Raw genomic sequence first — 144,179 nt, forward strand, 5'->3', positions numbered from 1 at the left:
CCCCAGCTAACCTACAAGTTTGTGAGCTAAATAAATACTTTTTTCTTAAGCCATTGAGTTTTGGAGAGGATTGATATCCAATATTTATGGTGACTAACTCCCATCAAAACCAATCTCTGTAAGTTGAATTAAATGGAAAATACGAGTCAGTTTCTCGGGGTCATTTCCATCTTCAGAAACGAAATTCCTACAGGCTGGCCTGGCTTACTTAGGTGCTGGGTATAACTCAGGTAATCTGCAATAAATGATGTGGCAGAACAAATACCTTCTTTTCTGTGTATCTCCCAACTTGATTTAAAAGTGTTTCTATTGGCATAAGGAAATCTTTTCAAGTGAGGTTAAAAATAAGCTGGATTACATTTGGAGAGAGCTGGGTAAACTAAAGCTGAGAGAGCTCAACAAATAATCATCAAAAGACTGTAAAGAGTCAGCCGGATGTCAAAACAATTATGTGGATTTTGGCACTGACCGAAAGATTTTAGTTTCCAAGAAAGAAGACTTTCTCATTCACGACAGAAAGTTAACTCTCCATTTCCAAAAATCTCGGGTGATTAATGAATGTGCCTAAGTAACTATAGAAATTTTGTGAATTTAAAAAATAGTATCTTAAAATTAAATGCTATAGTTAAACCATGCACTGGCTCACAATTTACATAATTTTAATACTTGATCTCACAGTGTTTGTAGCTAATTTTTTAATATCTTTGAGCATTTATCTTTCAAAGATAAGTATGGGTGATATGTTCAATATTAAAGTTACAACACATGTCTTTAGCAAGTACAAAACATAAGAATATTTCTCAGAATTTGCATTCATGTCCTGCACATAAAGGTTAATCTTACTTTAATAGGCAATTATGTTTCTCAAATTATTTGAAGTCTTATTAATTTTCATTCCCTTATAACTACTTAATTTCATCTCTAAATGGAAGTACCAGAATTTTATCATTTTGATTTATAAACCACGTGACAGTACAGCTAAAGTATGTCCAGTGTCATTGAAAATTCTTAAAAGAAGGAAAGTGCTTTTCTCTGGAGATCTGCTCTCAAATTAATAAAATTATATGCTGAAACCCATAATCTTATGTTGCCGCTCTTCAGGTTTATTTATTCTTTCTTAATAATATTTATCATTTCCTTTTTGTCCTCTTTTGTTGGTTAAAGATACTCCTAATATATATTTCGTGTTTTAATACTACAAACATGCAAAATGCTCCAATTTTCTTAATTTTAATAATCCTGTATTTTTCACTACATCTCCTTAAATATAATAGAACTATATGCCAAATAAAAGTGTATAACTAATATTTTAGGAAATCTACCACTTTCTTGAGCACGTATAGTGAAATAATTTCAAGTAATGAGAAAATGTATATAACAACATCTATCTAGAAGTCAAATTTTAATTTTACATCATTATTTGCCAAATGATAATAAAATCTAAGTGTACTCTCTCCCCACCCCCAGAAAAACACATTAATTATATCTAGTTTACCATATAATATACTCAAAACCATTAGAATAAATTTGTTAGGACTTTCCTCAGATAGCTGTAAATTATAAAGTTTAAACCCTTGATATGGAGCTATAAATATTCCAAAATTTAGGTTTCTTACAGATCCATGACATTAACCACCACTTACCCAGAACAACATCACATATTGGGTAGCTTACCTTTACAACTTAAAATCTAATTTAGAGCAGGTATATATAGTGGAATATGTTTCAGGGGTCTGTAATTATCCAACAAAACGTATGCATTGATATGTCTGGTTAACTTGTCCCATGATGTGACATAGTCAGGAACAATCTCTACCATCTCATATCGGCGGATATAGAACATAGAAAACTAGCGGTAATTACAAGTGAGTCTTCAACATTTCTGAGCCAGTTATGTTCATTCTAACGAGGCTTCCATAAAAGACGATTATCAGAGAATATTAATGAGATTAATGAGAAAATTAAAAGTTGAGCAAGATAAAAGATGGTCTACAAATACCTTGATAATATATTGGAGGGAATCTCAGTTTTTAGAACTGATAGGACATAATCCTTTAAGAGAAAATTTATATATATATATTCAAATACTACAGAAATTTTGTATATTATAAACTTGGTACTTCAAATTAGTGTAGGGGGTAGGGGGAGGAGGGAAGAATGAAATTATTCAGTAAGAGGTGTTGAGCCAACTACATTCTAGTGGAGTCTCATTTGGAAAAATTAAAGTTGGATCCAAACTTCCTGTACTACAATAAGAAATATCCTCAGTAAATATTTAAATTTAGTAAGTGAAGTCTAAAAAACCTAGAAGAAATCATGCCTAAATTTTTTTTTAATCCCCTAGTTTTCAAGGTCTTACTAATTATGATAAAAAGCCCAGGAAACATTTAAAAATGATTGATACGACTGCATATAATATGCATGGAGAAATCAACAAGTACAAATTAGAAGAAAAAAATGACAAACAGTAATAATATGTATGGAAATATTATGAGTGCTCTCCCAATACAAAAATTCTCACAAACCGATAGCAAATGGCCATAAAAGTATGAGCAATAAATAAATAAAATAGTCACGTAAGTTAAAACAAAAGTGGGTCTCTAGTTTACTGAAAGATACTCAACCTCATTAATAACTGGAGAAATGCAAATAAAAACTATACTGCATCAAACTGGAAAAGATGAAAAAACCTGATGAAGCACTATGTTGGAAAGTCTATAATAAACCTTGAATTCCCGTGCATTGTTAGTAACTCTGTAAACTGGTAAGAGTCACATATAACACAGTTTGGAAATACTTTTGAAATTATGAACGCACATATCCATTGGCACACCAATGCATTCAGAATTTATTACAGAAATATGCAAGCAGAGATATGAAGTAACATGTATAAGGCTATTCATTACCTTTTGCCACCTGTCATAGCAAAAGGTTGTTAACAAGCTAGATGTACAGCAACAGGAGATTCATTAAATCATCAGAGTAGAACTACACAATGGAACACTGTACTGATAAAAAGAATAAAGAAGCTTTTATGTATTTCTATGGGAGAGCACTCAGACATCCTTTTAAGTAAAAAAATGTTAAGTCGAGAGTAACATCAGTGAAAATGACAGAGCGGGGACCTCCAGCGGCCTATCATGCCTCAGAAACACCAAAAATTCTGGCAAAAAATGTGTAGAAGCAACCTTATCAGAACTCTAGAATAATATATAGTCCGAGGTTTACAGTAAGCACGTGAATGCTTAATCAGGAAAACAGTGACTGAAACCCAGTAGGAGACTTGTGTGGTGTTTTGACTTGCCTTGGTCCCTTCTCCCCTCCACAGCTTGGCAGTCCCCATTTCCTGATATTGGTTCTGGTCTGGAGAGAGCAGAGAGAACCTTGTTCTCAAAAAACGGTGTATCTCTTCTGACCTCTCTGGGAGCCCCTGAAGGACTAGTGCAAAAGGCTTGCCTTTATTTTACCTAACTCAGAACTCTCTCAGAGGAGCAAGGGGGCTATATGCAAGGAAATTCCTCGAAAACACTGAGAAAGGAAAAGAAACTAGCTACTGAGACCCGAGGCAAAGGATAGCAGTTGGGGCAAACAATGGACATGCTGAAAATTCCAGCAAGAAAAGCTGTGGAGTGAGATACTTTGGGGAATAAGGTCTTCGAAACGTTCCCACGTATCCCAGGTAATCTAGAAGACAGCATGCAACAATTAGGCTGTTTCATTAGGGATTAGTAAAATGTCAGTGTCAGAAGATCTTTTTTTTTTCTTGCTTAACCATTTCTTCAAAGAACCTTCTGGGACTTCCCTGGTGGCACAGTGGTTAAGAATCCGCCTGCCAATGCAGGGGACACGGGTTCGAGCCCTGGTCCGGGAAGATCCCACATGCCTTGGAGCAACTAAGCCCGTGTGCCACAACCACTGAGCCTGCACTCTACAGCCTGCAAGCCACAACTACTGAGACTCGTGCTGCAACTACTGAAGCCCGGGCGCCTAGAGCCTGTGCTCCGCAACAAGAGGAGCCACCGCAATGAGAAGCCCACACACCACAACGAAGAGGAGCCCCGCTCACCACAACTAAAGAAAGCCGGCGCACAGTGACGAAAACCCAACACAGCCAAAAATAAATAAATAAATAATTTTTTTTTAAAATTCCCTTTTCAAAAAAAAAAAGAACCTTCCAACTCTACCGTACTGTCTTTTATATCTGTGTTCTCTGTTAGACTGCAAGCTCTAGCCATATCTCTGCTATAGAGCCAGTGTCTAGCATAGTAATTAACTCAGAGTTCATATACACATTCACATGAAACAGACAAAATCAGAAAGATTAGAGTTAAAAGTGAATAAAATAAAGAATGTGGGGCTTTCCTGGTGGCGCAGTGGTTGAGAGTCCGCCTGCCGATGCAGGGGACACGGATTCGTGCCCCGGTCCGGGAGGATCCCACATGCCGCGGAGCGGCTGGGCCCGTGAGCCATGGCCGCTGAGCCTGTGCGTCCAGAGCCTGTGCTCCGCAACGGGAGAGGCCACGAAGGTGAGAGGCCCATGTACCGAAAAAATAAATAAATAAATAAAAAATAAAAATAAAGAATGTGGGTCTTTTTCCTAGGTAAACTATCTCATGTAGTAGACATGGGTTAGAAGATAGATGAAGGAAGAGGGATTCACTTGTTACCAGACTCCTAGCTCTTCAATAAAGACCCAAATTAAATGATATTCTGTTACCTTTAAAGCAAGTGTAGGGTGTATAAAAATCACAGATACAGAGGAATTAAACTGGACCACAAAAAAACACATAAACCTGAGCAAGAACGTGGAAGGGACTTGTGATTAAAAAAAGGAGAGAAAAACTATGTAGGTGTTTTGTTTTTGTTTTTTTTTAATTTTTTTTTTTTGCGGTACGCGGGCCTCTCACTGTTGTGGCCTCTCCCGTTGCGGGGCACAGGCTCCGGATGCGCAGGCTCAGCGGCCATGGCTCACGGGCCCAGCTGCTCCGCGGCATGTGGGATCCTCCCGGACCGGGGCACGAACCCGTGTCCCCTGCATTGGCAGGTGGACTCTCAACCACTGCGCCACCAGGGAAGCCCCTGTAGGTGGTTTTTTAATCAAATAAAACTAAAGCTGCACATCAAAATATTAAATAAAAGTTAGACCCAAAAAAGGCATATAGAAATTTAAATATTTTCCCCAAATGCTTATATATTGAAGAAGAATTTAAAGCTGAAATTATGCCTTTTAATGCAATTACAAGTAAGACATTCAAGGAAGAGGAAGAATTAAGAAGGATTTTGGGGAAGTGTATGTTGAGAATTATAATTTTTTTCATGTAATCCAATGGTCCAGAGTCTCAGAGAAACAGATTATGAGAGTAGAAGAGTAGATGAGTATTTATCAGACATGGGAAAATGGACTGGAGTATATTTCTCACCAAGCTCTAGTCACGGAACTGAGGAAGGGATCCATACATTCAGCTCAAGAAGATAGACTACAGAGCTAAGGGACCGTGGGAAAAATCTGCACAGGATTGAAAAGAGAGAACAGAAAATTAACAGGAGCCTAAGAAAAATCCCTGCAGAAACAAAGAAAGCAAGCATCATCCTGTAGGCTCAGAGAAAATGAAAAGCTGACACTCAAAATAACAACCCATGTTGTCATTAATGGATGAAATTAAGAGAGAGCCATTCACAGACATAAAAGATTTCAGAAAAAATACTGCTTGCATGTTCCTTTTGGAAAATAATCATTAAAACTGTATCCCAAATAACTGAGAAGGGAAGATATCAAATCTGCAGCAAGCTTTGAATCTAGTCAGTAAGTATAAAAAATTTATGAAAATAACTGCAAAACTGAATTCAAAGATTTTCCTTAAAATATTTATGAAAAAATATAACATAATATCAGAGTTGAAATGCCAAATTGTATAAATAAAGACTCACATAGGTGTTTATATCACTATAAACAAAAATTTGCAAATTAAAAATGGAAAATAGTAAAACTGACAGATAATGGAATAAAAAGAGCCATTCTCTATATCTGAATTAATTATACTTTGCTTGCATTACTTCAAATCAGTAGGGAGATGAATTTAGTGCTGGGAGAACTGATTAAAATTTTTGGAAAAAAGTAAGTCAGATTCTTACATCATAACTCACACAGGAATAAATTCCAGAAGACAATATTGAAATGCAATAAAAATAATGGTATTAATAATAATGTTGTTGTTGTGGGCTTCCCTGGTGGCGCAGTGGTTGAGAGTCCGCCTGCCGATGCAGGGGACACGGGTTCGTGTCCCGCTCCGGGAAGATCCTGCATGCCACCGAGCGGCTAGGCCCATGAGCCATGGCCGTTGAGCCTGCGCGTCCGGAGCCTATGCTCCGCAACGGGAGAGGCCACAACAGTGAGAGGCTCGCGTACCACAAAACAAAAAAATAAATAATAATAATAATGTTGAATATTTTACAGTATTGGAGAATGGGAAACATTTTTAAGAAAAGTTGTAAAAGTTATTCAAAGATAAATGTTTAATTTCATTAATATCAAATACATTTTCTAAATAAAAAACAGAAAAATCTATAGAAAATAATGAAGACTGAGGAGCAAATTCACACACAAGCTCTCTCTCCATCTCCTTCTGTCTCTGTCTCTCACACACGCTCACACACACACAGACGCAGCCCCAAACGTGAAACCTCACTGGTAATCAAAGAAAGAAATGCCAAATAGAAACAACCACACAACATAATTTTCACTTAAAGCGAGGCCAAAATGTATAAATGATGTTGGTAAGAATCTGAGGAAATGTGATTTTATACTGCTGGGAGGGAAAATTTGTGGATATTTTCCAAAGACCAATTGAATAAGGTCCATAAAAAGCTTTAGAATTGCATATGCTCTTTGACAAGCAATTTCATCTTTAAGACTTTATCCTTAGAAAATTGATGTGAATATATACAAAGATTTATTATCAGGAATACTCATCACAGTCTACATAACAAAGAATATAGAACTGGCATAACTAACCAATAATAAGAAATCTCTTTTTTAAAATTAAGTCATACAAAAGAATACTGTATAGATATTAAAATTATATTGTAGAAAAATAATGAATGATATGAATAATGATTATGACCTATTTTTAACTAAAAAAATTCTAAAAATAATATGTACAGTATAACCTTATTATATTTTAAATCTTAAATGTAAAAAAATACAGGAAATATATGCACTATGTTATTAAGATTAAATTAATAACATTGTTTTCTGGGTTGTGGGTTATAATTTTTTCGACTTTTCAATGTTTGCATTTTATATATTTTCTAAAATATATATTTTTTGTTAAAAGAAATATAAATGTATAATATATATCGTATGTATGTGTAAACTTATGGCTGTTTAATTAATCTCTTCTAGGCATTTATCTAGAAGAAATTACCAGAGGTACTGAGAATTATTTGGCTATAATTATTTTTGTCATGAGATTATTCACAATAGCCCAAATTTGGATATATACTTAATCTGAGAATTTGTTACATAAGTTATGTTGAATCTATTTTATAGTATACATGCAGCCATTAACGTTCATATTCTCCCATATTTTTTCACGACTTTGGAAAATGCTAAAAAAAGTAAATGAGAATAAGATAAATTATTATAGATCATATGATCCGAACCTTATATAAACAAGAGATGTGTATGTGTGTGTGTGTGCATGTGTGTGCGTGTGTGTGTGTTTAAAGAGAGAAGGGACATGTAGCTATTAGTTAGGAGTGAGCCAGGAGAAACAGTCACACAACTGGTTCCGTTCTTTGAATCGAATTGCATGTGCTTTCTAAATTTTCTAAGTGAAAAGTAGTTTTTAAATTTTCTGCAATGAATGTGAGTGTGTGTGTGAATGTGTGTGTATGTGTGTGCATGTTTGTGTTCAGAGCAAAACTTTAACGCTGAGGAAAGGTGTGGAAATAGTAAGAGAGTACACATATGCTTTAAATGAGTCCAGCGTTCCAGTCCTAATGATTTACATCATAGAATGATGAAAGATTCACCAGATTCATTCAATAAATTACCCAATTAGAAAAACTATCAGTGATGAGAGAGGTAAAATAATGCTAGAGACCGAATGATATTGATTATTGTTCATTTCCAACCTGAAGAGAGATGTCTAGCATGTCAGCCACCTGTATATAAAGCTTTGATTTGATCTACTTCTTTATCAGTAGGGTTTCCACTATTATACATTGTATTTTAAAACATCAGATGTCCCAATGCTGAGATCAAATACTAATATATAACATAATACATATAATATAATATAATAATATAATATAGATCGACAACTCTCAATACATGAGAGCAATGACATAAAAGTAATATAAAATTTGACAGATAAAAATATGAAATCCTAGAATTAAGTTCAAAATACATTAGAGCAACTACATGATGAGGAAACCTGTTTTAACAACAAGTCGTTCCAATTTAAAAAAACTCAAATACGGGGGAAGGGATAACTTAGGAGTATGAGAGTAACAAATACACACTGCTATATATAAAATAGATAAACAACAAGATTTACTGCAATATCACAGGAAACTATATCTTGTAATAACTTGTAATAACCTATAATAATAACCTGTAATATCTTGTAATAACCTATAATGGAGAAGAATATGAAAATATATATATATATAAAACTGAATCACTTTGCTGTACACCTGAAATTAACACATATTATAAATCAACTATACTTCAATTTAAAAAAAACCTCAAATATTGTCATTGAATTCAAGCCCAACATCCAATAGGACACCAAGACTTTTCCAAAATGAATACAATTGTATCCTGCATTAATGGAAACAGTGTCCACAAGAGGGGGAAATCCCATAATTCTTTACAACACCTAGAATAGCATGTCCTGCTCTGAGACCACTTTAGGATGCTGTGAACAGAGGAGAGTGACCAGGATGATAAATGTTTGGGAAAACAGTTATCAGGAAGGCTTGTAGGAACTGGGTGTGTTGAAATGGAAGAGAGAAGTTTTATGTGAAACACAATGGCCATTTTTAAATATTAGAAGGTTTGTCCAATGACCAGAATGACTAAGCAGTCAGTGCAGGCCAGGCAGCAGGAGTAGGGAAGTTAAAAGGAAGATATAAAAAAGCTGACTTCGCTTTGGTATGAAACAGAACTTTCAAACTGAGAGACTAGGACAATCCTGAATCCTCCCTCTACCTCCACAGTATTTCCTCACGCCCTCAGCTGCCAGATGCTGCATCCATTCCGTGGATGATAAGCACTGATTAAAGGGATTAGGCCTCTTGCTCTGGAAAAACAACCATTAGAAGATGATGAAGTCCATTTCAAGTTAACAAAGATGTATGCACTAAATTTCAAAAATAATAGGGCCTCACCTATGAACCAATAAATTTAAAGAAAAAAATGATTGTGTTAAGAGAAAGCTTTTGCTGAACCCAGAGTATATTCCAGGAACAATTCTAAAGGCTTTACCTAAATTGTCTTATTTACTGCTCACAAGAACTCAATGTGCTAAACAGTTATTTTTATTTTATAGATTAGAAAAATAAAACTGGGAAATGTCACGCAGGCTCAGCGGCCACGGCTCACGGGTCTAGCCACTCCGCGGCATGTGGGATCCTCCCGGACCGGGGCATGAACCCGTGTCCCCTGCATCAGCAGGTGGACTCTCAACTACTGCGCCACCAGGGAAGCCTGCTCATGTTCTCTTTACTTCAACATTATGTCCTACTGGCACATAGGAGGTGGAATTAGAAAATACATTAAGGCATAGGCAAAAACATGAGTATCATTTTTGAAGAAGATAATGAAATCTAGAACATAGATTAGTGATTTATTCTTTGCAAGAAGTTTCTAGAGTACAAGAAAGTGACCTTGAGACTTTTACTTCTATCATTTTCTCAGAAACAGCACATATAATTCTATTTATAAAGCACTTTACATTAACATACTTTTTTTACTTTTAAACATAAAGCATATTTCTCAGAGAATCTGAAAACTCTGTTAGCTGACACTCCAGCATATTTACCATAATATGCCATGAGGTCCCTGAGCTTTCTGTGTGATCTTGAATTGCCTTCTGAGTCATCCAAAGAAAGTATAAATTAGGCGTAGAACAGGATTATTATTAGGTATGGTCTACTATACCCTTATTTCTTGAATGTGTGTAGCTTGAATTTTTTTTTCTGGTAACCAGAATACTTTATTACTCAATTATGCAAAATGACACAAAATTTCTTGTAGTACTTTCCCCAGCAGGAAGCAAACACACCAAACTCTTTACTTCAAGAGATAGCAGAAGTGAAAAAAAAATTACAAAGGAAAAAAATAATTAAGTTTAAAAATCTAGAGAAGTTCACAAACAAAAGAAAGAAAATATGTTGTAGTAGGAAGCTAACCTATTTGAAATATATTCTTTAAAACTGAAGTGATTATGAGGCAGAATAGACACATTCTTGGTCAGAGAGAGAAAACTTGATTGCACAGAATATCTTGGACCTGACCACGTCTGTGTTTTTTTTTAATTGAAGTATAGTTGATTTACAATGTTGTGTTAGCTTCCGGTGTACGGCAAAGTTATTCAGATATATATTAATATGTATACACATATATGTCTATATATATACATATTCTTTTTCATATCCTTTTCCACTATGGTTTATTACAGGATATTAAATATAGTTGCCTGTGCTACACAGTAGGGCCCTGTTGTTTATCTATTTTATATACAGTAGTGTGCATCTGCTAATCCCAAACTCCTAATTTATCCCTCCCCGCCTTCCCCTTTGCTAACCATAAGTTTTGTTTCTATGTCTGTGAGTCTGTTCCTGTTTTGTAAATAAGTTAACCACCTGGTTTATTTTTATGCTCTTACTTTTACAGGTACTCTGAAACTTGATGATCCAGGCAAGTGTCACATGCTTGCTATGGACAGACTTCAAGATCATAGGAACACATCTGGGGAACTCTCACCCCATGGCTTCTAAAAACAAAAACAAAACAAACAACTAACTTTGAGAATTCTTGTAGATAAGCCATAAATACACATAGGCTCTAGTGACTACCTCCTTCCCAATATTAGATTTTCCCACTTGAACAAGAGAAGGGTTTACGAATGGAAGGTCTTTTCAATTAAGGCCCCCAGTTGTAGGAAACACAGAAAAGTCTGTTAACTATGATCAGGGAGTTTCAAAGAGTAAAAGATAGAGATCAGGACCGGAAGGCAGTGCCAAGAGGAGCAGCATTAGGACAGATCAGGGGCAGGAGGCCTAAGGTGAGGCTGCAGGAAAGAGTAGGTAACAGGAATCTATAAACTGGGTGGTGACCAGAGATAATAATAATATGAGCCCTAGTGGAGTAAATTTACCACAGGTTGTCAAGTGATTTAATCCCTGCAGTCTGTTGATGGGTGGAGTGTAGATGTGGGGAGTACCAAGGCCTTTCCAGCATCAGTCTGTGGCCTTGCTCACCAAAGGATATCCTGTTTCTGGTGGACAGAGAGACTCAAGTTTCCTTAGAAAGATTCAGCAATGACCTGGATTGACTTGACTATGAATACACTTATCTCTGTGTTTTAGAAACACCACTGATATCTCTCTCAACCAATGGTGAGGTCGGGGAACATTCTGCATTCATCTTGGTGCCTTTAGTACACTGCAGGAGCTCAAAACTATTCACTGAATACACCACTGAAGGTGAAAGACAAGAAAGACGCGAAGAATTCAGAGAACCACAACTACTCACACCACAGCTTCAGAAAATAATGACATTCAAAACTAGTAACAAGACGCAAGAGGGAAGAGATATGGGAACATATGTATATGTATAACTGATTCACTTTGTTATAAAGCAGAAACTAACACACCATTGTAAAGCAATTATACCCCAATAAAGATGTTAAAAAAAAAAAAGAACCAATAAGTGGCTTTAGGAAGGTTGCAGGATGTAAAATCAATATACAAAGATCTGTTACTTCCAAATACTACTAATGAATAGTTCACTATTGACATTTTTTTAAATTCCAGTTACAATAGCATTAAAAAGTGTTATATTCCTAGGGATAAATCTGGCAAAACATGATTAAGGTCTGCACATTTAAAACTATAAAACATTGCTGAGAGAAATGAAAGGCCTAAATAAATGGAGTGATTTACAAGTTTCATGGGTCAGATAACTCAATATACCAAATATGTCAAACTTCCCCCAAATTAATCTGTAGAAAAAAAAGCATTCCCAATGAGAATCCTTTTTGTATAAACTGACAAGCTGATTCTGAAATTCATCTGGAAATATAAAGAACCTAGGGAAATCAAAACAACTTTGAAAAATAGGAGGGAAAAAACCCAAAAAACTAGGAACAGCAGAAACTAACACAACACTGTAAAGCAACCATACTCCAATAAAGATTAAAAAAATAGGAACAACTTTGAAAGTCCCAATAAAGATTAAAAAACAAAGGTAGAAGGCATAGATCAAAAAGCTAAGGGTTATGGCATTTTAAGGCATTAGTAATTAAGGATATGACATGATTTTGAAGTGAAAGCTATTTGCTCTGGGAGACCCTTTTGGTTCTGATGGGAACTGATGTCAGAGAATAGAAAACAGATTCCAGGGCAAGCTCAGAAGTCTCACTAACAAATCGGTTCATGCTGTGGTTGTGGTAGTGTCTACAAAAAAATTAATCAACTATCAAAGAAAGAGATGGAAAATTTTATTTGAGCCAATCTGAGGATTATAACCTGGGAGCCAGTCTTTCAGAAAGCTCTGAGGACTGTTCCAAAGAGGTAAAGGGGGAGGTCAGCACACATGTTATTCTGGCAAAGGGGGTACATGCAATCAAGCACACATCTCAGTAGAAGGTTGCTGCTAGTCATGAGAAACAGACGTCTTCATTGACCATTTTAGTGCTTCTCCAGGTATGGCAAGATGTAAGAATCCAGTTTCATAAAAGATTTCTCCTAAAAATATCTAACTATTTGAAGGCCTGTTCTGTCAGTTTTCCCAGAGCACAGATTACCTCATCCTGATCTTCACCCCAAGTTCCTTTCAGAGTGTCTGGTAGGTCAGTGACTACAGTGGATGATAATTTGATTATTGTAGAACAAGATGGTGGGCAACATTCTTTATAATCCCTTCCCTTTCGCTCTTAATTTCCACCAAGGTTTGGGAGGCAGTTCATAACCAATTTGTCCCATGGCACTACGAATGCCCATTCCCAGGTCAAGCAAGAATTTCGTTGATAAGCCACTCGAAGTGCTATTACTGGACTGGCCCTGTTAACAGGAGCCAAAAGCTTTTGGACCGCCTGTCCTACTAGTTTGTTAAGGTTCAGGAAATGGTTCCCTCTGGTTGCTTCTTCCCATATCTAGAGTTACACTATTATAATCATTGATCTTATAGGACTATATATTTGGTCAATTGTTTCAAGTCACCTAATCACATTAGTTTTATCTCAGGATTAGTCACACATTTGATAATGCAAGAAACAACAATCTTGTAAAATAGGCAAAATACAAGTAACATAACTAGTAACATTACTAAGGTCATAAGTAAGTATTTAAGCTGGAAAATTCTATTAGGTGTGGCCCAGTATCTCCCCAGGTCATCTGACCAGTCTGTTCTGCACCAATTGCTATCTCTAAGGGAAATGATATATTGTCACTGTACATAAAGTTCACCAGAGTCATCTGCACACACAAGGCAAGTGGTGGGTCACCACGATCCCTACAAGATTGAGAAAGGAATGTTATCTCCTAAGGAGTTTCATGACTAGCTCCAGAAGAAGAAAAATGGATCTTTATGCTTAAGCAGCTATTTCTGCCATTGGGGGGGTCTGGCTGACGCATAATGCAGATGCACAATGCACACTAGAGGGGAGGGAGGAGGCCCAAACTGGCAGAGAAATATTTTATGTTTAAATTTTCTTGTCTTGCCTTAAAATAGAAATTTTTATCTCATTGGCAGGTAAGTGAAATGGTGATTGGAGCAAGAGTAAGAGAAATTCTTTGTTGTAGTTACTTTTTCTCCCTCTAATTTCCTTGCTCCATCTTCTCCAAGTAACAACTGTGTAGACAAACCCCCTCACCCTACAGTACACACTTCCCTAAATGTATTGTCTTAAGTTTGCTTGAGTGAAACACATCTGCCACATCTCTGCCCTGCCAATGGTAATAAATATTTCTTGCCTCTTCAATTTTTAAATCCATTATAAAATCAGCCTCCAAAATGATTTTTAGGTCAGCAGGGGAAGGGTATGTGATTCCTAACAATGACCGTAACAGTGGCACTCCTAATAAGTGAATTGGAGCAATTAACTGATACTCGATTTTCCTGTTTTCCTCAAGTGTAAAAGAAGGTTAAGAAAAATACCTCCCCTCCCCTTATGAGATCATATATGGGAATCACAGGGTAAATTATAAAGAGTTTAAAAACATTAGCTACAAGTATCTTGCTGGTTACACTTCACCACCTGCAGAAAGGCCTGTTAATCCCTGTCATCCCATCTGCTAAGGACTCCAGATACTGACTATAGACCCGGACTCTTGACCAAAGGTTTGAAGTGGAAAGTCATTCAGAAAAAAAAAAGAAAAATATATTAACCACTGGTTTTTATAGAACTGCAGGGGACAATAAAAATTTTGTTCCCAATCAATTACTTGAAGTTTGCCATCTTTGCCACTGGCAAGCATGCAAACATTTAAAAAGTATCTAATGAGAGCAAGTGATTGCACAGACCCTGCACACTGCTCGATTGTTCTCTGATGTGCCCTAAATGTGCTGACACCAGCTTTCCTTTATCTGTGAAGGAAACCTCCAGGCCAGGAACCTCAGATGGCTCCATCAATAGAAAGTGCATTGTGCTTATTCTAATTCAGTAAAGATGCACAAAAGACCAGAATCTTGGGAGTAGTGAAAAGTACTTCTCAAATGTCAAGAAGAACATGGAAGTGGAAATATAAAATAAAAACCTGATCAAAAATAAGCTTTGGATGGTTTCTTTTGTATTAAAATAATATCAACCATGAAACAAATCTGAAGGCAAAAAATGGACACATCTGAAGTGTTGCTTATTTACTTGATCTCATCCTGAAACTATCATTGACCTGCAGCATTTTTCTCTCCTCCTTAGATTCAATTCCATACACTTTGTTCATTCATTCATTCAGTTTTTTATTCATTTAAAAATTTCATTAGTATTCAATTTTAGGCATTGCATTAGTTGTAGTATCACATTCACGAAGCAATTATTGTGTCCCAGGTATCCTAGTAAGGGCTTTCTATTAATTATCTTATTTAACCCTGCTAACAACTCTGTGAGATAGGCCCTTTATTCTGTCCATTTTACAGATGAGGAAACTAAGACCCAGGCAGGTCACATTACTTGTCCAAGCTCATCCAAATAAGCTAGTAACTGGTGCACCAGTAATTCAAACCAGGTTTGTGTACCTTCAAAGTATGAGTTCTTAAGTTTTATATTAAAATGCCTAGGTGTTGGGGCTCTAAGCACTGAGAGAACAGGGTCCTACTTGTTCGTTCTAGTAGAGGAATACACAGGAGGGGCTGGGAGACTGGGGGAAGGTTGCTGAACCTCCCCTGAGGAGAACAGTGTCAGGAGAAGTGAGAGAGGTAGGGAGGGAGGGAAGGAAAAACCTTAAAAATTATGGTAAAGAGTTTAAATTTTATACTGACAATTATGTAGGAAATCTGAAAGATTAGCCATTTTTGAAGATTGCTGTGCCAGATTTACGTTGGCAGAACTGGAACAGGGCATGGTGGGAGACACGGAGCAGATAAGAAGGCTATTGTGATAATTCAGACAAAAAATAATAAGGACTTAAGGCAATGGCTATGAGAATGGAGAAAAATGGGATTTGAGAGACACAAAAGGAGCAAAACTGCTAGGTTTCAGGGACTGGGTGTATATGATGAGAAAGAGGGAATAATCTAAAATTCCCAAGTTTTTTTTTTAGGCTTTCTCTAGTTGCTGCGAGCGGGGGATACTCTTCGGTGCTGTGCACAGACTTCTCATTGCTGTGGCTTCTCTTGTTGCGGAGCACAGGCTCTAGGTGCGCGGGCTTCAGTAGTTGCAGCACGCAGGCTCATTAGTTGTGGCTCATGGGCTCTAGAGCGCAGGCTCAGTAGTTGTGGTGCATGGGCTTAGTTGCTCCACGGCATGTGGGATCTTCCCGGACCAGGGTTCGAACCCATGTGCACTGCATTGGCGGGTGGATTCTTAACCACCACGCCATCGGGAAGTCCCTAGAATTCCTAAGTTTTTGCTTGGTGAGATTAAGTGGTGCATTTACCTGTAAGAGGATCAGGGATGTTGCAAATTTGGGCGAAATGAGATGTCAGCTGAGGAGCCTCTGGCACAGCAGAGGTGCCCAGGAGAACAGCCCTGAAATCCAGCTGGGAGCCACTGCCATATACATGTGCTGATGCAGAGGATTATTCTCAGAGGCCAACTCTAACTAACTGATGCAGTGGCCACCTGGAGCACTGTGCCATTTTGGAGCCTAGAGAAGAGAGATTCGATAAAAGCATTCAAGATGGGGGACAAGATATAAAGATTTGCAGTCCTGAATGAGCACATAGCCTTCTGTTTCAAAACAAAAAAATCGATCTGTCTAGAAAAAGAAACATTTGGAAAAATATGGAGAGTGGTGTGAAATCAGTAATGCTGGTAGGTATAAATGCAGTAGGGTGGTTAAGAAAGTGGGCCCCAGGGTCAGAATCTCAGTTCCCCATTTACTGTTAATGTGACCCTGGGTTAGCGACCGAATCTCATGGTGTCTCCAAGTCTTTACCTGGAAAACAGGCATAATTATAATAATACTTCAGAGAGTGCTGTGAAGAATTAGCTATCCATGAAAAGTGCTTAACCATGTGAAAAAAACCAAGGTTTTTCATTTCATAAAAAAATATATGCACTAAAGATATATATAGTTATATAGGAGAATCTTAAGTACCAGACAGAAACTCAAAAGATATGATAGAGGCATTAAGTGCATTAACAGGAGTATTGTGAAAACACCTGTTCTTAAAAAGAACATTTTTCCTCATAAGAAATAATACAGAATGACTATGAATTAGAGATTGTTCGATCAATTTTGTTTTCTTTAGACAGTAAATTTGAAACCCAGAGATGTTCAATGACATAACCAAGGTCACACCCAATCAAGCCAGAGCCAAAATCAGCACTATTTCCTGATCCCCAGTATGATGAATTTTCACTACATGATGCTAGATAATTTTTTTAAAAAACTATTAGTTGAATAAAAATCTTTATAACATCTGTGCCTCATTTTTTTTTTAAATTATCACTTATCTATCAACTTGCTCTTAACATGTAAACTCTCTGAAGCATGGATATTTTACCTTTCCAGAATCAACTTTTCCTGACACTGAACAACGTACTCTGTATGCAGTAGAAAACTTAAAATATAATAACGAGCATTTTGTTCATCTGACTGAAAGGGAGTGAAAGAGTATTTGTCCTCTGGTGAAAATCACACACTGGTAAATTTCAACCTTTTTGTTGCCTATCTCTAGAAAGTTTGCATTTCCTATAAGGCATTTCTTTCAAATTATTTTGGAAGGATTGGAAAGATAGAATCAAAGAAGATGGGGGACTGAGGATGAAGAGGTCAAATGAAAGATCTGGGAAAACCAGTTGTCTCATTTCATTGCCACCCTTCCTTTTCCTTCCCTCACTGTGATATTTCTGTAATTTGTGATTAAATCAGGTTAGAGTACCTACTAAATATAGAATATGAATTTTACCTTGGTCAAGCTAAAAGTCCAAACACTCGTACTTCTTATGCAAAGATTTAACTATGTCTAATCAACTACCATGAACTTTGGAGAGTCTCACTTTTCCCATGACCCAAGGCAAGGTTTTTTTATGAATGTAAAGAATGGGAAATGCCACTTTGTAAAATGTCGTTTCAGGGTTCAGTATTTAAGCTGATTTTTATTCTTACTATATTTTTCAATATTTCATACGTCCCCAGCGGGGCTTGCTCTCTTTATATTTTACACATTAGATTTATGTAGTTCTTTATAGATTAAAAAAATTCAAGGATGTAGGTACACAAGTATTGATTGGACAGTTTAAAAGCATAATATTATATATCCCTCCCTGGCTCAACAAAGAATTTTAGGCATACAAATGGGGCAAGAAAAATGTAACCTAGAAACCTAGGAAAATCATTTCCAAGAAATTCTAACAGTCACTGTTAAGGAATGACCTCTTAACACTTAGTGCTTTTCAGATGCTTCAAGCAATTATTAAAAGAAAATGAGAAATCATCCAATTATGAGATAATTCAGAATAAATAGTCATGAATAAAGAGAACCCACGAAAATGGTTCTTAAATGCATGCTTAAATAATGAAGCATTTATATTTATAGGAAAGGCTAGATGACTTGACTTCGATAAAATTGTTGTTATTATATGGCATTTATCTGGCACTTTCCATCCTAGAAGTGTACTACTGTTACTGAATTAAGAAAAACAGTTTCCAACACTTTACGTGAATTACTCTCACCCAGAGATTATGCATGACTATAAAGTACATGAGAAAGTTGCAAAGAAATGCTATTGGTAAGTTTCATTTCTTGCTAAGAAAAAAGAAAGATCGTGAATTTAAGGAACGGAATGTTGATTTTAGAGAACTATGGGATGGGGGCCAGCAGAAGCAAAAACAGATCTTTCAATCGGATTACAAATAATGACACAAGAACCCATCTGCCTGTGTTTTAGGGTGCAGAATGCTCTGCTGATTTGATGGGTAGGAGGGAAGGTTTGGTGGGCTGAAAAGATGGAGGAAAGCCAGGGAAGCTGGCTGCCTCAAGTTTAACATGAAAATGTCAAATTAAATGTGTGTTCTCTTCCTGAAAAATACCCGCCCTCATTATGCATCCATGTGTCGATGACTGATGCAAATGAATTTTTCAAGTGCTGCGTAAATGAGTCGCCTACCGATGTTAGCCTAGTGAGAGCCAATCCCTAGTAATATACAGAATTATTATTTTTAGCCTTAGAAAAAAACATACAGACATTAAATGTTTACAGGTTCAGTCTTCCTTTCCTCTTTACTATATTCCAATTTAATCACTGAACTACTAGAATTGGGACAGTCGTGGCTTTGGATTGGAAATAATTTGAATTCTGGCTATCATATTTATGGGGAAAACTAGGCTACTGCTACTTCCCTAAGGCAAACACATCTGTGGTTTAAGCTAATCAGTCCCTGCATGTCACAGTTGCTTCATACAAATAGGGTAAAAATAGCATGTCTTTGAAATGAGGAGCTATAATCTTAAAGACAAATCATACATTTTGAGTAAAGCTCACCTTAATGGATGAAATATTTGCATATCAATTAGTGGCTGTCCAACTGAATAAGTGTTTTAATCAATGAGCATATGCGAATATTTTGATATACTGTCCACCAGATATAAAGCCTGATTATTAATTCTACATTTTTAGTTTATAAAATTGACTCTTCAAGGCAAAACTGAGAAATGCTTGCATTGTGTTGTTTTAGTGGCTCAAATCACAAATTAACTTTTATCAAAAAGTAACTGTTTTATTTTAGTGAGTACTAATGTAAACACTGGAATACCAGCACAATAAGACATTTAACATTTAACACAAAAAAGCATTTAAAGTAGATAATTTCACAAGTTAAGTGGCTTGTTTTGAAATTAATAAATGCTTAGAACTGGAGAAAGTAACAATGACAACAAACGCAAATGCAAAACATCAAAGAAAAAAACTTCAGAATATTTAATCCAAAAATTGTCTTGAAAAAATTTTTTAGTTCCAAGTTTACTCATAACTATCATCATATATTTATTTTAATAATTTCAGTGTTGTCCTTCTCAGCCATATGTTTATTCCAATTATTAATGAAATTACATAATAATAAAAATATTTAGTAGCAATTCTAACATCATATACTAATATAGTGATTATTTAATCTTTAAGAAAAAAACTGATGCTAATTTGATCTGGGTCCTTTTTTCATTTTCTTTATAAGCATGCAACAAAGTATAGTCCTGTAAATGTAAATACCAATAACATAGTATCTCATTGTTCTTCATGGAAATTAGTAATGTGTAATAACGCATGTCATTACTGGTAGTGAAAACCATTGGAGAAATCACTACTGCATTTTAATGAATGAGTTAAATGCCTGGGATTGTCAACTATGCTAAAGGAATAATGATCTGAGAAAAATTAATTCTGGCATTTGGTAATTACAGTAGAAAAAATGTAAACTTCACTGAAAGAACATTTTGTCTAAAATATTTTATGCTATCTCAAATGCCATAGCCACAAATTGCAATGTATACAGAAAATACCTTATTACACAATCACAGACTATTCTGGGTCAAAGGAATATTTTAAAAGACCTAAAAAGTATCCTTATCCAAGTAATGATAGCACTAATAATAACTATATTTTCTATTGGAGGTAAATATTCATAACTATGACAAGATTACTTGGACAGTTATTTTTACTGTATATAGTTTTAAAGATATATGCAATAAAATATGAATTAAATGTTTGTTGACAGGTTTTCTGAAGTTATGCGGGCTGTAAAATGGCATTTTAAAAGTTTACTCCTCACAGATTTTTTTTTTTTTTTTTTTTACCAGACTTGGTATTACCAAATACATGCAGAGAAATTTTTACCTTTTTTACTGTGTTGACATTTGTACTGATGGTGCAAATTCAGTGATGGGCAAAACTGCTATGGACTGAGCAGGAATCAAGGTAGTAGCACTTGTGGTCATTGTGGTCTCACACACGTGTAAAATAAATAAATAAATATTAAAAGGCAATTTCTCTAAAGAAGTCTTAATAAAGTAGTAAAATTTGTTAAATGTATAAATCTTGGCCCTTGAGTACACATCCTTTAATATTCTGTGTGATAAAAAGAGAAGCATAGAGCACTTCTGCTACATATTATAAAGTCCAGTAGTTGTGTTGAACAAAAGCACTTGCGAGCCTGAGAGTGGAACTAGCCACTATTACCACAGAATATAACTTTTACTTGAAAGAACAACCAACAAACAAATTATGGTTATTCAGAAGTTGGTGTTTGAAGAACCAAAGCAATTTTGAAAAAGGACAAAGTTGAAGGACTCATCCTTCTTGATTTCAAAATTCACCACAACGTTATAGTAATCAAGCCAGTGTGGTACTGTCATAAGGGCAGTCATATAGATAAATGAAATAGAACTGAGAAGCTAGAGATAATCCATTTAATTATGGTCATTTGATTTTTGACAAGGGTGCCATGGAGAAAGAAGAATCTTTTCAAGAAATTGTGCTGGGAGAATTGAGTATCCATCCATATACAAAAGAATGAACTTAGAACCCTGCCTCACGTCATACACAAAAATTAGCTTGAAATGGCTCATATGCTTAAGTGTAAAAGCTGAAACTGAAATATCCATAGAATAAAATATAGCAGTAAATCTTTGTGACCATAGGTTGGGAAAGGCTTCTTAGATATGACACCAAAAGTACAATTGACAAAAGAAAAAAAGTGATAAGTTGAGCTTTATTAAAATCAAAAACTGTTGTGCTTCAAAGGGCACCATCAAAAAACTGAAAGGACAATTCACAGAATGGAAGAAATATCTGTAAATCATATATCTAATCAGAGTCTAATATCCAGAATGTATAAAGAACTAAAAACTAAACAGTAAAAAGACAAATATCCCATTTTTTTTAATCGGCAAAGGTTCTGATTACACATATCTCAAAAGAAGATATATAAGTGAACGATATTGCATGAAAAGATGCTGAACTTCATTAGCCATTAGGAAAATGCAGTCCCAAACCAAAATGGGATGCCACTTCATATGCACCAAAAAGGCTATAATAAAAAAGACAGGCGGGCTTCCCTGGTGGCGCAGTGGTTGAGAGTCCGCCTGCCGATGCAGGGGACACGGGTTCGTGTCCCGGTCCGGGAGGATCCCACGTGCCGCGGAGCGGCTGGGCCCGTGAGCCATGGCCGCTGAGGCTGTGCGTCCGGAGCCTGTGCTCCGCAACGGGAGAGGCCACAACAGGGAGAGGCCCGCGTACCAACAACAACAACAAAAAAAGTCAAGTACTGACACATGCTGCAACATGAATGGATCTTGAAAACATTATGCTAAGTGAAAGAAGCCCGTCACAAAAGACCACATATTGTATGATTCCATTTATATGAAAAGTTCATAATAGACAAATCCATAGAGACAGACAGTAGATTAGTGATTTCTAAGATTTGAGGGTTGTGCTGAAGCTATGGTGACTGCAAATGGATGTGAGCTTTCTTTTGGGAGTGATTAAATTTTCTAAAATTTATTGTACTGGTGGTTGCTCACTTCTGTGAATATACTGCAAACCAATGAATTCTAAAAGTTAAATTGGTGTATTTTATAGTATGTGAATTATATCTTAATAAACTGCTTTTAAAAAAAGAAGTGAGTATTTGGCAGATGTTTTCTCAAAAACAAATGAAGTCAGTCTGTCACTCCAAAGAAAACAACTGACAGTATTTGTTGCCAGCGATATAATTAAAACGTTCAAGCAAAGTACAAATTTTTAAGACTTTTACGAGCCACTATGTGTCTAACAGCTTCCCAGTGTTGGATTTTCTAAGGAGACTAGCGGGCATATTAACAAATGTGTTTTTTGATATTTATGAAATATGCAGAAGATCTGCACAACTCAGTGAACCAATACTTTTCAAATGGCCAATGAATGATGATACAAAACCATGTATGCATGGGTAAAAGACACATTTAAAGTGAAAAAGAAGCCAATGGATTTAAAAGTAATAGAGCGCATCGTTCTGATAGAATATTAAAAGATAGGGCTGCAATTAATCTTTAAGAAACTACCACTTACTGAGTTTTGATATAGTTTTAAAGATAAATTATCTGAAAAGGCAATTAATGTACTCCTTTTCCCATGAACTGCATGAGGCTGGATTTCTTTTTTTTATACTTCAACCAAAACAGCATATTTTAATGGGTTGACTTCAGACCAGATATGAGAATCTAATAAGAATCTAATTGGCATCTAATAAGACAGAAATTAAAAAGATTAAAATTAAAACAACACAATTCTTCTCACTAACATCTTTATTATTGGTAAATATAGTTTTTTTCACTAAAGTATATTATTTATGTTAATATGTAGTGGGTTTAATATTATTATTTTTAAATGAATTAATAAATATTTAAAGTTTTCCTCAGTTTATTTTCCAATATGGTAACTAGTGATAGCTATAACAGACCTAAAAAAAGCTCTTTGAGATACTCAGTAATTTGTAAGTGGGGAAAGGGGCCCTAAAACTGAAGTGTTTGAGAATGCTGCTCTAATGCTTCGCTTCACTTTCTAGAGGGGAAACCACTCCAGGTATTGCTCTGGGAGGCTTAATATGGAGGTAATGTGCTGGATACACAGATCAGATAGTGGCATATATGGAGTATGGAGTTTCCAAAATGTTTTTAGGTCTAGTTTTTACATAAGAAAGCCACATGTCTTCCGTGATAATGAATAACAAGAGAAAAAAAACTTTCTCTGCTGTTGTAGATAGCTGGACATGTGGTTATAAAAAGCCCAGCCTAGGATATAATGATAGATGTATAATATATGAAGAGAGTACTTATGATAAAGCAAATGGAACAAAATATTAAAAACTTTTTGAATCTGGATAAATGGTATATGGAGTTCTTGGTACCAACACTGCATCTTTATGGTAAGCTATAAACTATTTCCAAATAAAAGATTTAAAAAATAGTATAGTCAACGTTACATGAAGGAGTTATAAATAGCCCAAAGAAGAAATTGTTCTTTAATAATTTATAGCATTTATCTTAGTACAAACCACATAGGGTTTGTACAAAGTACAAACTACCCACATAGGGTACTTAAATGTATTGAGTGCCTTTTATGTGCCAGGTACTGTGCAAAGTGCTTTATTCGCTTTATGTAAATTCAATTCATATTTAACCACATTCTTGAGAAGTAGGAATTATCATTATTTTATAGTTTATTTCATACATGAAGAAACTTAAGTAACTTGTGAGTGACTGTAAAGTTTATAAGTGCCCCAACTCATGTTCGAACCTAGAAGGAGCTGACTCTAATAGGTAAGAAAATTAATGACATAGTGAGTAAATAGCAAACTAGGATTCAAACCCAGATGATTTACATCCTATTATTTCATTAAAGCAGATCAGTCATTATCACTTACTAAGAGTAGGTCAGAAGTTAGTTCAAGTGATTTTGTAGATAAAAGCAATTCTATTCCTTAGAAGTATTTTTGAATCAAGAATTTGGTAATTTAAACATAATCAACAATATTTTAGTAGAATTTTATGTCTTTGAGAAAAATCTTTAAAATTCTCTACTGTAGAGGTTTGAAAGCATTTGATTTCAACCATTGTAGAAAAAGTCAGCCTAAATAACCCAAAGATTAGTGTCCAAAAGCAGAGAACAAAGAATTCTCTCAAATGCTGAGAAGGGCAGCTTCCCCTTAAATCTGTTCTCTTCCCTTTTACCCATGTATCTTTATAATTCTTTTCAAGCCCAGGGCCAAAAAAAATAAGTCATTCAACCCTGGTGCTGCCAACAGGAACACAGTGGATGGCAGGAGGGCAGGAAACCACATGCTTCCCGTAGAAATGGGGCTGCCTTTACCAAGGAATAGCTTTCAGGATTATCTACTGTTGGTCCTGCCCTGGGGCTAAGTTTCAAGTCTTCTTTCTTGACATTTTGCCCCAAACTCTACTTTTTAGTGATGGAGAGAGAGGTGAATATAGATCAAGAATGGTTCTCTCTGCTGTGAGAGAGAACAAGCTTCTTTCTATCACACTTGGTCTTGGAGAATAAGATATTTGCTGATTGTGTGATTCTTTCAGTGAAAGAATATGGCCTTTTGTTTGTGCATCAAAAGTAACTATGACAATCTGCCTATGAAAATTCTGAACTTACATCTGTAGCATTTATGAATTAGCTAGCATTTGCTGCATCCTTGCTACGTACCTTGGCATGGCGCTAATCAATTACACAGGTAGTAGTTCAAGTAACTGGGATTTAAATCCAATGATATTGACTTTCGCTTAATGATTAATTTATATTTCTTCTTTGTGAAAAGAGTCAGGAAGGATACAAAGTTAAATCAGACATGGGCAACAGTCTCAGGAAGATTACAGTCTAGTAGTGGACTTAATGTATATACATAAATAGTTACAATATACAGTAAAATGTACTAAATGTCATAAGAAAGGGCTATGGGATTTCATGAGCATGAGAGATGTCAACTGATAAGAATGAGATAAGATCTTATAAAGGCTGGGAAAACTGAGCTGAGCTATTTCAACATCAGATATAATTAAATGAACAAAATACTCGTTTAAAAAACCGTAAGGAGAGTGTGACTGCTGGAAAACAGAAGATAGGTTTGAGAACAGCAAATATTTCACTTCGGATAAAATACTGATTGCATAAAAAGCAAAGTTTGAAAACAGTTTATGGAATTTCTTGAATGTTTAAGATACTTTATTGGTACATTTTAAGCAGAACAAAGGTACATAACATTTTGAGTCAAGGAGGGACATGGTCAGGGCTGTGCTTGAGAACTGTAATGTTCAGTGCAGATGCCACCAGCACAGGTAGTTGCCTAAGTTTAAATTTAAATTAATCAATATTAAATAAAATGAAAAAGTCAGCTCCTCACTTGCATTTGCCATATTTCAAATTCTCAGTAATGCCCAAAAGCTAGCAGCTTCTGTATACAGGACAGGAGAGATATAGAACATTTCTATCATCACAGAATGTTCTATTGGACAGAGTTGCTTTAAAAGATTAATCCAGCAGTGCACTATTAGTGGATTGGACGGGAGAGGAAACCATAAACGGGAAGCTGATTTGAACAATCAAGGTTAGAAGTTCTGAGTAGCTGTCGTAGGGAATAGAATTTCACTTATAAAACGCAGAATATTACCTTGTACTCTTCTGAGTTTTCTACAGATACTCATGATAAGAACCATTTATGCATACTCCAGGGACACCAGTCAGAACTTAGATTTCTTATATTCCTCTGGAGAAATTTTCTTTGGCACGCACGAGAAAAGAGAGAAGATGAAATGACTCACTGGATTATGAATATCTAGAGATCCTCACTTCCATGTGGAAGTGGGGGGAATTCAAGCAGATGGGCTTCCTGAGATTCATCTCATGTGGGGTTTGTGGGTAACAACCATCTGGCTCCCAACTTGGCTTGAATTTCAAGGGAAGTCCAAAATCATCCAGTTTCTCTCTAAAGTTTGTTTATACATGGAGAAATTCCGTTACGAATTTACACTTTTCTTTTTTTTTCTATTTTTAGTCTTATCTTTGAGTTTTTCTGTAATCATTACTGTCTGGAATGGGAGACTTTCTCATTTTACGTATAAGGAAACTGAGGTCAAATTAAGTGATCTGGCCAAGATCACACACCTAGTTGTTTGCAAAGTCAAGCAATAACAGGTGTTCCGGGTTCTTTCACCTGTACTATGGCATTTTCAGAGTAACTTAGAACATTAGGAACTAGGGCAGTAGCTATGGTTCTGTAATTTAACTTATGATCCCAACACGGTCACATTTAATTATATGTTTAATAAATATTTTGTTGAGCAGTTGCTTGAAACTGGAACATCAACACCTAAATCTTGTCAACTGCCAAATGGATCCAGAGGAAAAAACAGTTTAAAGACCCGTGTTCTAGGTAAACAGGACTACTCTTCCTCTGGCGCTGATTCTCTCAGAGTCCCTACAACATGTTAATGGCCCTTATTTGTTTTCCTGCCTGTCCTTCTCTACTAGATGATGCTCTTTCAGAACAGGGTCCACGTCATACTTGTCTTTGTTCACCAGTGCTTATCCCAGCTCTCAGCACACAGTAGAAGAGCTGATGAATAATGCATGAACGATATATGGGTAAAGAGGTAATTTGGAAACTCTGCTTGTGTGTACCCTTATTAATCTCGTTTCTGACCTTTAGAGCTACACAGGCTTGCCAGGGGCACAGAGGAAAATCAGGCTTGTCTTTCTCAGCAGGCAATTCAAAACCACACAGTGCAGCAGGAGATCTACAGAACAACACTCTTTCACCCACCGAAGCAGTTTACCAAAGCTGTATTCCGGCATTCCTAGGTCCCTTTAATACAGGACTCAGTTTTTTGGAAGTCCATTTAATTGACTCTCTTTTTCTTGGGAATAAAAGCCAGCCTGCCAAAGGCTGGCAAAGGTGAGTCTGAAGGCCTCTGTGGGATCCTCGGGGGGCCTGGAATCTGCCTCCCTGCAGGGGAGGGAGGCTGGCTGTACTCTCCACAGCTGTATGGCTCCGCTCCTCTTGTATTGGCCAGGATTGAAAGAGATGAGTCAGAAAGCACCCCTTAATCCTACCATTCCTATCTGTGCCCTAAAAGAGCAGGTAGAGACTTCAAGTTGAATCAAATGGTTTGAAATTTAAAATACTCTCTGTGAACACTAAAATCTGAAACAAACCAAACAAGATAAGTATCATTGCTGTATTCATACCAAAGCATCAAGTGACAGTGCCCAAGCTAGCAGCAACACTTCGTTTCTTGCACCAACAGGGCAAAGAGTTCATTCACACTGCAGATTCCCTTATGATCCAAAGAACAGCGATCCAGATACAAAGAGACAATGTTATCCTTTGTTTTAGGCACTGCCATCTCATCACCTCCCACCCGCTCCTTCCCTCCCTCCAACATAATCAGACTTCTGGTGACATATCGTAATTAGATGCATAAGCTGTCAGATACTAGAACTCCCCAAGCTCCTTTTGAACTTTGTGTCTAGTTATTATTGTTTTTCATGTTACAATAAGGAATCTGGGGTGCGGTCTTTATGTTTTTTTTTTACAAGACAGTCCTTTTGTGGCAATCAATGTTACATAAAGCTTGTCCTAAAAATGTTCTTCCTCATCATATTCCCATCAGATGACATTAAACAGCTCGTATCACAGACAGCTTATTCTTTATGAATATTTTCCAAATACCTCATTAAAAACATACCTACCCATCCCAAAGCTATCAAATTTTGCACCACTGCCTTAAAACTACCATTTTGTTCCTGTGAGAGTATATTCTTTATTTGTATTACCGCATTCTAGGCAGCTCTAAATCCCACATGACTAACATCCACGTTAACCCACTTCATTGCAACCTGCGACACGTGCCGTCACCAAAGGGGCTGAGGACCTCTTGTTAGAAGTGGCGTGAACTGACTAGTTTAGGCTCGATGCCTTTAACACAATTTTGTCTATTGGATAAATATGTAGAAAGTCAATTTTTTTAATCTTTATAATATGTTTTCTGCAGAGAGCAGTGTTACACAATAGCAAAAGTGTTATTCTGAGAGGAAAAGAATTCCTGAACACATGTGAACATGGGCACAGAGTCAAATACCTAATAGCTTCTTATTTATTTTGAAAATGAGTCCAAAGTCACACTTTGTTTCAATTACCTTGAGATAAATTTTACACATAAAAACACTGATTCACTTTCAGTGAATTTCATGGGCAGTTTTGCCATTACATATAGATATATAGGTCCCTGAAAATCACTATGCTATGCAAAAATCTCACAACAAAAACCACAGGGCTTATGGGGAAAATGGGTTAGGGGCATAAGGCTCACAAACGTCACCAGTGACACATACATAAAAAAATAGGAGTCTGATAAAAGTGGTAACAGTTTTATGTATGGTCCAGAAATTCATAAGTAGCATAATAACTACTATGACACTTCACTTTGAAAGTGATTTAAGGTTGCTTGTGAGCATCGGAGGGGTCCCAGCTTGCAAGTTTTGTGAAGTGGTAAAAGTGTTTCCTGAAATTGGAAAGTTGCAGCATCAGATGTGGACGGGCATGTCTCAAAGCACAAAGAGAACCGAGGAAACTGCTAGATATTTGATGTGTGTGTCTGAGTGAGTTTTCTTTTTCTTATCTTAATGCATTGAATAAAACACCCAGTACAATACTAAATAAAAATAGTGAGAATAGGCATACCTTTTTTCCCCTGATCTTAAGGGGAACATTTTTAATATCTTACCATCGAATATAATGTTTGCTGTCGGTGTTTTGTAAACATTCGTTATCAGATTAAGGAAATTCCCTTCTATAAATCGTTTGCTAAGAGTTTTATTTTATCAAGAAGGGATATTGAATCAAAAGCTAACGATGCATCTATTGAGAAAATCATATATTTTTCTCCTTTCCTCTGTTAATACTGTGAATTATGTTCATTTTGAAATGTGAAATTAGCCTTTCATAGGTGGGGTAAACTCCACTTTGTTGTACTGTATTTTCCTTTTTGAATACCACTAGATTTAATTTAAATGTTTTGTTAATAATTTTTACATCTGTATGGGAGATTGTTCTCTAATTTTCCTTTTCCATAATGTCTTTGTCAGGTTTTGGATTATGCTGACATCACTTAAAAAAACTCCTTCCCCTGTTTTTATTATCTGGGAGAGGCTGCATAAACTGGGTGACTGGGTGTTAATTTCTTCTTTAAATATTTGCAGCTATTCAAGCACTTTCTTTGTGGGAAGATTTTTATTTAAGGAAAACCCTGAACGAACTTTTTGGCCAACCCAGTAGTAATGGATTTCAAATTTCTGGCAATGATAATTTGATTTCCTTTATTTTTGTTAAACATTCTGCTAGAGCTTTATTAATTTTATTAAAAGTTTTTTAAAAGCTTTTAGCTTAGTTGATTTTATCCTTCTATTCCATTTGTTTCTGATCTTATCTTTATTTTCTTCTCTTTTCCACAGGATTGATATGTTGTTTTTCTAGCTCCTTGAGATGGAATTTTAAATTATTAAATTTTAACCTTTTTTCTAATATATATGTTTACAAGCATACATCTCCCTGTAACCATTGATTTCACTATGCTTTAATTGCAACCCTCAAGTTTAAATATGTTGTAACTTCATTACGATTTAGTTCAAACTAATTCTCATTTGATTTCTTAATTATTCATATATGAGATGTTTTCTTTAATTTCCAGACAGTGGGGCTTTTCTTGTTATCTTTTTATTGACTTCTAAGTTAATTGTATTGTGATCAGAGAATATACTTTAAGCTATTCAAATCTTTTGAAATTTCTGGCAATTCTTTATGGCCCATCAGATGGTTGACTTGGTAAATATTTCATGTGAATTTAAATTCTGTCTTTGATGATTGCAAATGTTTGTGGTTCCTCAAGATTCCAATTTGCAGCTCCAGATCCACACAATAGCAAAAGGCCTTCCTACTTCTCTCTCCCCAGCAGAGGCTCTGCACAGGGGCCAACCCTGACCCTCAGTTCACACAAGAACTGGCAATTCCTCCGCAAGAAAAAAATATCTGGTGATGCAAAGATCATTTGTATACAGTTTCCCTCTATTTTTTTTTTAAAGATAAAACACAAGTCAAATTTATTATTAGATTTGTCCACAGTCAGCAATGGTGGTCTTCTTGCTGGTCTTGCCATTCCTGGACCCAAAGCGCTCCATGGCTTCAGCAATATTCATGCCCTCTTTCACCTTGCCAAAGACCACAGGCTTGCCATCCAACCACTCAGTCTTGGCAGTGCAGATGAAAAACTGGGAACCGTTTGTGTTGGGGCCAGCATTTACCATGGAAAAGATGCCAGGACCCCGTACGCTTCAGGAGGAAATTCTCATCATCAAATTTCTCTTCATAGATGGACTTGCCACCAGTGTCATTACGGCGTGTGAAGTCACCACCCTGGCACATAAATCCTGGAACTATTCTGTGAAAGCAGGGACCTTTATAACCAAAGCCTTTCTCCCCAGTGCTCAGAGCACAAAAGTTTTCTGCTGTCTTTGGAACTTTGTCTGCAAACAGCTCCAGTCTGTTAACATAACTTTATGGATTGGATGAGCAGTCACTTCGTGGTTTCCAGGTCCCTTACCTCGAAGGAGACGTGGCCCAAGTGCTCGCCATCGACGGCGCTGTCAAAGAACACGGTAGGGTTGACCATGGTCGGGCAGCACAGGAGGTTCTGGGGTGGCGGCGTCTGCCTCCCCCTCTATAATTTTATTCCACCTAGTCCTTGTTGATTCCGTAGATTTCTGAAACCTTTTAACACTACAATTTTGCAACTTATCCACCTTCACATTGCTACAGTAGGAGTATTGGCTTACTGTAACCTACTACGTCCTACTTAGAACATAAAATCAGGACTCCAAATATTTATTTAAAAAAGTAAAGTTTTTTTTTTTTAAAGAATCAATCCCAGAAATTTTTGCAACAAAGAATAGAGCTTCTGGAGCTTTAATTTAATTTGACAAACATTTATCGATTATCTGCTGGTCACAAACACCATATCATGTGCTGTGGAATTAATAATGAGTTAGACAATCCTGGTACCAGATGAACTTACAGTTTACAGAGAAGTCAAATATGGAAACAGATAAACTGCAACGCAATGTAGCACATGTTATAATAGGGAGAAAAACTATCTCCTGGAACTCAGAGGAAGAAAAGATTGCTTGCCCACAGGATTCAGGAAAGGGTTCACAAATAAATAAAGTTACACTTGATCCTGAAGCCTGAGCAGAATTTGTCAGGCATAAAAGGAGGAATGATATTCTAGGCAAAGCGACAGCATTTGCAGCCACTTAGTCTCATGAAATGATACGGAATATTTGATACGGAATATTTATTGAAGGATGAGACATAAGTGTTCCTGAATAGAGTCGCGTGAGTAGGTCTATGGAGTTGAGATGCATGTGTGAAAATAAGGTCATAGAGGTCATTTCAGGCCACATGAGGAGGGGCATTGAATGCCTAGCCAGAGGCTTTAGTATTGTTTCCTGAAAGCCATCTGGATTTAATAGAAATGTGCAAGTCATGGGAAATAAATAATTAGATAAGTTGCTTAAGAGATAGAGTTCTGACAGCAGTGACGAGAGCAGAATCAAAAGGAGAAGAAGGAATGTTTGCAGAGAACTCAATAAGAAATTTTTCTAGAATGTTATTTATAGATTAATTATGAATATACTAAACCATGAAAATAACTGATAAAGTCACCCTCTAAAATTTATTAATAGAGACTACAATTGGCCAAAACACGAAGCTTACCTCACTCTCTATATTAATGTGTGATTTGATGCCACTAAGTGAATAAGTTCCCCCTCCAAAGGGAGTTGTTTGTTTTTGCAGTGTGACTCTGATTTTCTTGGAGGTTCTGAGAGAAATCTGAAAAGCATCCTTTTAACCTCTGTCTGTTTTGTGTGCCATGTTTCTTAGTATCATTTTACCTTAATTAGCCAAACTAGTTTCTTTCACTTAACCTTTAGGTATATAGATATATAAATTAAGAGAGAGAGAGAGTGACAGAGTGAGAGAGAGAGAGAGTAAGAGTGAGAGAGAAGGAGAGAGAGAGAGAGGGTGAGAGAGATGGAGGAGGAAACAAATGAGAGGGCCATGATGTAATACAAGAAAGCCTAATTTCTGGTAACTAGCTCTGTCACTTATCCTGTCCTTTCATCTTGTGCATTAGAAATATCTTGCCAGCAAGAAGACCTAAATAGACATTTCTCCAATGAAGACATACAGATGGCCAACAGGCACATAAAAAGATGCTCAACATCGCTAATTATTAGAGAAATGCAAATCAAAACTGCAATGAGGTATCACCTCACACTGTTCAGAAAGGCCATCATCAAAAATTCTACAAATAATAAATGCTGGAGAGGGTGCCGAAAAAAGGGAACCCTCTTACACTGTCGGTGGGAATGTAGATAGTTGCAGCCACTATGGAGAACAGTATGGAGGGTCCTTAAAAAACTAACAATAGAGTTACCATGTGACCCAGCAATCCCACTCCTGGGCATATACCCAGAAAAAACTACAGTTTGAAAAGATACATGCACCCCAATGTTCATAGCAGCACTGTTTACAGTATCCAAGACATGGAAACAACCCAAATGCCCATGAATAGATAATTGGTTTAAGATGTGGGGGGTGTGTGTGTGTGTGTGTATATATATATATATATATACACATACAATGGAATATAACTCAGCCATAAAAAAGAATGAAATATTGCCACTTGCAGCAACACAGATGGCCCTAGAGAATATTATACTAAGTGAAGTAAGTCAGACAAAGACAAATATTATATATCACTTATATGTGGAATCTAAAAAATAATACAAATGAACCTATAAACAAAATAGAAACAGACTCACAGACACAGAAATCAACTTTATGGTTACCAAAGGGAAAAGGGAAGGGGAGAGATAAATTAGGACTATGGTATTAACAGATACAAACTACTATACATAAAATAGATAAGCAAAAAGGATTTACTATATAACACAGGGAACAATAGTCAATATCTTATAATAACCTATAATGGAAAATAATCTAATAGATATGTGTATATATATCTGAATCACTTTGCTATATACCTGAAACTGACACAATATTATACATCAACTATACTTCAATTAAAAAAAAAATCTTGCCAGCACATTCCTATATACTAATGATGAAAAATCTGAAATGGAAATCAAGAAAACACTCCCATTTACCATTGCAACAAAAAGAATAAAATATCTAGGAATAAACCTACCTAAGGAGACAAAAGACCTGTATGCAGAAAATTATAAGACACTGATGAAAGAAATTAAAGATGATACAAAGAGATGGAGAGATATACCATGTTCTTGGATTGGAAGAATCAACATTGTGAAAATGACTCTACTACCCAAAGCAATCTATAGATTCAATGCAATCCCTATCAAACTACCACTGGCATTTTTCACAGAACTAGAACAAAAAATTTTGCAATTTGTATGGAAACACAAAAGACCCCGAATAGCCAAAGCAATCTTGAGAACGAAAAAAGGAGCTGGAGGAATCAGGCTCCCTGACTTCAGACTATACTACAAAGCTACAGTAATCAAGACAGTATGGTACTGGCACAAAAACAGAAAGATAGATCAATGGAACAGGATAGAAAGCCCAGAGATAAACCCACGCACATATGGTCACCTTATCTTTGATAAAGGTGGCAGGAATGTACAGTGGAGAAAGGACAGCCTCTTCAATAAGTGGTGCTGGGAAAACTGGACAGGTACATGTAAAAGTATGAGATTAGATCACTCCCTAACACCATACACAAAAATAAGCTCAAAATGGATTAAAGACCTAAATGTAAGGCCAGAAACTATCAAACTCTTAGAGGAAAACATAGGCAGAACACTCTATGACATAAATCACAGCAAGATCCTTTCTGACCCACCTCCTAGAGTAATGGAAATAAAAACAAACAAATGGGACCTAATGAAACTTCAAAGCTTTTGCACAGCAAAGGAAACCATAAACAAGACCAAAAGCTGAGGACCAAACACCAAAATGTTTTCTAATTTTGATAGATTGAACGCTTCTTGTATGATTTCAATCCTCTCATAGACAGAAGGAATCTTATGCTGACTTTGTGTACATTTATACTCAGCAGGTATTGAATGTTACAACATTCAATAAATAGCATTAATATTTCACTTCTTCTAATCTGTGAATCAAACTCATATAAACACATGTCATTTCTTTTGTACTTGAGTCCTGAGGTGATTTTTATCACGAAAAGTGCAATTTTGAAAATCTAATAAACTGTCATCTGTCTGAAGGGCAGCATTTTGCTGACACAGGTAATATCTGGAATTGTGTTACCAGGTTGCGAAGGCTATATGACAGCAACCACTTGCCAATACAATAAAAACATTTCTAAGTTCTTCTTTACAGAAGCTTAAGTATTTGTTTGTCTGTTTGTTTTATGACCCTGAAGTTTACTTGCTTGCCCTCATTTCAGAATGAACCATATTCTCCTGGCCTATCTTGAGGTAGGTTTGGCTATATATTTTAAGACAATTTCTAATTACTGTTCTCTTCTCAGACAGAAACATATGTAACCTATAAATTAAATTTTTAAATGTTCCCAAGACTTCCAGTTTATTGGGATCATCTTGTTTGCAATATTTAAGAAAAATGGACTCAAATCCTGACCACATATATGGTGGAAAACCTGCAGTATACACAATATATCCAAGGAGTCATAATTATCTATATTATTAGTTATCAATTCTCGGTTTCTATATGTAACCTACGTGCAACAAGCTTTTCTGAGATTCTGGGACACTGTAGAGATTTATATTCCAAAAACATTATAGCAGGTAATTTTTTATTGAGGTATAATAGACATATAATGTTATATTAGTTTCAGGTGTACAACGTAATGATTTGATATCCACATATATTACAAGATGACCTCCACAATAAGTCTAGTTAACATACATCGCCATACAGTTACAAATTTTTTTCTTGTGATGAACTTTTATGATCTACTCTCTTAGCAACTTTCAAATATGCAATAAATATTTGAATATTAACTATAGTCACTAAGTTGCTTATTACATACCCATGACAATTTATTTTATAGCTTAAAGTTTGTACTTTTTGACCCCTTCATCCATTTCACCCACTCTCATTCCCCATCTCGGGCCACCACCAATCTGTCCTTTGTACCTATGAGCTTGGTTGTTTTTTTTTTTATTCCACATATAAATGAACCAATAATTCCACTAAATGCAAGTGAGCAAATAATTATACATGTAAGCAAATAATTTTACATTGAATTCTAGATGGTACTTATCATAAAATTATTGAACACTCTGGTCCCTGAATTTTCACTGATAATCTTTTTTATTAGAACCATAATGTTGGGCCTAGCTTCTCTATTTCTTTTGACCTCCTTTTCTTTTTTGCTCACTAATTCTCCAAATACACATTTATATCTCATAGAGGGGAGTTTAATTATCTTTTTATCTCACTTCTTTCCAAAATTGGCTGAGATCTGAAAGTTAATTCTGTAAGCAAAATAGTAGGTCAATTTCGAAGATAACCCCCAATGACCCAAACCTTTATATAATCCTCTCCCATGAGTGTAGTTGAGACTCTTGCTTCCAACTATTAGTTGGAATGAGATGTCACCCCTGTGATAATTTATATTAAATAATGTCACCCCTGTGATAATGTTATATTAAATGGCAAAGATAAAGGGATTTTGCAGATGTAATTAAGTTCCTTAACCAGTGAACTTTAAGTTATCAAAAGGGAAATTATCCTCGGTGGGCCCGACTTAATCAGGTGAGTCCTTTACAAGAGGGTCTAGAAGTCAGAGGCAGAAGTCAGAGACTCTCTCTGTTTTCTGGACTTAAAGAAGCAAGACACCTCAAATTTTAAAAACTTAATGCAATGAATTCTGCCTACAAACGTGGAAATTTAGAAGAGGACGCCAAGACTCAGATGAGATCCCTGCCCCAGCTAACACTTTGACTGCAGCCTTGAGCTCCAAGCAGAGAACTCTGTTAAACTGTGCCTATACTCCCAACCCACAGAAAATGTGAGACAATAAATGGAAGTTGTTTTAAGCTGCAAATTTGTGGCAATTTGTTACACAGCAACAGAAAACTTATAAAATGTCTTTTTCTAATTCTATGGGGATCTTGAACCATTTCCTTTCCTTACTGCCATCACCATAACTTTTTAGGACTGGTTTGTTTGGAGTCCCCGATGGTGGAGCAGAATCAATGAAAATCAATCAGCTTGAATATAAAATGAAACAGGGGTGAGCATACCTGAGGAATAAAAATAATCAGCCAGTCTGCAGAAACTTTTATGATCATTTCATTATGAGAATTTTTAAGAACTAAAGAGTGGTTAGAACATTGATCTCCATCCAAATAAGTTAACAGTTGGCATTTTTCATTGAAACACGAATATACACAAACTGAAATAGCTAGATTTTCCCTTTTCATAAGGGATATTCCCTTATGATATGAGATAATAATATGATATAATATGATAATAATATGATAATAATCCCTTATTATGAAGGGATTATTCCCTTCATATACAAAAAATGCTGCAATAATGTCATCAGGATATTTGATTTAAGAAGTTTCTCAATAATGTTTATTACATCAGACTCACCTACTGAGTCCCACTATATGACTAATCACTGTTACCTCCAAGCTGAGAAGCCAGTGTTAATTTCTAGCCTCAAAACAGACGGAAATAAACAAACCTACTTTGGGGCCAAGTAAGAGAATTTAGTCTTTTCAGAGCCATAGAAAACTGAATTAATTTATAGACCCTTGTTACCCAGGTAGGTGATTGTCTCATAGCTATGAAATCTGTCCTTAGACGTATGGGATACACATTCTCAATTTTAATTATATATTAGGGTTGCCAGATTTAAATCTGAATTTCATGAACAGCACATATTTGGTCAGTATAAGTTAGTATAAGTATATTCCACACAGTGGAACTCAAGATTATACATTTTTAGTGAGTATCCTGAGTGATTGTTTGGAACTTCAGTATCTGAGAACAAGCATACTTTATATCAGATCCTGTGCTCAGCTCTGGGGATGCAGAAATAATCTAAGATAGTCTCGCCCCTGCAGCTTCTCATTGACAAGCACTGGATGTGGGGAAATACAAAAATAATTACCTGATCTACCTTCCTCCTTTTACTGCCCTGTAAAATATCACTAGTTTTCGATTTCATTAGTTTTATGATAAGAGTTTTACAGGATGGCATTGTCAGCCTATGACCTTGCTCGAATTTTAGAAATACAATTGATGCTTTTTAAATATTCAGAGTTTCAGAGTGCCAAGCAGTTAGCAATGAAGCATCTGTTTCTTTGTTGTTTTCAAAATATCCTAGTTGCTCTGTCCTACTTTCTCTAAGTTGGTTATTGTTAAAGATGAAAATGTCCCCAAGAAAGGAACATGCTCAAAGTGTTCTTAACAAGAGATTTTGAAATATCTGACCTGTCAGAAACAAGGATTTCAAAGGGTGACAGTTAAGTTCATCCAATTCCCACACCACTGCTGTGCCTCAGAATTCAGTACTACTGCCTTTATACTAAAAGCAGTAAACACTATATGTAAGACATAAGAAAATTCTTTCTGCTGATTTGGAAGTCATTCTCTGCTTTAAGAATATGCATGTCCTTATTTGGAGTGTTAGCATCAAAGACAAGATTTATAACTACTATAATTCCCCCCATTTTCAATCCCCCTTACCCTGATATATTTTTTTCCATAGCACTTATTAGCTTGTGACATACCGTAAAATTTACTTGTCAATTATCCTTATTGCTTATTATCTATCTGTCCCCATTAGACTGTAACCATCACAAAAAGCAGAGATTTTTTTAAGCAGTTTTGTGCACTGATACCTCTTCAGTGGAGGAGAGCTAAGTATATAGAATATATTCATTAAATTTGTTAACTAAAGTTAACTAATAAAATAATACTCCACCACTCCTAGCCCTAATTTATCTCCAAGGGATGAGGCCATTCAAGCACTGCTGTGCTGGCTTTTGTCCAGTATGTCCTTTGTGTATGGAAAGGAGCTACTACTCAGCCAACTATAGGTCCCTCCCTTTGACCTCTTTGATAATTGTAGGACTGAGTTTATGCGGATTCACTCCTATCCTCTCACCGGGAGATAATCTGACCAATGACCAAACTCTGAAAAGACTGTTGACATGGGTTAAAAATCAATAATGTACAAGGATCACAACAAACTTAGTGGCCCAGGGAGTAAGGTCCTAACACTGCTCTCATTAAAATCTTTCTGCAAGAATATCATGTTTTATATCATTTCTTTTACTTCTGCAGGACTTACGAAGCTTAACATATAGTCAAAATAGAATGCATTTTCAAATATCTCTTTTATATTAGAGAACACATTAGGGGGAAAAAAAACCCCACTAGAATTTGGAACTCTTCCCACAGTAAATCTTTTTTTTAGATCACGCTTCTGTCCAATCATCCTCATCCCCCTCGTGTAGGGGCGAATGTGTTTGGGGGGCTAAAGCGTAAAGAGCTTTACTGTACTGTACAAATTGAGCCCTAGATAATTAGTAAGCAGTGTGTACCTCAGCACATTTTCTCAACTTCTTCTCCAGTCATGTGCACAGCATTAAATACCACAATGAAGTTGCCATTTTAATGGCTCTCCAGCTGTGAGAACTTGGAAAGAGCGCTAGATTTACAGCAGAATACAACTTGAAATTCAGCTCTGCCTTCTACTAGCTGTATTACATTTACAAATTACTTAAATTTTCTGAGTCTCAGTTTTCTCTTTTGTAAAACTGTTAGAGCAACATTTCCTAGACAGGGTTCCTGGGAAAGCTCCCAGCGTGGCAGGTGGAATGTACTAGATCCCTCCACCTGTACCTTGGACCCTAATCCTAGGTGTCTCTCAATAACTTTGCTCCAGCAAGTCTTTCTCCTGACAAGCATTCTTTTGTATCATTCCAGCACACCAATATGCTTCTTTCTCACTTTCTTAAAACAGACACACACACATACTTTTCATTACGGTGCTCTCCAACTAACTATCACTCTATTCTCTCATTTCTTTGAGAGTAAAACTGCTCAAAAGTTTACAGTCTCTTCCCACTCTCTCTTTTATACACGATCAAGCTCTTTCCCCTCCGCCCCACCCCTTTAGCCCCACTTCTGTGGATGTCACTCCCATCTATAAATCCAATCAATGGGCACTGTCAAGTTGCATCTCACTTGACTTGTCAGCAACATTTAACACAACAAGACTGTATGTTCCACCTGTCTTGAAATACTTTCTTAATTTCACTCCAGGACATGACACTCTCCTGGTTTTCCTCCTATCTCGTAGCCACTCAGCCTCCTTTTCTTTTCCTTTGTTTCTCATTTTTCAAATATTTTAATCACAGTTATTGAACCCCTCATCTTTTCCAACTACACTCATTCTCTGGGTGCCCTCCTCCATCCCAGGACTGTAAACACCGTCTGCACACTGATGACTCTTAATTTCACGTCTCTAATCAAGATCACCCTGCTAACCTCATGACTCATAGACCCAACTCCCTACCTGATTTCACCTCTTAGATGTTTAGCTGGCTTCTCCAACTTAACTTTTCCAAAATAAGTTTCTAATCTACACAAACCTGCTCCCTCATCAGACTTCCCTCTCAATAGCAACTCAATCGTTCTGTTTGCTCAGTTCAAAACCTTGCTATTATCCTTGATTCCTTTCCATCAAAAAAACAAATATTGGCTTTAATTCAAAGTATATCCACATACCGACCACTTCTCATTACCATCTCTGCTACTGCCCTAGTCCTAGGCACCGTCATCTCTTGCCTAACTGGTCTCCCTGCTTCCACTTTGCGCCTCTGCAGTCTGTTCTTAACATTACAGCACAGTGATCCTATTTAAGATGTAGGTCAGATTATGCCATTCCTTGGCTCAAATCCTCCAATACCTCCCATCACATTCAGAGTAAAAGTCAAAATTCTTACAATGACCTTCAAGACCTTACATGATCCAACTTTTCATGATCTCTCTGACTTCATCTGCTACTCTCATACTTGCTGACTCACTCCAGCTACAACTGTCCTCTTGCTGTTCTGGGAAGACTCCAGGCACACTCCTGCCTCAGGACCTTTGCACTTCTTGTCCCTCAGACTGGAATGCTCTCCTCCCAGATATTCATGTGGCTCACTCTCACTCTCTGGAAGTCTTTGTTCAAATGTCTCCTTCTCAGAAAGCCCTTCCCTGGCTCAACTATTTGAAACTGCAGACCCCAATGCCTGGTACCCCCTCTGCCAATTCCCTGCTAATTCCTAACACACTATTCAATTTACTTATTTATTTTTTGCTTTTCTCTGTCCACAAGAGTGGAGGCTCCATGTGGGCTGGTGGTTTTGGCTGTTTTATTTTCTGATATATCTCCAGTATCCAGAATAGGGTCTGACATATAGTAGGTGCTCAATAAATGTTAAAAGAATGTTAGACATTAAGAAAAAAATTTTATTAAATAAACAGGGCAAAGGTCATATATTCACCTACACAATTCAGTCTTGCTTATAATTTGAATAAGTAAAATGTGTAAATTCTTCGAGTTTTATTCATACATTTATTCAGTAAACATTAAAAACCAAACTCTGGAGAGTATATTGTATAAATTTTTTGAATCACTATGTTGTACACCTAATATAACTAATATAATATTGGAAATCAACTATACCTCAATAAAATAAATAAATAATAATTTTTAAAAGTACTATGCCAAAAAAATATAAACAAACAAACAAATAAATAGATAAATAAGATCACACCAACTGAAGGAGATTATAGTTTAGGAAAAGAGTAAAGATACATGCACAAATAATGATAATAAAATATTATATATTCTACATTAAAATATACTATAGAATAGATAATAATATGAGATAGATTTAATTAATTTCTGAATTAATAGAGATTATATCATTAATTAATTTCAAGGCGCTTTTGTATGATTGTATGACTGAACAAATCTTTTGATTATAAAACTCTGCTTCTTTGTAAGCTCATAAAGACTTACTTTTTAAAAAGTAAGATAGGTGTTCAAAAAATAAGACCAAAACTGATAAGCAACTGCCTCTTTTTTCATTTTAAGTAGAAAACTTTTGTGTTTAGGGCCATTATGTGTCACTATATCCTATAAAGAAAATGAGCAACAATAAAGGAAAATACTCTGAATTCTTCTCTGGCAGATTAGATCACTAAGACCTGGATATTTTTCTCTGATCTCTGTATTTTGCCTACTTCAATTTCTGCTTTGCTTTTGTTTTATAGGTTAAAATTCAATATAATATATGAAGCAACTAAGTTACCAAAGTAACTCAAAAGATATGATCACTTTCATTGTAGCGTATTTCATGTGAATGTTAATATTTTTTTAGTTGAGAAGCTTATAAAACATTTTTATATTTTTATATGCAGTTAGGTTCAGAAAGCTAAAAAAATCAGGTGTCCATTGGAAAATTTCAATATTTTTCATTTTATAAAGGAGTTTGAACTTACTTCATAAGTTAATTTGAAAGTAGTATGAAATATATATGCCCACTTAAAACATGTTCTAGAAAACTTCCATATTAATGTCATTTATAATTAGAAAATATGGGGCTTTTTAAACAGACTTTATTTTTTAGCACAGTTTTAGATTCACAGCCAAATTGAGTGAAAGGTACAGAGATTTTCTGAATACCCCCTGCCCCCATACATGCATAGCCTCCCTCATTATCAACCTCCTCCACCCGAGTGGGACATTTGTTACAACCGGTAAACCTACATCAACACATCGTTGTTGTCGCTATGTAATGCCCCTCTTTATTTCTGATAATTTTCTTGATCTGAAATCTACTAAACCTGAAATGAATATAGCTACTCCTTCCTTTTTTGGTTAGTGTTAGCATGGTGTATCTTTTCCATTCATCTACTTTTATATGTGTCTTTTTACATTTAATGTGTCTACATTTAATGTAGACAACATAAAGCTGGGTCTCATTTTTTGATTCACTCTGTCTTTTAATTGGTGAATTTAGACCCTTGATATTCAAAGTGATTATTGATATATTTGGATTAATATCTATCACATTTGTTACTGTTTTCCATTTGTTGCCCTTGTTCTTATTTTTGTCTTCTTCTCTTTTTCTGCCTTTTGTGGTTTTAATTGAGCATTTTATGTGATTCTATTTTCTATTCACTCTTAGCATGTCTGTTGTACTGTTTTTTCACTTTCAGTTTTTTTAGTGGTTTCCCTAGAGTTTGGAATACACATTTACAAGTACTCCAAGTCCACTTTCAAATAACACTATACCAATTCACGGGTAGTGTTGAGTACCTTATAATAACAAAATAATCCTAACTCCTCTCTCTTGTCCCTTGTATTATTGCTGTCATTCATTTCACTTATATATAAGTGTACATAAGCATAGATAAGCATACATATGTACATAATATATGTACATAATTAAACACATTGTTGCTATTATTATTTTGAACTATTATCTGTTAGGGAAATTAAAAATAAGAAAAATAAAAGTTTGATTTGCCTTCATTTACTTCTTCTCTGATTCTCTTCCTTTCATTATGTAGATCTGAATTTCTGACCTATATCATTTTCCTTCTTCTAAAGAACTCCTTTTAACATTTCTTTCAAGACAGAATACTGGCAACAAATTTCCTCAGTTTTGTTTGTCTGGGAAAGTCATTATTTCTCCTTCACTTTTAAAGGATAATTTCTCAGGGTACAGAATTCTAGGCTGGTGAGTTGTTTTCTCTCAAACTTTAAATATGTCACTTCTTTCTTCTTGTTCGCATGGTTTTTGAGGAAAGTCAGATATAATTCTTACCTTCTGTCCTCTCTAGGTAAGATGTTTATTTCCTCTGGCTTAAGATTTTTTTGTTTTGATTTTCTATGGTTTGTAAATGATATGCCTAGGTGTGGGTTTTTTGGCACGTATCCTCTTTGGTGTTCGCTGAGCTTCCTGGACCTGTGGTTTGGTCTCTGACGTTAATTTGGGGAAGTTCTCTCAGAGCTGTCCACAATGAACCTCCAGCAATTTGTCAATTACTGTTCAGATTTTCCTACCCTAGGACTGATTCCCATGGAGATTTCAGCTTGTGGGTTCTGATCTAGGAAGTTATTGATACAATTCTCTGTGTTCATCTGTCAATTTGTCCAGCTTTGGGGACAGCAGTTTCCCCTGTGACCTCATTTTTGTTATGAATCTAAAGGTTGTAGCTTTTTTAGTTTCTTCAGCTTTTTACTTGCTCTTGTTAGGACAGAGTAGTAACCTCCAAACTCCTTACATGCCAGACCAGTTGCAGGAGAGGGGGGTTACTTCATTAAAAATGACATCAGAAAAACAATGTACCATTGATCTCTGAAAATCTTGATTTTCTTTTAAAGCAAATCTCTGAGAAATGAAACTTACAGATATAATTTCAAATTGGCTGAATAAACCTTATGCCAAGATTAATATGAAAGATAAAATTAACTATATTATTAACTAAATATAGTTTCAAATTAAAATGATTCTGATTTTTTCAAATACATATTCTACTTGTAAAGAATTCTTTGAGTAAATTCAAAGCATCCTGAAAGTTCTACACTCCTTCTTCTCTCAAATACAAAGACTTTGTATCCCTGAGTTAGTAGGCAATTTGATAACGGAAGTATGGTTTTGATTTCTTTAGAAAATTTAGGCATTGTTCATTTATAATTTGGGAAATGCAGATTTTGTTTAGAAAAAAACCTGAACATTAACAGATGAGTTGAATAAATCTTATTTAGGCATTTCAATAGAGAGTCACTAGCTAACTTATTAGTTCTTTATCAATTCTTTCTTGTGATAAAATTGAATAAAAATGCATAGGGAATAACAATTCTGGCATATACCTATTAAGGTATTTATTTGTTGGCTGATATTACTAAGACCAGGGACCTCAAGTTTAGTCCATTAGAAATATTTATACTCTCCATATCTTACCCTGTTGAAGAAAGGTCCTGAGTCCTTCCAAGCATGCCCTGGGCTGACTGTTTGGAATTTTAATGCTCCTTAGTCGAGATGGTCCATGGACTCAAGGCGCCATTGGTTTTAAACATTGCTAACACGCCAAGAGCAGTGAGCAATTTCCCTAGAGTTTTCACTGCTGCTCTTGAACAAATTTGTTTATTTTTCTTTAACCACTATTCACACTTAAATAGCACTCTATGTCCAGCTTGTTATCCTCTTCCAAATGTGAAGGTTTGTTCCCAGAGATGACTTGGCATAATTTTGATTAAAGATTGTTTTCACACATTTAAGAAAATAGCACAGTTAACAATGGAGACGAAGAGTGTGGCCCAGAGGATTAATAAAGACCAGTGAATACTGACAAATGAAGCATATTTGTTGTTTTCCTATTATTCACTCTTATTCTTGAAGTAGAGGGGCTGCCTAGCATCAGCAGAAGATGAAGTCTAGTGGGACTTAAGCACTAAACAGACATTGCAGCAAAGAAGTAAGAAATAAACAAGAAACTAGAAATAAAATTGTTGTATAGTGCAAATGCAGCTTTCACAAAGAATTAAAAATGGACAATTTACCTATGGAGCTTTCACATACATCTGCTTAATTCAGCATGATAAAATTTCTAATACAAATGTACTGTACTTTTTTTACTAAAAAAAGTGCATATCTGTCCTTAAGCAGTATAATAATTACATTAAATCTTTTCTTGTCATCATTTATAACTACTTAAAGCCTCTTGCAATATGTGAGTCTATCAGGAATGTACTGTTCTCAACAATTCATTCTAATTTTTAAACTTTTTATTTTCCGTGAAATTAATTCATGATTTTTTTTTTAATTATTAACAAATGCTTGCAATATTATTTAGATCACTCCCTTACTACAGTCCTCTCGTTCAGAGATTTTCAAACTTGGGTATAAAGACAGGCTTTAGGAGATTTCTAAACACAGTATTTTAGGTAACTGAGCATTTTTCTCAGGACTGTCCATACCATTTTCTAGGTCCTCAAAGCTGCCAAATGCAAAAATAAAATGCGAAAACAAAGAACATTAAGAATGTATTTAAAACATTTAAATTGACTTACATTTATTTAAACACCTGGTCTGATGCTCAAGGCAGTAAACTAGAATGACCCTGCTTGTCTAAGAAAAGAAAACATTCATAATAGCAAAAATACTCAGTTCTTGTCAGTTTAAAGACATCATTGCTAATTTTAAAGTAAAACAAACCATATTCTACTCACTTATTCTTTTTTTTTTTTCGATATTTGAAAATGTCTCTGAATAACAGAGGCAGAGTGGGAGTGTGGGAAAAGTAAAAGCTGTAGGCTCGTCTAGGGCCAGCTTCAAACCTTGCAAAATGCTGTGGTCCACCCTTGGGCCAATTACTTGACCAGACAAGCTTTTATCTTCCTAACCCAAATAGTGTCTATCATAAGATAGATGTGGTATCTCACACATGCTAACTGTCCAATACATACTAGCTTCAGTCTGTTTTCTTTCAGTTGCTTTAAAAGTGTATAAACAATATCATATTCCCATTTTTATTTGTCCTCAGAAGTTTTAGTTATTAGTTTTAGTTTAGTTTTAGTTATTCGTAACAGAGTATAGTGACTGGCTCTATTTTTCTCAGCCTTTAGAACAGAGAATGTGACCGGAAAAAAGGGTCAGTGCTTCAGGAATTCACCAAACCAATTTGTATCTTGGCCAAATGAGTTTTTAAGAATACTGAAAGCAAATCAATTGGGCTTGCCTAAATTTTATTTATACTGTAGATATGACAACACTTTGAAAGAGCAGAAGTTTGATTTAGAGGTGACCCTGAAGGTATGGCTCAAGCACCTCTGGTAAAGGAACTGGAACTGTGGTGATTCTGCAATATGGGACACCTCTGCACAAGCTCAGGGACACCAGGTCACCGAGGGTCCTGAGGAAACGAGAAAGCTGGACGGCAAAGACAAACTTCCAATTTCTCACTATTATCCAGGACAATTTCACTCAGGTCTAGTCCTGTGGAAAACTACTGAGAAGGCTGATTCTCATGAAGTACTGGGAGTATTGTTCGTGCTGAAACTTCAATACTATGTGATTCTTTTACCATAATGATATTCCCGAAATTCTTATCAAGATTCAATAACATGACAGAATTCCCTGGGAATATCAAACAACAGAAATATCTTATAGTTTCTGAAAAATAGAAATGAGTATTAGTGGTGAGTTATTGAAAGGGATTAGATGACCGGCTGAGGCAATATGTAAGTTTGTGATCATTTACACTTCTCCCAATTAACCCACAGCCGTTCACAATATATGGGTGTTATTTATAGTTAGAATGCAATCCAGTGATGAATTTAAATACTTTGTTTTACATATGAATTCACCATAACATTTTAAATAATAATTACTCTGAATTTTTTCTACTTAATTTTCATTAGCTACATTTCTTGATGGGGAAGTTATATTGAAACAATGTAAATATTTCATTAAGGAGAAATTTTTGCACTTTCTTCAAAACAATGCCTTCTGTACATCAACTATTTAATGTCATTTTAAAATTACATTTGTATTTTTGTAACATGAATTGCTTTAAAAAGATGCAATTTTTGTTCCATTACTGAAGAACACAGACAGTACAATAAGTCAATTAAACATAAAGCTAAATATAGTGTCTAGCACTCCATACAGGAGTAAAAGTGAGATTATCCTTCGTCTTAAATATTTCCAGCAGAAGATCTACTACAATTATTATACTGACCTTGATCAACAAGAGTTCAATTTATGAAGATTATTAGACCAGCAGGAAATTAACTCAGAATTGGAGACTGTTTAAACAGCAAAAATCTATCACTTACTCAAGTGGGATAGGAGATTCCATAATATATGTTTAAAACTTGACTATAATACCTAAGAATCACTTTACCAATATTTTCTAATTTGGGTACAAAACAAGTAGCCTCTGAACAAGGTGTATAAGAAAAACAAAAGAGAGAGAGAGAAAGAGGAGGGGGGTGAGGGACAGAGAGGTAAGAAGGCTTTCCTTCTCTTTTTTCTGTTTTTTCAATTGAAAAAGGAAGAAGGAATGAGAAGAAGGGAAAAGCCCTAGCAGATTTCCAAAACTCAGGAAACCTTTGTAGGATGACACTGCCAATGGTAAAAAGCCCTGGGGACGGAGTGAATGAAAGAATTTTTAAGACTAGGGATGTTCAATTTAAAAATATTTGGTACTGGCTGGATAATTGCCACCATTATGCCAGCTTCTCCTCCATTCTACCAGATCTTTGGTAAAGTCTCCTGTACCCGTAAGCTTTGTGAGATTGATATTTTTATCCCCTGCACTCCCACTCCTAATTCCAGAAATCACATTTCCCATTTTGTCTGGCATGGTACAAAATAGAAACAGAAAGAGTGGGACTGAGAAGTATTTCAGTAGGAATATAGCTCAGCACTAGGGATAACCATAAAAATATAAGTTCTACAAGAATTTGCAGGGAATCTTGGGGAGTACGTTAGAATGCCCACGTGTTGTAGGATCGTATTTTTATTCAATCTTACAAGATCTTAAGTAGCAGAGTGATTTCTGCTAGCAGGCATGTTATGATGGTGAGGTAGGCAAAACATGGGTCCCCAAAGATGCCCACGTCCTAGTCACTGGAACCTATGAATATGTTACCTTACACGGCCAAAGAAAATTATGGTTGAAGATGTGATTACATTTGATTATCAGCTGACTTAGAGATGTGGAGAATATTCTGCATTACACAGCCTCTGGGTCAGTTCCCTCTGAACCAGGTATCATTCTCCGAACAATTAGCTGAGGCCAGGAAAGGGCCAAATTACATCCTCTGAGCATGACTATTGAGGTCAATTTACTATTGGCTCAGAAACGTATGTTAAGGTCTGGTCAGATACTCAGAACTGTGCTGTTATATAACAGAATTTAAGTTAATAATAGATAGCGTATTAACTCTCATTTCCTCCTTCATATGCCTGTATGCCTCAGTTATCCTTAAAATCCTTATCCACAGGAACCCCTGCCCCCAACAACTTTTCCATTCTTATTACTAGGCTGTGAATCCCACTAAAAATGGCCGCACAGTCATACAGACTGGTATCATTAGCAAATTTGTAGTCTCTGATCTCTACTTGGTTTGCTCCTCCTACCACAGCCCAAGGAGACTATACCAAGCACCTAATCACCTCCCGCACCTCAGGATGTCTTTGTCCCATCATCTCTCATCCATGATAAACACAGAGTAGAAATTAAAAGCCAAGAACTACCTTAAGGCCCTTACTTCTCTCCCTACTAAACACATATGTGTATCTACTCCTCTTAAACTCTTTATAACCTCAGAAGGAAGTGGCTTCCTTCCCTCTAGTCAAATATTATCCATCCATCTGGGCTCTCAAACTGGGCTTTTAAAAGGCTGTCCTCTCTCTACTCTGTTATCTACTCTTTCTACCCTGAACCTTGTTCTGTCAACTGACCCATGCTTCTGAATGCAATATACATAAGAAACTCCCATATTAAAAAACATATAATCTATCCTCCATTAGCTCATCTTTATCTTCCATAATTAGTGGCCCATAAATCTTTACCTTTTGCTCAGACTAGACTAACTGAATTATAATTTATTTGATGATCAATTTATGAGATAGTTTTAGGAGATTTCTCTCTCATCTTCCACTTCAAAATAAGCACTAAGTCCTATCCATACTGCTTTCCAAGTATCTTCTGAATCTGTACACTTCTATCTCCATGCAATAACTTGATCTGGACCATTATTTCTTACCTGTACTTTTGCAACTGTCCAACTACTATACCAGTATACTTGCATCTGTACCCATATACATTTCCCCTTTTGTCACAATGGATAAATTTGTCCAAGTTTCTTTGTAACACTAAATTCCATTTTACAATGGATCCCATATCCTCTAATTATTCAAGGTCTTTAATCATTTTTATCTCCTGCATTTTCAAGTTTGCCCTCTTGTCAGATCATTTCCATTAACATACAAACAAACTCTCCTATCTTCCATCTTAAAAACTAAAAACTGGCTTAGGTTTTAGGAATAAACCTACCTAAGAAGGTAAAATACCTGTGCTCAGAAAACTATAAGACACTGATGAAAGAAATCAGAGATGAAATAAACAGATGGAGAGATATACCATGCTCTTGGATTGAAAGAATCAATATCGTGAAAATGACTATACTACTCAAAGCAATCTTCAGATTCAGTGCAATCCCTATCAAATAACCAATGGCATTTTTTACAGAACTAGAACAAAAAATCTTAAAGTTTGTATGGAGACACAGAAGACCCTGAATAGCCAAAACAATCCCTTTTTTCCTTTTTTTGAGGGAAAAAAGCAGAGGTGGAGGAATCAGACTCCTTGATGTCAGACTATACTACAAAGCTACAGTAATCAAGACAATATGGTACTGTTTCAAAAACAGAAATATAGATCAGTGGAACAGGATTGAAAGCTCAGAGGTAAACTCATGCATCTACGGTCAACTAATCTATGACAAAGGAGGCAAGGATATACAATGGAGAAAAGACAGTCTCTTCAATAAGTGGTGCTGGGAAAACTGGACAGCCACATGTAAAAGCATAAAATTAGAACACTCCCTAATACCATACACAAAAATAAACTCAAAATGGATTAAAGACCTAAATGTAAGACCAGACACTATAAAACTCTTAGAGGAAAACATAGGAAGAACACTCTTTGACATAAATCACAGCAAGATCTTTCTTGACCCACCTCCTAGAGTAATGGAAATATAAACAAGAATAAACAAATGAGATCTAATGAAACTTAAAAGCTTTTGCACAGCAAAGGAAACTATAATCAAGATGAAAAGACAACCCTCAGAATGGGAGAAAATATTTGCAAACGAATCAACAAAGGATTAATCTCCGACATATATAAACAGCTCCCATGAAGCTCAATATTATAAAAACAAACAACCCAATCAAAAAATGGGCAGAAGATCTAAAGAGACATTTCTCCAAAGAAGACATAGAGACAAAGAGACACATGAAAAGCTGCTCTACATCACTGATTATTAGAGAAATGCAAATCAAAACTACAATGAGGTATTCCCTCACACTGGTTAGAATGGGCATCATCAGAAAATCTACAAACAACAAATGCTGGAGAGGGTGTGGAGAAAAGGGAATCCTCTTGCACTGTTGGTGGGAATGTAAATTGATACAGCCACTACGGTGAACACTATGGAGGGTCCTTAAAAAACTAAAAACAGAATTACCATATGACCCAGCAACCCCACTACTGGGCATATATCCAGAGAAAAACATAATTCAAAAAGACACATACACCCCAATGTTCATTGCAGCACTATTTACAATAGCCAGGTCATGGAAGCAACCTAAATGCCCATTGACAGATGAATGGATAAAGAAGATGTGGTACATATATACAATGGAATATTACTCAGCCATGAAAAGGAACGAAATTGAGTCATTTGTTGAGACGTGGATGGACCTAGAGACTGTCATACAGAGTGAAGTAAGTCAGAAAGAAAAAAACAAATATCGTATATTAACACATATATGTGGAATCTAGAAAAATGGTACAGATGAACCAGTTTGCAAGGCAGAAATAGAGAAACAGATGTAGAGAACAAATGTAGGGACACCAAGCGGGGAAAGTGGGGGGGGGGGGTGTGGGGGTGGGATGAATTGGAAGACTGGGATTGACATTTATAATATTAATGTGTATAAAATAGATAAATAATTAGAACCTGCTGTATAAAAATATTAAATTAAATTCAAAAAAAGTAAAATAAAATAAAAATACTCAACAACAACAACAAAAAAAGCATTTTACAGTACCTGTAAAGATGCAATGGAAAGAACACAGCATCATTTCTGTGACATTCCACCCAAAAATATGCTATTTGTGTCTAAGCATGAGGAAACATTGGACAAAGCTAAACTGAGGGATAACAGAGACAACACTGATCTATAACCTTAAAATTTATGTCAAGGTCATGAAAACAAGGGAAAGACTTGGGAACAATTGTTTTTTAAGAAAAGAAGCTAAAAAGACATAACCAGGTGGAACACATGATCTTAGACTGGATTCTTTTGCTATAGTTGATATGATTGAACAGTTGAAGAAAGCTAATTGGGTCCCTGGACAAAGGGAATTTGGGACTGACATGTACACACTGCTATATTTAAGACAGATAAACCACAAGGACCTATTGTATAGCACAGAGAACTCTGCTCAATATTCTGTAATAACTTAAACGGGAAAAGAATTTGAAAAAGAATAGATACATGTATATGTGTAACTGAATCACTTTTCTGTACACCTGAAATTAACATGACATTGTTAATCAACTATATTCCAATATAAAATAAAAATTTTTAAAAAGTAAGTATAAAGGCAAATCACAGACGGGGAGAAAATACTCACAACATAGGTATCTGTCAAAGGACTCATCTACATTATAAACAACTCCTACAAATAAATTAATAAAAGACTAAAACATCTTTAATGGAACAAAGATTTAAATAGATACTTTAGAAGATATTCAAATGGACAGTAAGCAATGGAAAGTTGCTCAAAGATTTACTTATTAGAGAAATGCAAATTAGAACCACAATGAGCCAAAATTTAAAAGACTGATAATACCAAAAGCCAGCAAGAATGTGGAGCAAATAAAATGCCTTTATATTGCTAGTGTGGACGTAAAATGGCAGTATTAGATACTGGCAGTATCTAATAACGTGAAACACATGTCTAATTAAAAAGAAAAAAAAAAAGAATATATTTGTGTTCTTTGTATTACCTTTACAGCATTCTTGTAAGTTTGAAACTATTGGTTTGTTTGTGTGTTCTTTAACTACATGACTCCAAGGTCAAATCTACAAAGCTTTAGTTTCTTCTTTTTCTTTGATTTCGTATTTTGATAGAAATGTGAGAAAATGCTAGCCAAGAAGCCATTTGAAACCAGAACTGAGTTTATATGCATTCTTTCAGGAATTTGCCTTTTGCAGCAAGAAAGGTATATCTGTATTTTACAAACCACATTTCTGATGTTTCTTTGAAATAGGTATCTCACATAAGAAATAGGGAACTGTGGCCCCCCCCAAAAAAGAAAATAAAATCATTAGCAAACAAGAAAACCACCCTTTAGTTATTACTCATAAGACACTGACAAAATTTAAAATGATACTGCATAAGTCCCTACAATTTAAATCAAGGTGAAAATTAAATTGAGGTATATACAGTTTGAGAATTTTTTAAAAATCAGGATGAAGATTTTTCCATCCATTGCCTGAGTGACTTGATGAGTTTCTGGAACACCTTTTGACTTGAAAAAGCTAAAATTAATATATTTCCAGATACCCAGACCCCCCAAAGTATTATTTCCAAGCAGATGAATATAATTTGAATCAGCAATGTTCCCAGCAAGTCAGCTAAGCCACTCTCTTGCATTATAGGATTTATGTCATGAGTATTAATCCACCCATTAACCTGACTTCAAGGATTTTACATTATAGGATTTCCTTCTCTTCTCTAAAAGCTTATTCTGTCACTCAAACCTTCTTAAAATGATGAGGTTTTCATATCAAAACTTGAAGAAATTATTTTTCTGTCTAGAATGTTAAGTTGATTAATACCTTATTTTAAGACGAATAATCATAAAATTGACCCATGTTCTCCGTAGGATCTACCTTTATTTATTCATAGATACTTGGTATTACTCCTTTCTGCTGTCTTCAAGTTTAACTCTTTTTCCTCATTTATTCATCATAAAAGCTCCCATTAATTTATATTTTTCTAATTGTTTCCCCAGATTTAATATAATTTATTTATGGTTTAATACAATACTCAAAAAATGAAAGACATATTCAGGAAATAATATAATAATTTAACCATTTACGTTGAACTAAATTCCCAGATTGCTGGAGGGATTTATTATACGGGCTTATGCTTCCTTAGCTAGAGACCACCAGATAAACTAATTGAGCTGATTGTATTTCATTTTTCTTTTTAATAGATTTGAAATACAGAGTTTCTAGTTTATAGATTTGTTTATATTGAACTAACTTCAATTACAGAATATTAAAACTCAGAAATGTTTAAAATTGGAAGTAATTCTTTTAAGATTTAGGCATAACTCCAAAAATACATTATTGCAACAAAATTACACAATCCGGAGGAAATGTAGACAGAAGTTGGACTCAGATCTCTTGAGCTGGGTCTCAGTTATGCAGGTGTAAGCGAAATAACCTCAGAAGGATCACAATCTCTCAGTGACGTTCCTTGTCTATAAAATAAAGATAATAAAATTTTCCTACATAGATTTTTTTTTCAGGAGCCATCATGGAAAGAGCATTTGACTGTGTCCAATCTCTGTCCTGAAGATTTTCATTTGCAAAGAAGACTATTCTAACACCTGGAATAGCAGGGTATTCCCCTAAAGTCAGGGATAAATCAGTGGACAAACATCCCACACTGGATGAATCTTAAAGAATGATATAGAATCATCTCCCTCATATTTATCCTCCACTGGGAATAATCCCTAGAGTACCTGAAAAGAGTATTAGGAGTTCACTGAACACCCACTATGTGCAGGTCTCATCCAAGACATTGTAATCATCAAAGAGAAGGTTACCATTTGGGGGTTAAATGAGCTATCCTCATGTAGAAACCAATTCTCTAGTGTTGATTGAATTGGGGTGTCATATTTTCAAGAGAAATTTCCCCTTTGAGTGAAAAAACTACTCTTTAAGCAGAACATTGGTAGGAAAGGCAACAGGATGGAGCCAGTACCAGTAGCAGAAGAGGAGACAGTAGTGGATTGGGCATGTCATCCACACAAAAGGAAATGCATGACTTTTCCATCTTTGTATCAACACCCACAAAGGAGGAAAGTCAAAATGCAGCGACAAAGATAAGACAGGAGTTGCAACTCAGGTAAAGACAGGGAGTCAACAGAAACTGCTTCAAGGTTGGCAGCCATCTTTTATCAAATGAATATTATATTATGTATAACATTAATATGTAAAATGAATGAAAATAAGAAATAAGGTCCTCAAAACATTTAGATATTCACTTTGTGTAGGAAGTGCTTTCTTGTTTGTGATACTGAGATGTCCTGGCCCAACTACGAAAATTAACAAATAAGAAGGAAAACAAGAGATTGAGCCAGAATTATTTGTTGCTTGTTCATACTTCCATCGTAAAATGCAGCACATAATTATACTAGAACTGGTCATAAAGAACTACGAGAAGCTGGTGTCAGGACACGTAGGGAACACAGAATTTCAAGGAGAAAATGATCCCCAAGTCAAATGCAATCGAGAAGTCCAATATATGACTGCAGGTCACAATGACTCTGAGAGCAGTTTCTGAGTATCTGTAAACAGGCACAAGGCCAGACTGTAGTGGGTTGAATAGGAAATGGTAAGCGAGAAAGTGAAAGAGTACGTATGAACCATTTTATCTTGATATTGAGGAGAAATTAGATTAGCGAAAACCAGGGACAAGAGAGTCGATCCATTTTTAGAAAAATAATCTCAAATTTTTCATGAAAACATTGGTTGTAGAACTTAAATGTTCTACTTAACACTTAGTCATGCACAAACTTTTAATAAATTCCTTCCAAATCAGTTCCACTTACTAATCAACTTTCACCTTCTCATTATAGAAATGATCACACAATAAACGGCATTAACTGCATTACTAAATACCCAAGTGATCAAGTGACTCCCGTATGCCTCTGCTGTCAGGGTTCCCACACGCAGCCCCATTCAGTTGAATAGTTTACTGACTTTCATGAGTTAGGTCTTATCCCCTAGAACACACACACCACACTGAATAGTAAAATGAGAAGTGATAAATTAATTTCAATCTCCAAATTCAAATTCCCATGAATGTTTTATTTTCCTATTTACTTTTAAGCCTAAAGAATTCTCCTTTTTTCAAGATCTGTTAACTGTGTTTCTGTCATAATAGCCCTTGAATAAAGAACATCTTACGTGAAATAAAGGGCCCCATTCTAATATTAACTTTACCATTCCTTATTCATCTTAATTAACGATTCATTTATGGCCTGTGCTACATTTTATGCGACCCTAAGATTCCATTAAACCTTTTAAAATTACCAGGCTTGTCAGTATTTCTTTATACCAATGAGTTCTGGGTCAAGGCAGACACCGAAGCGTTCTGGGCTCGCCTCCCTCCACGGGCACACCGAATCTGCAGCTAAGTATAAAACAACTTCCTCTGAAATAAACCTCATCTCTGAGCAAATGCTATGCATCAGGTGAATGAGAGAATTAAGTCCCACGTGGAAGAAGGTAGGGGAGCCTGGGGCACATCTCCCCATAAACCCCACCCTGGGGCAGAGCGATGCACCATCGGGAGGGAACTCAAACCCCAGAGCTTCTCCCTGAGGAGCGTAGGGTTTGACGCCCACATTGGAGACCCCAACTTTTAAGACCAGCCCCTGACTGCCAAGTTCCTAAAACATCTAGCTTTAAAAACCTCCAGGGCTCGGTCCACATTACCCAAAAGGTTAAAATAAAACGGTCTAAGAAACAGCCTTAAAGGGCTCCAGCGCTCGGACTCACCAGCTCCAGGGCTCATGGTGGACGCATAGGATGGAGAGGTCCCAGACTTCTGTAAATGAAGCTCATTTGCTTATCATAAAGCTGTTGGCAGGAGGGGCAGTCATCTAATTTAGCACACATCTGGCGTCTGCTGGCTGGCGGGCACCGTCTTCACATTCTCCCTGTGCCTTGCTCTAGCCCCAGACACTATATATATATATATATATATATATATATATATATATATATATATATATATATATATATATACATACACACACACACATATATATATATACACATATATATATATATATACACATATATATATATATATATTAACGCTAAAGTTTTTTTTTCTTTTCTTTTTTCTTCTTTTTCCTGCCGATGCTAGCTATGCACTCTCCTTCTGTCCATCTCCAGCTGGCAGGCGCCGTCTTGGCGTGCTTTTTGGCCTGCGCCATCTTTATCTCTCTCCTTCTTCCTGGCCACGCCATCTATACCCTCCGCCTCACCTCCACCCCAGCGGACGCACCGCATCTTCACACTCTCCCTCTGCAGTGCTCCTGAGCGCCAGTCTCCTGGAGGGAAGCTTTTAAGTGCATCTGGTGCCCTGGTTTTTGCAGCTGCCACCCAGGGGACACCTCTGGATCACTGACTCCGTGGCCGACGGGACTTAAGCCAGGGTCCCACAGGACTGTATATATTTGCATATTTTCAAAGCTGCTGCCTGAGGGTCTGGCTTCCAATCTGCCTGAATCTCGGTGCTGCCTGAGATCCTTCCCTTTGGGACACTGATAGTTCTAGGAAAACCCTCAACTACTGGGAGCCGCTAAAACTAAAATAGGCCACTTGGACAGTCACAAAGGTTTGAGGGACAACCAAGAGCCAGGGCAGGGTTGAACAATGATGCTCATCTCCTACCCAAGGCGTCTCCTTTAAGACTGGGGCGGGGGGTGCTTCCCTGGTGGCGCAGTGGTTGAGAGTCTGCCTGCCAAGGCAGGCGACACAGGCTCGTGCCCCGGTCCGGGAAGATGCCACATGCCGCGGAGCGGCTGGGCCCGTGAGCCATGGCCGCTGAGCCTGCGCGTTCGGAGCCTGTGCTCCGCGGAGGGAGAGGCCACAACAGTGAGAGGCCCGCGTACCGCAAAAAAAAAAAAAAACTGGGAGGGGGGCTGTTTATCTAATGCATAGACATCAACACAGAGTCAAGCAAAACGAAGAAATCGAAGACTATGTTCCAAACAAAAGAAAAGGTAGAACCTCAGGAAAAGCCCCTAATGAAATGGAGGCAAGTAATTTAACTTTATATCAATTTTCTTAAATTTACCCTCATGGTCTGTGGATCTTTGATGTCCTGAACACTTTAGAACCAAATTTCTCTAATTTTTAAAAAAAATTCTCCAGGAATACAGTCTCATCCCTTCCCATACACTTTGCCATCTCCCAAAGAAGGAATAATCAACAAATCTTCTTTTCCTACGTGGATTTCAACAGGATTTGTGGGTAAATAGTAATAATAACAGGAATAAAGATGCAGACATAGAGAATGGACTTAAGGACACAGGGAGGGGGAAGGGTAAACTGGGAAGTGAGAGAGTGGCATGGACATAAACACACTACCAAATGTAAAATAGATAGCTAGTGAAGCAACAGGGAGCATCAGCTCCCTGTTGCACAGGGAGATCAGCTCGGTGCTTTGTGAATAGCACAGGGAGATCAGCTCGGTGCTTTGTGACCACCTAGAGGGCTGGGATAGGGAGGGTGGGAGGGAGATGCAAGAGGGAGGGGATATGGGGATATATGTATACATATAGCTGATTCACTTTTTTATACAGCAGAAACTAACACAACAATGTAAAGCAATTTTACTCAAATAAAGATGTTAAAAAATCTTTTTAAATTTAAATTTAAAAAATAGTAATAATAATAAGATAATAATCCACAAAGGATTAAGGTGCTCCTACCTTCTCATCTTGGGCCTTTGCCAGAATGACCATAAACTTTATCATCCAAACTAGGAAACTCTGAAAAGTGAAAGGGGGTGTTTTTCATAACTATACCAAAAGGTAGGCTTTGACTAGGACAAAATCAGGGAAACCTGACTTTTTAGCTATCCTGTCACTCAAATTTTTAGCTATCCTGTACCAGGAAACAATAAATACTGAAGGAACTACAGCAATTTTGGGTAAGGAGTGGGGATAGTGGAGGTCTGTGTCTTGCTCTTACAGTTCCTATAAATTCCACTCTTACTTTGACGTGCACCATTGCTGCAGGATAATGCTGGCACTATCTGAAAATGGCTGACCTTAGTTATAAACCTCTATCCTGGACCAATTCCTTAGACTACATTCTAGCTGCCTTTTTCTCCAGCTTTCCGACTTCATTTCTTTCCCCCCATTCTTGAGCTTGCCTCATTCTTTGGACTTGCTGTATGTAGTACTGTTTTTTGACTGCAAACTTGGTTTCCTTTCAACTGTGACTTGGATTCTCCCCAGGCTAAACTGGGCTCAGTTCCAACATGAGACAACATAAAATGCTAAAATTACTTACCCAAATTTTCCTTTACCCTTTTATCATGGAAAGAACTATGGGAGTCATGAATTAATTCATTCTCAATTACTTTGAAGGCCATAGTTCTGGATCAAAAAATAATCTTCTCTCAGAATATGACCCAAAACAAGTGTAATGTTAAATATTAACATATTTTCGTCATTTCCAGTTGTAATTATTTCAACAGAAAACAGATGCAAACAGATCATTTTATAAGCAGTCATCAAACTCATGGAGTTAACATTGGTTGCTAGTTTAGAAAATAAGCTACTAAACCTTCTTCCATTATTATCTAAATAGCTCTATAAATAAATATGTCATTTGCAGTCTGAAAGAGTTGGTTGGCAAAGTGAGTGACATCCCAGTTTATTTTAAATCAGGGCTTCCAGTTTGGCAAGTTTGGGAGTTTTCTTGTAAATAATTGATTTATGACAATTCTTATTTTTGTACTTAGTGCCAATGGGAATGCAAGGAAGTTTAGTGTATATCTTTGTTTTAATGCATCTGGGAGACATACTACAAATTAAGATGACAGATGGGAAGAACCACCATTGACTTTAGGACAATTCAGAGAGGGTTTCCAAGAGCCCATTAATTTCTGTGTTCCAGAAGTTTAGGCACTAGCTTGAAAATAATAAATTAACTATGCTAGCATAATGAAAAACCTTTGCTTTTGTATAATGGGGAAAAGCACAAAAAACATACATCTACATAGTAACACCCAACCTAATGGCTGTTTAGCCCTTTTTTAATTCCCGAGCAGTTTATAAATTATGATACCACCACTCTGAAATGGAAATTTGTGACATTTGGGAATTCTAGAGGACACTTCTGAAGCTGGAATTATTCCAATTTCCATCATGATATAACATTTCTCCAATCTGAGAGACGTAAAATAACATATGTTTTCTGTGTGAAATGCCTGTTCTGTAGGTAGATTCAACCAACTGCTTGCAGGACCATTATTCATTTGGGGTGGATTAAATGTAGTAGGTGATCAAGGAATGGTGGATAGGGTGAGAGATCCTAGTTGATAAAATGCTGGGAAAACACTGCTTAAACTGCATTTTTTTTTTTTTTTTTTTTTTTTTTTTTGCTGTACGCGGGGCCTCTTACTGTTGCGGCCTCTCCCATTGCGGAGCACAGGCTCCGGACGCGCAGGCTCACTGGCCCAGCCGCTCCACGGCATGTGGGATCCTCCCGGACCGGGGCACGAACCCGCGTCCCCCGCATCGGCAGGCGGACTCCCAACCACTGCGCCACCAGGGAAGCCCTAAACTGCATTTTTAATATAATTTTTAAAGGTTACTTTCCATTTGTAATTACTACAAAATATTGGCTGTATTCCCCGTGTTGTACAATACATCCTTGTACCTTCTACTCCCCCACCTCTAAATTGCCCCTCCCCACCCCACTGGTAACCACTGGCCTGTTCTCTGTATCTGTGAGCCTACTTCTTTTCCGTTATTTTCACTAGTTTGTTGTATTTTTGAGATTCCACATATAAGTGCTATTATACAGTATTTGTCTCTGACTTATTTCACTTAGCATAAAGCATTTAACGTAAACAATGCCTTCAATAAATAAGCAGTAACTTCTCAAATATCATTTATTTTATTCCCCAAGAATGTATTTATTTTAAAATTCATAGTTACATGAATTTATTATTGAGGAAATTGACCTGTGGGTTTTAAGATGTTTTACTTTAAATCTGACACACACCCCACAGACAAATGAATGTTTCATATCATTTATATTGAATACATATGAGACCTTATTTCTGAAATCTGAAAAAGGCAGTTACACTTATCAAAAGGGAAATATATTTCAGTGTCACTTACTGAAATTTTACCACATAATTTCTTGCTCTAAAATGAAAAGACTCAAAATCACCAGATGAGTTTTACCTTTTTTTTTTTTCCAAAACAAAGCTTGTGAAGAAATCAAGTATACAAAGAGCTCTCCTGAACCGTGTTCAACTCTAGTCCCCCTAGTGGGATAGATGTAAAGAATGAAAGACCCCAGTTCACCTTTGAGAAGAAAATGGGAGGATAATGCTGATGAGGCAGCAATAGGACCTTTCAAAATAAAAGTGCCACTGTTCAGATCCCTGGGGACCTCAACCAACATCCAAACGTAGACAATCTCTCCATATTATTTAGGAATGTGTGTTCTCATACACAACAAAATCAAAAATAAATTGTGCCATCTCTCCCTTGTATGTGTTTGTGTGTGTGTGTACATATATATGCATACCCATTCTGAGAAAAAGAGCACTTATAAAATGTGAACTGTTAGGAGAGTTCTCTGGGATCTGCCAGGAAAGCTGGTCAAAAGGATAATGAGAGGAAAACAAAAACTAACTTCAGTTTGTGTAGTGCAAAAGCAAAGAAATAAGTGTTGGCTCTTTCCAACACTCATGGTCACCCGCTCAAAATCTAAGGGGAATGCCAAACCTGTATCATGCCTTTATACAGACCTTGACTCTAAGTCTTCTCCAATGTCTGAGTGCCTTCAGTCAAGACTGCTCATCTAATTTGGTTAAAGCAGAGCACAGCCATAATTTCAAAACCATTAAGTTCCAGTAATCAAAAACCTAGATTGCATTCTCGTCACAATTAAACCTCCCTTCCAAAAATGCAAGCTCTTTGACAAAAATGTCCACAGAAGCAACCAGAAATAAAAACTACTTCAATTTCCAAGCATTCAAACTACCATTTACTACCATTTCACTCCTACCTCTAGTCTAAGTAATCATTAACACTCATCCAGGCAAGTTATCTGCCTCAAGAAATCTTTTTACTGGGTCTTTACTCCTCCTGTTGTTTCTCTTTCCATTCTCCACAAATATTAACAAGTGCATCAAATCATATCACTTCTCTGTTTAAAATACCCTAATGTCTTCCCCCTAGAATTAGAACAAAATCCAAAGTCGTTACCATGGCTGGGAAGCTCTGCATAATCTGGCCTCTGCCTATCTCTTTGACTTCATCCCCTGTATCTTTCTCTAGTTTGCTCTTCTGTATCCACATTGGCCTTGATGCTGATCCAGTGTTCTCATGACAAAGCATTTGCCCTTGCCTGTCTCTCTGCCTGCACACTTATTCCCCAAAGGTCCACATGGCTCAGTTCGTTTAGGTATCTGTTTAATGCCACCTCCTCAGTGCCCTTCTCTGACCAAGTGGTCAGAAAACCCTTGCGTTTTCAATTCTTTACATCTGATACATTGTTCAAATCATATGACCTTTCTGGGATTCAATTTCCTCATGTATAGTTTATCTATTGCTGTATAACAAGGGCTATAGACTAAATGTTTATGTCTTCCCCAAACTCATATGTTGAAGTCATAAACCCCAAAGGTAACAGTATGAGGAAGTGGGGTCTTTGGAAGGTGATTAGGTCATGAGGGCAGAGCCATCATAAATGGGATTAGTGCTCTAATGAGAGAGACTCCAGATAGCTCTCTTGTCCCTTTCACCATGTGAGGATACAATAAGATGCCTTATGAACCAGGAAGTGAGTCTCACCAGACACCAAATCTTCTGGCACCTGGATCTTGGACTTCCCAGCCTCCAAAACTGTGAGAAATAAAGTTTTGTTGTTCATAAGCTACCCAGTTTGTGGTACTATGTGATAGCAGCCTGAATGGACTAAGACAACAAGTTACCCAAAAATGTAGCTGCTTAAAAAAATGAATATTTATTATCTATTTTTCTCTGGTCAGGAATCCAAATGCAGTTTTGCTGGTGCCTCTGGCTCACGCTTTCTCTCAAAGCTATAATCAAAGCGTAGGTCTAGTTACATCAAGGCTCTACTGGATATACTTCCAAACCACCTATATGGCCGTTGGCAGGCCTCAGGTCCTCATTGGCCATTGACTGTTGATATTAGTTCCTTAACACATGGACCTCTCCATAGGGCAGCTCACAACACAGCAGCTGCTTTCCTTCAGAGCAAGCCTATGAGAGAGAAAGAAAGGAAATGGAAAACGGCAGCTACCTTTTCTTTGTAACCTGATCTTGAAAAATATCCCATCACTTTTTCCATATTCTGTTCTTTAGAAATAAGTCACTAGGTCCAGTCCACACTCAAATAATCAGGAGAGAACTGTGGCTCATTGGAGGTCACCCTCCAATGGGTGACTGCCTGCCACACTCGAGTATAAAGTGGAAATAGTATTGCCTGCCACACAAGGTGGTTGGTTATAAAAGCACAACATAAATATATTCTCACTGACTTATTTGCATATACAGTTTGTTCTTGGTATCCATGGGTTCCACATCCTCGGATTCAACCAAACACAGACCAATAATATTTAAGAAAAAAAAAATCCAGAAAGTTCCAAAAAGCAAAAGTTGAATTTGCCACATGCTCAGCAACTATTTACATAACCTTTACATTTATTTGCAACTACTTACATAGCATTTACATTGTGTCAGGTATTATACGTAATCTGGAGATGATAAAAGTATACGGAAGGATGTGTGTGGGTTATATGGAGATACTATGCCATTTTCTATGAGGGACTTGAGCATCTGCAGATTTTGGTATCTCTAGGGGTCCTAGAACCAATCCACTGGGGATACTGAGGAATGACTGTAACTTATTTTAAGTCTTTGTTGTAAACTAATATATGTAAGTTCAACAGAAAAGCTCTCTTGCAGATGAAAAGATTTAAGGGAATTTCTCACAGCATGGAAATTACTGTTAGAGTTATGACCAGAATTCCAAATATAAAATGCCATTCTTTTACCTACTTACTTATGCTTTGATTTCTTTACCCATAGAAGTGTCAAGTAGTATTTTTTAATGCATCCTCCAACAGAATTCTAGATGCCAAGTATAATTACTCTAAATAGTTAGAATCCTCATAGGAAAATAAATGTACTTCCAGCATTAAAAATGTAATGAGCTTAGCCACAAATATTTAACTCACCAAGTTAAAATAATCATAAGGCTTTAGAGTATGTATAAGGTCTGAAATACTTGCTGGGAAATTAAACTAACTTTAGGAAATTAATCTATCATATATTTTCACATAGAAAAGTAGTTTATAGATGTTATTTTACAGGAATGACCATTTCATTCCACTGAAATAGTAAATATCAAGTAACTCAGACATTCTAGGAATAAAGGCATAGACAAGTTATTTTCTACAAGTGTCTATAAGACTCAAGGACCCAGAACTTAAAAGGTCCACAAGGGAATAACCTAAAGATCATAAATCTAGGACACTTTTCATTCACAATCCACTACACTTTTCACTCTAGCACAAAAAAAACTTTCAATAAGCGTGTGGCAGCCTACAGTGTGCAAAATATACCGTGCAGAAAAGTGATTAATAATTTAAAAAAGACAAGAATACCCCTCTAACTAGAAACTCAAAACCTAGATGAAAAGATAAGGCATGATCCATAAAACAGTAACTAAACATAATGCCCAGTGTCCACTTGGATCATCCTACCCCTCAAGATCTGTATACAATTAGCTTGAACCCCCAACTCCTCGTTCAGTGGGAAGATGATTGTCTCCCTCTGAATTTCTGAAAATTCTCTGCCATTTCTCCCAGCTCTCTGGCTCTGAGTTCTCCCTTCTTAATCCTCCATTTTCTGCTCAACTTCTGGTGGCTAGGTATTCCTCCATCCTCACTGCTCTTCTTTAATCTCAACACAGATCTCCACCCATTTAATTTGATTCCCATGAAAACCACTCATGTCAGGCTCTTGTGTGTGTAGCAGCCATCAGTGAGTATTCAGGAAGAAAAAAGGAGTTTATATCACAACCACACAGATGCCTAAAAGTTCAGTCTTAGACACCTTTTAGGCCATTTCCACTAGTGGCCAGCCTCTCCCCAAGATGTGTGGTTCTCTGTTTCTCTCTTCAGTCTCCCCTCCCCAGCACCTCCAATCTTGTTTCGAATTTGTTTTCTCTTTGTGCCTCGGTGACATTTATTCTCATAGGCTTATTTTCTCTCTCCAAGCAGACATCAAAGTATTTCCTTAACAAGAAACAGTCTTCTCTCTAGGAGAAATTCTGGTGCCAGTTCCTCAGAAAATAACTTTTTTGCCCTTTCGCACCACTTTATGTACTGAGAATACACAAGGCTCAAGCCTTTTTGTCCAATTGCTTGTGGTCATTTTCTAATTTAAGATTCACTTTCTTCAGCTCTTTGTCTAAATTAGTAATTGATTCTTAGACTTCAGCATGTGTAGGGATCACTTAGACTGCTACTTAAGAATGCAGATTCCTGATCTGCACCTTGTTATTCTGAATCAGGATCTGTGAAGTGGATCTCAGGAACTGTGACCACCAGCTGAAGGGATTCTGACATTGGCGCTCCAAAGGACACAATTTAAAAATCACTGATCTTATTCATTAATAAAAACGTTAAATAGCATTGATTTAGTCCTCACCTCCAAGGAGCACCATGAACACTGTATCCTCAGACTGAAAATAATTCATAGTGATTTCTTCAAAAAGTTATGCAATCTTTAAAATTCTAACATTGGTGAAAATTTTTGAAATTTTTACTGGAGGTTGAGGTGAAAAGGATAAACTTGGGTATAGACATACGTACGAAAATGAAAGGCCCATATAGGCAGAGATTTTTATCTGTATTTCACTGTTGAACTGTTAGCACCTGGACCACTCCCTGAAATAGGGTAGTTCTTAATCCTTATAAGAATATTAAGTACTATAGCAATCAATTATGGACACAAAAAGGAAACTTCTGAGGTTACTTCATTATAATTTTTGAGATATTCAAGAGCCAAAGCAAATAAAAGCTAAAATATGGAATGTGGGAAACCAAGTAGCAAGGTGTTTAAAATTATGCTATCCTCTTAATATGTTAGAGAAGGAAAACATTAAAGGCTAAATTCAAATTAAAGGAAAACTCCCACCGATTCCTCTATAGGGTATCATCACATTCGCATGAAAATAATCTCCTATTACCAGCAGAAACAAATTACTGAAATGTACCTGAGATAATTAAATTTCAAGCTGGAGCAGACTCTGCTGGGAAAACTGAGTTTTAAGTTAGTTTGTATTCTTAATGTATTCTTTGTCAAAATCTGATGTCCTCCTTCAAGGGCAATTTTCCAGGGGCCAAAATCATTGCATTCTGTCTTCACCTCATGACATTTTTAAAGTGTGTGTTAGGGCAGAGGCTTTATGAAAAATGTCCATCGCTTAAGACAGGAAAACCTATGGAGATAGCGATTTCATTTTATGGCAAAAATATCTGATTCCAACATCATCCTCTGTTCAGAAATTAGTTTATGAAGCAAACAATTGGCAATCTGAAATATTTCTCCACTAGTAACAACAATGTAGATATTTGGTAGAATAAATGCAACCATTTAGACAAGAACAGGGTTCTCTATTGTATGAATACTCTGGTAGAAACACATCGTGCATGTAGCTGACTTCTGCATTTGGATTGTGCTGTGTGTATTGTAAGTGAACATATTTTGCTCCAGTCCTTACTCCTTTGACCTTTTAGAGTCTTAATGAGACTCCCAAAGCAACAATCAAAGCACAGTGTTCCATTCTGGAAGCATTCAGAAAGCAATGCACTGTGGCTAAATTTACTTGTAGCAGTCAGAATTTAAAAAGACATCTGATGACCATCTTTCTAGGAGACACACAGTCACTCATTTTCTATTTAAATAAATTGTTAAAATAGTTGCTGCTTCTTAGCTCACTCATGTAAAAAAAAAAAAAGTCGGGGTGGAGGGGGCCCCGGGGAACAATAACAAAAACGACCCATGTAAGGATTTTAATGACTGCAACTCAGGCATACTCATATTGTAAGACACAGAACAATGGAAACTTTTGTGCTCATTTGAAACAATTCTGGCTCAGAAAACACAAATTACAATTAAAATTGAGGCAACAAAATTAGAAGCTGAAAACATTGAGAATTGCTCATGTTGAAGAAACAGTGTCTGCTTTATCAAGAATTATATTTGGCACAAACTTCAGAAAGTAAGTGAAAGTTAGGGGGGGAAAAGGAAACTCAAACTTCAAAGTAGTATTTCATCTCCTAAATGATAACATGCGAAATATCATATATCTTTACGCATTCAAAAGTTTATTCATTTAAGCAATAGCCCTGATTTTAAGATGTATTTTGTTTATGGTACTCGGTCTGGATTTTTTTTCTGGGTAACATAATCTAAAAGAGCACAGCAAGGCCCAGAAAGTCAGCTCTTCGCTCCACACTGTTAAATTACACGGTGGGGATAAAAACTTGCCAGATTAGAGAGCCCAGATGCATTTTGGAAGTTTAAGCAGAACTCAAGTGCAATCTAGCCTTCTCCACTGGAAATCTAGATTTAAAAAGCAGCTATTTTTTTCTTTAATTTTATTTTATTGTGGCAAGAACACTGAACATGAGGACTAGCCTCTTAACAAATTGATAAGTGTATAATACAGCATTTGTTGTCTACAGGTGCAACATTGTACAGCAGCTCTCTAGAACTTATTCATTTGCATAACTGAAACTTTATGCCCATTGATTAGTAACTCCCCATTCCCTCCTCCCACCAGCCCCTGGCAACCACCATTCCACTCTTTGGTTCTATGAATTTGGCTTACTTTATATAAGTGGATTCATGCAGTATTTGTCTTTCTGTGATTGGCTTATTTCACTTAGCATAATGTCCTCAAGATTCATCCATGTGATAGCATATTGCAGAATTTCCTTCTTTTTTAAGACCAAATAGTACTCCATTGTATGTATATACCACATTTTCTTAAATAAATAAAAAACAATTCTCTCAGAATTTACAAAATTGTAAATGAAGAGAAAAGCCAGCCTGGCTTCTGAAACGGTACAGTTGTCTGAGGGCCTCAGTGCTGGGATACATTTTCCAGCAGCACAGAATCCAGGTTGGAAGGAGGAGAGTAAAGAAAAGGGATTAGGAAAGTCATCCCCTACTTCTACCCTCCTGCCCACGTGCATCTATCCTGAACTATGGGCTGGTGCCTATGGCTGGTCAGGTCTGCTGGGGGAAGCTCAGGTAAGAGAACAGAAGGAGTGTGGGAAGGAAGGACACATGAGAGGAACATGGAGCTCACCCAGACCAGCTTCTTTTACCACTTAGATTGGTTGGGGTAAAATTAAAGCCCTTTACCAATCCCCTCTACCGCTCCCCCCAACAAACATGAAGTATTTTTTCACTCAACTGTATAAATCTTTACTTGATCATAAGTAAATCTAAAATTATGTCTGTAATCTTAGGAATCAAAAATAGTTGAACGTAATTGTGCATTATGTACAATAAGTGGAGGAGTCAAAGTCAAACCAGGGTCAGGGGTGTCTTCCAAAACCATGCTCTTTCCACAACAGAGAGCTGCTCTTAAGTAACAGGAGTGGAGGGCTTCCCTGGTGGCGCAGTGGTTAAGAATCTGCCTGCCGACGCAGGGGACATGGACTCGAGCCCTGGTCCGGGAAGATCCCACATGCCGCAGAGCAACTAAGCCCGTGTGCCACAACTACTGAGCCTGAGCTCTAGATGCTGCAAGCCACAACTACTGAACCTGCAAGCCACAACTACTGAGCCTGTGAGCCACAACTACTGAAGCCCGCACGCCTAGAGCCCATGCTCCACAACAAGAGAAGCCACTGCAATGAGAAACCCGCGCACCGCAACGAAGAGTAGCCCCCGCTCGCCACAACTAGAGAAAGCCCACGCGCAGCAACGAAGACCAAACACAGCCAAAAATAAATAAAATAAAAAATAAATTTAAAAAATATAACAGGAGTGGGAGCACTGTGTGAGGAAAGCCCACAAACAAAGTCTAAATAAAACAAGCAGAAACCTCACCAACGGCTGACAGATATTTAAGGGCTTCCTGAATGGGTGATAATAAAGCTCCACTAGGGAAAATTCTGGAAATAGATATAGCTCTTAGTGCATAACAGGTGTTGGGATCAAAATGTAGATGCAAGAATGTTCGTACATCAGGGCTGTAATGGAATTCTAAATGGTGTCTTCTGGCACAGCAGTTTTATTTCAAGAGATGTTCTAATTTCAAAGCCATCATTCCAGAAGTCAGCAAATTATGAGCATGAATACAGAGAAACTGCACCAGAGAATATTGATGAAATCTTTCTCAGTCCTCCCAACCACAAATCTTGAGTGTAGCTATTGAGAAAACGTTCGCTTGTAAAACATTTAGAGATAATAGTGAGAGTTCAACTCAAAACTTGGGTGAGGTAAGTATCATTGTTCAGCATATAAATGATTGCACAAGCAAAACTAATGTGTTCATAAGAACAGGATGTGTTCATAAGAACAGGATGTGTTTGTGGAGGCTGTCTAAGGCCATAAATTGAAAAAGTGGGGGGCAGATGTGGTCTTAGACACAGCAGATCTCAGAGATTAAGAGCAAGGGCTATATGGGCAGGCTGACCCAGAGCCATGTCTTTCACCCATAGCTTACTGGTTGTAAGACCATGTGTAGTTAATTATACTACTATTTCTGAATCTTAGTTTTACTATCTTTAAAATGAAAATAAGGGAATTACCTCATTGTATTCTTTTTGAATTAAGCTGGACAATGCATTGTGCATTATTTAGCATAGTGCCTGGAATATATTAAGAACGCATTTAATCTAGATTTAATCACTTTTCAGTTGTTTCATTTTCAACCAGATAAATTAGGAAAATACAGCAATGATCATTTTGGATCAGATAACCTATCCCTATATTCTGTCTCTGCGTGTAGAATCAGAAGGTATTTTACTCACCTTCCATGCCTCAATACTTTGATAGGGAGCATTATAGAATTGATCAAAGCCCTTTTTTTATAATAGTCATTAAACGGATCTTGCTTGTCTTTCAGACTCACAGTCTCTATAATTTTTTCTTCTTTATGTAAATAAGTGTTTTCATTAAAATGTGTACCAGTGCTCACTTCAGTAGCACATATACTAAAATTGGAACAATACAGAGAAGATTAGCATGACACCTGCTCAACGATGTCATACAGGAAATTCAGGAAACATTCCATATTATTATGAAAAGAGTTCTGGATGTGGATGGTGGTGTTGGTTGCACAACAGTATGAATGTCTTTAATACCACTTAACTCTTCATTTAAATTGGTTAGCATTGTAAATTTCATGTTACATATATTTTACTATGATACCGAAATTAGAAGAAAATGTATTAACACCGCTTCATTAAGAGGACACTGAGCTATTAAAATACTGGTCCCTTGTCAACAATTTTATATATTTGACTGGTCACCGAATAGCTAAATTCCTAGCCCACTGTTATCAGCAAAGCAGAGGCAAACACAGCATTAAAATTCTGAATATTGCGAAGACTGACCAGAGCAAGCTGGGTTTTGCTTATTTATTTATGCTTACTGCAATACATAACAATTCAGAAGCATGACCATTTGTAGAATTACCTGTTATCACTGAATATTCCACTATTGTATTTTTATACTTCTAGAGAGACTCGTGGGACAGAAGAGAGTAATCAAAGCGTAATTTTATTTCATGTTGATGCCAAACAGCAATTTAAAATGTTCTTGTATTATTTACTTTTCTATACAGAATTGAGTAGAAAGCTTTTCTGAAACTAAAATGACTGATTGAAACAACTTGTGTATGAATGTGAAGCATGAAAACAAATTTACACCAAGTGAATATTCACAAGCCCTACTGCAGTTTCCACTCTTCTGTGATCTAACATCTCATCAGGCAACAAATATGGTGATGAATGCTTTTGAGAAGAATACAGTTGTTTTCCATTTTTCTTGTAATGTGAAAATAACAACTTCTTGTTTTCAAAATCAAGTCAACCTTTACCTGCATCCATGCCCTTAAATTCCACCTTCCCTCCTGTTACAATGGGTGAAGTTTCCCTGTTTCTATCTACTGCTCTCTCTATAGCTAAAGCTAGTTGAAATAGCTATTTCAGTTTCCTCACTTCTTACTCTCCACTCAACGCACTTCAGTTTATCAGCACCTTCATCTTGCCGCGCCCAGTGGCCACCTCTCCAGCTTCACCTTTCTCAACCTGTGAGCAGCATTGGACATGTTCTTGTTTTTGACATCTACCCTCCTAATGTTTCTGCTTCTTCAGCAGCCTCTCCTTCTCAGCCTTCTTTGCTTGCTCCTTTTCTCCTTCCTGCTTTTAATTACCAGAGTGCCATGAGACTCAGTCCAGGGGTCCATCTCCTCTTCTATCAACACTCTTCCTAATGGTCTCACCCAGACCCTGCGTGCAAATACCATCTCTCTGCTAATGACTACTAAAGGTATATATCCAGCCCTGACCTCCCCCTGAATCCCAGGCTCATATCCAATAGCTTACTCCTCATTTCCACTGGGTGTCTATTAAGCATCTGCCCAAAGCAGCAGCCTTAATCACCCCTCCAGAGCCTGCTCCTTCTTTAACTGACTCAGTTGCTAAGTCTGAAAACCCAGAAGCCATCTTTGACTTCTCTCTCTGTCTCCCCTGCAATAAATCTATCAGCAAGTCTTGTCAGCTTATGTATATCAGAACATTTCCTAAACCAGTCACGTTTGCCGCCTCCCCTGCCACCATCCTTGTGTGTTATCATTAACTCTCACCTCAGCAAACGCAGCAGCCTCCCCACCAGCCGGCTTGCTTCTGTGCCTGCCCTCCCACACTTCATTCTCCATGGAGCAGGCAGACAGAGCTTGTAAAGGCTAAATCCTGTTATGCTGCTCCAAAGGTTCCAGGGTCCAGGCATCACACTTAGAATAAAACCCAGCTGCTCACTGCCTCCTGATCTGGCCCAGGCCACCCTTCAGATCTTATTTCCTACTATCCTGTTCTCCCATTTTTTTTACTGCTCTAAGCCAAATCGCCCTTATTATTCCCCAAACGTACCAATGTGTTTCCCACCACAGGGATATTTACTGACACGTAGTTAGTTTTGGATAAATATTTACCAAACAAATGATGGTAAGCTGGGCTGTTTCCCTTCTCCACTCTCACTATAATTTTCTGTCAATATATACAACTTCCCTACACACTTTTGTATCCACTCTGCATTACATCCAGAGAAAAAGAACACTATCAGTCTTATTTTAGGGTTACTCACTGTGACTTACTCAAAGTGTTTCTTTTTCCAGTGAGAGGCCTGACGGAAGGGATGGCTACCTTGATTTAAGGCAGCCCGAGGCATGTCTTAAAAAGCAGTTATGCAAGATGATTAAGTTCCATATATATGCTGTAAAACATTGTGGCTATAATTAGCAACACTGTATTGTACGCTTAAACATTTATTAAGAGGGTCTCATTTTAAGTGTTCTTATCACTATAAAAAACTTCCTCCTATCAGATTTGTTAGATTACAGCATATCTAAAATTCAAGTTTTGGGGAGGGGAGCAGTGCTGCCTCTGTAACTAAGCAGATTACAGCCAGGGGCCAATAATTTGCATTTATACTAACATCATATCTATCTTTTCACCCTATTCATAATCTGATTAATTCTCACCACTGTTTTCCACCCCTCTCCTCCGTGTATCTTCCTTAAGTTCAGTAAGGCTAAGGTCTAGAAATGAGTCTTGGCTTTCTACCATCCTCTGGCAGGCCAGTGGTCTTCTTTAATCAACACTCTTTCTTCCAAAGCTCCAAGTACATCACGTCTTCATCCCACAAATAACTGAATTCTCATTTGATTTCAGGCATTATGTTGTTTCTGCTATAAAATTTATAGCAAGAGAGTGACCTGTGCCTATATTACTGTAATTCCTTTAAGTTCCTTGAAAGCAAACTGCTATATAAATCTAAATATTTTACAATCTTTAAATTATCCTAAATGTCCCCATTTCAACTTGCTCCCTTACTCTCTATTTTCCTGTCTTATAAATTCCTACTACATTTTCACGGCATTCTGTAAGATCTCAGTAAATGATAGTGACTGACATCTCTTTTGATGTCCCTTTGCCTACATTCTTCACGTTTGCATCTGCCAAAGTACTTTCTACCTCAAATTCAAAAGCCAACCCCAATTCCGATTAATGTGAGAAGACTAAGTGGCAGAGCCAGGTGTTAGAAGGCTTCGGGAATAAAAATCCCAAAGCACTCTGTTGTGGGCATCATGTGTGAAGTACTGAGGGAGACTGCAAAACGAATAAGGCCAGGCATTGTCCTCAGAACCTTATGATCTCGTGGGCAGACAGATTCCCCCTAAGTACCATACTATGACCTAAGGAAAATCATGAAATGTCAAAATCCCATGCAGTTGAGAGATCTAGCTTCCTGGAGGTGGCATGCGCCTCAGGTGGTGAAACGTGAGCAGGATTTCCACGAGAGCAAGAATCCCAAATGAGGATCCCTCCATCCTATGGCGGCAAATAACAGGTTTTCTGAACTGGGCTTTCTGAAATTTCATTCCATGTGCGGACCGGATTATCCGCCAGACTGTGTTTAATGTTTGTTTGAGGATGATAATGACAGCTGAAAAACACAGGCTCACTCTTGTGAGTCGATATATGAGGGGCATTGGCAATATCAAGACAAGGTATCTCTTCCGCAAAGCGAATGACAGAGAAAAGTCATATAAACGCAGGTAAAGGACGTTCTTCAAGGACAACATGGAGCCAGGGCGAGGGCAATCCTATCTGGGTCTAGCAAATGACAACAGAAGACAGACTGAGTTTCACAGAGTTTCCACACAGTAACAGAGATAGGCCTTATTTGAGTGGGAGGAGAAAGCCACCTCTAGACAGCAAGACACAGCTGCAAACACACACAGAGAAGGATGTAGGCAGGTGCTTCTTACATTTCTCCTCATAAAGCCTTTCAGCCTCATGCACACAGAACATACTCTGTGAGATCCAGAATATGTGCAAACACTCACAGTGCCAAGTAGAGGGTGAAGGAAGCAGAGTAAGTTTTTGGCTTCCTCTCACCTCCTCTGCAAGAGCCCGTCTATCCTTTCAGGAACCACTTCCTCAGTCTCTTTGCTTTTCTTTTTACCCCACAGCCCCCAAAACTATATTTGGAGTTTTAAATATAAATAGAAGTAGTCCCTTTGAGCTCAAGTTCTTTCCCTACAGCACGCCAAAACAGCAACAGCTTCCTCTCCCTATTTCTATACTTGCCCGATAAATTACATGTAGCAATTACAATAGAAAGATTGTTTTAATTTAAAACAAGAAAAAGGACATAGAAAAGCAGCTGCTTTAGCAGGGGACTGTGGTAAGGCCCATGGTATCTCTAAGTTGAATACACTGATGTGAGTCACAGCTCCATTGGACCAGCTCTTAAGAGCAGAATTGCCCTCTGTTGTAAGATACTGTCGCATAGTAAAGAGAGGTTCTTCTCATGGGAAGTGTTCAGTGCAGGGCCATGTGTTCAGGAGGCATTGCCTAAGAAAGGGGTCAGGTGAGGTCACACAGACTCTAGGACAAAGGTTCTCGGTCTGACCTGAGACTGGGGGTGGGATCTGTAGATGGACGGCAGAACACCTGTGAACTTTGGAAACTGTATGTGAAATTGTGGCTATTTGCATTTTTCAAGAGAGAACTTCCATTGTTTGATTTATATTTTCAAAAGGATACAGAAGCTTCAAAATCATGAAGGTCAGTGCTCCATGGAAAGTATGTTAGTTTGCTAGGGCTGCCAAAACAAAGTGCCACAAACTGGGTGGCTTAAACAACAGAAATTAGGTTCTACCCAAGTCCACTGTGACCCCAGCTTAACTAATTACATCTGCGACAACCCTATTTTCAAATAAGGTCACTTTCTGAGGTACTGGAGATTAATACTTCCGGATATGAATTTGGGGGGAACAGTTCTAGCCATAACAGAAAGCATAGCAGTGGAGTGTGAAGTATCTCTTCTCCCATCCCAAACATCATCTCCCAACTTCCAACCTGAGAAGAGAGAGAGTATTAATAAACCTACAAGAATGTTGTAACTTCTATATCCCGACATGAATGTCATGGTATGAACACCAATCATAATAGGACAAATGATTTAATTAATGTAAAGCTCATAGAGCAGTACCAAGCTCATAGTATATCTTCAATAAAAACTTACCATGATTTATACACATTCACTGTCTCAGCATTTTCATTCACATCTGAACAGAGATGTTCTGGATTTCTTTGTGATTTTCTCTTCCTTTCTTACAACCGCAAATTACAGCTTTCTCAGGAGATGGGCCATCTACTATGTTGTGTATATCACACTGTCCAAAATTCAACAGGCATTCTTAGCCCCAAGGATAACCCCTTTACAGTCACCCGGTGGGCAGTGCTGCAAACCCAGGCCCCAGACCTGATCTGCTGAAAAAAAGGTCAGCAAAAGGCTTTGAACCTCCTTTTCTTTCTCTCTGTTTTTCTCTCCCATGAGCAGTGTCAAGTATGTATTCTGAAGTCCATTTTTCCTTGTTCCCTTTTCCTGACTCTAAGAGATAAAACTGATTCCATTTGACAACAATTCTTTTATCTATTTTTTCAGAGGACTTTTTGGCCTCTAAACACAGTTCACATTCTTTTTATGTTTCCAAATGGACTTGTTTTTGTAACTTTCTGTGGCATTTATTATAGAATAAATATCTGTACTCTTTCCTTGAATGTATTTACTATTTTCAGCCTGCTACTCTTTTAGTTCATGGGTGAATTATTGACAAAACAGCTTTTCACTTCTAAACAAAATTCTTTCCCCCTATAAATTTTAATTCTTTTTATTTACATTTTCCTAGGTATGTGATATTATATCAGAAAACTCATATAAGTTCCACTAAGTAATAATAAGCATATCAATTTAATTCCACTCAATAATTTTTGAGTTTCCATCATGTCCTGGGCACTGTGCTTGTCACCAAACACAGAAAAAAAAAAAAGTAAAACAAACAAAAAAGCAAGACTGAAGCTTCCTAGAAAGACAGAAAGCAGAAAAAGAGAAATAATAGCTCTTGGAAATTGGAAGTCATCGTGTCACCCGATGAATTGAGTGAAAAATCTTACATGTTGTATCACTTAATATCAACATGTGAGAAAATAGAAAGTAAAGGACAAAAAAGACTTATAAAGATTACACTTCTAGTAAAGTGGCAAAATTTAATTGCAAAACTAAAGCCCCTTCTACTTTATTGCACTGCCTTATTCATTCTACAAAGATTATTGAGAATCTACTATTAATGCCAGGCAGACTATTAGGCACTGTGAATAAAATAATAACTAAAACACAGCCATGATCACTACACACATGACTCTTAGGGTCCAATTAAGGAAACTCATTAATCAAATAATTAGTCAAATTCATTTAAAATTTCTATTGTAAACACATGCTAAGAAGAGAAATGCATACTCTATGAGAGTCTCTAATGTTCAGATGACTTAGGTCCTAAGGGAAGTGAGAGGATGTTTTGCAGATGGAGGAATATTAAGCTAAAATCTAAAGAACAGGATATTTTAAAAAGCCAAGGATCACTACCACTTCTGGGAAAATGGAGTAAACATATTTTTCCCTATTATTCATGCTAAGTACAACTAAAATTCCTGGACGTTATATACTAAACAAATATCAGAAGGCTCTGAAAGGTATAGAAAAGAAGGCAGTGATCTGGGGACCACAAGGCCCAAGGAATGACAGTAAGTTCCTTGGGTTTTCTTTCTACCTTGTACATCTTAGACTTGGAGATGAGAAGCTGATAACCCAGAAACACCAATAAGTACAGACAAAAATCCCCAGTGAAAGCCTGATCTCTAGCATCCCCCAAAAAAATGAGGAAAAGGAAAAAGTAAAAAATAGAAAAATTTTAGACAATAAGCATTCTACTCTAGGCAAATATCACAGAGGAGCTGTAACCATGCCTCCATCCATGCTGACAAAGGCTGAGAGAGGCACCCAGACTTATACCCTCAAGAGTTTGTAACAAGTGCTCCAAACACATGCCAGGTTGTTGTCAGAAAAAATCAAATAGGGAGATAGGACTTTCATTCCCAGGTTTCAGTAATAAGTACCCACCCCGCACTCCCAATGGTGTCAGTAGAAATCACATTGGGGGCTGAGTGGAGGGTCAGAACTTTCACATTAACTCAGAGATAATGAGTTCACATCTGCTGATGTCAGTGGAGACAGCTTGTATCACCAAACTCTCACCCCTGCCCAGCAGTAACAAGGAGCCCACACACAAACACACATGCGCACACACACGCACACATGCACATGTCACACCTATCAATGGAGGTTGTGTGGGAACTTGAATTTCTACCTCTACTTGGCAGTAAGGAGGTGGTGCCCCTCCCTTCCTTCTCTCTGGAGTAGTGTCTGAGGGAAAATGTATTTAAATAAGATTCAGAGTCTCAGAAGATAAGAGGAAAATGTCCAGAGTTCAATTTAAAATTACTAGTCATGCCAAGAACTGGGAAGATCTCAAACTGGATAAAAAAGACAATCAGTAGATGCCAAACAACGATATGACAGAGATGTTAGAATTATCTAACAACAATTTTCAAACATCTGTGATAAAAATGCTTCAACATGTAATTACCAACATGCTTGAAATAAATGAAAAAAACCAGAAAATTTCATCGAACAAATAGAAATATTCAACAAAGAAATAGAACATATAAAGTAGTACCAAATGGCAACTTTAGAACTGAAAAAAATGTAATAACTGAAATTAAAAGCTTAGTAATTGGCTCAACAGCAGAATAGAGGGAACAAAGAAAAGATTAATGAAATGGAAGTTAGAAAGATAGATATTATACAATGTGAAAAACAGAGAAATATATACTGAAAAAAATGAACTGAGCCTTGAAAACCTGTGGAACTATAACAAAATAGCTAATATTCTTGACTGGAGAGTTCAAGAAGGAGAAGAGCAAGGGGTCAGGGCTGAAAAAGTACTGGATGAGAGATTCCAAATTTGGCAAGAGACATAAGCCTACAGATTCAAAGCTGAGTGAACCCCAAACAGAAAAAAACAAATAAGCAAACAAAGAAACTCATGCCAAGAAACATCATAATTGAACTTCTGAAAACTAAAGACAAAGAAAAATCTTGAATGTAATGAGAAAAAAAATGACACTTTACCTATAGAGGAAAAAGCAATTAAAATAACAGCAGATCCCTTATCAGCTCCCATAGAAACCAGAGGAAGTGGCAGGATATTTCTCAGGTGCTGAAAAAAAGATATGCCAACCCAGAATTCTATGCCCAGTGAAAGTAGGCATGAATGAAGAAGAAATAAGCCATTCTCATATGAAAGAAAACAGAGAGAATCTGTGGCTAAAAGAATGTAGGAGGGCAGTTGTATATTTACATGCTAGCAATTGAACATGTGGACAACAAAATTAAACATACAATACTTTTTTAAATAGTTTTTTAAAAATGAAATATTTTAGATGTAAATCCAACAAAACACGTACAAGACTTGTGTGTTTAAACTACACAACTGATGAGAGAGATTAAAAAGTCTAAAAAATGAAGACATATATGTTCATGGATTGGAAGGCTCAACATAGTAAAGATATCAGTTCTTCTCAAATTGATATACAGCTATAATGCAATTCATATCAAAACCTAAGCAAGATTTTTTCATAGATCTAGACAATATTATTCTAAAATGTATATGAAGAGACAAAGAAACTAAAATAGCTAAAACAATTTTGAAAAAGAACAATAAAATTTCAAGACAATTATATGGCTACAGTAATCAAGATTGTGTGGTATTGCTAGACAAATAGATACACAGATCAATGGAAAAGAACAGAGGACACAGAAATAGATGCACATAAATATCCCCAACTGATGTTTTGACAAAAGTTCAAAAGCAATTCAAGGGAGGATAGGTGGTCTTTCAACTTATTGCTGAAACAATGACATATCTAGGCAATAAAATAAACCTTGATCTCAGTCTTACTGCTAACACAAAATTAACTCAGAATGTATCAAAGACTTAAAGGTAAAATGTGAGGCTATTAACTTTTTAGAAAAAAATAATGAGAAAATCTTCAATATCTTGGACTAGACAGAGTTGTTAGACTTGATACCAAAAACATGATCCATAAAAGGAAAAATTAATAAGCGGACCTCATTAAAAATAAAAACTTTTACTGTGCATAGGACCCTATTAAGAAGATGCAAGGACAAGCTACATAGTAAGAGAATCAAGCCACATAGCCAACAAAATATCTAGAATAAAGAACTCTCAAAACTCACCAGTACAAAATCAAACAATCTGATTAACACATGGGCAAAAGACATGAAGAAACATTTCACAGAAGACATACAGATGGCAAATAAGCACAGGAAAGGTTATTTAATATCATTAGCCATTAGGAAATGTTAATTAAAACCACAGTGAGATACTACTAAACACTTATCAGAATGACTAAAATTAAAATTAATGACAAGACCGAATGCTAGTGAGGATGCAGAGAAAGTGGATAATGTTATATTACTGGTGGTAATGAAGAACACTGCAGCCACTCTGGTACTATTTGGCAGGTTAAAAATAATAACAACAAAAGAAAACACCTTAACATGTAACTACCATGTGACCCAGCAGTTATACTTCTGGACAATTATCCCAGAGAAGTAAAGATCTATGTTTACACAAAAACAGGTACCGAGATGTTTATAGCTGCTCTATTCATAATCGTACAAAATTGGAAGCATCTAGATGTCCATCAGTCGATGAATGGTTAAAAAAACTGGCACAGATTTTTAAATTCAAAACAAGTGTCTCGAGAGGCTTCCGGGAAGATGGCGGAAGAGTAAGAGGCGGAGATCCCCTTCCTCCCCACAGATACACCAGAAATACATCTAAACGTGGAACAACTCCTACAGAACACCTACTGAACGCTGGCAGAAGACCTCAGACCTCCCAAAAGGCAAGAAAACCCCCACGTACCTGGGTAGGGCAAAAAAAAAGAAACAACAGAGACAAAAGAATAGGGACGGGACCCGCACCAGTGGGAGGGAGCTGTGAAGGAGGAACGGTTTCCCCACACTAGGAAGCCCCTTCGCGGGCGGAGACTGCGGGTGCCGGAGGGGGAAAGCTTCGGAGTCGCGAAGGAGAGCACAGCCACAGGTGTGCAGAGGGCAAAGCGGAGAGATTCCCGCACAGAGGATCAGGGCCGACCGGCACTCACCAGCCCGAGAGGCTTGTCTGCTCACCGGCGGGGCGGGCGGGGCTGGGAGCTGAGGCTCGGGCTTCGGTCGGAGCACCGGGAGAGGACGGGGGTTGGCGGCGTGAACACAGCCTGCAGGGGGTTAGTGCGCCACGGCTAGCTGGGAGGGAGTCCGGGGAAAAGTCTGGACCTGCTGAAGAGGCAAGAGACTTTTTCTTACCTCTTTGTTTCCTGGTGCGCGAGGAGACGGGGTTAAGAGCGCTGCTTAAAGGAGCTCCAGAGACGGGCGCAAGCCGCGGCTAAAAGCGTGGACCCCAGAGACGGGCATGAGACGCTAAGGCTGCTGCTGCCGCCACCAAGAAGCCTGTGTGCGAGCACAGGTCACTATCCACACACCCCTTCCGGGGAGCCTGTGCAGCCCGCCACTGCCAGGGTCCCGGCATTCAGGGACAATTTCTCCGGGAGAACGCACAGCGCGCCTCAGGCTGCTGCAACGTCACGCCGCCCTCTGCCGCGGCAGACACGCCCCACACTACGTGCCCCTCCCTCCCCCCTGGCCTGAGTGAGCCAGAGCCTCCGAATCACCGGCTCCTTTAACCCTGTCCTGTCTGAGCGAAGAACAGATGCCCTCCGGAGACTTACACGCAGAGGCGGGGCCAAATCCAAAGCTGAGCCCCTGGGAGCTGTGAGAACAAAGAAGAGAAAGGGAAACGCCTCCCAGCAGCCTCAGGTGCAGCGGATTAAAGCTCCACAATCAACTTGATGTAACCTGCATCTGTGGAATACCTGAATAGACAACGAATCATCCCAAATTGAGGAGGTGGACATTGAGAGCAAGGTTTAGGATTTTTTCCCCTTTTCCTCTTTTTGTGAGTGTGTATGTGTATGCTTCTGTGTGAGATTTTGTCTGTATAGCTTTGCTTCCACCATTTGTCCTAGGGTTCTATCTGTCCGTTTTTGTTTTTTTTTTTAATTTTTTTCTCTTAATAATTATTTTTTATTTTAATAACTTTATTATATTTTATCTTACTTTTTAAATTTTACTTTATCTTCTTTCCTTCCTTCCTTCCTTCCTTCCTCCGTCTCTCCCTCCCTCCTTTCTTTCTTTCTACTTCAACTAATTCTTTCTCTTTACTTTTTCTCCCTTTTATTCTGAGCTGTGTGGATGAAAGGCTGTTGGTGCTGCAGCCAGGAGTCAGTGCCGTGGCTCTGAGGTGGGAGAGCCAACTTCAGGACACTGGTCTACAAGAGACCTCCCAGCTCCACATAATATCAAATGGCGAAAATCTCCCAGAGATCTCCATCTCAACACCATCACCCAGTTTCACTCAACGACCTGCAAGCTACAGTGCTGGACATCCTATGCCAAACAACTAGCAAGACAGGAACACAACCCTACCCATTAGCAGAGAGGCTGCCTAAAATCATAAGAAGTCCACAGACACCCCAAAACACACCACCAGACGTGGACCTGCCCACCAGAAAGACAAGATCCAGCCTCATCCACCAGAGCACAGGCACTAGTCCCCTCCACCAGGAAGCCTACACAACCCACTGAACCAACCTTAGCCACAGGGGACAGACACCAAAAACAACGGGAACTACAAACCTGCAGCCTGCAAAAAGAAGACCCCAAACACAGTAAGATAAGCAAAATGAGAAGACAGAAAAACACACCGATGAAGGAGCAAGATAAAAACCCACCAGGCCTAACAAATGAAGAGGAAATAGGCAGTCTACCTGAAAAAGAATTCAGAATAATGATAGTAAAGATGATACAAAATCTTGGAAATAGAATAGACAAAATGCAAGAAACATTTAACAAGGACCTAGAAGAACTAAAGATGAAACAAACAATGATGAACAACACAATAAATGAAATTAAAAATACTCTAGATGGGATCAATAGCAGAATAACTGAGGCAGAAGAACGGATAAGTGACCTGGAAGATAAAATAGTAGAAATAACTACTACAGAGCAGAATAAATAAAAAAGAATAAAAAGAACTGAGGACAGTCTCAGAGACCTCTGGGACAACATTAAATGCACCTACATTCGAATTATAGGGGTTCCAGAAGAAGAAGAGAAAAAGAAAGGGACTGAGAAAATATTTGAAGAGATTATAGTTGGAAACTTCCCTAATATGGGAAAGGAAATAGTTAATCAAGTCCAGGAAGCACAGAGAGTCCTATACAGGATAAATCCAAGGAGAAATACACCAAGACACATATTAATCAAACTGTCAAAAATTAAATACAAAGAAAGCATATTAAAAGCAGCAAGGGAAAAACAACAAATAACACACAAGGGAATCCCCATAAGGTTAACAGCTGATCTTTCAGCAGAAACTCTGCAAGCCAGAAGGGACTGGCAGGACATATTTAAAGTGATGAAGGAGAAAAACCTGCAACCAAGAGTACTCTACCCAGCAAGGATCTCATTCAGATTTGATGCAGAAATTAAAACCTTTACAGACAAGCAAAAGCTGAGAGAGCACCACCAAACCAGCTTTACAACAACTGCTAAAGGAACTTCTCTAGGCAAGAAACACAAGCGAAGGAAAAGACCTACAATAACGAACCCAAAACAATTAAGAAAATGGGAATAGGAACATACATATTGATAATTACCTTAAATGTAAATGGACTAAATGCTCCCACCAAAAGACACAGATTGGCTGAATGGATACAAAAACAAGACCCATATATTTGCTGTCTACAAGAGACCCACTTCAGACCTAGGGACACATACAAACTGAAAATAAGGGGATGGAAAAAGATATTTCATGCAAATGGAAACCAAAAGAAAGCTGGAGTAGCAATTCTCATATCAGACAAAATAGACTTTAAAATAAAGACTATCAGAAGAGACAAAGAAGGACACTACATAATGATCAAGGGATCGATCCAAGAAGAAGATATAACAATTGTAAATATTTAGGCACCCAACATAGGAGCACCTCAATACATAAGGCAAATACTAACAGCCATAAAAGGGGAAATCGACAGTAACACATTCATAGTAGGGGACTTTAACACCCCACTTTCACCAATGGACAGCTCATCCAAAATGAAAATAAATAAGGAAACACAAGCTTTAAATGATACATTAAACAAGATGGACTTAATTGATATTTATAGGACATTCCATCCAAAAACAACAGAATACACATTTTTCTCAAGTGCTCATGGAACATTCTCCAGGATAGATCATATCTTGGGTCACAAATCAAGCCTTGGTAAATTTAAGAAAATTGAAATTGTATCAAGTATCTTTTCCGACCACAATGCTATGAGTCTAGATATCAGTTACAGGAAAAGATCTGTAAAAAATGCAAACACATGGACGGTAAACAATACACTACTTAATAACGAAGTGATCACTGAAGAAATCAAAGAGGAAATACAAAAAAAACCTAGAAACAAATGACAATGGAGACACGATGACCCAAAATCTATGGGATGCAACAAAAGCAGTTCTAAGAGGGAAGTTTATAGCAATACAGTCCAACCCTAAGAAACAGGAAACATCTCGAATAAACAACCTAACCTTACACCTAAAGCAAGTAGAGAAAGAAGAATAAAAAAACCCCAAAGTTAGCAGAAGGAAAGAAATCATAAAAATCAGATCAGAAATAAGTGAAAAAGAAATGAAGGAAATGATAGCAAAGATCAATAAAACTAAAAGCTGGTTCTTTGAGAAGATAAACAAATTGATAAACCATTAGCCAGACTCATCAAGAAAAAAAGGGAGAAGACTCAAATCAATAGAATTAGAAATGAAAAAGGAGAAGTAACAACTGACACTGCAGAAATACAAAAGATCATGTGAGATTACTACAGGCAACTGTATGCCAATAAAATGGACAACCTGTAAGAAATGGACAAATTCTTAGAAATGCACAACCTTCTGAGACTGAACCAGGAAGAAATAGAAAATATGAACAGACCAATCACAAGCACTGAAATAGAAACTGTGATTAAAAATCTTCCAACAAACAAAAGTCCAGGACCAGACGGCTTCACAGGCGAATTCTATCAAACATTTAGAGAAGAGCTAACACCTATCCTTCTCAAACTCTTCCAAAATATAGCAGAGGGAGGAACACTCCCCAACTCATTCTACGAGGCCACCATCACCCTGATACCAAAACCAGACAAGGATGTCACAAAGAAAGAAAACTACAGGCCGATATCACTGATGAACATAGATGCAAAAATCCTCAGCAAAATACTAGCAAACAGAATCCAACAGCACATTAAACGGATCATACACCATGATCAAGTGGGGTATATTCCAGGAATGCAAGAATTCTTCAATATACACAAATCAATCAACGTGATACACCATATTAACCAACTGAAGGAGAAAAACCATATGATCATCTCAATAGATGCAGAGAAAGCTTTCGACAAAATTCAACACCCATTTATGATAAAAACCCTGCAGAAAGTAGGCATAGAGGGAACTTTCCTTAACATAATAAAGGCCATATATGACAAACCCACAGCCAACATCGAGAAAACCATAATTCAAAAAGAGTCATGTACCAAAATGTTCATTGCAGCTCTATTTACCCGGAGATGGAAACAAGCTAAGTGTCCATGATCAGATGAATGGATAAAGAAGATGTGGCACATATATACAATGGAATATTACTCAGCCATAAAAAGAAACGAAATTGAGCTATTTGTAATGAGGTGGATAGACCTAGAGCCTGTCATACAGAGTGAAGTAAGTCAGAAAGAGAAAGACAAATGCTGTATGCTAACACATATATATGGAATTTAAGGAAAAAAATGTCATGAAGAACCTAGGGGTAAGACAGGAAAAAAGACACAGATCTACTAGAGAATGGACTTGAGGATATGGGGAGGGGGAAGGGTAAGCTGTGACAAAGCAAGAGAGAGGCATGGACATATATACACTACCAAAGGTAAGGTAGATAGCTAGTGGGAAGCAGCCGCATAGCACAGGGAGATCAGCTCGGTGCTTTGTGACCGCCTGGAGGGGTGGGATGGGGAGGGTGGGAGGGAGGGAGATGCAAGAGGGAAGAGATATGGGAACATATGTATATGTATAACTGATTCACTTTGTTATAAAGCAGAAACTGACACACCATTGTAAAGCAATTATACTCCAATAAATATGTAAAAAAAAAAAAAAAAAGACCCAACCTCAGTAATATAATTAGAGGCCCTCTGCTGTATTATTAAAAAAAACCCAAAAAACTGGCACATCGCAATAAAAAGTATTAAACTATTGACACCTTATAACAACCTGGATGAACCTCCAAAGAATTATGCTGAGTAAAAAAGCCAACCCCAATAGATTACATATTTGATATTTCCATTTATTCAACATGCTTGAAATTACAAATTATAGAAATGGAGAACAGATCGTGGTTGTGGAGGTTAGTAGGAGGTGGGAGCACTGGAAGGGAGATAATGTGGTTATAAAAGAGCAACACACGGGCTTCCCTGGTGGCGTAGTGGTTGAGAGTCCGCCTGCCCATGTAGGGGACACGGGTTCGTGCCCCGGTCCAGGAAGTTCCCACATGCCGCGGAGCGGCTGGGCCCGTGAGCCATGCCCGCTGAGCCTGCGCGTCCGGAGCCTGTGCTCCGCAACGGGAGAGGCCACAACAGTGAGAGGCCCGTGTACCGCAAAAAAAAAAAAAAAAGAGCAACATTAGGGATCTTTGTGGTGATGAAAATGTTCCAAATCTGACTGTATCAATGTCAGTATCCTGGTTGTGATATTCAACTACAATTTTGCAAGATGTTACCTTTGGGGAACTGAATAAAGGATTCAGAGAATATGTCTGTATTATTTCTTTAAACATCATGTGAAACTAGAATTATTGCAAAATGAAAAATCTAGTTTAATAAAAGGCAAAGGGTGATGAATAGAAACAGATTATTCCAAACATAGGAAACCATTTATGAAAGGGCTCTGGCAGGAGGTACTAATGTATCTCTGATGAACCACAGAAGGCCATTGTGGCTGAAATGCTGAGAACAGGGAGTGTAGGATGAGGGGCAGATACGTAAGGGACAAGTTGTAAGATGAATACAGAGAGGTGGGTGTACTGTGCAGGCTCATGTGGGCCACCTTAGAGACTATGGTCTTAATGTAAAAGCATGAGGAATCGTTGCCATGTGTGAAGTAGAGAAATGGCTTAATCAGAATAGTATTTTGAAAAGATTACCGTCTGCAATTTGGAAAATAGATTAGAGGGACAAAAGCAGATATCTCCCCAACATGCAGCTCACAGTTCAATTATGCTGCTCCAGCTACAGAAGTTCAGTCTGTGATAGAGAAGCTGCCTAGAGAATCATGTGATTCATTAATCAGTTGCCTTGAGCAAAATTCTCCTCTGATGTGTCCATGGGAAAATTCCCACAGATTTAAAAAGCGGAAAGCATTTGAAAATTGGTTTGATGTGTTAACTATTTTAATTCCTCAACCACGTAGGTATAATCAAAAGCAACCTGAGCATTCTTTGTGACCCCTACCAAAAGTAAGGAAACTCTTATTTTAGTTTCTAAAATAAATCATTTCACAGAAACATTACAAATATCAGTGATAACAGGATTTTCTGTAGTGTTTGCTAGAGATGTAGTGCATTCACACACATTAAAAGAGTTGTCCATGAAAACTTACAGAACATGAAAAAGGATGTTATGTTATAATTTATTGTGCCCCCGTAGCTCACGTTTTCTAAAACAAAACTATTAAACATAATTTTAAGATTCACCATCCTACTTGTTATTGCCTACCACTTACCTAAGGATACAATCCATGCCAACGATCGTAAATTAGGATTTATTTGTAGTAAGCAACCGATTGTTTCTGTTTTCCATCTTTATTAAAAAAAATCAGTTGGCCTATTTTTCCTCAGTGAATTGAATAGATTGCCCCTCATTTTAGCATCATAAAGATAATGGCTAGATGGACACCTACCAGTTTTTCATATTGAACAATCCTTTATTGAACATTATTCACTTTCATGTACATTACTTCATTTAATCATACAATGATGCAATGCGGTATTCAGAGCAGGCTGCCAGTTTATGGAAGATGTAAAAGTCACCAAGACAAGCATCAGAGTCAGGATCTGAACCCACAGCTCCTCCAAATATTTAGCCACTAGCCATATGTGGCTGCAGGACTCTTGAAGAGTGCTAGTTCAAACTGAAAGTTTTATAAGTGTAAATTACACTCTGGATTTTGAAGATTATTAAGTATCTCATTAATAGTTTATATATTGATATGTGTTGAGATGATAAAATTTGGATATAGGGTTAAATTAAATATATCATGAAAATTAATTTCACATTTTTCCCTTTAAGCTTAAAATTATACATGTGGATCTCCTTATATTACCATGGAACAGCACAGACCCGAATTTTGTCAGCTGTCTCCTACATTCGCCGGAAATCCCTGCTCTTCTCTCCATCCCCACTGACAACCCCCCAATCCAGGCCACTTGTCTCATCTTTCTCCGAGAGAATGATCTCATTCTTCTCACATCAACTTTGCCCACCACTGCCCATCCACACTCTGCCCTTCAGTGTAGCCAGAAAGATGTTTTTAAAATATAATCTGATCGTATGACTTCCCAGCTTCAACCTTTTCAGGGAACTCCTGTTGCCTTTCCATTTAAATGCTGTTTTCTAACCATGGTGTATGAGACTTCAGGACTCATTTTTGCCTATACCCAGCCTCATCTTTCCCACTCCCAACCTGCTAAAATTCTCTCCGTGAGACAATACTTCAGGTTTCCTTCTGCCTTAGGCCTTTTATATATTTGGTTCACTGACACTTTTCTGCCAGCTTGACCTATGACTTCTACTCATTCCTCAGACTCCAGTTTAAATATTATTTCCTCAATTCTCTACAGCAAAGTGCACCCCCTTTGTAGAAACCTATATTCCTGACACTTATACTTACTTGTTTAGTATAAACAAATCACACTTATTTGTTTAGTACTCCTATTTCCAATAGACTGTAAACTCCATTAACACCAGAACCCTTGGCCTCATCCACCAGTGTATTTCCAGCACATAGCTGGAACATATGCTTGTCAAACAGAGAACGTTAACAAAGTATCTGGTGACTGACTGACATTCCAAGACATTACATACAGCTATATTGATTGAGAAAGCCAAACTTCTCACAAGCTGGTTTATCAGTCAAATTATAAAATCTACATTTTGGTCATATGGAAGAAATTGAAAGGTTGCTGGTCTCATTTATATATTTATTTTTTCATTCTCAGCTCTGTCAAAGAAGTAAAGAGATCATTTAAGATCTAACGATAAAGGAATCCATGCCTGAAATTTTGGAGCAAAAACCCAAACTTGTAGAGGTTTTTTTTTTTTTTAAAAGGGAATGTGTCTAATTTATGAATGCATGGACTTCTTTCTCTACTAAATAATTGACTGAATTCAATAAATACAATTACTATAAATAATATCTGAGAACACACGAGAAGACTTCATATTTAGTACCTGTTGCCTTGATGCTTTTTTCTAGGACTGTGCTCCAGAGTTATATGACGTGCATTCTTTTTTTTTTTTTTTTTTTTTTTTTTTTTTTGCGGTACGCGGGCCTCTCACTGTCGTGGCCTCTCCCATTGTGGAGCACAGGCTTCGGACGCGCAGGCTCAGCGGCCATAGCTCACGGGCTCAGCCGCTCCGCGGCATGTGGGATCTTCCCGGACCGGGGCACGAACCCGTGTTCCTGCATTGGCAGGCGGACTCTCAACCACTGCACCACCAGGGAAGCCCCAATGACGTGCGTTCTTTAACGTTATTTATTTAAAAAGAGACCTTCATTGAACTCTGTTTTCTCCTCCAGGTCCCATTCTATCTGCAACCCTTCCTTGGCCGTCAACTTTAATATTCACTTGTGTACAGGGCTTGTGGTGTGCAGAGCCCCTCCACTGTCTGCACTAACTCCCTCCAACACTTCTCCTTCGAATTTCTACTAAGTGCACTGCTCTCCTTCCACATCCAGGACTGTTCACACTCTCACCTGAAAGTCGCCAATGACTTTCTTCTTGGCCAATCTACTCCCGTTGCTCTCTGTAGGATTTGACATCTTTGGCAGATGTCTTTCTACAGTTTCTACAATTTTTACATGTTTTTCTGACTTAAAAACAGTGTATGGTTTTTCAAGAAACTGGAAAATACTGTAAAGTCTGAGCACAGCAATAGCCACCCGTAATCTCATCGTCTCATAACCATCTGAACCTTCTGATATCACTCTGCTTACTCCTTTTCTGTGCTTCTCTAAGACCTTTTTTGAAATTTAATAAGATTTTACTAAATGTTGACATACATTTTTCTCTTGTCATTAAGAACATTTCAGAAACATAATTTTAATGTTACATGTGATATTTCACTTTACCATTCCTTATTACTAGAGATTCACATTATTTTAAATATTTCAATATTATGAACTGAGTTGTTTTAAACATTTTTATACATGAATATTTTTCATTATTTCAAATTATTAACAAGGAATCATTTTCTAGAAGTGGAATTCATAGATCCAGCACTATAAATATTTTGGGGTTTTGATGTAAGTTATTAATTTTACCAACACACCCTCATTAGCAATGTGGGAATGGGCTCGTTTATCTACACACTTATCAACATTAAACAGTATTTATATATTTTAGTTACTGATTTTGAAGGCAAACCATTCCTTTTAATTAACGTCATACTAATATAGTTAAAATGTCAATATAAAACACTGGTTTTCCTCTTTTTAAATTGGCGGTTCATATCCTTTATGTAATTATTTATGGGGCCTTCAACTTTTTCTTATCGATTTTTAGAAGCTGTTTAGACTAATTATTTCTTTTTTAAGACTTTTTTTTAAAGAGCGGTTTTAGGTTTACAACAAAGTTGAGAGGAAGGTACAGAGATTTCTCCTCCACCCCTGCCGCCACACATGTATAGCTTCCCCCAACATCAACATCACTCACCAGAGTGGTATAGTTTTTACTGAGGATAAACCTACATTGACACATCCTAATCACCCAAATTCAAGTTTACCTTAGGGTTGACTCTCAGTGTTGTACATTCTATAGGTTTGGACAAGTGTATAGTGACATATATACATAATCATAATATCATACAGAGGATTTTCACTGCCCTAAAAATTCCCGGTGCCCTGCCTTTTCATCTTTTTCCCTGCCCTTCCCTGGCCTTTTCCACAAAGTCATATAATTGAAATCATACAGTATGTAACCTTTTCAGATTGGCTTTTTTCACTTAGGAATATGCATTTAAGGTTCCTCTATGTCTCGTCATGGCTTAATAGCTCATTTTTTTTAGTGCTTAATAAAATCCAATTGCTTGAATGTACCATAGTTTATTTATCCATTTACCTACTGAAGGACATCTTGGTTGCTGCCAAGTTTCAACAATTATGAATAAAGCTGCTATAAATATCCACTTGCAGGCTTTTGTGTGGACATAAGTCTTCTACTCTTTTGGGTAAATACCAAAGAGCATGATTGCTGGATTATATGGAGAGAGTATGTTTACGTTTGTAAGAAACCACTAAATTGTCTTCCATTTTGCATTCCACCAGCAACGTATGAGAGTTCCTCTTGCCACACATCCTCACAAGTATTTGGTGTTGTCAGTGTTCCAGATTTTGGTCATTCTAATAGGTGTTTAGTGGTATCTCATTGTTTTAATTTGAATTTCCCTGTTGACATATGATGTGGAACATATTTTCATATGCTTATGTGCTGTCTGTATATCTTCTTAGGCGAGGCATCTGTTAAGGTCTTTGGCCCATTTTTTAACTGGGTTATCTTTTAGGAGTTTTATAGTTCTGCATTTTTACCTTTAGGACCATGATCCATTTTGAGTTAATTTTTGTGATGAGTGTAAGTTCTGTGTCTAGATTCTTTTTTTTTTTTTAACATGTGGATGTCCAGTTATTCCAGCACCATTTGTTTTTGTTTCTTAATTTATTTTTGGCTGTGTTGGGTCTTCATTGCTGCGCGTGGGCTTTCTCTAGTAGCGCCGAGCAGGGGCTACTCTTTGTTGCGGTGTATGGGCTTCTCATTGCGGTGGCTTCTCTTGTGGAGCACGGGCTCTAGGCGCGCGGGCTTTGGTAGTTGTGGCGCATGGGCTCAGTAGTTGTGGCTCACGGGCTTAGTTGCTCTGCGGCATGTGGCATCTTCCCGGACCAGGGCTCGAACCCGTGTCCCCTGCATTGGCAGGCAGATTCTTAACCACTGCGCCACCAGGTAAATCCCCCAGCACCATTTGTTGAAGAGACTATTTTGCTCCATTGTACGGCCTTTGCTCCTTTGTCAAAAATCAGTTGATGGCTAATTATTTCTTTGTTGTATATACTGTGGTTATACTGTCTCCCTTTCCATCACTCCGGCCATTCTATCAGCCACCAACCCTCTACAGTGTTCACTTCTGAAATTCTTATGTGTTCTTCCATCCCTTTCTTTTCTCATTGACTCAGTTTCAGGTCTTCACTTTCATTACCCATTTTCTGAATTCACAGTCTCTGATTCGTCCTTCTATCTCAAATTACTCAGCCCTTTCAATCCATTCTTCACATTGTTTTCAGTTTTCCCAAAGTTCAATTTTGAACGTGCTCAGAACTTCAATTATTCAAACTCCACCTTTAAGCATTTAGACTTCTTTACAATTTGACCTCTAAATATACTATGTCTTATCTGTTAACAGTATGTTCCTGAAACTCCAGTCCCTAAAGTCTTTTTGCCCTTTGCTAGATTGGCATATGCTTTTTTCATAAGTTCTGCATGATTCTCAATATCCACTTTATAATCCATGTCATCCACTAAGCTTTCAAAGATTCCCCATCTCTATAATTCCATAGTACTTTGTATATTCCTCATAGTACTTGGTATAATTTTCCTTATGTGAGAACAGTTTTAATATGTATGAATATAGTTTTTATATAATTACATATAATGTTATGCAAATTTATGTAAATATAATATTTTTTCTCATATATATTGCTCTCTATCCTTAGGCTACTATATTCTGTGCTTGTAGAAAAGGGATTTTCATATTTGTCTCAGTACATAGTAGTTGTCACTAATGGAATGAACTAGCAAAAAGCAATTGAGATGATTAATTCTGAGGAAGAGATTCTGATGGATTATTCAATAGTTCTCAAATAAGTGAAAGAATTGGAAGCAGATAACAATAAACAGTTCTCCATTTTTGCTAAGGTCCAAATGAGAAGTAATTGAATTAAATTAGAGGGATGAGAAAGTTAACACATTAAAACTTTGCCAACTATGATGCTCTAGAAGCCAATATATTTCTGTTATCTCACAATAGAGATATTCAGCTTAAATGAAGGCAAACTTGAATAGAGTTATAGAAACAAAACGGAAGTAGCACAGAGCTGCTTGTTTACTAACACTAATTTGGAGTAACAAATCCATTTTGACTTCTGGTTCACAAAACTTGGTCTTTATGAGTCATATGTGACAATTGGTGTCTTTTAGTTTCTTATCTGCTTTGTATAAGAAATAATAAGAAAGCTAAGGAAACTTGAAGCCAAATAAAAAAATCTGAGTTGTTTATGAATACCTCAATCTGTAAGTAAGTCATAAACAAAGTTTTTGCTGTTTAGAAACATCTGTTTGTAAAAAGAAAACAAACTAGGTATAAGGTAGTGGTTAGTACACATTAACTTAAAATCTTTAATAGAAAAGAGTACCTTTCATTTTTATTCTTTTCATGTATTTAAAAATATTTATTGAGAACAAACTGTGCTAACTGCTAGAGAGAGGCATAACAGTGTAGTTTAATTGTACCTCCTTACATAAAGGTCCAAATGTCTTTGGATGTTGGCAATGATTAAAAAGTACACAAAGTAAAGTGTTACCATACCAGTACTTTACAAAGGGCATTCCGTAGAAAATTATTCTGTGGAATGTAAATAGATATTATTTGGGAGAAAAAGATACAGTGCCATGGGCAGACAGAACTGGGGAATTCTAAGATAAACAAAGTGAAGAGGTCCATGTTCTAATCCTTGGAACCTGTGAATATGTTACCTTACATGGGAAAAAGGGCTTCTCAGATGTGATTAAGTTAAGAACAATTGAAGTGAGGAGACTGCTCTGGATCCTCTGTGTGGGCTCAGTTAATCACAAGGGTCTTTAAATAGGTCAGAGAGAAGCAGGAGAAGAAAGTCAGAGGGAAATATGACTATGAAAGTATGGTCAAGGAGATACAGCACTGCTGGCTTTGAAGGTGACAGAAGGGAATGAATCAAAGAATGCTGCAGACCAGTAGAAACTCAAAAAGTCAAGGAAATGTATTGACCTCTGGAGCCTCTAGAAAGAAGCACAGCTTTGCTAACACATGGTTTTAGCCCACTGAAACTTGTTCTGGACTTCTCATCTAAAGAACCAGGAGATAATAGTTTTTTAGTTTATAATAATAAAATTTTATGAGATAAAATTTGTGTGGTTTTAAGACACTATGTTTGTGGTAATTTGTTACAGCAGCAATAGAAAATGAATGCCTTCCATGCAGAAACTCCCAGAGCTGATGCTGTTTGGTGACATTTCTACAGGCAAACAAATTAAACAACAGGAAGAGTCAGGATCAGGAATTCTACTCGATATCAAGTAAGGTGGACCAGAATAAAAGGTGCATTACAATCCCCGGAAATACTTTGCTCTACAACAAAGATATTTCAAAGTTTCATCTGGTGGCCAAATTATTTTTAGTAAAATCTGATTAAAAGAAAATGCAATAAAACCAAGGACTTCGTGATAAATGTCAAGTTATAGTAGAGAATATGGGTTTGGGGATTACCAGAAACGTTTCCTATATCTCCACCTGAAACTCTGTTGCAGCATTTGATAAATACCACACTCCCACACACAGCGTTTAAAGTTAAATAGTCAACTCAGAAGAACCCAACTCTCTTCCCCTATAATAATTCCATAGTCTTCCAAAAATAATTTAAGAATCTCCTTAAAAATTTTCTCAGGGATTTCTTCTGAAATCATTTACCTCAAAAGGATGATTTCAAAGATTTATGATGTGTAAAACAATGTTTGGGGCACACAAAATTAGCCTCATTCTGTAGTGGGTTCACTTTGAAAGTCTCTTAAATACCCAACCAAATGCTGCTTGTTCACCATGAAACAGCGCATGGTCCCAGGCTCCTGACCCAGACGTACCTTTCTCTTTCATCTCATTAGGAAGCAGAACAGTTCTAAAACATTGATTAGGAAACAGAGAGCTATCTCCAGAATTGTCACTGATGGTGTAACCTCAGTAACTCCTTTACACATTCAAGATCTTTATTTCCATTTTCCTGTAATTCTTTTAATTTTCTACTAAGAGGTCAAACAAAGGTTTTTACACTTTCAGCAGTATGCACTGTGGTGAACAAGGGAGATGCATGATTTCAATACCATTTCCTCAATTACTACCTAACAAACTAACCCCACAGCCTGCATATTGGAGCACGGTTTCAAACAGTATTTGTTCTTGTGAAACAGGAACTCAGAACTAAGGTTCAGGATAGGTTTTGAAGTGGGTGGTAAAGCTTTATTTATTCTGCAAATAAGCATGCACTTATTAACAAAAATCTACATTCTTATAACAGTAATTTAAGCAAAGAAGTGATTAAAGACTGAGTCCCTTTAGTCGGTAGAATGTATTGCCCACAATAACAAACACTGAGCGAGCTGAAACTACATTAAATTACAAATTGCAGTAGTATTTAGAAGAAGCAAGATTAACAACAGTTGCTTCAGCAATACTTTCCCTCAGGTAAAATGTATATTAAAAGTTTCCCCTTTTTTGGTTCCAAAGGGGACCTTTCTATCTCTAATAATATTAAAATCACCCTTTCCAAGCAGGCTCCGAAGTTCAGAATGAAGTTGGGAACATATTGCTTGTTTTTATCTTTTACCTCAACGAGACCTACATTTTATTTTCTTTGATACGTTTCTTTTCTCTATCATAAGGTTTCTCCATTATATAACTGTCTACCATAAGATTCCCTCAAAGTGCATGCCATCTGTTTCTCAAGTGAGTAAAACAATGCATAGAAGAAAAGTAAAAGTCAGAAAAACCCAATGTGCTGAGTCACTGAGATGTATTCAAGTTACTTAAGCCGTGGAAGAAATTTTAAAGAAAATAAAGACTGATAAAGGTCAATTTACTTAATTCTTACAATTTCTAATGAAATTAATGAGCATGGACCATTTGAAAAATTTAACACGTTTGTAATATACATGTTTTTGTAATGCGCGGCCTTGTCTTGTTAAAACTGTTGTCTCTTAAGCCCTTGCTAGATTTTTAAGCTTCGAAAGGTCAGTCCTATATCTTGTGTTCTTTATTCCCCCAGTACCTAGACTGATGTTCAAGGCTAAGGTACTGAGATATTGTAAAACTTAAGCCTAAAATATGTCTAATCAAAACTATGGACAGACTGTTACAGGTATATTTTTTGTCTACTCAATATCTATTTTCCACTTCCTTGTAATTTACAGAACCCCCTGTTTTTCAGGTTGGCTTTGTGTCCGTGGTAAAGGCCATAGTTCCTAGTCTCACTTTCTGCTAGGAAAGTCATGTGATTCTAGCCCATGGGATAGGAGCAAAACTGTGCTTGGAATTTCTGGAAGTGGTTTCTTTTCATTATAAAGGAGTCCATGCTTCCTACTCACCACTTTCTCCTTTTGCCTCCCACTGGAAGCACTGACAAGGGGCTAAAAGTAGAGCAGTCATATTGCACCAATGAGGCAAACCTTGATTCAGAGCCATATGGTAAGGATCACCAAGCACTAAGTAAGACAGGAGACCCAGGCCTCCGTGACAGGGAAGTTACTAACTCTGCTTTGAACTACCTCCCTACCTCCTGTTATATTAGAAAATTAATTGCTATTTGGTTAGGCTACCACGTAGGATATTCATTACATGCACCCAAGATCACATATCTGATGTCATATATTTTGCCTCAGCCTTTGGGTTCAGGTGGATTATGCTATGGGAGCATGCACCGTTTTCCTAGCTGAAAGCAGAAGCTTGTGTTCTCTAATTCAGCCTGATTCAGTGAATTCAGTCCAACATTCAACGGAGTCTGCAATTTTCATAGTATCCTGCTCCTTCCCCCCCTCAAAACAGAAAGTAAAGTTGGCTGCTTGAGTAACATTTTCACATTCAGCCGGTAGTGTGAACAGCGTACCTACAATTCCTCAGCATGGTGTTTGTGACACCAAATGTCTACTTAGACCTTGTGGCCTGGGTCAAGACTACAGAAGCCAATTCCATGATACAGGGCCTAGACTTTCTGCAGTCTGTAGACAGACCCTGTTTTTAAGCATCTATCAACATATCCCAGAGGCCAAACATGGCAGTAATAATAATAACTTTAAAAGCTGATCTAATACCAGTGGAATGGTTTGAATCCTGCTATCCATGTATCAGCTGGGGTATCTATGTACAAGTTTCATTAAGCTCTCTGTGCCTCACATTTATCTTCACAGGGTTGTTGTGAGGTTTAAATTAGTTGATACATGCAAAATGTATCACAGTTCAGTTTTGAAAACCTGAAATAAAGCAGAATTGCTTTTATAATAAAAATATATAGTTGACCCTTGAACAATGGGGAGGGGAGGCTACGGGGACCTGACCCTCCCCGCAGTGGAAAATCTTTATATAACTTATAGTCAGCCCTCCCTATATGCAGTTGTGGTTCTTCCGTATCTGTGGTTCCCAATCTGCAGATTCAACAACCTCAGAATCCTACAGTACTGTAGTATTTATTATTGAAAAACATCTGCATAAAGGTGGACCCATGCAGTTCAAACCCGTGTTGTTCAAAGGTCAACTGTAGGGACTTCCCTGGTGGCACAGTGGTTAAGAATCCATCTGCCAATGCTGGGGACACGGGTTCGAGCCCTGGTCCGGGAAGATCCCACGTGCCGTGGAGCAACTAAGCCCGTGCACCACAACTACTGAGCCTGCACTCTAGAGCCTGGAAGCCACAATTACTGAAGCCCGCGTGCCACAGCTACTGAGACCTGCACGCCTAGAGCCCGTGCTCCACAACAAGAGAAGTCACCGCAATGAGAAGCCCGCGCACCGCAACAAAGCGTAGCCCCCACTCGCCGCAACTAGAGAAAGCCCAAGTGCAGCAATGAAGACCCAAAGCAGCCAAAAATAAAATAAATAAATAAAATTTAAATGAAAAAAAGGTCAACTGTAGTTACTTTGATGTAGTATTTAGGTAGAATTTGTGTTTCAGTTTAAAAAAAACTAAACAATCATTTTTATGAAAAAGGTAAGCTAAAAATATATTACTGATCTTTGTAAGTTTATGTTCTTATTCACTTGCTGCCTGTTGTCATTCAAAAAGCATGTGTTGAATGTCCACCCTTCTCCAGAAGTGGTGATAGGAGTTATCCTCATAATGGATAGGGTTTATTCTGCCTGGAGATACAGATAAGAGGGACATTTTCAAACCTGGTCAACTTTTTGAAATTTGTATATCAAAGATATCAAGGGGCTTCCCTGGTGGCGCAGTGGTTGAGAGTCCGCCTGCCGATGCAGGGGACACGGGTTCGTGCCCCAGTCTGGGAAGATCCCACATGCCGCGGAGCGGCTGGGCCCGTGAGCCATGGCCACTGGGCCTGCGCTCCGCAACGGGAGAGGCCACAACAGTGAGAGGCCCGCATACCGAAAAAAAAAAAAAAAAAATCAAGGAACTTTGACAGAATTCTCCACAAAGAATTAGAAACCATTAAAACAAGTAACTATATGCAACACTAATTGGTTGATCTACTTTGTTACTTAAAGTGGACAAAATAATCAGAGACTGAATTGTCTTTTGATCATACACAATACAATTAGCTGCTGGGTTGGTGTCAGTTGACAGTTATATAGTCATTTGAAAATCTGTAAAAAGAAACAATTTCTTATGTCCCTTACTTAAAAAATACTTTAAACTGACTTTTAAGATAAACCTTTACCTAATCATTGGGTTTCACTTGGAGTAAATCATGTCAATGAGAATTGGAAAAAGTTGGTGGCAAGTAAGAAAAATAGAAAAACAGAATGATGTGAGTCATTTATTTTAGGAGAAAATGAAAATTTTACTCATTATTCATTTAGTCAGTAATATTAGTTTGTACTTATTATTATTTAGTGGAATAACTTGATTTTAGAGCTCACGGCATTTAACGGCTTAGGTCACATGGTTTAGCTCTTAAGAACTCCTTGGCAGAGTGTAAATACAATTCACCCTGAGAGCCGCTGTAATATCCTCCAAAACTTATATTAAAACACTTCTGTATTGCAACTCACCTCCATCAGGGTAATTAGAACGTAGTTGTCTGTGCTGAGAATTTCACATGCCAAACATGTTTACTGCAATGAAACATTTGATTTTTTCATGCAAATGAAAGTATTTTTAAAGGTAGCAATCATTCATTACTAAAAAGAATGTCTTCTTAGGTGATAATTGGAAAATAAATTATCTGAGATGGTTTTTGTTGTTGTTGTTGTTGTTGCGGTACGCGGGCCTCTCACCGCTGCGGCCTCTCCCGTTGCGGAGCACAGGCTCTGGACGCGCAGCCTCAGCGGTCATGGCTCACAGGCCCAGCCGCTCCGCGGCATGTGGGATCCTCCCGGACCGGGGCACGAACCCGTGTCCCCTGCATCTTACATCTTTAGCTTCTTTTTTTCCAACAAAATTTTGCTCAGAACTTGACGTAAAATAGAAACATATAACTGCTATGATCGAAGGCAAACCAAGAACTCCATTAACCCTCTTTTAAGAATACCACTCAATCACTCATTCCTCTCTCAACTACAAGTGTCCTAGGAGCACCATTTTAAAATGACTACAAATTCTGAATATTTCTACAGTCGGTTCTCATGATTTGTGGGAGTTATATTTTATGAATTTACTACAAACATGAAATTTGCAAATACTGATCATGGCTCCTAGGGAAATACAGGGTTAGGTTTCTGTGAGTCTCTGACCACATTTTCATCAACCTATCAAGTATAACCTTGTTTTTTGTGTGTTTCTGTTTAAAGACACCTTATTTAATATATCTTTCTTATAAATACAGTGATTATATACAGTATTTCTTTATAATAAAACACTAGCCAAGAAAGGTTTAACAATGGTTCTAACCGTGGCTTTCTTTGGCTTTCAGACTCACAAAAATGTCATCTAATGTACTTTTTTTAAAAATCAGTTTTCATCTCGTGCATCCACAAATTTTATGACTTTCCATCTTTTCCTTAGCTTCGTTGCACACTGTAGATGTTAGTTTAGCACTTTCCGGAGTGGCCTCACGTACAGACCAGCACATTTTAGCTTCCTTTTCCTGGGTGTACTGTATTAGTGACTCATTAACACTGAGCTCATGGGCAACAACATTATGATTCATGCCTGAACGAAGTTTATCTAACACAACGTATTTGCTGCCTAACACACATCACAGCCTTCTTGTGCTTAGGAACACCAGACCACCCTCCAGCACTATGCTTAGGGAACTATTGTAAGCAGCAAAATCACCAACAAAAAGTACAAAAATGTAAAAAATACGAGACTAAATAAGCTGCAAAAAGGACACTTATTCACAATCCAACAGCTGAAACCAGAAGGCAAAGCTCAGACTTAGCTCGGTATATGTACTTGAGGCGCCTCAAATTCTTCACCACTCTGAACGACTAAGCTATCAGTATTGATTTTGGAGTTACAAATAAATTTTAACAAATAGGCAAATTTGCAAATACTCCGTGAATAATGAGGATCAACTATCTGTTGTAGAAATAAAGACTCAGAGATATTTAGTGGCTTTTGCAGGATTGCAAAGCAAGGTAGGACCATGACTGGAGTCCAGGTGTTCTAACCCCTCTACCACCCATCATGACTGCTTCTTGGTATTTCTCATGAAAATGAAGGAGAGTAGTGTCAGAAACTACCAATGGGACATAAGCCACCACCGCCAGAGGAGAATTTAGAATGAATTTTTATAAACAGGACCTCAAAAGTACATAAGGCTGATGACCCTCAAAGCCTGGCTGCACTCTTGGGAACCGCTGGTAGATTGTACGTGAAAGAGGGAAAATGGTGTGTTTGTACAAAAAGAACCATCCTGCTGTCTACTGAGCTCTTTGGGTGAAGCAATTTCCAAAACCCTTCTTCAAGTGAAATTATGCAACCTAGAGGGAAAAGTAGCCCTTCAGAGTGATTCATTTATCAGGCTCCTAGCAAGAGGTAGAGCCCTGCAAAAGAGTAATGAGTGCCTCAGCTTCTGTGGGTGAGGAGAAGCTACAGCAGGAGCAAGACAGGTGCCTCCAGTAAGTCTTGCACAGGCAGAGGACTTCACGAAGTCAGTGGATGCACTTTGGAAAGCATCTAAGAAGGGTTAGAAGCTGTAGTGTGCTGGAAGATGTTTAACAACTACTATAAGTACAACAACCAGATTTATAGTGTTTGCCAATTTCATGGTGTAAATTCTCCTTCCGTGGCTGATTTCAAGCTGCAGCATGATGTCACTGAACATAATTTTGGGAAGAAGTGTGCACAATTGGCTCTCATGATCCAGGAGAAGCCAGCGCCAACATACCACTGAGAGGAAGTGAAAGATAGGGTGACCAAGCACCCTGGTTTGTCTGGCACTGAGAAGATTTCAGTGATGATATCACGTCAGTCCCAAGTGAACTGGGACAGTGAGTCATTCTGAGAAATTTCACTCTAACAGAGAAGTTTGCTGAAAGAGGAATTGGATTATGACCGTAATGGTCTAGAGTTATATTTATTTAGAATGTTCATTCATTTATTTCTTCAAGCATCAGTGGATATTTATGGAGTGCTTACTATGTACAAGATAATGTAACTACAATAGGAACAGGACAGCGCCAACTTCGGCTGAATTTATAATCCACCTGAGATATAGGTAAGTAAATAGGCAATTACAATATAATGTGATCCTAAGTGTCGTGAAAAATAAATTAAGGTGCTATGGGAACATATGGAGGATTTAAGATCAGGTAGAGTTTTCCCACTTTTTCTGATTACACTGACCATCATTTAAATTCAAACTCAAGAGTCACCTTCAAGAAGCTTCTTTGGGCTCCCCCAACCCCCTCCCTAGTTTAAGTTAAGCCTTCCCTGCTCTATGTCCTCATTAATTACAGGGGAGCAAGAATGAAGGCAAAGATTCTATTTCAAAAGCTTCTTGAGGGACTTGAATAATCAATTATAAAGGCCAGAACCAAGAATCTGCCAGCATTTTTGGAGAAAAGAAAGGAGATTGGCTGTGAGTAGGCAAAGGGGATTGCCAGATTTGCCATGAACAAGATGCTAAAATGCTCTGAGCTTAGAGTCCTCACTGATGAAAACGAGGAGTTGGTGAAGCAATATTCCTTAAGACTTTTTGCAGACTGAAAATTCTATGACAAGTACAAGACAAATTAAAAATGCACATGTTATGAGTCATTTTGCCGTGACGTATAATACCTTAGCCTTGACAGTCAATTTTTTTATTCTGCTGGGGAAAATCCAAAATCAATTTAGAAATGAATACTTTAAGAGAAATTCCAACTGATTGGAAAGCGTAATTTTGAAAAAAATTTTAGGGACTTTAATTTTGGAGGAGACAATGATTGAACAGAAAAACTTCTTGAGTCTATTCTGGAATTGTCTATATCTACATTACTACCGGTATTCATAATAGCCATCAGTATAATAATACTTCCTTAAGTAGTATGAGAACAAGGCAATAAGGTGACTTTCAAGAACACAGAAAGAAGAAAAATCAAGTTGCCCTTTGAACTTTAGCAAATTCAAACAACAGATGTGACTATTATGAGAATTAACTAAATAGCTGTCTTTGAAAGTGTCTTAAGAGTTTGGAAACAAGTAAAACTCCAATGAATTTGATCTGAATGTAATTACAGAAACACAAGTCTGAAATGTGTTTGCAGATACTAGGCAAAAAAGAAAGAAACTGCATTTCATCCTGCCTGGAGAAAGACTGAACAGAAAGAGAGATTGTTAACGTGGAACATGGAAGAGGAAAGCTGAAACAGACAGCAGTTGGCAATGTTTATCCAGTCACCAAATAGTTTCCTACTGTTGGGGAGGTGAAGAGGATTCACTGGGTCTATCATAGCCTGGACAAAATATCTTTTAGAAGAACCACTGCACTGTTTAAGCAACCACTTAAAATTTGCCATCACTGCAGCCTGAAAATGGTTCAAGCAAGAATCATGAGTGTATGATAAATAGTGAGGGAAAAGTTTAATGAGGAGCAAAATATGGTCTTAAAGTGTCTCCCCGTAGATTGCTTATGAGTGCCAAGGGGACAATAGTATCTCTCCAGTGGAGAAACAAAGTAACAACTTGGCCAGGTGATCAAAATTAGTATCACCAATGAGGGTTACCTCCACATATGATGTCCTGAGGACACTATTATCAGTAGTGGCATGTAGATTCATGCCAGACACACATAACCTTAATATAGTCATGAGCAAACATCAAATAAACCCAAATGAAGATCATTCTCTAAAAAAATCAAAAGAAATAAGGAAGAAAAATCTGGCCTGTGTTCATAAAAAATGTCCATGTCAAGAAGGACAAAGAAAGGCTGAAGAACTGTTCCAGATCAAAGGAAACTAAAGAAACATGACAACTAAATGCAATCTGTGATTCTTGACTGAAGGAAAAAAATATATTTAGAAGTTTACTATTGGAACAATTGACAAAATTAGAGTATGAATAGTAAACTATTGTATCAATGTTAAATTTCTTGAATTTGATAACTGTACCAAAGATTATGTCAGAGAATATAGTTGTTCTTAGAAAATATACACTAAGTATTAAGGAATAAAAGGTCATGATGTATATAACCTACTCTCAAATGGTTTAGAAAAACTTTTATATACATATGTATGTGTGTATATAGAGAGAAAGTGAATAATAAAAACAAGTAGCAAAAGGGTAGAAAAAAAAAACCAACCACACTCTAATGTATTTTATAAGTGAAGAAAGTCATTTTCTCTTTACAAAGTTCCCATGCCTGTATCCTGCCTGACATCAGGAAGCTGATGTGCTGGAGAGGAAGCATGAGAATTCTGGTCATTAAAATTTAGGAATTTTCTTCCTGGTTTATAGATCCGTAGGTTTTGAGTTCAGTCAGTTCACCTGAGTTCAAACCAATCAGAGTTTCTCCCTAGGCAAAGACTGAGAACTAAACCCTCTATCATGGTGAATTTACCTATGTACTGACCCCAAAGTCTCTAGAAAACTGAACAGGTATCCTCCCCTGGATACAACCTTACTTGCCGCTATACCTTGCATAATTCTCCCTCCCAATATCACCATGAAATTGTAAAATATTTTATAATTTAAAGAACATCTTCACATAGGTCATCTCCTTTGATATTCAGAAATCCTGCAAAGAAAGCAAAACCTATACCATCTCCATTTTAGTTATAAACTGAGAGGCAGAAACCTTAAGTTGGCCAACTTAGTTGCAGGGAAGTTAGTTGCATACCGGTCTTTTAAGTCAGCATTTGTTTACCTGATACAATAATGCTTTTTCATTATACACTATCATTCACATTTAAGAAGATGAATCAGAAGCAGTCAAGATCATGCAACAAAAAGGGTTGAACTGCAACTACTATAATTAGAGTAGAAAAGCAAATTAATGTATATTAAGTGAGTTTTTAGTGTCGAAGATAAATTCTGCTTAACTATGAAATAATTAGGAAATGTTCATAAATATGTTTGTAGCATGTTGGCTTTACAGAATTTCTGCTTGAATGAGGAAATATAGTTTATGTTTCCTACATTTCTAGAACTCACCCTGCTTGAATGGGAGGCAGCATGGAATGGAGCCTAGAGGCCTGGGTGTTACGGCACACTCTGTATGTAAGCACCGGGGTTACTAGTACAGATGACAATCCATCTTCTCCATCATCGGTCCACAAGTGATTAATATTAAAAGATTGAACTAGGTGATTTCATGTGCTTTTCGGGTACAACATTCTCCAGCCAAACAGACACACTCTTTTAAACTCTGATTCTGGTCTCCTTGATGACCTGAGGTTTCACTTAAGTGATAACAAAAAATTTTTTATTAAATCTCCTTGTGGTGAACTGTGCCAATAGTGTAGGCACATCAAAAGATAAAATCATCTTTTTTATAAAAGGAAACCAAATGGAAAAATTGTGGAGATAAGAAAACACAAGCTAGCCTGCAGTTTGGGAAAGGGAGCAAAAAATAAACTTTCAAATAATATCACTTAAAAGGTTAAAGTTCTTTTATAAAAGTGATTTGGTTCATTACTACTTATTGAAAATAAGTTACTTAAAATAACAGAGAGAGAAAAAATTTCCAGACAGTTGTCTCCACACGAAACTTATTTTATTCCTTATTAAAATTACGTGGCCCCAAAGAGATGCCCATAATAGAAATTTTACAGTTTCCTCTTGAAATGCTAAAACTAGCACATGAATTCATGGGCCAGGAAATCTTGAGAATATAGAGGAGCAAATTTATAGGAAAAAAAACATTAAGGAGTCTGAAAATCTTTTTATAATTCCTTGGCATCATAGTATTTTCTCACAAAATACCCACTCAGGCTTATTGTCTGCAACAGATACTTTATACGATAGTATTTTTTGCAATGCAAGAATATTAAACCTGTTTCTCAAGTCACTAAACACCCTCCTGCCACAGCTATTCCCAAAGCTTGCACAGATATTTTGTTGTACTTTAAAAAATCTTTTTCTACTGTTAATCCCTTTGCCAATGTTTTATCCTTAAGAAGGAGGAAGTGATGTAGAGATCATAGCTTCCAATGAAGAAAAGTATGCCTGGAGAGTAAGGTCATCTGCCTCATCTTCTTTATCGTTCAGCCAATGTTAGTTATGTGTCAGACACTTTTCTGTATATAGTCTAACTTGATGCTCACAATGACCCTCAGAGGTGAGCATACTCATTATCCCCATTTCACAACTTAATATATAAGAGAGAGAAAGGATTTGTGATGGTGGTCCTAGGAGGTGAAGGAGGAGAAGTCTTCGGGTCTGCTGCCATAGGAGGAGGGGTGCCTTTTCTCCCATAAAGAGAGGAAAGAAAAGAGAATATGCTGATGTGGTGAGTCATGGAGGTGAAAGAATAGGATTCAAGGAGTTCCTCTCTGATTAATTTCTCTTTGAAGTAAGAGGCAATTTCATCTGTTTAGAGTAACAGGGTAGGAGGGAGGGCAAGAGGTTTGGGAGCAAAGAGTTGGCTGAGTGAATTGAACACAGAAGTGTCGTAGGATCGGCAGGCAGTGCTAGAGGTACATTTGCGTTGGATGACTCTGTCGTGTGCCATTCTTAACGGATTAGGTTGCTTGGGTAGGTAAGTAAACTTGATTCAGTGTTGGTGTTGGGGCATATAATGCTCTGTCTTTTACTAACTGTAAGGTCTTAGGCAAGTTATTTACCCTCACCATTTCCTCATTTGTAAAATTGGGAAGAATAAATCCCACACCTATAAGATTATTTTGAGGATAAAATGAGATGATATTTTGAAAAAACACTTAAGATCCCTGGTATGCACTAAGGCTCAAAATTTATAATAGCTGTTATTACTGTCATATTATATACTGATTGAGATATCTTACATGTTTGAATATATAGTTATATACATAGTATTATTATATATGATATTATTATTGTTACTGTTTCACTCTTATTATATTTAGGCTTGAGGCTAAACCATACCTGATATCTAGTAGGTATCTGAAAATACTGTTCTACTGAAAGTCACTTGAGGTAAATGATGAAAAAGCCACCATTTACGATGATAGAAATATCTCTAGAGAATCATCAGAAACACCGTACCTATGAATCTTAAAAAGGAAGCCAATTCCTATCAGTGTCAATCTCAAGAAGCCAGAAGCTGTGTGCACTCAAACTCTGATGAAAATAGAACTACATTACATTTTTCCTTTTCCAAAATTGCCATTGGAGTGGATATGTTGAGCATTTGAACATACGTTTCTTCAAAGAGGTAGCGTCAAAGAAAAAAAAAAATCTGGCAGTATTTCACGTTGGTGTATTTGATTTCATGTATTTATAATTAATGTTGTTGTCACTTCCTTTTTGTTGTCGAACATTCAAGATGAGTTTATCATGTACAAACATGAAAGTCTTCGCCCCAAGGGCATTCAGTGTAAGCTGACCCCCTGTGATCCTGAGTACCATACACTGCACAGACTTCCTTTCAGTGTTTTTCTTTGTTTTTATGTCCAAGTAGTACATCTTGTGGCACTTTCCACTGGAGCCAAATACGTCTCAGGACAGAGCACTGAATTTCAATGAGATAACCTTTATCATTCAATTAATTGTGCCATTGTCCCAACTATTACTATATAAAACATTTCAGAGTTACACAATTAATAGCCATCTGAAAAGGGAAAGAAAAACCAGTAAATTCCTATATCATCCTCAGTTTACGTGTCACGTAAATATATTAATTGTTTACTTGGGTAGCAAATTATGCCTTAAAGACAGGTAAAAAACATAAAACTAGGTTTTAATTTCAGGAGCATATTTGCATTTTGTGGTCTTGCACTTCACTCCCTCAGAGCTCTGCTCATCCAACTTGAAAATAGCTGAGGACATAATATTATGATATGTGATTTTTTAAATTAGCATTTAGTCATTGCAATTGAAATGTGTCCATATTCCTACACTTCTCTCTGCCTTTGGCAAAGTTACAAGATCCATGCTTGCAGAAAAGGGCATCCACGTTCTCCACTTAGGTTACTTTTCCTACTCTCTCCATCTTGCTGTATAGGCTACAACACAGATTTTACAAGAGAAAAGAATCTAGTCTTCAAATCTTACCTAACATAATCTTTTTGTTTCTTTGAACCACAGCTTACTCCCAGTTCAAGCAGAGAATATCTAAAATGTAGCCAACAGCTAATATAACACTAAAGAAAAATTTAAGAGACACTCAAGACAGTTGTATCTTAAGTCCTCAGAGAGTAAGCATTGTCATTCCAGGGGTAGAGTCCCATTGTGGACTTTTGAAAGTTCTGTGCCCTACCTCTCGCCTCTTTCCTTGTACCTTTCTCTTTTCCAGCATCTATTATGTAGGAAACAGATGTTAGGAAAGGCTCTCACTGGAAGGCTCAGAATCATCCCATGACCCATGGCAGCCCTGTCTGAAGCAAGAGATAGCCATGAGATATGCCCTTTCTACCCTTTTTCTAAAAATATATACATCACAGAGTATAATTACCAAACAAAACAGACTAATTGTCACTGTCTCAGGTCCAATCATGGTTAGAATTAACATAATTATAATTAATCAGACCAGTTTTACTTGCTGCCAACCTTATATTCAGTCATAGTTCCCAGTCTGAATCCTAATTCTCTCTTCCCTAAACTCCTACACCAACTCTAGCTTGGTGGCTGGGGACATTGGAGATCTGCTTTCTTTTTGCAGATTTGGACCTGGAGCCAACAACCTCTAGACACATCTTAAGGACAGTGGTGTGCTAGCTGACTCTTGAGTACCAGCCATTATTTTGCTCCACCTGTCTGACTGGAAGCAAGAACTGAACACACATGGAGGCCTGACTCTCAAGGCTGTGCCTCTACAGTCAGCCTCTGCTGTCGGTCAGTTCCATCAACATTGGTACTCACGCCTCAGTCCGGGCATCACATGGTGCCCTTTCTTTCCTGCTTCACAAGTCCTGCCTTAGCTACAATGCAAATGAAGCAGCTACAATAAGGGTTCCTTGGAGCCTGGAAGAAAACCTGTATTCCTTCTCCCATGTAAATCATGAGAGAATTGCCTCAAAATAGACCAAACAAAGAAACCATGTTTAACCTTTGGACGTTGTTATGAGAACAAGGGTAAAACTTTCTAATCATAATCTATAGCCAACTACTATGATTAAATTGATAGAACTTATTGTTGTCATTATTATCTTTATAAGCAACATCTTGTAGACAGGCTGAAATTGAATTAAAAAGAACTATTTCTCTCATGATTCCAAAAAAATTAATGAACACAGGAAAATAAGAGGGAATATTAAACTACCAAATTGAAAAATTTTAACCTTTATTTCCAGGGGAAAAATGTTTTCTTTAACCATATTGTACAAATTACAATTTTAGCTATATGGATGCCATCGGAGGGAAACCTTGCTTTCATATCCTTTTTAACTACAAGGCCATTATTATAAGAGGCTCCCTGCAGAGGCATAAGAGGATTCTTATTTTGTTTTTGAATAATCATACAGAGATGTTGCAATAAACTTCCCTGCAGTTTTCAAACAGAGGTCTTAAAAGCCTACTCAAAATATGGCATGTTTCCCCCCATTTTCCTAGTGCTTAGTGATTTCTTCCTTAATGCCCCTTTATGAAACTTTGACCTAGCAAAAGCCTTTTGAATAACTTACCGACAGTCAAAAGGCAAGAAGGATTAATTATCCACTCCGACACCTCAGTTTGCATCCAATAAGGAGTCTGCCAATGAGATGTCAGAAATATTTATAGGAAAATCCCAACATTTCTGAGAGCTGTAAAGGAAGGTAATTTGGACTAATATAATCTTGTTGGAGTCTGGTATCATTTGGATACAGGTATTTAATGAAGTGTTGTGAAGGCTGACATTGTGTTCCCACAGCCAGTCATAGCTATAGCCCCCTTTCAGAAAACTTTTTCTATATGCACAAAATGAGTTGTTCACTCCAGTCCAAGACTTAATAGAGAGATATCAAGATTTAAGAACTGCCACTGAATTTGCAGTTAAATCATAGCCTGTAGGACTAAGTACACAACACGTTAAAAGTTTATAGGTCTAGGGTGACTGGCCTCCTTCATAAGACCAGGAAAATGTTTACTAGAGGTAGGAGGTATGGAAGTCCAACTAGTTTTTGTATTTAAGAAAAATGACTTTACTGTTCTTGTTTAAAGTAATAAGTATGTAGAAAATGAAATTAATCAGATAAAGGATGTGCAGTGCTTAGTATAGCGTCTAATATAAATGGACACGGCATAACTGCTAATTAACTTTCTGTACCCTAAATTCCTTTTAAGTAATGGTGAATCCACCTCTTTACTGTTCCCCTTTTACAGATTCCAATCTATATGATCACATAACTAACCAAAACAGGGATTAAAATCGGAGCTTCATTAGTAGATTTTGTATAAATGGACACAAGAATTTCAGACCTCCAAGAATCTAAACCTTTTCTTAAAGGGAGGATGGATAACCTATCTCTTTGAGCAGAATAGGAGAAAACTTGATGCGCTTATATTAATAAACAAGGCCTCAAACAAGGAGTCTGATGAGATTGCATTTAATAAAGGAAGAACACTTAAGTCTTATGACTCAGTAAATGTGAACACTACCAGGTAAGTCTATTGCTTTTCTAACCACTCTCCTAAGGGGCTAACAATGTGAGGAATGACTTTTCTAGTGGCCTTAGAAGTAAGAAATCATGGGCGATAATGAATGACCTCAGTGGGAGAGACCAATTTTTCCCCAATCATTCATTGTGACTATAGCTGCCCTGGGAGATGACAGGATGACTTCCTCATCACTCACATATGCAGCGCTAAATAGAAGACATTAAACTCAGACAGGCTCGAGCGTCCGTAATGCCTTCAGTACTTTCTCTCCTAATAGGAAATTCAAGACCTTTTCGGTGAACAGATAAATCCTAAGCAAGGATTGTTTAAATTATTAAAGTTTTTTCTTTTTCCTGGTGTTTTTAAAGGAAGCTTTACTCGGTGGATCGAATGAACTGGGAGTTATATTCACTCCTACTAATTCTATTATTTCAATTACGAAAAGTAGTAGCTTTCTCTCTGCTACTATATGAAAGTGTCTAAGACTTTTATTCATAGGGCTCCACATTTAAACCAAGGATTTTGGAATTCAGTGTAAAGACATACAAATAGGTGAGACCAAATTTTTCAGTGGTCTCAGTTAAACTTTATGTATTGGTTTTCTACCTGACAGCTAAGATTATAACAGTGAATTGTGGACAGATCTAGCTAATTGCCAAACACAGTAAAATGGCAAGTGATCATTTAGTACCTTCATTTTTATAATATAAATAATTGCTTGTATAACAAGAAGGCACACCTTGGTAGCTGGCCTATAAATTATCTTGCTTCCCAGAAAGAAACAGTATATATGAAACACAGCATTGATCTTGAGTTACAATCCAATTGATGTCTTCATATCACAAAGAGGAAAATGTCATAAGAAGAATTATTGAAGCATTACCATATTCCTAGCACTGTACAATGCTCTTCAGATGTCTTAACTTACTTCATCCTCACAGAACGCTATTGTACCAAATTAAGTTTAAGCACAAATAAATAAAATAATTTGTGTGAGGTCACACAGCCAGAAGTTGTAAAGCCAAGATTCGAATCTAGACTTTCTGAATCCAGAGGCTATACATTTTATCCATTCATTCATTCATCCAACCATTTATTTATTTATACATGGATGTAGGTCTTTGTATTGCATTATAATTTACATACAGTGAAATACACGGATATTAAGTATGCAGTTAAATGAGTATTGAAAAATGTGTACACCTGGGCCACCACCTGCCCAATCAAGATAAAGAATATTTCCATTACCCCCAGAAAGTTCCTTTGTATCCACTGCTTATTATTTCCATACCACCGCCCCCCACCAGAAGCAATTACTATTCTAATTTCTAACACCATAGATTAGTCTTGCATGTTTGTAATCTTCATGTAAATTGAATGTTATAGTATGTGCTATTTTGTTTCTGGCTTCTGCAACTCAACAGAACCTCTGTGCAATCCATCGTGTAGTAGTCTCCTGTTCTTTCCATTGCTGTATAGTATTCTGTTGCATGATTATATCTCAATTTGTTTGTCTATTTGCTTGTTTCTTTTTATTGCTGAGTAGTGGTCTATTATATAGATATACCTCAGCTTGTTTGTTGATGAAAATTGGGGCTGTTTTCTGGTTTTCTTGTTAAAAAAAAGCTCTCTTAACATTCTTGCACAATTTTTTTGACATATTTTCTTGTATGTTAAGTAAATTTTTGTACGTGGCGTAGAATTGCTGGGTACTATATGTTTAACTCTATGAAGCTATTGTCCGAAGTGGCAGTACCACTTTACACTCCCAGTAGCAGCATATATGAGTTCTAGTTGCTTCATATCCTCAATAATATTTGATGTTGCAGAGATTGCACTGCTGCCAATTGATTCTGCTGGAAACATGAGATGACATTATACATGAACATATAAAAATCATGTCAGGGAATAATCATCTGGTGAAAATCGCTGTGGCCACTTAGGCTTTATTTAATATCCTAATTCCAAACTCTGATATCTATTGCTTAATCATCCACAAATTAATTTCTTATCCCCATCTATCTTAAAAAACTCTAGACAAAGAATAGAAAAAGAATAAAACTTGGGACCAAGTTATGGAGCACAGTTTAGGAGTTATTTCAAAGCTACTGACTTGAAGCTGTACAGGGAGCATTTCTACATCAACACTTTTTGCACAATTATAAAATGAAGCTCAAAACAACTCATTGTACTAAATTCCAGAGTAGATAATCGACCAATAGAGCATAAAGATATAGGGGGCAAAAATATACATTTGAAAACTTTTGCTTCAGAAGGAGATATCATATGAATACTGATTATATAAGCAGTTTGGCTAGTAAATATACTTGATATAAGGACAAAACTATGTGGGTGTTCAGATTCCCATGGGGCTTTTGGTCATAGGTAATAAATACAATTGTCTCAAACTAGTGTTTGCTTTGAATACACCTAGATAAATTTGGCTAAAACATATACTTTTGCAATTATTTCAGAAAGGAAAAAACTAATAAATGAAATTTTTTCCTTAAGTTGACCAAATCTACCCTGAAAGAATGATACATAGGTTGATATAAAAGGTTTTCTAATTATGTCAGAAAACCACTATGACTTTTCATTCCAAGCTTCAAAAGAACATAATTCAGCCTGGCAGCTAAAATTTTGAAGTCAATTTGCAAAAGGCATTTAACTAGCAGTTAATAATCACTGACAGGATCTTTGATTCTTCATAATATCAGTAATAAATTTTTTTTCTCTTACTTGACCATATTATAACATCTTCCTTTTTATAGAAAATAGTAACATTTTAATGATCTTGTTAAAAATGATGTTTTAATGTTACACACACCAAAACTTCCACAAGAAATGAACAAGTTTTGATGCATTATATATACTCTCCCTGTCATTTGCTGCAAATTCTTGAGTACTCAGGGAATAAAAATAATAGTTTGCTATAATCTAATATTCTAGAATATGTCAATTTATATGTTCATGTAAATAAGTTTTAGTACTTATTAATGGTGTTTTAACAATCGACAGTTTAATTAGCAAAATAATGCTTCTGATCAGCCAAAAAGCAATCCTATTTTAAGTATCTAACTTGCCTTTTAAATTAGAAAACATTATTATATTGTCAGTATCCTGGGGCACACACTGCATCAACGGCACCCTACGGACCTTGCTAATTAGCCCCTAAAGGTAATAGTGATTGACTCCACAACTGCTTCCTCAGATGCAACTCCAATTCGTCATCTTTCTCATTTTCTTTCAACTCTCCATGCTCTACTCTGGCCTTACTGATGTTTATGGTTTCTATACAGCCATGTTTAGCATATATCATGGCATATGAATGCAGAAAGCTTTTCTTTTTAGAATAATCATATCCTATATATGTTTGTGTGAATGAAATACATATTATGAAAGGATGATGACACAGACATTAACCTACCTTTGTGTTACCTTTCAGTTAAATTGGTCCCTTACAGAGAGTAGCTGCTAAGTGGGTCGGTTATATTTCTATTTAATTGCTGAAGAGTCCTTAAAGAGACTCCACTTTGAGCATTAATGGAGAGTTAAAAGAAAATAAGACCTATATAATTTTCACCTATCTTTCCCACACTAAACCTTCTACATTTTAAAAACACACTGAAACAAGTGAGGATTTTGTTGGTTTACTTGCTGGTTTTTCTAGAGACAGGAAAGGATGATAGGCAGGCAATTGCTTTAGCAATCTGTGACAATGGATTGAATGAGCCTAGTGTCCTGTCTCTTCCAGGATGTAACTAGTGGTGCATTGATTAAATTAACCACCTGAAGGTTTTGTGTATAGATAAGTTTCTGAAAGCCCTGTCCCATGATTCTGATTCTGTATGACTGAAGTGAGACCCAGGAGTCTGCATTTTTAACAGTCTCCCGGGTGACTATAATCAGGGTGATTCACAGCCATAATTGAAAACACTGATTTTATCTGTAGTATTGGCACAGACAAGATAGAGTAACTGTACGAACTAACTGGCTAGAGATAGATAGAAGGGGATGAGGAGAGAGGTTACTGTGATGTCCAGGACACCATTCTGGATTCTTCCTGCCCTCTATTTCTGGCTCACTTTCCCTTTGCCATTCCTAAAATTCACCCCTCTCTTGTGTCTTAAGTAGGGGGGTGGGAGTAAATGGTAAATGTCTCAGGACAAGCGCTAAGTGGTGAAATTAAGAAATAGACAAAAAGAAGCACCCATTTTGTGATAAGGAAGTGGTTATGGCTATTGGTGGATACACAGGTACATATGTAGGTTGGGGGAGAGGTGCTGAAGATGAGAGAAAGGGCAGCAAACACCCCCAACCGGGACTGGTCTGAATGGAAAGGGCAGGTAGGCAGGGGGTGTCAGCAAGGGGAATCCAGTAGTTGTGAGTCCTAAAATTGGGTCTCTACTCTGCACAAGTAAACAGAAAAATACCATACAAAAGGGACGAGTTATATTTTTACTTCTTATCACAGTTAGCATTTGACCACAATTTGATTTCTCCCAGAGCTCACCTGAATTTCAGGTCTTGTGATTGCAAAAAGATGTAAATATACACCATTAAAATGGACTAGTAAATTCATAAAGTGACCCTTTGGCCTTCTAGCTGAGTCTGTAACCACCATCCCCTTGATTTTCTTACTCCCAAGTTAATGCCTCTGCCATCCAATTAACACCTCATTTAACTATACACCTGAGGCTTTTGCTTCAGAACTCTATTTTGAAACAATTAGCCATCTACTGCATAGTGTAGTGTGATTATAATTAGGTGGGAGACAAAGAACAGTGTGATTAAGCCTTTGTGAAAATTCCCTTAATGCAAGTGGGGGTCACAATAAAGAGAAACAAATGAAGTTAGGATAAAGGCAACTTGCTTTTAAACTGTGGGATGTTCCGTACACAATATTACTTATCTTACTTATATTATTTTATCAACGCATAGAAAAATAAATCTCCTTATATATCACCTGCCAGGCATGAGGACCTTTAATGTTTTGTTTGAAATTATTATCATATATCTTGGTCAAATGAAAACCTGTAAATAGCGTTACCTCTGAATTTCAATTTTCCCTGGAGACAGTTGGGATTATCTGTAATGAAAATACTGTGGTTTTTATAAAACTGAGCGATTTTTACATGTAAACATAAATCTAATTTCCCTGTAAGTTTAGGAAATTAACCAATCAAAAACATGTATTTATATCTTCACACCTATATGGATTTTTTTTTTTTTTTTTTTTTTTTCGGTACGAGGGTCTCTCACTGTTGTGGTCTCTCCTGGAACACAGGCTCGGGACGCGCAGGCTCAGCGGCCATGGCTCACGGGCCCAGCCGCTCCGCGGCATGTGGGATCTTCCCGGACCGGGGCACGAACCCGTGTCCCCTGCATCGGCAGGCGGACTCTCAACCACTGCGCCACCAGGGAAGCCCTATATGGATATTTTATTCTAGTCTTTTTTCATATTAATCCTTTTTACAGCAGTGTTTCTCAAACTTTAGTGTGCATAAGAATTGTTTGGGGATGTTTTTAAAATGCAGAAGCTGATTTATTAGCCTTTAACTTTGCATTTCTCACAAGCTCCTGGATGATGCCCATGTTGCTAGTTCAAGGACCACGCTGAGTAGCAAGGCTTTGTCTGGAATATACCTCTTAAGTAGCCAAGATAGGTTTTCATCGAAGAGAAATATTTTAGTTTAAATTTTATATTTATGAATTATGAATTATCATTGCAACAGAATTGACGTTACATTAACATAGAAGAAATAGATACATTAGAGACCTTTGAAAGTATCTAAACTTTACAACACATGGTATCATCAAACTGAGTTCAAATTTTTCTCATACTGTACATGAAAAAGCTTATCACTCTTGCTATTTCAGATGATATGCTTAATTAGAATTAAAGAAATACAAATAACTTGATCATTCATCCTCTCACTTCCAAGCTGTAATCATCTTAACAGCAAAACCCATAAAATATTTATTTGGTCACTGAGATGTAGGAACGAGTGCGGAAAGACCCTTTTTATGCCCTTAAATTTGCTAGTAGTCATTACACAAATATGTCTTCTCTAGGAAAGAAACGGCTCAAACGTGCTGATTTGTAAAGTGTAAGACACTTGCTTAACTGGCCAATATAGAAAATGAATAGCAAGAGAAAGAAAAGAGAGAAATAACCCACACATGCTCATAAAAATGCAGGGGGAAAAAAAAAAAAGAGGAAGAGTGAACAAGAGGAAGCCAAAAGTGAGAGCCAGTGAAACAGAAAACACTGGGGGTTTCTAATCCCATGGGGCCCGCATAGGTGTACGTGTAGGAAGTGTGGGGATTTAAGAACTTACTTATTCTACTTTCTCTACTCTGGAGAAATAAAAAACCAAGGGGACGAAAACTGGTTTTTTCGGTGACCAGGAGAGTTTCGGGGAAGAGTTTAAATCTGGTTTGGAGGTAAAACAAAGAGGATCTGAGAAAACATAGTTCAAAGAAAACCAAGAAAACACAGGACTTCAGCTGGGGAGAGGCAAGACTTCAGCGTCTGGACAGAGACTTCCCAAGCCCAAGAATAAGAAGGAGGAATGACTCTGTGCTGGCCATCCCTGGACCATGTCGACCCCGTATCAGTGTGTGTTACATAATCAATTCCTGGAAAATTATGTCACTGTTTATTTATGCTTTTATAGTGTGGACACTTTGTGCAGGAAGAGACATTCAGAGTCACCCAGTCCAGTTCTTCCAGGCTGTAATTTAGTGAATTAGTTCCCCAAAAGGCTAGATGACTGGTCCAAGGTCATATTTAAGGCAGAGCTAATTTTGAAACTCAGTTTTCCACACTGTTAGTCTTGGCTTGTGCTGCAACATCAGAAACCTCTGAACTGTGCTCCACTCAAGCATGAGATGAGGCAGAGGAAAGATGAAGAAGAGAGAACCACATTTGCAGGAAACCCCTCAAATTCCCGCCCCCGTCCCCCCCTTTGTCTTAGAAATGGACCATATAAGATGGCATGAGCTGGCTTGTCGTCTTAGTATGGCCTTCAGTGCTTACAAGGAAACTGTAATTAAAGAGATAGAGATACAACAGTTAAGACGAGCTTCTATTATTCTCTTTTCACCAACATCTCTGTCAGATTTTAAATCATTTTACGTACTTTCAAGAGTTAGATGTGAATATGTACATGTAAACCTTTGCTATAATTAAGGGTACATTTTTCCTTTACAAAGACTTTTCTTAACAGTATGATCAACACTTTCAGTAGTAAAGATATATGTTTCATTTCACAGAACATTCTTATTTTCAGAACACATCTTAATATATGTGCAATTTCGGAGAGTTCTAGTCAACAATTCAAAAAGCAAAGCTTTGTTCCAGTATGATGTAAGACATCGTGTATTAATGACGGGCATATTTGTTGGTTCCAATACTTGCTTCCCCCAAACAATACAAAGCTGTATTCATTTTGAACACAATTATAATAAAAGAGAAGGGCTAAATTACAGATGAGGAAAACTTGTGGCATTTTTTTCCCCAAAAGACAAAAGTAATTGTTCCACCAATAGCAATTAATGAAGAGCATATAAATTCATATATTAAACTTTACATCATAGGCTACATTTTCTATTCAATTTATGGGATAACTGACTAGGCTTAAAGAAACTTCAGACTTTAAAACTGCTATTATTTAACATATTAAGGGTTTAACAGAAAAGTACCTAAATCTCTCCATTTAGGTACTTAATATGTGTACCTCTTCTTTTTATAAAATCATTTCATATACTTTTTCCTCCAGTAAATCCTCTAAACAGCGAAACCCTCTGAGGCAGAGACGATTCATCAACATTTAGCCTTAGAAAGTTCAAGTGGCCCAAGATGACAGAATTATCCTGGACATCTCCTCACTATACATCTTTTGTGAAAACTGATAAATATACCAGGATATTCAGAACAGCTGACTCTCACAAATGTCAAGTTTTCTTTCCTGTATTAACAGGCAGAAATCTAACATTTAGATTTTTCCATGGAATAGCCAGCTTTTTGGAAAGGTAAAAGAAAGACGCCAATGTTAACAGGTAGGAGAGCATTTATAAAAACTAGAAAAAAACCACACAACTTTAAAAGGAGCCAGATATATTGAACATCACCCACAAGAACACAGAAGAATCCCATCAGTTATATTAACCATATTCTGACGCAGAGTTCAATAGGGCATCAGCATTGGAAAAGAAATAGTTATCGATTTATGAAAATCTAGTAACTATGAGACATAACCCAGCTTAAGGGGTAAAGATGTGCATTCTGGAATCAGACCTCTAGTTTAAATCCTGGTGTTGTCACTCTCTGTGTGACTGTGAACAAGTTACTATGCAGAAAATAATGGCACATACCTTGATGGCAGAATAATGTCTCTCTAGAAGATGGGAAGATGGAAGCAGAGGTCAGAGTGATGCAGGTTCATGAGCCTAGAAATGTGGCTTACGAGACAGGAAAAAAAGTCAAGCCTCCAGAAACAGAAAAAAGGCAAGGAAATGGATTCTCCCCTAGGGCTTCTAGAAGATACACAGCTCTGTTGACACCTTGATTTTAGCCTAGTGAAACTGATTCTGACCTCCAAAACTGTAAGATAATAAGCTGTGTTTGTTTTTTTTTTATCATCCTTATTGGAGTATAATTGCTTTACAATGGTGTGTTAGTTTCTGCTGTATGACAAAGTGAATCAGCTATACATATACATATATCCCCATATCTCCTCCCTCTTGCGTCTCCCTCTCCACCCTCCCTATCCCACCCCTCTAGGTGGTCACAGAGCACCTAGCTGATCTCCCTGTGCTATGCAGCTGCTTCCCACTAGCTATCTATCTTACATTTGGTAGTATATATAAGTTCATGCCACTCTCTCACTTCGTCCCAGCTTACCCTTCCTCCTCTCTGTGTCCTCAAGTCCATTCTCTACGTCTGCGTCTTTATTCCTGTCCTGCCCCTAGGTTCTTCAGAACCTTTTTTTTTTTTAAATTCTATATATATATGTTAGCATACGGTATTTGTTTTTCTCTTTCTGACTTATCTCACTCTGTAGACAGTCTCTAGGTCCATCCACCTCACTACAAATAACTCAGTTTTGTTTCTTTTTATGGCCGAGTAATATTCCATCGTATATATGTGCCACATCTTCTTTATCCATTCATCTGTCGACGGATACTTAGGTTGCTTCCATGTTCTGGCTATTGTAAATAGAGCTGCAATGAACATTGTGGTACATGTCTCTTTTTGAATTATGGTTTTCTCAGGGCATATGCCCAGCAGTGGGATTGCTGCATCATATGGTAGTTCTATTTGTAGTTTTTTAAGGAACCTCCACATACTGTTCTCCATAGTGGCTGTATCAATTTAGTAATTTGTTACAACAGCAATAGGAAAATAATATACTACCTTATAGGGTTATGGATGTAGTAAATATATATAAACTTTAAGCACTTAGAATGGTGCCTAGAATATGCTAGGTGCTATGTAGCATCAGCTATTTTTAACATAAATCAGATGTTTAAGTTCTCTGCTTAAAAACCTGCTCTCTTCCCTATACCCTGTGAATGAAATTAATTTGCTGAATTATGTCCTTTGAAGTGTTTGTATGCTTTAGTTCTCGCTGATCTCTCGAAACCTTTCACTGCCACCTTCCACCTCACTCAGTACTGGCTAGCCACACTAACCTTCTTTCAGTTCCTCCAAAAACCAAGTGCCTTTGAACCTCAGGATCTTTGTAACAGCTGTGCTCCCAGCATGAGGAGTTCTTTCTGTCATCCTCATTCCAGCTAAATCCTACTTACATTTCATATTTATTAAAATAACTTGTCCTCAGAAAGGCCTTCCCTGAAAATAAATATTCTCAGAATATACTATTCTTAATGGCCAATAAGCAAATGAAGAGATGCTCAGTATTATTAGTCACCAGGGAAATGCAAACCAAAACCACGATTAGACCCCACTGTATACCAACTGGGAAGGTTAAAATATAAAACAGACAATAACAAGTGACAGTGAGGATGTAGAGAAGCTGGAACCCTTATATACTGTTGGTGGGATTGAATACGGTGCAGCCACTGTGGAAAACAGTGTGGCGGTTTTTCAAAATGCTAAACTTAGAGTTATCATACGATCTAGCAATTCCACTCCTAGGTATAAACACAAGAGAAATGAAAGATATGTGTCCACACAAAAACCGGTACATGAGTGTTCACAGCAGCATTATTCACAGCAGCCAAAAATTGTTAACAACCCAAATGTATATCAACTGATGAATGGTTAAACGAAATGTGGTATATCCATACAATGGAATATCGTTCAGCAATAAGAAGGAATAAAGTACCGACACATGCTACAATGTAAATTAACCTTGAAAACATCATACTAAATGAGAAAAGCCAGTCACAAAGGCCACATACAGTATGGTTCCATTTAAATGAAACGCCTAGAGTAGACAAATCCATAGAAGCACAAAGAGGATTAGTGGTGGCCTGGGGATAAGGGGAGTAAGGACTGAGTGACTAGGTGCTGGAGTGTTGTGGGGTTGTCAAAAATAGTCTCAAATTCTGGAAATGGTTGCATAACTCTGCGACTATACTAAAAAACACTGAAATGTATACTTCAAAACGGTCAACTTCATAGTATGGGAATTATGTCTCAACAAAGCTGTTTTTTTTTTAAAGATTAAAAAAATGCCCCATTTTGTATCATAGTAGCAATTTGTAATCACTTGTAAGGTCCAAAAGGCCAGGACCATGTCTAATTTTTCTTCATTGCTGTGTTGTATTGCCTCTGCCTCTTATCATGCCAAATGTGTCGTAAATGCTCAGTGTTTGCTAAGGAAATTGAAAGGGTTCTGATTGGTATGTGTAAATGGCAATGATGATGATTATGATGTTAGGAAAGCAGCCATTAGCAGTTTGTGACTAAGTGAGGAAACTAAAGGTAACCTTGAAAGCCAACTCTGTTTCTACTTGTTTTAAAATCTAATTCATTTGACGTTATCTGACTCCTATCCACAATGTTCTTTTCTGAACTAGTTTCAGAGAAGCATAGAATGTTCTTTACGGTCAGAGAGTAATTTCAGGCATCATCATCCTCATGACCCTATTGACAAGGATGTTTAGAGCCTCAATCTTCAGGCAGGGTTTTGGCTTACAGAACAGACCCAGAATAGCTGGGTCTTTGCTGTCCATCAAAGTATTCTTTGTTCTTTCACATATTTATTCATTCAACATTTATTGCATACACCCTTTTCCCAGGTGATAAAAATATGAAAATTAAAATCACCATATGTGCCCTCAAGAAACCAAAACATGTCCTAGGAAGACAGATAAAGGATAGAGATCAGTTTTGTAATAGAGTTTTCTGCAGGAGTGTAGAGGGAAACACTTTTAAAGAAATGCCTTAGTAGTTTTGCCACATCTGCCATGTACTTCCAACCAAGCATAGTATGAAGTACCATTCATTTATGATTTAAGGCATTTTATTAAAGGCCTACCATGTGCCAGCCACTGTCCTGCTGGAGCTACAGCAACAAAGGAAAATGACCGAAATTCCTGCCCTCGTTGAGCTAACACTGCAGTGGTGGAGAGTGAGTCCAAAAGCTAATAAGGGAAAATATGCAGTATTCCAGATCATGATAAAAGTTGAGAAAGTTAAGCAGGAGAGGGAGGTAGGGAGAGTGGCAGGGGGTGCGGGCAAATTTACACGATGGTCAGGGAAGCCTTTAATGAGAAGGAGATATTTGATCAAAGACCTGAAGGAAGTGAGCTAGCGAGCCTGGTGAACTACATAGGGGAACACATTCCAGGAAGAAAGCAAGAGAACAAGGGCAAAACCTCAGAGGCAGAAGTGTTCTGGAATGTTCAAGGAACATCAGGGAGGCTGGTGTAAAATGAAAAAGGGAGAGATTAGTAGGAGAAAAGGATCAAAAAGTTAAGGAGGGGCATCCAATCCCACAGGCCATTATATGGACACTGGCTTTTACTTTGAAGAAGACAGGAAGCACTGGAACATTTTAATCCGTGATTAGCTTCGTCTTACTTTTTAAAAAAATCACTTTGTTGTATTGAAAATAGGTGTTGTAGGGAGGGGCTGTGATGGGAGGTTGAAGCAGGGAGACATGTTAGGAGGCTATTGCAGTAATCCAGGTGACCTGACCAGGGTGATAGCAATAGAAGTGATATAAAGTCATGAGATTTCAGATACACTGTGAGGCTGGATCCAACGGGATTTGCTCACTGAGTGGATGAGGAGGTTATTGGTGACCATAACAAGAAAATTTTTAGTGCATGGAAGGAACAAATGCCTATTTATAGTGGGTTTAAGAGAACTGGGGAGGAAATGAATTAGACACATTACAGACAACGCTTCTGAAAATTTTTGCTTTAAAAACACAGTAGAGGGCTTCCCTGGTGGTGCAGTGGTTGGGAGTCCGCCTGCCAATGCAGGGGACGCGGGTGCATGCCCCGGTCCGGGAGGATCCCACGTGCCGCGGAGTGGCTGGGCCCGTGAGCCATGGCCGCTGAGCCTGCGTGTCCGGAGCCTGTGCTCCTCAACGGGAGAAGCCACAGCGGTGAGAGGCCCGCGAACGGCAAAAAAACCAAACCAAAACAAAAAAACCACAGTAGATGGAGACGAAGTGAGGTCAAGAGAAGGTTGTTTGTTTTACCAAGGAGAAATAACATTTTTTATATTTATGGGAATGATATAGCAAAGAGGGGAAACTGATGGGAGAGAGAGGACATGATAGCAAAAGCAACTGACTAGATGAGAGAGGATGGGAGCTAGTGCTCAACAAAACAGCTGTTCAATTAGGAGCCAAGACAGTGGATCCATAGTGATGATGGGAAGACAAAGGATGTAGGCTGTGATGCTGCAGATGAACAGAAGGAGTCGTGTAGTTTTGGAAAATTGTCTTCATGTTAACTCATGACATAGGAATCAAGGTTTTCATTGGAGAGTGAGGGTAGTGGAAACAGAGTTGGCCATGTGAAGAAAGAGGTTAGGGTAAGAAGTAGTTATCTACGGAAGAGAGAGAGAGAGAGGGAACTCAATATCCAGGTGTAAGTATGGGAGTAGGTGACTGAGGTTGTTTGAAGGACATTATTGATAGATAGTCAAGGAAATTAGAGTCCAGAATATCATGTCCGGTTATATTGAAATCAGTCAACAAGCATCATAATACAAAGAGTATTATTAAAGACAGTGGGCCAGAGCTAAAATCTTCAAGTTTTGCTATAACTGTTTGATTTGATTTTAAACGTCTGTTTTTATTTTTATTGAACACTCAATCACAATTTCCAAAATGTTTATCTTTTTCCAGTTATCGTCTCGCTTTCTTTTATAGTCCTTTAAACAATTAAGAATGGGGCTTTACTGGGACGAAGTGAGAGAGTGGCATGGACATATACACACTACCAAATGTAAAATAGGTAGCTCGTGGGAAGCAGCCGCATAGCACAGGGAGATCAGCTCGGTGCTTTGTGTCCACCTAGAGGGGTGGGATAGGGAGGGTGGGATGGAGACGCAAGAGAGAGGAGAAATGGGGATATACGTATCTGTATAGCTGATACACTTTGTTATAAAGCAGAAATTAACACATCATTGTAAAGTAATTATACTCCAATAAAGATGTTAAAAAAAAAAAAAGAATGGGGCTTTATGGCTAGCCTGTGCCTAGTATGTTAGATGAATTTGTTGAATTATAAAGTATACCCTAGAATGAATCTAAACTTGAAACTGTCACCCAGCAATTTACACCCGCAAAAGAACAATTTCCATAGGCTAGATGAGAAAAAACAAAACAAAACAGTTTTATTTCTTTGACTCACAGTTTTAGAGGAAAGAAAGTTTTAAAAAGATATGGCGGTAAATGTGTACAAATTTAAAATGTTGCATTGAATGAGTTCAGTGACTCCAGCTGGTGAATTTCCAGCTAGAGAAGAATGTTACGTGAAATAGTCAAAAAACAGTCATAAGTGAAATCCATCACAAACCCACCATTTCACATTGGGCCATTAATCTTCAGCAAGATGCCAACTGTGAATCACATGAATATTTGGATGGGAGAGGGCATCATCTATAACACCCAGTGTTAATAGAAAACTGTCAGGCCTACGCTCAATTGCCCTCTGGTGATGGTCATTGATCTGCTCTTATGGCAAGACAAAGACTTATGAATTCTGGACACCGTTCTGAAGCTGGTCTCTACTTACTGACCTTTCAGACACCTGCAGGATATTAATCAATTGATAGCTATTTTTAGTTTCAGATGGTTTAGTCCTTTCCAAATTGGATACTGGGGAAGGGATATATAAGATTAATGAGGGACCTCAGTCGATACTGAAGTGCTGAAAACTAAACAGCAGAACAGAGATAAAATTACTTTGGGCTCTATCTGATGTCTGATCCCTAAAGTGAGAAACCAAGTATAGTAAGATTTATTAATAGTTGAGGACCCCACTGACCAATAGAACTCAAATATCTTCTTTTTGAGGGATCTCAATCTCAACTTAAAGCACGGGGAATTACATATACTGTGAAATTTCTAGAATTAATCTTTAGTCCATACATGGCAATGACTAATTTTGTTTAAAGTAAGCATTTTCATTTGCCATTTTTAGAAAAAGAAATTTAATGTGAAAGAAACTGAGGACAATTTTACAATGTGTGCACACTAAGAGAATCAAACAAAAATTCTCCACATTAGAGGAAAACATAAGAGAGTTGGGGAAAGGGAAATTTGGTGAACACTACAAACATGTTTGCATGGGCGGGGACAGGCATAGAGTGGTTTACAAAGCTTGGAACACACGGCGCACCACCCGTTATTTCCATCTGCACTGTAGAAAAAACTCCAAAAATAAAATCACCTGTTGTTCTAACAAAATCTTACCAAAATTGATATAGTAAATAAAATGACCATCATGAATAGCTTTTCTCCAGTTGTGTGTGAGGAGATTGACATTATCTCATGAATATTATATGATGTTATACATTTGTGGTGAAGCAGCCTTAGTCAGTTCTGGCTGCCGGAACAAATTATCATAGACTGGGTGGCTTAAACAACAAAGGTTCATTTCTCACAGTTCTGGAGGTTGTAAGTCTGAGATCCCGGTGGCAGCATGGTCAGGTTCCTATGAGAGTGCTCACCTACATTGCAGATGGCTGACTTCCCATTGTATCCTCACACGGTAGAAAGATGAGTGAGCTAGCTCTTTGGCCTCTTCTTATAAGGGCACTAATTCCATTCATGAGAACTTCATGCTCATGACCTAACCAGCTCTTGAAACCCCTCACCTTCAAACACCATCACACTAGGGATTAGATTCCAACATATGGATGTAAATATTCAGTCTATATCATAGCTGCTGATCCATAAGAGAAAGAGAGATGAAAATGTACTAGAACCAAAGAGAAAATCAGAGGGAAAAATGTGAATTGGAACAAAGCAGCTGGAACAAGAACGTTGATGTTTGTTCCTACATACAGAGGATAAGGATGAATTGAGTCAACCAAGAAGCAGCTGCTAGAGGAATGGCTTCTGGAGTTTGACCCTGGGTTGAAGGACAAGGAGAAAACTGATTGGGAAGGCTCTTCATGTAAACTAGGTGAGGAGTACCTAGTTCAGTTTTGTTTTGTTTTGCTTTTCACTGAAGCTGAGCTTGTAGGTGCAGAAATAATAGTGTTATTTCAGGTTAGTTGTTGCACTGGGAACCCAGTCAGAAAAGGGCCTTTGTTTTCCACCAAACACTGGTAGCTAAGGGAAGCAGACTAGTGGGACAGAGAATTAAATACATAACAACCAAGAATTCAGAAATCTAGTTTAATCTTTGCAACAATACTATCAAGCTATACTCTTGCCGACCTGAGTATACTTTGAATACCAACATTTTCCCACTTATTTTCCCCTCTTCATGAAAAGCTAAGTATATGATATTCCACAAATACTCCTGGGAGTCAGTGAGAGGAGGTTGAGGGTAGATATGGAAAACCACTCTCGTGTTACTTCTCAAAATTTCCTATCTTCATTCTGGATACACAGGGTAATTACACTTCCTTGCCTCCTTAAGGTTAGAAACAGCCATATGACTTTTTTTTGAAAATAGAACGTGAGTACAGGTGATGTGTGTCTCCTCTGGGCAGATGCATTTATTTGCCTTTGGAGACTTTTCAGAACTCTCTTCCTGGCTACTGCAATCATGCAAGCATGTACTGACATGGAGATGCAAAGCTGAGCCATTACATGGAGGACAGGAGCCTGGGGGTAGAGAGCACTCGCTAGACGTACAGTACACTTTGAACAAGATTTAAACCTTTGTTTTAAGGCCACCGACATCTGGAAGTTGTTTATTGCTGCACCATAACCTAGTCTGTCCTGACTAATACAAGCTCCAACTTTCCTGAAGACTTGGAAGAAACAAAAGAAATGCCTTAATTCTTTGGCATCAAAACTAGGGGACCAATATGTTGACAGGGAGCTCTATGTTAGAATAAAGCAATTTGCAACTTTATCACCAAAGTTTACAATTTTTTATTAGTTCAATATTTTTTAGTAAAGCATAGCGCTCAGTGCAACTATTTACTAAAAGTCGTGTGTCCAGTAAGGTTAGTTAAAAAGCAATGCTTTACTAACTGCATCATGTCATATACTCACCCACCTATACTTACCAGGTTTTCTTTGAATTGCAAGTCCTTCAAAGGAATGCCAATTTAGCCTATGACCCTAGGAAAATTTCTTCCCTACCTTTTAATTCAGATGTAAAATAGGACTGCATCTGTATCTTCTGCCTTGAATTCATTTCATAGGACTTCTTTTGAAATACTTTTGCTGTAGATCTAGGGTCAAGAGGAAGAGTGGGCAAGATAGTAAATATTTTCTTTGTGGGTCATATGATCTCTGTTGTGACTCCTCAATTCTTTTGTAGCAGGAAAGCTTCCATAGACGATACACAAACCAATAACTATGTCTCTTTACAAAAATAAGCAGCAGGCTGATTTTGACCCATGGGCCATAGTTTGCCAAATCTTGCTTTAGTCATTATTTCCAGTTTAACTCACAACCATATAATTCCATATTATCAGCTATCATTACAGCATATTTTGGGACTATATTAATTAAATCGGCATTCCATCTGACAATTTATCTAATGCTCTCCACAATCATGAAATAAAATACATACCTTATTTATGCTCTGGGTTTAATATTCTTTTTTAAAAAATAATTTCTCACAATACTAGTTCTGTAGGGCTAGATGTAAAAAAAAAAAAGAAACTAAAATAAATGTTATATCTTTGTAGGATATTCAAAAGCCCATTTTTCCCTGATGTTATAGTTTAAATGGACTTTTTAAAAACAGAAACATATTTATTTTTGGTTCCTTACAAATACCAAAAGATAAAAATCTTAGTGAGGTAAAGGAAAGAAAAAGATGATAGTAGCCACTGCAGAACAGAAATAGATCTGTAAAATTGTTTTTCAGAAAATGAAATCATGACTGACATGATCTAACATCTCTTCACTGGGTAAACCCTAGCCCCTGCCAAATTTGGTCTTTGTTTATTAGTTCAGAATAAAATATCACTAACATGCCACATATACAGCAGACTGTTGAAAAGAAAAGGAAGAGAAAGGAAAAAAATACACGCATGTATACCTGCATCTCCTAGAAGGAAAACAAAACAATTTTATCTTTTAAATTTCAGTCTCAAATTAATTTCTTTTAATGCGATATATTTTGAATTACTGGGGCAAAGAAGCAAACAAGGAAGGCAGCTATGGCAAATGGATTCAAGCACACAGTAAAATAAGGAAATGAATTATGATAATACCAAAGCCTATCTTTGTCTCCTGCTTCAAATAGCATATGTGGAGGGGGAGATATATGTATCATACAATAGTACAGAGTCTCAGTGAGCACATCTAGCCCACTAATTAAAATCAATTTTATTGCCTTATAAAAGAGGTATGTATGAACTTTGTCTTTTAATGGACTTGGTTAGTTTTTTCCTGTATATACTTCTGAATATACTGGTCAGTTGGTTTCTAAAGCAAGTGGGATAAGTTCTCCTCTAGACTGCTTTATTGCTCACTCGGGATGTGCGAGCCAGGACAAGACCTTATTGAAAGGGAGGAAAATTGATTGATGCTGACTGGAATGGTTCAGGCATGAAATAGATTGTAGTGTGTCTCTGTGTCCCACCAGAAGGTGCAAGTGCTTCTGTGTTCAAGTGGTTTTGACTGCGGTATAACTGCCTGGTCACTGGAGCTGTCATTGAGACACTGGACTCAGAACTGAACACTGAAAGTCAAGTGGCCAAGAGAAGGTGCATATGGACAGCCTTTAGATTAAAGCTGGCTCTGCCACTACAATCCATATGAGCTTGTACAAGTTATTTAATCTTTCAAAATTTTGCCTTTTTCAACTCCTAGACTGAGCTATATGAAACTGCCAATATTTCACTGTTTTCATCTATGAAATTGACAATTTCATGACTCATCATCTGTGGCTACGTCATTCTATGGCTGTGATTAAATGAAATGTTTCTTTAAACTTATAGGTACAGTAGGAGTGCATTTATAATTGTTTTACTTCCTCCGAGTAGAATTATTGATTAAAAGGTATTATTTAATGATAGTTGCAATTAATCACTTTAGTTTATCAGTTTATATAGACAAATTAATAACTGATAATTTAACATTTGTCATTAAAGAAATACAAATTGCACTATAGAATAATCTATTCAGTTGTGTGTATGTAGTCTGTGATCCTGGGATCCTAAAGTTTACTTCGTCACTGGTAGAGCATTTGCCTGTAGTCATACCATCAGGTTGGACATGTTCTGGCCCAGCAATTATGCTCCACTGATATATACTCTTAGTGCACATATTTGATACCTGTATTATTCCAGGTTACCTTGCATTTGTAAAATTAATTTAATGATACTGGCAAATTCTGTCAAGATGTTCCAACAATCTCCTTGTGACCTCCATCTCTGTGAGCAAGCCTCCAGGTGTAGAGGAGAGCTCCACTATTATTTGGAATGGGATCTGTATCTTACACATGCATGCAGCACCAATAAAACCCAGCAGTGTAGCTCTGAAATACCCAAAAGATGTTTGCTTAAAAAATACACATCCATTTATTTTATTTAACTTTTAACTGAGTGTGTATTTTTACAATATTATAAAACCTGAGGATTTTGATCAATTATTCATTTGATTTGCCTGAAGACTGAATAAACCCAGGGTGAGAATTGAGTGCTTACATAGGGAGAGGACAGAAGCCTAACAGCATAAAATGCTCACTGAGTCTCTAAGGTTATTAAGAAACCTCTAATGGGTAGTTTTAGAACTGAAGAAACAAAGCATACTTCATAATTCATAATGAGATGTGACAGATTTGCTGATAACCTTTATAATTACTATTAAGCTACTTAAGCAATCAGCTTCCACTGGAATGTGGCAAGTGTATTTGAGTATGTGGCTGCAGTGCACCTCCTACTCAGATTTCTCAAAATGTTGTTTAGATACTTTATTAAATTAAGAACACTCAGGAAAACCAGTCAAAGTGGGAAGTACACTTGACCCTTCTCTTTTATATGTGGAGTTTACCGAAGGTGACATCATTGAGAGAGGCTATAAACCTCAACAGTTTCAATCATACACTGATTACAATCTAGACCATATGCTATATATTTTATTGCTCTTTCATTCTCATCTGTTCCATAGACTGCAGATTGTCCTCCTGGAAATAACTGGAGATGTAACCTGAACCTTGATAAATTTTCTGAAGCTTTGAGATCCACTGGAAACTATGCCAAGACCAAAAATCTTGACAAACTTTCAAGAGAAGACAAACGTTCATGGACATAATTTCCCTCCAGACAGCCTCTTCTTGTCTCGTAGGGAGCATCGCCTACCCTTTAGAGTCCCAGTCCCAGTTCTTCCTCGCTCCTTAATCAGCCATTGTCCTGAATGGGTCTTTGGTATCTTTTTTTTTTTTTTGCGGTACACGGGCCTCTCCCTGTCGTGGCCTCTCCCGTTGCGTAGCACAGGCTCCGGACGCGCAGGCTCAGTGGCCATGGCTCACGGGCCCAGCCGCTCCGCGGCATGTGGGATCTTCCCGGACCGGGGCACGAACCCGTGTCCCCTGCATCAGCAGGCGGACTCTCAGCCACTGCGCCACCAGGGAAGCCCTCTATTTTTTAATTTTACACATGATTTCACAATTATTTCATTGTTTAAAATAATGGTAGCTAATAGAATAAAGCACACTTCTCTTGGTAATAATTACATTGTATCTTTAGAAGAAAGTCCAAAAGAGTGACTAATGATGTAAATTTTAAGTACCTTAGTAAACTGATAGGACAAGATATTTACAGGTGGATATCTTGAGGAATTTTCAAGGTACCCTATTGACATGGTCCCATATTTCTGCTTTATGTGAGGTCACTCCTCTTATAAATCAGTCAAGAAGCATTTATTCCACGACCAGTACTAAGCTAGGTGCTGGGGAGCATTACAGTATAAGATAAAGCTCTGCTGAAAAAAATATCTAACTTTCTTTGACCCTTCTAGATATCACAGTGTCATCTGGGAATGCCCATCTGCTGGAAGAAAATTGCCCAGAAGCCAAGACTTGCAGCTTGCAAAAATCTAAGCAGAGTACAGTGGGAGCCTTTGGTGTTTATCACTGTATAAAAATCCAGCAGAGATCTCATTCAAAAAGCAGAAGTAGTCCAGAATAGCTTCACAGAGAGAAGCTCAACAAAGAAGGAAGGAAGTGTCACAGAAGAAAAACCTGAACATAAAAATGTGTGTCTTAGGGCTTCCCTGGTGGTGCAGTGGTTGGGAGTCCGCCTGCCGATGCAGGGAACACGGGTTCGTACCCCGGTCCGGGAAGATCCCACATGCCGCGGAGCGGCTGGGCCCATGAGCCATGGCCGCTGAGCCTGCGCGTCCGGAGCCTGTGCTCCGCAACGGAAGAGGCCACAACAGTGAGAGGCCCGCGTACCGAAAAAAAAAAAAAAAAAAAAAAAAGTGTCTCTTACCCCAATTCTCAACTCCACAAGTATTTTGTGGAAGGAGCAGTTGAAGAGATTTGGGGGGTGGGGGGAGAATTGTGTTTTCCTCCTTTTCCCAAGAACCACGTGCAGCCACCCTCTTCAGCCTGAGTTTCTGGAGGTAGTTTAGCCTCATGGTCTAAGCCTGTGGAATAGGTACAGCCGTGTGAGTCACTGCCTGAGAAGAATTCTCCCCATTGCTCCTCTCACCTTCTCCCTGACACGCCCCCTCTATAATTAAATTCACGCTAATATGAATAGCAATGAATGGCAGCATGAGGGGGAAAATAATGTAGAAAATGCAGCAACCCGTGGAGTGCACAGCTGTGATCAAAGAGAACTTATTTACCGACAATGAGGTTATGGGCTGATAACATTTCTTGGAACAGAAATGGCAAACAGACCAACATGGGACAAATTGAATCAACAAATGGGTTTTGTTTGGCCTGCACAGTGTTAGATTACAAAGTATTTTTTTAACTTTTTGAATTCACTGCAAACTAACTTCACCTAAAAATCAGGATTTCTAGTTCTTTCAAAAATCAAGTGGTCTGGGCTTCCCTGGTGGCGCAGTGGTTGAGAGCCCGCCTGTCGATGCAGGGGACACGGGTTCGTACCCCAGTCCGGGAAGATCCCACATGCCGCGGAGCGGCTGGGCCCGTGAGCCATGGCCGCTGAGCCTGCGCGTCTGGAGCCTGTGCTCCGCAACGGGAGAGGCCACAGCAGTGAGATGCAAAAAGTCTGATATCCTTTAAAAAAAATAAAAAATCAAGTGGTCTGACCACCCTAAGCCTGCATTTCCCCTCCTCACTGCATTGGCTGGAACAGAGTATCAGGTGCCCTCTTGGATCAAGCACATCCTTCCCAAATTGCTGCCAACCCATCCTTCTTATTGGCTCCGTAACCATGCACCACTTTCCTAGCACTTGTAGGTATGAGATTAAGTCTCCCAATTGGACCCTTATATGCCTTTGAGCATCATCCAGTGAACCAGCTACTGTCTTGCTTGGGTGTCTCCAAAGGAACTCTGGCTCTAAACCTATAGTCACTGCCTCCCTAGGCTAGCCTCCCCATTGGTGGAGCTTGTCCTAGTCTAGGCACTGGCTTGGGAAGGAACAAGAAAGACAAGTTTTGGTGTTTCTGCACTTGAAGTGCTTAGCTGGTTGGCTTACTACCTGACAACTCGGAATGTGCATCGGCCTCCTGTGGGGTAAACCTTTCTCCCATACAGAAAACCTGATTCATGGTATTGATTTTTCTTGAACTGTATGTTTGATGTGTCAGGCACTGACTGCTGGGTTTTACTTAAGTGATGATTATAATAATAACAACTTTTTGAGCACTATTGTCACAGCCATCTCATATGTCTTATCTAATTTAATTTCCCCAGCAAGTCTGAGAGGTAACACAGAGAACATCTGTTGTTTTTAGCTGTCCAGGGTCCTTCTGCCTTCTCTTGGTAATAATATCCCTGCTTCCCTTGAGAGAATCTCCCACCACTTTCCAAACCCTATTATGGCAATCTTGGGGGGCTGGAATCACACTATTCTCCCATAAGCCACAGGGTGGGCATATGACCCAACCAGGGCCAGCGAAGCTCTGCTGAGATTTGAATATTAGCAGAGTGATGCCAGTGCAGAAAAGAGTTTGGTCAGATTCATCTCCATGGTGCTTCCCAGAAGAGACCATTAGTTCCTAATGTGGATCACAGAACTACCATGGTTCCTGTATTTTCAGATATAAGCACCCTTATCCTTTCAATAAATTTGTCACTTAAATTAGCTGGAGAATCTTTCCACTGCTGTTAACTCCTTGTGTTATTATGAGATAACTGACTTGAAAAAGTCAACTGCATTCTTCAGAAGGGCAAATCCATTACATGGTTAGAAAGGCACACAAAACGGAATCAGAACTGTCAATAGTTGAATCCCAAATTGAGCCACTTACTAGCTGTTTTAATCCCGAACAAGTTATTTCATTTTCCCTGAAGCTCAGTTTTGTTAGTTGTAAAATGGGGATAGTAATACTATAATGCTCACCTTTCATGACTGTTGTAAAAAATCATTCATACAATACACAAATGATAAGTATTTTTAAATGACTGTAGTGTTAGTTGTAGTTATTTTCATTTATGTTCTTATCATTACGTTCATTATTCGAAGATTCATCTAAATAGGGTCAAGTCCTAGCAAGCTTTTCACACAACACAGAGTACTCACAACTATATAATCACGGCAGGCTTTTCGAAAGGATTTAAACTAGTGTTCACTACTCAGTTTTCATTATATATTTTCCTCCTCGAGTGACAGAAAAATTTTTTCTCATTTCTAATTTTCATGGCCATGGATTTTTATATCTTCCATGGATAAAGAACTGAGCCAGTAAGTATATGACCTGAGAGAATGGTTTATTGAGAGTAGGGCGGTGTTATAATTTCATAAAGAAACTGATAGGCTAAATTAGCATAAATTTTGTCCTAAATTTGATTATGAAGAACATTTGGAGGAGAAAATAATACTTGTTCACATTCTAAACTCAGGGAACAATAAATAAAGAGGGAAGGAAGGAAGGAAGGAGAGGGAGGGAGGGAGGAAGAAAGGAGAAGAGGAAAAATAATAAAATAGAAAAGAAATTACTCAAACTGGAACTTTCACAACAGAATAAAATGTCAGATTTAGTTAGCAACGTACCCAGTTTAAGATAATAGTGTGATTTACTTTAAAAAGGTAGTTACTTTAGGCTACACCATCCAAGGTATAATACGTGAATAAGAAGGCTCACAATTTATTTTATTCTTTTCTAAAACCTGGCCTGAAACATTGGGATATTGTGTTCACTTTGGGATATCACATTTTAAGTACACTGATAAGTCAGAGTGTATCCATAGGGATTTTAAAAGAAAATGAGGGTATTTAAATAAAGAAAAGAAGGATTCAGTGACAGAATTTAAGTATATAAAGAGCTGTCATGTAATACACTGTTTACACTATTCATGTGCAGAGAGTAAGGTTAGAGCAAATGAATGGGCTGCTTTAAAGCAGATTTAGACTTTCTGTGACAGTGATTTAGTGATTAGAGCTGCCTTTCTACAGGATGTGAAAGACTGTATTTTCCAAAATGACCAGAGTAATATTAATATTTGTGGTCCCATATACTCCCCAAACCCATATGCTGGTCCCAAACTGCCACTCCCCATCAGGAGGTGGAGTCTATTTCCCCAATCCTTGAATCTGGGCAGGCTTGTGACTGCTCCAACCCATAAAGTAACACTATATGATTTCTGAGGCTAGATTATAAAAAAGATGTAGCTTCCATCTGGCTCTACTCGGGGTACTGACCCTCAGAAGCCAGCGTCCCCACTGTGAGAAGCCCAGGTCACATAGAGGTCACAAGTAGGTGTTCAGCCCATAGCCCTAGCTGATGTCTTTGCCAACAGCCAGCGTCAACCACCAGATGTGTGAATGAGTGATCCTCCAGGTCACTTCTGCCCCCCACCCTTTGCGTCTTCCAACTGAAGCTACAGACATCCTGGCACAGAGACAAGCCACGTTAAAAGAATACAGAGAAAGAAATATCAACGTTACAGTGAGCCCTGATAGTAAGGCTTCAGAAGCATCAAGTTGCTCAGATGTGCAATTCTTTTCCTTTTCCTTTTCTGTACCCATTTCAAACAGAAATGTATCCTGACACCCTCCACTGCAGTTGCCTGAAGAAATAACAGGAATGCTGTAAAATGAATGAAGCTCATTGCCTCTGTGAGCTCCACATGGGGTTCTGAAGGGCCAGGAGCTTTTTGGGGAGAGATTACTCAAGAAGCGAAATTTTAGGGCATCCAATAAAGAAGTCTCCTTTTGGCTCCCTGACAAGAGTATTTCTAGAGAATTAGGACAAAATGGAACTCTTTTATACAATTTTGATTTGATTTTAAATTTACCCAAACTTAATAAAAATTCTATATTGAGGTTGCCCTGCTGCACCTCTATATTTTTTAAAAGCAAAACATTGAATTCCAATGAAAAAAATATTTTTATTCAGTTTGAGAGGTTTGGTGTTTATTCTCTTCTATGTAATTGATATTGACTACTGTAGCAAGGTCTACTTTCTTGTTGATAAATCAAAACAATACAACATTTTTCTCAGACATTTAATTAAAAGTAGACATAGTATTCTAAGAGAACATAAAAAAAATGTATCCTCCTGGACAACTGATTCAAGGCTTAAATGCCTGCCTTTGCAGTCATTATTTTCATAATATTTATTTTTAAACCATCATATCTTTAACTTATTCTTATGAGGGAAAAAGCATGAATTTTAAAATATTAAGTGTTAAAACCCAGTTTACCTCTAAGCATTATATGACTTCAGTCTTTTGAAAATTTTGTTTGAATCACATGGTAAGACTCCTGCCAGTAGAACTTTTGATAATTTTTTTGAATCTTCCTCAGTCAGCTTGGAAAAAAGTCAATATTATATTATAAGTAGTAAAAATAGTTTAAAATTAAGTTTAACATCACAGTCAACAGAAAATTGTTAGGGATCATAGATGAAGAGATAATTTGTGTGAGGAAACAAAAACTACAGAAACTAATGAGTATTTTTTTTGCAACATTTTACTAGTGTGTTTCTGAAATATGTTGGAGATGATTACACACTTTCATTATTAAAGATTTTTAAAATACCTGCACTTCTACTTTACTCTTTTAAATACATGATTACAATTTCTATTCTCTTACTTGATTAAAATCATTTGAAAACCAGTGATCTCTGATGTTAATAATAATCCTGGACTTCCCTGGTGGCTCAGTGGTTAAGAATGGATGCCTGCCAATGCAGGGGACATGGGTTCAATCCCTAGTCCAGGAAGTTTCCACATGCCACGGAGCAACTAAGCCCGTGCTCCACAACTACTAAGCCTGCGCACTAGAGCTCATGCGCCACAACTACTGAGCCTGCGCACTAGAGCCCATGTGCCACAACTACTGAGCCTGCGCTCTACAGCCCATGAGCCACAACTACTGAAGGTCTTATGCACTAGAGCCCGTGCTCCGCAACAAGAGAAGCCACCGCAATGAGAAGCCCGCGCACCACAACCAAGAGTAGCCCCCGTTCGCCGCAACTAGAGAAAGCCTGCGTGCAGCAACGAAGACCCAATGCAGCGAAAAATAAATAAAATTAATTAATTAAAAAAAAACACAAAGACCTGTTTTCTAACACTTTATGTTTATTTCCACTTCTGGAATACAGTGAGTACTATAAATATTTGCTGTTATTGATGCTATGTTATCTCTATAATGAGTATCTGCTGTATATAAGATGGCTCTGAGTTTCTTCCAGAGCAACCCTGAGGTATAAGGAAGACCTTTCTCCTTCTGAAGATAAAATTAATGTCAACCCTAAATAGGAGGTAACAGATTATTTCTTAGACATGCAGGAACAGTAAACTTGCCTAGAAACAGCATTCGATTTAACAAGTGAAGTGAACACAGAAGTAAATTCCTGCAGCTTCTCTATCACTTTCCAAAGGAAATAATCCGAAAGACATGGGCGTCTCAGTCATGAAAGGACTTTGCCCAGGCATTGCCATGACCTAGAGGGACTAGCCATCCAGACCTGCCCTTTCCCTTCACTCACCAGACACCCGCATGGTAGTTACTAATGTAAAGCCTCAGGTCTTTGATAGCAGGACACAGCATGTTGTATACACCCCATGATATACAAACTAATTGATATTCTATCACATCTCTATCAGTGAGTTTGTCAACCCAAGTCACATTGTCCCTGATTATGCTGAAATAGTTCAAGGACATGAAACACACTTTAGACTTTGGCAAATTCATCTCTGTAGGATCTCTCACCGGATGACACTCAAAAACAAGTCTACGATTTGTTAAATAAATTTTGGAGATATAGCCTAACAGTTTCTATGGAAAAGTGTGTATAAAGTTACAAATAACTAATTAAAAAAATAAAAACCCTCTTGGGATAATATTTTTAAAGTCGGGAGTTATCTGTATGTATTCTGTAATTTTAGGATTGAATGTTTCTTTTTATGTTCTAATTTTCATGAAACATGGTAGACTCTGGAGAGCGGCTCTGCCTCTGTATTTTTCAGAATATTTCAGTAATAATAACACATTACGGAGGTTCGCAATCTGTCGGATCTGGCACCGCTCCATAGCTTCCCTGGGACACTTGGAAATATGGGGGATGGGGATGACAAGAAAGGAGCTTTCTCTAGGACAACTACTCGAAGATATTACTGGTATCTAGGTCCTGGGGGGTCAGGTATACTAAACATGCGGCAATATTAGGAAAGTCACACATAACAAAGAACTGTCTTGTCGTAAATGCCAATTGTATTTCTGTAGGGAAACATTGCTCCTAGTCTCTTATGATGGAAGGATTGCTGGAGACTTTCTGAGATTATCATTTAAAACAGAAAGATGCTGGAGGTTTAAGTGCATTTACCACAGCTAGATCAGGAAATGGTATGACCAGCTTAACTTTCCATTTCTGTATCATTGTATAGCGGTGTGTGTGTGTGTGTTTGTGTGTGTGTGTGTGTGTGTGTGTGTGTGTGTGTGTAGCTGGCTTTGTATGAGTTTCTCTACTCTCCAAAAGACTCTAACATAAAATTTACTGTCTCTCCTTTTTCAGTGGCTGGAACCTGATGACATAGTCCTTGGGTCTGGAGGAAATGAAATAAAGATTCTGTAAACTTTCTAGTTAATTTGAAAAATCGAAGTGGCCGAGTCAGATAGCTCATCTTGGCCACAGGAAGTCGCAGCACTGGAAACAAAGTCACGGTCCTAACTCAACTTCATCTGATCATTCTGTGTTCTTCATTATTCACATAACACTTCTTTCTACTAGATTTAATCACCCAAAGGTAACAGTATAGGGGAAACCTCTGAACACCCATGCATTTTCTCAACCAGATTACAAAGCCCAGCATTATATGCATACTTTGCTGATGTAGAAATAGGTTGCCATGCAAATACGGGCTGATCAAATATCAGAGGGAGCTGACCATTGACACAAAGGCATTCATTCCCGGACTACTGCAGCTGGATCTCACAGGCCTGCCCTAGACAAAGACTCTTCAGCTAAAATCCTTTATGAGTGAGGTTGAAACAATCACACAATCAGTGGGCATTACAGCATCCCATCTTTTTAAACTCGGTGACCAAAGATCAGTCCCAACCAGTGAACTTTCTAATTGTTGCAAATGCCATGTAAATGCCCGGCTTGTCCTGCCCAAAGGTTTTCAGGAGATAAAAGTTAATTCAGAAACAAAGTTTTATGGAAGTCAATGAAGCCTTGTTAAGAAACACTATTGAGATTTTTTAATCTCTTGCCAAAATGAAAATAAAGAAAAAGTTAAATTTCTGTCCAACAATCTCAAAATCAGCAAGACAAAGAAAAATAATCCAACCCCCAAAGCCAACAAAAGGTCCATTTACTCTCTGACACCCTGGGTGGACTTTCAAGCCACACTTCTCCAACAATCACTGTATTATGCCCATAGAATAATGCCAACCTGTTGATGTGGGGTTTGTGCAATCAATTTGGAATTCAAATCAGAGTAATTCAGGACAGAATGCTACCCCAACACCAAGTCACTAAGGCTGAGCCAAACATAGAGAAACAAACCAAAAAAGGTCTTCTTTCTAGGAGTAGCGAAAGCAGGAATAAAACTTAATAGAATAAAACCCTGTCCACAATAGCATAACTATGCGGTACAAGAGCATCTTTTCAAAATGAAAGAAAACCTGGCACACGTGACTTTCAGGGACTTAAGTGTGATTCTTGATGTCCCTCCTCATATACTGATACTTCACAAAAGAACATATTTGTCTTTATAAACTGTTCTTAAAATCTTGAAACTTGAAATGTCAATGTGATAGAAGCAAGCTGAAGAGTTTTTAAATGTGTCTACATGTTTAAAACATGTTCTGAAACAAAAATATGGATGTGTTTTTAGAATGACAAAAGCGCATAGTCATACCTCCCAACATAACTTCCCCATTACCAAAATGCTTCCTGATATAGGTCATTGTTCCATTGCCTTGAAAGCGCTGGTGATCAGAGCCCACTCTTCTTGGTAAACAGAGTTAAAAACAGTTCAGGAACAAAAGTCATTAGTGAGAGAAGAGGGTATAAGAAAAATACAATTATGTCATTTTTATGAACTCTTTTGAAAGCTTCCCTCACACCATCACAATTTCTCCTAGACACCCCAAATGTCCTCTCCTCTCTTCTCTCTCTCTTTCTCTCACTCTCTCTTTCACTCTTTTTTTCTCTCTCTTTCTTTTTCTGCTCAGAGACACTGTTCCCTGAAACTTCCAAATTCTGTCTGTAGCAAACTTTCAAATTTTAGCAAGTTCATCATACTTTATTTGATTAGGGAAAAAAATTCTGGTAGACCTAAGTTTCTAAATACATTATCAATACAAATACAAATAAAAGGAATAAAATTACAAAAGATTTTTTTCTCTTAAAACTCAGGAAAATAAATATTAATTAGGAAATTTTAAAATGTCTATGGTTATACTTAAATTTGGTGTATATGTAGAGAGAGAGTAAAACAAACCAGTCACATCCCTGTCTATATAGCAAGGCATTCAACTCAGAAGGTGTTTCTATGGATTTCACAGAATGTATTGCATATGAATTATTTATATCTCTTAAAAATTGAAGAAAAATATTGAATTCAGTTTGTGGAATTGACAACAGTTGGACTAACAGGAAATGAAAACGTTCCATTTAACAGCCACGCAACTGATTAAAGTATTACTAGTTCAAGAGAATGATCACTTTGAGGTTGATTACTATAACTATTTTTTAAATCAGTCTTTAACTTCTGAGCACTGGAAGCAAAAGATTGCTAATCCTCTACAAATTTGTAAATGCAATGGACAATTGATTTAGCACCAGAGTTCTAGGAATCTAAGGTCTCATAACTTGGTAGTAAATAATTATCTTCTACTTATATAACAATACAGTCTCTTCAGTTAATGAGTTATTATCCTACTTCATATTGCAATATTTGGGGTGAAAGTGTGGAAACACAATTCAGTGAAATATAATAAAAAATCAAACAATTGTGAGGCTGTTATATTAAAATATAAAAGGAAGTCAGTTTACTAATAACAATAAGTAGTCTCCCATGAACCACCGAAGGGCAGTCTAACATTGATGAAGTGAAGTTACTCTACCTATATATAACCGAAACCCTTTGTAGATGAACTGCAATTTGTTTCATACCAACTCTGGTCTATGCTTGCCTTTGCTTTTTGCGTGCCAAGCTTCTTGGTCCTTCTTGGTTCCTGGACCTGCTCTGTCTCCGTCCACACAGAGCCTTAATACTCTCCCTTCCTCTACCTGAGCTCTTTCCCAAGGGAATTTTCACTGACACTACCCCTAGGTCAGGATCCCCTATAACAAACTCTCGGAGCACTTTTCTTCCCGAACTTTTCTTTCTCAGCACTACTCACATTTTCACTAAATACTTGATATAGGGAATAATCTATGAGTAGGGAATAATCTTATGTGTAGGCACTGCACATAATGTAAACTCCAAAAGGGACTGAGTTGTATCTAAACCACACACTATTCTGTCCCTCGGATTTAGCACAGTGTTTGGCATGTAGGTGTTTTCAATTAGCAATAACTGTACTTCAGATAAACCTCGTTGGCTACGATGCCGCCACGGCACAAAGCCGGCAATAGGCGTTTAACTGAATGAATGGAGTGAATGATTGAAAGAATAAAATGTGCAAAGGACTAACGTGGCTTTTAGAATACCTGGACTTAATAAATTTGGGATAGAGAGGTTCGAAAAGCGAATTATAGCATCCAGTTTTTATAATTTGTCCAGAACATACATATACCGTGTATATGGCCATAGATAATTACATAATTTGATTAGTGCTGGACTGCTAATTTTATGGTCTGAACACAGTTACCAAAAAACTATATTCTCTTACTTTTCCTTTTGTCACTCCTTCTTAACTCATAGTCCTGGTTTTCCATCTGTATTTTTGCTAAACTGTGTTTTCTGAGTGTTCTTTCATTTAAAGATTTGTTTATCCTTTCATTGAGCAAGTACTTATTAACACTTACTATATGTTATCTTAATCAAGATAGTATTTCAAAGACTGCTGTAAGCCAACTGATTAAGTAGAAAAGAATTATTATATATAATCCCTAAAAGGAGATCTTCTATTCTTAGAATTTTCATGATAAGTCAGTATTCAACCAGGGTCAAATTATGTGACCTTGGGTAACTCAGTTAACTTCTCAGAAAATCATTTTTGTACATACAAAAAAAGAGCTGGGTAATTAATACTGGAAGACTTTGAGATCGCTTTGAGCTCTGAAGTAATGTAATTCCGATCTATTGTAGGCACCATGCTGAATGCTTTGAATTCAAAAACTAACAATCTAAGTAGCAAAGCAAAACTGGGGTTCAGTAAATACTCCTCAATTGCTTTCACTAAAAGACCAGGGCAAAGAAAATATAGCATATATTTTTCTACTCTCCAGAAAGAAGGAGAGAACACTCATAAAACATGATAGTGAAATTGTAGAAACTTTTAATGTTTTCTCTTCCTCTTTCTTTATGAGAAGGGTTACCATAATCGGGTATACTGGGAATATGCTGCCTAGAAAGAGAACAGAGAAAGCCAAACCAACAGAAGGTAATTGAAGAGTATTTAAAAATGCAAGATGAATTCAAATCATCAGGAAGAAATCTCAACCTGTTATCTTGGAGAATCCTTGACGATCAGGAAAAGTCCATCTAATTTTTAAAATGACAGGGAAGGGTCGGAGAAGAAAATTTCTTGATAGAAGTATTTTAAATATTTCTCAGAGGAATCAAGCTCCCTACAAAACAGTTTTCAGTTCAGGACCAGGTATGAATGTGGGGAGCGGAAGCTGCTATGCCCCACTGCTAACAAACACATTGTATGAGAGTACGGGGGACAGGGAGGGCAGGGCTTCTCATGTGAACACAGAGCATCTGGAATGCCATACCAGATGCTCTCACATATATGTGAGAGCATCTGTGAGCTCTCACATATATGTGAGAGCATATGTGAGCATATGCTCACATATATGTGAGCATAAAATATGGTCTCACATATTTTCATCAGTATTCTTCATGAGGCTTCTATTCACACATAGCATAGGAACCAAACTGGACTATTTATTTATTTATTCTTCAGTCACACCCCAGGATGCCTTCTTCTTTTCCTCTGCTTAGTAATCTCTCTCCTCCTGAAGCGTCCACTTCTCGCACTGCCTTTCATCGACTCCTTCTGAAGGTCTGTCCCTCCAGGTACCCCATAAAACCTTTCATGACTTCCTCCCATCTGAGGTGCTCTCCCTGAATTATCACAGAACTTTACACCTTCCCAACCCGTCCCAGCTTACATCATAATTGTTTACACGTGTGTCTTATTCCTTTCTTCTCATCCCACCCCTGTCTGCTTTTGTAAAGTCCGACACTAAGCTCTATTTACCTTTATTTACTGCAGATTATAACACAGAACCTTTTCTATGCCATATGCTTAATCAGTTTCTTGATCTATAAAGTTGACTAAATATCATGAGAGACACTGTGGAATTATAACTGTGGATCTGCTCAGCAGCCATCAGTTGGCAGCCATCAGTTAGGCATCCTCAGTTGTTTTCCAAAGACCTATTACAGGGATCTGTAAGAGGACAATGGTGCCTTGTTTTTATTCTTCCTCAAACCCCTAAGAATACAGACAGTAGGGGAAAAAATCCCTTTGAAGAGTACTGGACTGGGAAAAGGGAGGTATTCTGGACACTGTCTTTTAGTTAATCTGGGTTTCATGCAGAAGACCAGTGGTCTGAATTAAGTCCCTTTAATTTTTCTAGTACTAAAGTTTAACGATTTAAAGAACATCATGTTATATATAGTCTGGAAGAAAGAAAGTACCAGTTAAGCTGAATAGTACAGAAATTGACAGGTAGAAAACACATAGGGCAGTTTCGAGCCAGAAAATTGGGTTCCCCTATATGATTTTTCTGAAGACAGCAACATTACAACCACACTGTGTCACTCAGGTCACTGCCTCTGCCATCTGATTAGGCATGTGTCCCACATGGAAGGCATCCTACACAACTGCTTTAACTTGAACTCCTTAAGGGGTCCATAGAATTCAAATAGAGAGGGTTAGATTTTTGTTGGGAGTTTATGGAATATCAACTTAAAGGTAGTATTTGAATATTCAAGTGTTCTAATCAAGATGCATAAATATTTTATTATTCCACGACTGTAATTTCTTAGAGAAATTAAGTCACACAGATTTAATCAAGTTCATTTTTTAAAAGGAGAAAAATTAGAATTCAAAGTGCTTCACACAGAATTCATGGTGCTTCAAAGGTCAGTGTTTAGATGAAATCAGATGACAAGTGGGTTGCTTTTTAGTCCTTGGTTCTCTTCATAATTCTTCATGGGAAAACCTATAGCTCTACATGCTAGTTCAGAGGTGAATTTCTTTAAAAAAAGATAGTTTCTTCCTACTCTGCTGTCTATTTATTCATATTTTATAAATATTTGGAAGTAATTTTACATCTCTAGCTGAATATTAAAAATACAATTTTTTAAACATACAGTTAGTTTTATGAATCATGCATATAAAATAGTACTGTTAGGAAAATGTCTTTATATCATAGTGATTGCCCACCTTAAAGGAAAATAGAATTATAAAACAATAAGGCTGATTTTAAATTGTGCATAGAATCAGTAATTGTGTATTTAAGGCAATTAAAAGATTTATTGAATCTTGGTTAAAAGTAGATTGACAATGACGTTAAAGAATAAAGTGTAATTTATTTGGTGCTACTTTGTGAATGCTTCTTAACTACAACTCACCTCACGATACCATATACAATATACTTTCAATCACAACTCAAACATAAAATAGCCTACAAAATCACATGGCTATAATCAATATACAGTGATTATATTTTTAAAAGAACAAAAGAAAGTTAGCAATTAATTAAGGTGCAGTCACTTTTTTCAAATAAAATATTAGCACCATACCAGATAAAATGATCTAAAACTACTGGCCTCCTCATACTTCTTAAATAACTAAATATAAATTTTTTTTTCAAAGCACAAATATTAATTTGCAAAATCAGTTCTACAGTAGTTAATATTTCTCTCCTTTTCTGCATGTTTTCCCACTAAGGAAAAATATGAAGTAAAAACTTTCACAGGATATGAAAATGAAACAAAGAAACCTAAGCAAACCAAAGGCTGTGCTTCAGCAATGAGTTCCAACGGACGCGAACGTGGACATCTCCCGGCGTATGGTACTGAAAGGTGAGAGCTCCAGTTCTGTGGTGTATTCGTTGTCATTGTCATCACTGGTCACCGTGGAAGACTTCTGGACGCAGTCGTCACAACAGCAGCAGCAGCATTCCATAAAGGCCCGACTAAAGGGTTTGCAGAGACAGAAAAGTAGGACAGGGGTCACACAGGACTTAAAGAACAAAAGGAACTGGCTGATGATATTAAGAAGGTCCATTGTCTGCTGGGAAACCCCTGTAGCCATGTAAGCAGTAACAATGTTGCAGATATTTTCAGGAATAATGCAAAATCCATATAAAATGGTCAAAGCCACGACTGTGCAGTTCATCTGGCTTTCTAGCTGAATCTGCCGCTTATTCCCCCGGGTACAGGCTTTCTCGGCTTTGCGGATTTTCCTTGCAGTCACTAAAGAGCAGGTGATGGTGAAAAGTGTGGGCAAACAGAAGTAACAGCCGAAGTACCACCAGAGTCTGGCGCTGTCGTAGGTGAGGGCTAAAACATAGATGGTGTCGGGGAGATCCGGG

General features: G+C 37.4%; 1 protein-coding gene, 1 long non-coding RNA gene, 1 other non-coding gene and 1 pseudogene across 3 annotated transcripts in view; 1 reads left to right on the plus strand and 3 right to left on the minus strand.

Moving 5' to 3' along the window:
- Nucleotides 1-5,420: 5,420 nt before the first annotated feature.
- Nucleotides 5,421-80,237, minus strand: LOC109548183 (uncharacterized). The gene is made up of 3 exons (XR_012334058.1): nucleotides 79,994-80,237; nucleotides 10,896-11,003; nucleotides 5,421-5,506 (listed from the first exon to the last, which is right to left on the minus strand). It is a non-coding gene; the product is annotated as an uncharacterized lncRNA (long non-coding RNA).
- On the minus strand, nucleotides 30,505-31,221 carry LOC101327458 (peptidyl-prolyl cis-trans isomerase A-like; annotated as a pseudogene).
- Nucleotides 69,601-69,710, plus strand: LOC117313704 (U6 spliceosomal RNA). The gene has a single exon (XR_004528287.1). It is a non-coding gene; the product is annotated as a U6 spliceosomal RNA (small nuclear RNA).
- A 62,859-nt stretch (nucleotides 80,238-143,096) lies between the features above and the next one.
- Nucleotides 143,097-144,179, minus strand: part of GPR37 (G protein-coupled receptor 37) — a 20,593-nt gene continuing 19,510 nt past the window's right edge. Inside the window, exon 2 of the mRNA XM_004324127.4 lies at nucleotides 143,097-144,179. This exon is cut by the window's right edge and continues 248 nt beyond it. Within this exon, the coding sequence (XP_004324175.1) occupies nucleotides 143,609-144,179 (571 nt within the window). The 3' untranslated portion in view covers nucleotides 143,097-143,608.

Source organism: Tursiops truncatus, chromosome 9 (genome assembly GCF_011762595.2).
Source record: "Tursiops truncatus isolate mTurTru1 chromosome 9, mTurTru1.mat.Y, whole genome shotgun sequence".
NCBI lineage: Eukaryota > Metazoa > Chordata > Mammalia > Artiodactyla > Delphinidae > Tursiops > Tursiops truncatus.